Below are 116,891 nucleotides of genomic sequence, written 5' to 3'. Positions count from 1 at the left end.
ACATATTTGTATCTTACAATTATGGAGTATGGGGTTGGTTTAAAGGGTAACTTGGTTCATAATGTGAGCTATATCTCTACAAACAGTAATAATAGGTCCTTCATAAAATAAAACTGAGGTTACAGGTTTTTCTGGATTCTTATTCATTGCTTGGTAGTTTTTTAAGTAAAGTGGTTTGAGCAACAGTGAAAAATTTGAATTTGTGGTGTGATTCCATTTTTGTAGAGGGAAAAACACAAAAGTAAATACATGATATAATATTATAATTTATTTTTACCATTATGTCATTTCTATCAAACTGTTGGGTAAAAAAAAATGTGTTGGGTACTGCAATACAAATACAAATCTGAGGACAATTTGAACATTTTTCTTGAAAATTTGAAAAAAAGTTAGGACAAAGGGCAACACTTTGATTAAACATTATTACAGAGCACCAGTCTACTGTGCAAAACTCAATACTCTCCTTCCACAACAGAAATTTTTATTAAAGTTAGAAGTCATTATAGGAAGTAAATGAGTTTTTTGGAAGCTTTGAGGATCTAACATTATCAAAAACAATCCCAAAATGTTCTGGTCGATCGTAAATGAGCTCGCAGGTAAAATTAAGAAGAGAGATTCCTTTCCGATCCAAAAAATTTTACCAGATACTCCGTATATAGCTCACGGTTTGTGTAAAAAAGTAGCTAATGATTTTAATTCCTTTTTCTCCGCGGTTGGACACAGTCTGGCTAGTGCCATCGACTCGAGTGGGGACCCAGTTTTGAGTGATGCGGATTACAGACAGAACACCGTGTTCACATTGACCACTGTTACTGAACTTGATGTAATACGGCACGTGACTGGACTGCGTGGGGGATCCGCCCCCGGACGTGATGGTGTCTCGGCTGACGTGTTAAAGGACAATGTTTATGTCTTCTCTAAGCCCCTTCAGCATTTAATAAATCTAAGTATTTCTTCCGGTATTTTCCCGGATATCTTTAAAATCGCTAAGGTCATTCCACTGCATAAAGGAGATAGCTTCTTAGATAAAAATAATTTCCGCCCCATCAGCCTTTTGAGTGTATTCTCCAAGATCCTTGAGCGTATAATTAAAGAACAATTAGTTGCCTATCTTTCTAACAACCAAATCTTGTGTGAGTGTCAGTATGGGGTTCAGAAAGGATAGGAACATTTCTGATGCTCTTTTTGATGTCAACAGACAAATCAATGATGCTATATCTAAGAACCTGCGCATTATTTTAATATTTCTTGATTTGAGGAAGGCCTTTGATAGCTTTGATAGAAATAGGTCGCTCCTTAAATTGGAGGCCACTGGAGTTCGGGGTAATGCACTTTCATGGTTCTCGACCTACCTCACAAGTAGGCTGCAGACCGTGTCTGTCTATGGGACCGAGAGTGACGCGCTTCCGGTGGACTACGGGGTGGTTCAGGGCAGTACGCTGGGCCCAATTCTGTTTTTGATTTATATTAACAATATCTCTAAATTGAACTTAAATGGGCAATCCTGTTTTATTTGCAGATGATAGCTTAATTTTAATAAAAGGTAGCGACTGGGTTGATGCCCGTTCTAACGCTCTACATGACCTCATGGTCTTAAAAAAATGGTTTGACCAAAATATCCTTTCATTAAATACATCAAAGACTAAGTTTATGCCCATCTCTCTCCGGGAGACCACAGACTATGCCCTCGGCGACCTCGTGGTCCATAATTGTGGCAGTTACAACAATGAACTTTGTTCTTGTGAAACTATTGAAAATGTATCGTCTTATAAATATTTGGGTGTATTCTTTGATAAGCGCTTAAAATGGTCTGTACATGTTGAATATGTAAAAAAGAGAGCAAGGAAATATATATTTGCGTTTAAACAATTAAGTGAAATTTTAAATGAAAAAGAAATTAAACTTGCTTATTTCGCCTATGCCCAATCGTTGTTCTCGTTTGGAATAATAGCCTGGGGTGGAGCGTATAAAAACTCTTTTGCAACCTCTGCAAGTGGTTCAGAAGGCAATCTTAAAAGCCGGTTTCAAAAAATCTAGGAGATATCCTACTGACACTTTATATCAAGAAACTGCCATTCTATCAATTCGAAAAATATTCATTAAAACACTCCTCGTTCATATTTATAAACATTTTTATACAATTTTCTCTACAACTTCGCATTCTCATAGCACACGATACTCACGGAATATTGGTGTCTCATCAATGCAAATCAGTAAATCCTTCTCATCTACAAATTCTCTTTATATATCCCATATTCTGTATAGAAATATCTGTAAATACTTTCCTGACAACCAAATATTCAACTCACCGTCGATATATACATGCAAGAAACGCTCGAATGAATGGCTGTATGCTATCAGCGCAGAAGAGGCCGAGGAAATTATCACGGCTGACTACAGACGGACCTGACTTTTGACCCTGCCTCCCTCCTCTTAATGCCACTTCAACAGCACCGATGCCTCTATGGTTTTTTCCTATTTTATACATTTATTTTTTATTTCATAACATTTCGGCAAGAAATCTGCTAGTAATAGGTTAGGTTGTTCTGCGTGTTGACCTTTTGATCTTGAAAATACACCATTCCTTAATTGTTTTTCATCTCAGTAAATCTTTCCTTTAAACTATTGGTAGTATGTACGCTGATAAATTTCAATACCGTAATATGTAAATACGGTTTTTTGGCGCGCGTGCGCACGTGTGTGTGTGTGTGTTGTGAGTGTGTGTTTTGTGTTGATGTTATATGATAATTAATCACCCGATTCAATTCGTCCACAATCTCCAGGGAAGCAACTCGAGCCTACGCACAGGCTTTCTGCCCATGTAGGCTCATTTCCTAGGCCACTTTAATTTGATGAGTGTAATATTTTCATGTTTAATGTTTTTTAAGTACACATTTAAATATTATAGTAACAAGATAATATAGATTTGATAGTAAATGTGCTAGCATGTAAATATTTTTGGGAAATAAATTATGATTTGATTTGATTTGATTTTGATTTGATCTTCAAATGAATGTGAGGCTGAAAAGAAACATTGAAATAAGACGTTAAATTTTGAGGAGACTAAGAATCAGAATCAGAATCAGTCTTTATTGTTACGTCAACGTTTTTACATAGCATTGCTATAGAAACAGGTAACATTGTCATAAATTAATGTAATAATGATACATACACATATACATTCATACATATGCACATCACAATTCACATATACATATAAACTTAATAAAAATACATATAAGAGGTCAAGACAGCGTAACAAATTTAATGTAATCTATGTTAAAACACAATTTTAAAATTCAGGATCCATCAAATACTCATCAACACTATAATAGTTTTTTTCCAACAAAAAATCTGTTAGTTTGCTTTTAAATGTTTTTGAATTGATTAAATGTTTATATTTTTGAGGTAACTTATTGTATAGTTTTTTTGCCGTGTATATTGGAGTTTTTTCTACCAGACGCAGTCGATGTATGGGATATTGAAAATTAGCTTTAAATCTTGTATTGTAATTATGATCAAAGTTATCACTTGATAAGCTTTCAAAATTTGATTGTACTGTTAGTAGGGTTTTCAGAATGTATAAACTATGTTGGAATATGAAGCAGGCATCATTCAATATTGTAATTGTTTTATTTTTATATGTATATCTAAGTTAGTTATCAAACCACTCCCTTGTGTTTTATTTTGAAGATGTAATTAATACACATTAAAATTTACTTATATTTTTTAGAATTGTTTTTAGATTTTTAGAATCTGATTCTGATGTTCAGAAAAACTCTAAAATGTAGGACTCCTTTATGTTTAAACTTCAAAATGCACATATTCTCAAAAGTGCTTGGATTAAAGCATTAATAATATATTTAAAATGAAACACCTGCCGGCCTTAGGTGTAGTTAACTATACAGTGATGTTAAATATCAAACCTAATTATGTCAAGTGACCAATGAAATTTGAAGGTGCGGCACAGAGAATCAGTCTGCCTTTCTGACAACTTTAAATTGGAATTTAGAAATTGGAAGGGCTTTTCTAACTCCTAAGTTATTTTCATTACTATCGGGAAATCTCAGTTTTAAGACGGAAAACTACTCTGTTTAGTTATTAGAGATATTTGTAATAGTTCTGATAAAACCTTTGAATTAATACAACTTAAATTGTGTTATCATAATTGTAACCATGTTTTTGTTCTAAGTACTAAGTAAACATAATATATAATGAAGAGATAGTTGAACATGGAAAACGGGCAAGAGTTTCAGTTAGTTGTAAAATCTGAGGTAAATTAACATGAAATGTGACTGGAAGACTTGGGCCAGGGCGCGGGGTGACGCGATGACGCTTCAGTTACCTTCCACTCCTCCAACACAATAGACTAGTCCTTTCTGATGTTATCCCGAACAATATATGTACTGTATGTGTTTATTGCATTAATGGAAACAATAACTGAAACAAGCATCAAAGAGGTTAAAGACAAAATCAGGAAACTTAAATAAAAAAAACTCAGCAGGTATTGATGAAATATCTTCCAAAGTACTAAAATTCTGTGCTGGTGAACTGGCTCTACCATTGGTTACCATATTCAACAACTCTTTTAAAGAAGAAAAGTTTCCCTCAAAACTAAAAATTTCCAAAGTTTTCTCTAAATTTAAAACTGGTTGCATGAACATGATGTGAACAATTATAGACCAATTTCTAATTCCAACATTCTCAAAACTATGTGAAAGAATCGTACTCCAAGGACTCCTTGATCACTGCGAGCAGTACAACCTGCTAAATAAAAAACCAACATGGATTTACTAAAGGGAAATCAACAACTACGGCATTGATCAAACTAAATTGATTCTGTGACAGATAACATTGAAGAGGGAAAATTGACCACAGCCTTGTTTCTTGACTTAAGCAAAGCATTTAACTGCCTCAGCCACAACATCATTCTGAAGAAACTAGAATTGCTTGGGATAAAAGGGACAGCGAATGATTGGTTTGTTAGCTACTTAAAGGACCATACACAACTAGTTGAGCTCAACCACTCGTCAAACGGCATTACACAGGCAATCATGTCAAAAGCTCTTCCAGTGCTGAGGGGTGTGCCACAAGGCTCCGTATTAGGACCAGTCATTTTCATACTTTTCACTAATGACCTTCCCCAAACACCTAGGAAATCATTGCACACCTCTTATGTATGCCGACGACACCACCCTAAACCTGTACCAACAATCTGCAGATAGTCTTGCCGTCTCATCTTATATAGCACTCAACATGGCCATCCAGTATTGCTATGGAAATGATCTTGTAATAAACCCATCAAAGACTAATCAGATTGCTTTTGGAAGACGAGCACTAGAAGTCCCAGACATTCCAGCATTGAAGGGCAGCTGAAATTTCTTGGCATAAAAATAGATACCGACCTAAATTGGATCAAACATATAGAAAACCTTGGCAAAAAACTCAACACTGGCCAATTTGTGGTTAAACAAATTCTTTCTCTCAGTAGCCCAGAAACTGAAAAAATAACCTACTTTTCTATGTTTGAATCTCACCTGCGTTATGGTCTAGCTGCTTGGGGCGGAACTACTGCTTCAAATCTTCAACGAATACTAATCATACAAAAGAAATGTATTAGGACACTGGCTGGTCTCCAACGTCTTCAGAGCTGTAGAGAGCCATTCAAGTCTCTGAAGATTCTCACTGTCATTTCTCTTTACATTCAAGAAATAATAATGTATGCTGATGGGGGAAATCTTCCAAGAAACAAGGCTGTACACCAGAAATACCAGAAATGCTGAATTCTACAACCTTCTAGCACACTGTCTGAGGCTTTACTAGCGGAAACCTTCATACATGGGTGTGAAGCTCTACAACCACCTACCACCTCACCTGTTGTCCAAAAGAGGAAAGGAATTGAAGACCACTCTACATGAATGGCTTATAGAACGCACATTCTACATGCTAGAAGAGTTTCTGCAAAATTCCTTCCCCTAATTTTAATGTATTTATGACACTATTTATAATCTCAAAGATTGTAAATAAAGATATTCTCATTCATTTACTGGTATCTATCACGTAAGGCTTTTTAGTCAACAGTTTTTATTCTAATTAGCTTTGTGTTATTTTCATTGTTATGACAATGAAGTATATAAAAAACCACCTAAGTTACTCCAAGAAATATGTTATCCAGTGTTTTTCATCAAAATATGTCAGAAAGAAAGAAACAATTGGGAACGTTCTATAGAAAGCATAAGGTGGAATTGGAGCGTGAAGATAATAAAACTAGCCAACTCGCTCAGGCTGCTAGCTAATCCAGTAATGCTGTAGTGGCTGAAAAATCCATTCCTCCAGTGTAAAAAACCACAACTGACCCAAAAGTAGATGCTCTTGGAAAATACAGCTACAGGAATTGTAAATAAACTGAAAGATTTCAAATTTCTGTGTTGCTTAGTTATATGGTATGATATACTTTTCAAAATAAACTTAGTTAGTAAAGTATTTCAGAAGAAAACTTTAACATACAGGGTGCTATTGACCTAGTTGAAAAATAGTTTTTGCTAAATATATGAGACCAGAGAATGGCTTAAACAGCGTCATTACTGATAGCGAAGAGATGGCTTGGAAACTGGAGATAGTTCCAGAGTTCACCACTAAACACAACATCAGACAGTTTCATTAAATGAGAAAAGTGAAGAAAGTTTTCTTATGAAGGAGTTAATGAACCTACTAAGAAAGAACTTTTTTAGAATTGACTTTTTATGCCATTCTAGATGCAGCAATCAACTACTAGATAGAAATATTTCAACAATTGGAAAATCACAGCAGTAAATTTCAGTGTATTTTTTAAAAACAAACTTTCTTGTTCAGTGTCTATCTGTTTGTGTGTTGTTTTTAAAACTTTTTCATATTTTATCTGTAAACAAATTTTAAATATTTTCAAAGCATTCTATTTGTGTATTTGTTTTTTACTTTAATTTTCATATAAATATACATAGGCAACAATTGAAAATTATATAGAGTAAAATATAAAATATATTTCATAACATGAACTGTATTGTCAAAAAGTGTAATGTTCCTAAGGGATGGAAAAGAGAGGAAGTAATGAGGAAAACAGGAGTAAACAAAGGAAAAATTGATGTAAATATTATTTCCCCTAAAGGGAAGATATTTAGATCACAAAAAGAATTGTCGCAGTACATTCTTGATAAAAAGCTGTCTGTAAAAATTGAAGACTTTAATTTTTCACAAAAATGTTTTGAATTCACAAAATGAAAATGTAGTTAGTTTTGCCAGCACCCCAATTTTTTCTGGTGAATTAGCCTCTGAGGTAGATGAGGGAAAAAATCAACTTCATTTAAATAACACTCCTGTTAGCATGAAACAAAATGATCTACCCAACACCAACTTACAACATACACATATCTCAACTCAGACAGAGAAGAATTTTAGTATTTCACTTCCCATTTTAAGCAACGATTGGATTCTGGATGATAGCATTGATATGTATTTTGAAATATTATATTTGAAAAAAAAAAAAACTAGTCAACAATGATGTTTGCCTAGTGAAACCGGCTGTCTGTCAAGCTATCAAATACTGTAAATATGAAGATTTAGATTTTATCACTAAACCTCTCAGTCTGGATGAAAAGGCTTACATAGTTCTGCCTGTCAGTGATGCTGCACCAGTTATGCAAGTTGCAGGCTCTCATTGGAGTTTATTATTGTATGTTAAATCTAACAAAACATTTTACTACCTGGATTCTGTTAATCAGTATAATATCGACTCTGCAAAACTGCTCTTTGACAGGATATCAAAGTATCTGAGCCCCTCTGAAAGTTACAAAGTTCAAAATTCTTGACTGCCCACAGCAAAAAAATAACATTGATTTGTGGTGTGTACTTATTGCTGATGGTTGATTGGTTCATAAAAGGACTACATAGCGGAGCGAGTTTAGTTGAAAAACTACTTTGATCAATTAGAAATTAAGGAAAAGGATGTCATCCTTAAAAAGGGCTCTGCTTGCATATTTAATGCATAACCACCAGTACACTAAACTGTCACGAGCCACTATCAATGCTCTAATATTGCACCCTGTTGAAAACAACTGTTCAGAGTTGCCAATCAATACACAGAAAACCTCTACTTCTGATCCAAAAAATACAGGAAATATGTGGATAAGTCCGAAGATAAAAAAATTAACAAAAAAATAAAAAAAAAATCATAGCCAAAGAGTTTTTGAGTCTATAATTTCTACTTCAAACATGTATGAAGCTTTAGACTGCCCACCAGATTCCAAATTAATAAGGAGGGAAATTCCATTACCGTCCTTAAAATCTTCAGTACATGTTAAAAACCCACATCCAGACATAAAAATTATCAACACAGATAAAATAAAGAAATGTTACAAAACCGCCATAGAAAAAAAAGAAAGATTTGTAGTGGACTGCCCACAAGTAAACGTTACTCTGTGCAGCGACAGCCAAGGTAGTTACTTAAGTAGCAAAATAGAAAAACTAAGCAATGGGAAAATTCACGCTTTTGGCTATGTAAGAGCAAACACTACTCTAGCACAGGTTATTGAGTCCAGTGCCTTAGAAAGTAAAAATCCTCTAATAATTCTTGGTGGAACCAATGACAGCCTGAATGGAAGTTTTGATTATATTTACAAAGACCTTGATAAACAACTACAAATAATTAGTAAGTTTAGGCCTGTTTTTATCAGTACTGTACCTATAAGACATGATAAAATATGGAACGATCCAGAGATCTTAATGAATTCAATTTTAGATATCTGATAAACCAACCAACCAGAGTAACTCAGAATACACAGTCAGTTTTGGATAATATAGTAATCAATAAAAAGTTGGGCTTAAAAAAAGTAACTTCAAAAGTCATAATTACAGGATTATCAGATCACTTTGGTATCACACTTAATATTCCTATTAACGATGCAACAGAATATTTCTTTAAAGCGAATACCAACAAAAGCAAGGTCTTTCAATGCAGAAAATGTACGCATACTAAATTATTTTCTTCAAAAAGAAAACTGGGATATATTGACATCAAGTTGTGATGTCAATAAGCAATATTCTAATTTTGTTGAAATATTAAATTATAATATTGATATTTGTTGCCCAATAAAAAATAAAAATATTAAGAAACAGATTAAAGATAAAACTCCATGGATAACTAAAGAAATTACGGAGACAAAAAATGTTTTAATTTTCCTTGAATCACTCTGGGTTCAAAATCGTAATAAATTTGGAATTAAGAATCTTTTAAAAATGCAAAAGCAAAAATATGAAAGTCTGCTAAGAAAAACAAAACAAGAATATATGACAAATAAAATTTTGAATTCAAAAAACATAAATGCTGATACATGGAAAATCATAAACAGAGATTTAGGAAGAAATACAAAAAATAGAGCTAACATCTCACTAAGAAGCAATGCTAATTTGATAACTGATCCTAATGTTATTGCCAATCAGTTTAATGAATATTTTAAGGGCATCCCTGAACAATTGGCCATTAATTTTAATAATCTGAATTACTCTTTTAAGGGTTAAAAGAATTGAAAGCAGCATGTTTCTTCACCCAACCTCTGAAAAAGAGATTCTTAAAATAATAAAGAACTTGAAGAATAGTTTTGCAGTTGGTTGGGACTGCATAAGTACTGATTTATTAAAGAATATTTCAGATGTTATAGCAGGACCTTTATCATCTGTAATTAATACAAGTTTTGAAACAGGAATTTTCCCAGACAGTTTAAAAATTTCTAAAATTGTGCCCATTTTTAAAAACAAGGGAAACTGCTCAGAAATTATTAACTATAGACCAGTTGCACTTCTGCCTGTTATTTCTAAAGTTTTTGAGAAAGCTATTTGTAATAGGTTAATTGATTTTTTAGAAGCTAAGAGCATACTTTTTGTAAATCAGCATGGATTCATGAGGGGGAAATCCACTTTGTCAGCCATAATCAAATTTCTTAATGAAATAATGGAAGGAATGATAAATGGTGATTTTATTTGTGGTGTGTTTCTGGATTTGCAAAAAGCTTTTGACTGTGTAAATATACATATTTTGCTTGATAAATTAGAAAACTACGGAATAAGAGGGACACCTCATGATTTACTGAAATCTTACTTGGTCTGTCGGAAACAGTTTGTCACCATAAAAAATGATCAGGGTGAAGTCACATCTAAAAGATCAGACATTAAGTGGGGTGTGCCTCAGGGTTCCGTTCTTGGTCCATTGCTATTTTTAATATATATTAATGACATTGGAAATGTAAGTAATCCTAACCAGACAATTTTATATGCAGATGACACATCTATACTATATAAACACAAAAATTTGGAGGATTTAGAAATCATAGCAAATATACAAATTAATAATATAGTGCAATACTTTAATGAAAACTTTTTAACAGTAAATGCAAATAAATCAACAGCTCTCAATTTTACTTCAAATAAAAAATCTTCCTTTGAAATTCAAATAGCAGTTGACAATTTAGTAATACCAAAGTTTGATTCTACAAAATTTCTCGGATTGATTATCGACAAAAATTTAAATTGGAATGACCATATAACTACTCTTTGTTTAAAGTTATCTAAAGCAATATTTATGATGAGAAAACTGTCTGAATTTTGCAACGAAAAAGCTCTTAAAATGGTATATTATGCATTTTTTTACTCTCAGTTAGTTTATGGTATTGAAATATGGGGAAATACATTTAAGAAGAACATTAATAAAATTTTATTAATACAAAAAAAAGCAGTACGTTATATTTCTGGTATTGGCTATAAGGATTCATGTAAACAAAAATTTCAAGAACTTCATATTATGACAGTCCCTTGTTTAATTGTGTATAAACTTTTGCTTTATATGGCTACGTCAAACAAGCTAACATATAAAAACATTCACCAATATAACACAAGGGGTGCAAACAATATTGTAACCAAAAAAACTGATTTCCAAACAATATTCATTAGCAACATTATCTCTTGGACCAAAATTATGGAACACACTGCCAAATGGGTTAAGATCACTGCCATTTAGTACTTTCAAAAGACAAATTGGATTTTTCCTTTTGGAACACCCACTTTATGAAGTGGATGAGTTTTTTTGGGGATTAGTTATAAATTAGATAATTGTTGTTGATTTTGGGAAATTCTTTTATCTGTATTGTAATTAGTTTTAAATAATTAATTGATTTGTTTTAATTGATATATTTATTTAATATATCACTTCTTTTAAAGATCTGGACGAACTGGAGGATTACATTGCTTTTAAAACTGAAATGTACAATATTGTGTTTTTCAATGTGACAATGTATGTAATCTTTACCGGTAATAAATGAGTATCATTGAGTATCATTGAGTTCCTGGACAATTTGTCTAGTCTATAATATATGTAAAAAGAAAAAACAAAGTTTGTTGTAAAAGTCCTCAAACACTTCTGACTGATAATAACGAGTGCAACATACATGAAGATTAGTCAATGGAAGAGCTTCTGCTTTTATCATATATGATGTCAAAAAGGAGTACAATCGAACAGACATTGCCTTACCTAACTCTACGTTCATATTTAACTCATTTGATAGCTTAAGAATTCTCCTTACTGTTCCCATTTCAGTTGCCTGTGAAGAAAGGAGTTTTTTAAACTCAAGATTAAGATTTATTCATGATTGGGCATCTTACGTGAATGACTGAGTGGTTTGCAGTACAAGCAATAGAAAACAAAACTTATAATTCTGCGGGCACCAACATGATTTTATTAGATTTCACGAACCAAAAACCCAGAAAAGTTCAATTTTGAAATGTAATTTTGCTATCTACATATTAAGTTTTGCATATAGTATTTGTACTTATAATGATTTCAATGGATATTAAATCATTATTTATATTAAACATAAATGAGAATTTGATTTCTGTAAAACCAATCCAATTCTATAGGATAATAATCATTTGTATGAAACTGAACATGGATTGTAATTAATTTTGTCAAAAATTTAAATATCATATAAAACATGTATGTGATTTTATAAATAATACTTGGTTTTCTTGGTATTGGCTCTAATTAAAGGTACTCCGAGAAATACTTTATTTTTATATTGGATATAAAAAGTGAATATCTGAACATATTATAGGCCTACAGTTCATATTATAACAGTTCTGGTAATATTAGCAATACAGCCAGAAAGTTATGGATGTAAATTTAATATTTGGTACTTTAACTTAAGAATGAAGTCTCTCTCTCTCTCACACACACGCGCAATAAATTTTATACAAATGTAATTTGCTTAAATTTATACAACAAATAACTTGAATTCATAGTCTTCTATTTCAACGATATTTATAAAATTTTAAGGGGGGTGTGCCAAATCAGCACTTTGCATGGTGCAAATATTTCTCTTGGACCAACCCAATGTATGTATATTAATAAATACTATAATTGATATTTAACATATATAGAAAGTGTGTTTAACAAATGATGATTGCATGTATATTCTTATTACTATCGTTCTTATAAATGATTATAGAATGTTATTCTAAATTTAAAATGGGCTTTCATGGATAAATAAATAAATATTAAGCAAGAAATGCCTTCTGTTGAAAATGGTTATCAGCTGTATCTTAACAACCTCAGGTGTAGAGCTGGTTGGCCTGACCTGCCAGCTGGTCTTCAGGTAGCTGTTGCCTGCCTAAGTAAAGCCTTTACTTGCAGTATTGGTGATGTTGCGTTTAACCCATTGGCCTTGTATCACGGAACGGTTCCGTGACAGCTAGTCTGGGCTCAAAATTTATATCACGGAACCGTTCCGTGACAAGTACAGCGCCATCTAAATAATTTTTTAAAATTCTTTTTCAACCAAATGTTAGTATAAATTAGACTAATATTGTTGTAACACATAAGAAAAACTGCAATACTACAATTAATTGAAATTTAAATTAATAAGAATATTAGTGTACTACAAGAGAAAAAAATCAATATTCTCGGAATTTTCAGTATTTAGAAAAAACATTTATTTTGACAAACTATGCAGATATATATATATATATATATATATATATATATATATATATATATATATATACATATTCTAGTATTGCTAGGTAGAGAAATACATTTCAAATAAAATAAAAGCAACAATGGGGTATTTTATTTTATATTATTTGAGTAATAAAAATTTTTAATTTAAAAAATTCCAAAACTTTTTTAGTTTGTACAGCATTATTATTTTTAAATTATGACCAAATATATCACTATCTATTTATTATTAAAGCCCATTTCATGTTAATCCCAAAAGATATAAAATATAACCAAATAACTTGAAAAAATACATTTTTTATAAACATACAACAAAACTCTTACGTTTTAAGCATTTTTAATAGGATAACTCCAGTTGAGCTGATAGTAAAAAATATGTATAAGCCAATGGGTTAACAAGCAACACATATTGTTCATTTGTAGGCTGAAGTCAATACTGTTAAGCACATAGTTTGTCAGACCCACCAATAAAAGTGTGTTATTTTAGTTTTAAACAAGCTTTTATATCAAACCTTAAAGCTTTTTAAATAAAAATTAAAAAATTGGGATTTCTTACATGTACAATATATAAAGTTGTATATATATATGGAAATAGTAAAATAAGTGTGGATGGCAGAAGACACCAATACAACACAAGAGCTCATAGAATTCAGAACCACTTAAGCTTGAAATCAAAATTGTAAAATTTACTTAAACAATATTAGTTAAAATCTATTCTTAGGACGAAGTTTTTGTGAGGAATAGATCAACGAAATACAAAATATGTAGGCTATAAAAACTATTATCTGTTTAGTTAGTACAGTAGTATGTTTTTAATGATTTTTTATTTGTCTTTTACTTTATTCATTGTATATCAATGTACGTGTATTGAAAAAAGAATAATTTCATTGATTAAAGTTGCTTCATATCATATGAAAAAGTTGTGAACTGCTGTAATACTGCCAATGCATTTAACCAAGCAGTTCTGTCCTAGCTCCCCCACCACACTTCTTAGCCACTCCTAACCACTCACCAAAGCGAGAAAAATTGTGGTGGATGATAGACACTCAAACCTAAGCTATAAACTTGGAAATCAAATCTGTACACTAAATACAACAATCTACAGGTTAGCACATTACATAAATAAATATAAATTCAGAGTTTATATTAATAGTTTATACCTAAAGGTGGCTGGAAGAAAAATAAGCTAATAAAGCCACAAAATCTTAGTTTGTTTCCCTGAAATATTTGAAAATCATGAAAAAAAGAGTTTAAAATATTTATTCACAAAAAGTGACATGGAAAGGTTGGAGCCATTTTAATTTTTGAGAAAAAAATGAAATTTTGTACATGGTCGACATGTAAATTTATCACAACTGATTTTTAGCGGCTGCAGTATAATAAGAGGCCACCACCAAAATAGAATCATATTTATTATTATCTAAACCATGGAAACAAAAAATGTTGACACAAATTACGTTATAGATATTTTGAATTATAATATAATTCAGCTGTTTTAAATCTAAAATACTAATAATTTATTGATGAATAAAAAACTATCTACGTTATGTTTATCTATAAAATGTAACAAAACAGTTTTAACATTTAGTTACTTTTTACTGCTTTTAAGGATAAATGTGTGTGACAGCTAGTGACACAACACATATACTAGTGGCCATTATTCAAATACCATATAAGTGGTTATAGGTACTTTGTTTGAATTAACTTGGAACAAATTATTGATTAATACATTAAAAAATCTGATAAACATTAATTTTAAATAATTGTAATTAAAATGGTTTTGTCTTTGATAGTTTAAGTATTTTTAATTGATAATTTGGTACCCTGATACGATTGCAGTGGTGGCCTCTTACTATACTGCAGCCTGCGGCTATCTAACAAAGATCTCTGTTCATAAACCTGGAAGTATTATATTGTATTATGTAGTATGTATTGTTCACTTTTGTGTGATGCATGTCACTTTTTTGAAGCTTTCTATACTTGTAAATATATTTAAATTCTTTTTTCATATCTTTCAAATCCCCCAGTGTAACTAGCCAACTAGGTTCTTGTGACTTTTATGGGTTATTTTCGTTCCAGCCCTTATCAGTTTAAACTATTAATACAAATATGTTAAATTTATATTTAGTTATGGTAATGTGCCAGTCTGTAGATTGTTTTATTAAACATACAGTTCAGATTTCCAAGTTTATATATTTGGTTTTTTAATGTCTGTCATCCATTTTTCTCTTCTCTCAACTGGAATGATGAGTAGTAGTGAAAGGCTATAAGTGTGGTGGGGGAACTGGAACAGAACTGCTTGGTAAAATCCATTGGCAGTTTCAAATCATTTGCTTAACTGGTGCTTTAACTGTTTTACTAAGATAACATACTAGGCTATTATTTATCATGTGTTATAGGATTTCTGTTGCTATTTAACCATAAATTTATTACAGAATTTCATAAACCAAACCATGAAAAAGAGGTGAAACAAATTAAATACTCACCATTTATATCTCTATTAACATGAATAATTTATTACAATTTTAAAACTGAATCAATATTTAACATTATACTAATCAGGTTTCTCATCTGGCTTCTCGTGGTGCACATCATATCCTGAAGGTTTTTACTGCATATAAAAGGAAAGCACACAAGAATAGAGCAATTGAAAAACTAACTTGTAAAATTCCCTTGTTTTCTTCTAATTCTTTAAAGTTATTTCGAGTATTTCTAAATTCTTCTGATTTTTTCTCGTAAGCTTGTCTAAAAGTATTGCTGTAGTGAGCTCTGGTCCACTCATCTATGTTGTAGTGTGGCGTTGACTCACTTGTTGCTCTTTTACTTGCTGGTTTATTTCGATAGTGGTAGAAAGAAGAGTGTTCATAATTATCAACAACTGGTTCATTTTGTGTATAGCTATGTTCAGTACCGCCTACTAACAATCCTCTGTCATACAATCTTCTGCTTTTCAAATTCCCAAGGACTTCATAAGCTTCAGTAATATCTCTGAATTTTTCTGCAGCATCTATATTACCCTTATTGAGGTCTGGGTGATATTGCTTAGATAACTTATAATATGCTGACTTAACATCACCTTGTGTAGCTTTAGGTGTAATCCCTAAACAATCATAATGATTTTTTCTCTGGTACCCACTCACATTCAAACTTATTTGCCTCACCAGTTTGTAGTTCACATTATGGCGTAAATTCATTGTATACCTAAAGTAACTTAATGTTTGTGGTCGAGCAACTTCCTAAATTAACTCTGTGCATTGTTAATAATGTAGATTTTGCCATGGAAAAAATAAAACATTAATTTTGATGGATAATCATTCCCTATTACCTTGAACATTAAAAAGTACAATCTGGGTCTTTACTAAAAATAATCAAGCATAACCTACATAAAACTAAAACATAACACTGATTTGACCGAATAGCAGACAACAGTAACATTGCAGACGTCACTCGCCCGACTCGCCTTATAACCTTTCATTCTTTCAATTTTTGGTCACCTGATTCTCCATATTCAGTAACTATTTTTCAAGGTTGCGTATGCTTTTGGTTTGAATAATTAGCGTGTAGTGTTATACTTTTTAAACGCTGCTAATGCATATAAAATTTTTTAATAAATGTATGGGTTTCTACATAATTTTTACAACCAAAATCGCTTTACCTGCTCTAATTATACTTGTTTACAGTGGTGCCTGTGGAATTTCGAGTCACTTACATAGTATTTAGTACTTAATTTATACCAAATTATTAAAATTTGTAAGTAAACCTTCATAAACAGCCTGGCAAATTTTGAACTTATAGTGAAACATATACAATAATTAGTAATATATTGTGTACATTTTTACTAAGTAGCGTATTAGAATTTGTACAGTTTACGAACAGAAAAAAACATTCAATTCTGCTGGTCAGTGACATACTAGCCCCGCAAATGTGTAAATCTGAATCATTAAGTTATGAAACTTACACACTAAATGAGTATCTAAACTGTTATAATGTGTAAAATTCAGGAATATTTATAACACATTCAATTCTGCCAGAGTATTATCGCGTTATCCACGTGCTAACCCAGAATTCGCGGAATTTTAAGATGAGGTTAGTTGCATAATAGTTAGTATGTATTTTAAGAACATGTGTACTTTTCAGGAACATAAGTTAAGGTGCACATGATTCTGCCAAGCCAGTTACATTCTGACTCAACTCTTAGGGAATTCAGAATTAAAACTATTGCAATATTAGCAACTAATTAACAAGAAATAGCGCGATACTGTACTACTTATACCAGGTATTATTTAAATCGCATTATAACTTTTATGAAAACAAAAACAGCCATTACAGCTATACTTATCTAAACCACTTATGAAACTACTAAAAGAATGTATTACAAACATGATTTGCATAATACACAAAATAAATGTACCCATTTATTAAAAAGTATTAACTTATGTGAAAAAGGTAGGAAAATGATATTTAACAAAAAATATCTTTTTAATAACAAAATAAAAGGAATGCAACTCATCTCTCGAGAATACACATTGATGTATAATATTTGAAGAAAACGAATAGCTCAATACAACAAATGAAAATTGAAAATATTACATCAGATTATAGGTTGTCTCTTAATTAAGTAAATATTAAACTTTTATTCCAAACAGAATCGTTTTACATTGTGTAGCTAACGAAATATTTTTTTCAGTGAGAATGAAAACTTCAACAGATTGTTGTAGATAACATGAATTACAATTCTCAACTCAATTACAAGCTCTATAATAAGTTTTTATTTAATACTAGCTGTTACCCGCGGCTTCGCACACAATCTTTAGAAAAGTCCTTATCTTACTTAGTAAAAGCAATTATGCGCGATTAGCCACGGGGTAACAGCTAGTTCGTCAATACATTCGTAGTATTTTTATAACGAAAGCTCTTGATTTTCAATAAAATACAAATTACAACCAGATACTCATAGCTTCGCACGCGATTTCCTGCAGAAAAATTGGGACATAGGAGGCATATTTCTTTTGAACGTCCTTATTACCCTTCTGAGATAAATAGTCACTGAAAGATACTCCAAGCTCATGAACTATTAATTTAAGATTTAAATTTTAAAACAGTCTCAATATGCACTTGTGAAATAACTGGAATTTTTCTCTAATATTCTATGATTTTTGTATACAATTGAACTATATTAGCCCAGCGTGGACAGGAGTCAAAAGTCGAATTCATTTGCACACATACGATGTAATAAATGATGGCGCTAAATGTAATTTTGAAACGAAAATAAGCATATATTAGGTACATATTATTACAGTCTAATAATTATGAGCTCCAGATGTTAAACGAAATTGCGTATAGTTTCTATTTTATTGAAACAAAATTTGCTGATTCTCTTAAGCTTACTTTATGCTTTCAAACTATAAATGTAAAAAAATTTAAAATCGTAATTAAATTATGTAAACATATTTGTTTGTCGCATTATATATGTTTACAAAGAACAACCGATTAGATTTGAACAGGCTCTTTCACTTAATAACATATGTTTGCTGCAATGCATTTCTTACGGGTATTTCCGTAACTTTTAGAGACCAGTGGGGCGGAATCCTGAATCGGGAACGGGATAAAAAGTATCCTATGTCCTTTTCCCAGTCCTTAGCTACCTCCCTACCAATTTTCAGCCAAATCGGTTCAGCCGTTCTCGAGTTATAAATAGTGTAACTAACACTTTCTTTTATATATATAGATCTACAAACTGTTTCTTGTACACGTGAATTTAAGAAGCAGAATATAGTATGGATAGAATGTATTTTCAATTATAGATTCAAATTAGATAGAAAAGTAAGTTTTGCTGAGTCTAGTGCATCGCTGGCCTTACATAATTAGACGTTCTCTTATTCATGTTTTTAAAGTGTACAAATTCTAACATTTTAATACAAATTGATTCTATAAGTTTCAACTAGAAATTCCACATTTACAGGACTAGCATGTCGCTGACCCAACAAAATTGAATGCGCTATTATTCATGTTTCTGAACAGTACAAATCTAATAATAATAATAAATAATAAATATTTTTTATTCCATAAGATATTTTTGCAGGAAATGTATCGGAATCGTCAAATTTATAGAGCTAAAATTTTCTATACACTACCACAAATGTCTCTTTCATACATACATTGTTTGCCGTCACTCTCTCACTCATTCGAATTGTCCTATTCTAGTCCCTAGTCAGTCTGCCAATCGAGGGTCTCCCAATTAAATGCGTTTGCGACTAAAGTTGATTTCAGACGAGCTTTAAATGCCTCTGGCATTGGGGCATTTCTTTAGCGAATATGGCAGTACATTACACTACCTCTTATGGCAATACATTTAGATTTAAAAAATACAGGTCTATAAAATATAGAGGCAGGGCAATGTCAACAGTTTTAGGTCTTTGAAAGCTTGCCAACACGACTCTCTACTACGCAATTTGGCAATTATTCGGATCGCTTTTTTTTAAGAAGGAAGATTCTTGAGAAATTTGAGTCTACGCAACCTCCCCACAAGGTAATCCGTATGACAAGTGTGGGTAGATTACTCCATAGTATGCCGTCATCAATATCTGGGTCGGTCAATACTTGGATAGTTTTCTCAAAACATAGATTCCTGAGGATAGTTTTGAGCAAACGTGGTCTACGTGACAGTTCCAAGTCAACCCTTGATCAAGGTGTATTCCAAGGAATTATGTTGCGTAGACCTCTTCAATTTCAGTATCGTCTAAAATTACTGTGGGACTTTTGTCTGCGTTTTTATGTCGCAAACAGAATTGGATGGAATTTGACTTTGTTGAATTGGTTTGGAGATTAAGCTCATTAAAGTGTTGAACTGTGTTGTTGAGCTCATTGAATCTTATCTTTTCGAGTTCTTCGATGGAATTTGCGTAATATTGAGACAGAGAGTCGTGTCATCTGCATACTGGATGATTCGTCCTTGTTGAACAGATGAGCTGGCATCATTGACGTAGATGAGAAAGAGCAAGGGACTAAGAATAGAGACCTGTGGAACTCCATACCTCAGTATTTCCTGTTTTGATTGAACGTCTGAAATCCTTACAAATTGAACTCGATTACTGAAAAAACGACTCGAGCCACCTGATGGGGATCCCTCGTATCCCGTAATGCTCCAATTTGGAAATGAGGATATGGTGGTCAACACAGTCGAAAGTCTTAGAAAGGTTCAGAAATACACTTAGAGTATCTCTGTGACCTTCAATTCCCTCTACTATCCAATCCACGAGACGCACGACTAAGTCTATTGTCGATTTTCCACTTCGGAAGCCGAATTGGTTTACTGATTGTAAATTATGGCTTTCCAAGAAATTTACGCATCGTGTAAGGAAGACTTTTTCAAATATTTTGCTGAAAGCTGGCAGCATTTAGATAGGGCGGTAATTTTGGGTTGAGGAGGGGTCACCCTTCTTGAAAATTGGTGTGATCTTTGCAATTTTGAGAGAGGAAGGGAATGATCCAGAGAGAAAAGAGAGGTTAATTAGATGCTCTAGTGGTCTAAGTAAATGCCTTGAGCATTGCTTGAGGAGCCATGTTGAAACGTGATTAGAGTAGTTTGATCGTTTTGAAGGGAACTCTCTTATCACTCTAGCAATCTCCACTCTGAGACCGGAGCCAAAGCCATGGAAGCTATGGATCTTGGTACTAATGAAGGGGGTGGCTGACTCTGAGTTGCTGGGCGAAACCCTTGGTCAGTTCCTACCGAGGAAAAAAGTGTTGAATTCATCTGCGACCCTAGAAGTATTGATAAGTTTGTTGTTGACGTTGAGTTGTATTTGTTTGTTAGTTTGTGTATTCTTATTCTTGATTATGGCACAAGCGGGTTTTGAAATATTTTGGACGTGAGAAGTGCTTTGTTTACATCATAAGTTTTTGCGGCTTTGATTACTTTTCTATAGATTCGTTTGTAGTTTTCCAAGAAATCTTTAAATTCTTGATTTGATGAATGCTTTTTAATTTCCAAAAACATAACAAGTTTTCTCTAGAAATTAGGATGCCTTTTGTTATCCATGTACACTTTTTTCCTCGGGTTTTGTGAAATTTGTTTTAAGGGGCAGCTCCCATTCAGGTGGTAGCTGAAAGTTGTTTCGAAATTTTGGAATTTGAGGTTCAAAGGGATCTACAACATTATGAAAGCTCCAACTTTCTCTTCAAAGAAGAGAATTTAGGTGATGGATATTTATGGGCTGTGTATCCCTGATTATTTTATTGTTTATTGGATCCCTTGCTGGCTTGATAATGGCTTGTTGGCCATAATGGTCAGATCTATTACTTAGGTATAAATTAGGTACTAATTATTGCAATAGTGCAAGTTTAACTTGTGTAAATTGAAATTACATAGGTTTCGAGCTATCGATATCCGAACCCTACTTTCCCTACTTTTTTTTATTTTAACTTTTGAGCATGAGTACTCAAAAGCTTGGTAAGAGTTATGTTTCTGTCAATAGTTGGACAGTAGTTGCTAAAAACGTGGAAAGCTTAAAAGCAGCCACGTAACAAGGAAAATTACCCTTCTATACCTCTTAGGTATTTGCTTAAGATATTATCGAAAGCCACATATCCATTAGTCTACAGATATGCATGTACATCAAGATATCCGAATATACAACACTAGAGAATCAATAAAAAGTAATTTAAGCGAGGAAGCAAAACTAAGACTAAGAAGTTTAGTTGACTCAAAAATTGAAGAATTCCGTGAACAATTTCATAGCAATACATTTACCAACAAAACATATATGACTTATTGTCATCATATTTTAACACTGAGGATAGGATTAAAAATGTTAAACCTACTGCTAATATTGGCAAACAATCCTAAACCCCAAGGGGTAATATAAAAATAAATACTACACACTTTGGTACAGAAAGGCTCTAAACAGTGCAATTTAGACATTCCCAAAAGTAAGATTTAGTATCTGTCAAATTAAAACTAACAAACTAATATAACCTAGACACAATTGTATACAATGTCAATGAAAAATAAAGTAGAATTTTAAAAATCCTAAGAAATAAATTATAGATATTAACAATGCAATAAAGCCAGTAGTAGAGGTAATGATGTATACAAACATTATAATAACTTTTTATTTATTTTAGCCCATTCAAATAACCCACCAATTCCATCTTACCAGTCTGCCATTGACCTTAAATTTGCTACACATAAATTTTATTTATCAACTCAAAACTGAGATAATCTGCAAGGTCCAATGGGCAGCAACCATTATAGAATCATAATGTGTTTCCAAATTAACCAGATTTACTCATATATGAATCTTAAACTAAATATGCCCACATCTAGAAATAAACAAAATCAATCTGGGAATACTCCACTACCAATGTAGAAACCAAGATAAATGGCATTTTACACACGTCGTGTATACGAATTTCTGAGCTGTATGATATTATATGAACGGGCTTTCTAAATAATTCATTCTCAATATAATGTTGTCAACTGATATCAAGACGTTGAGGTTTTCACCAAAAACTTGGGGGACTCAAAAATATTTTCAAGCTATAGCTTATAGAACATTATCATTAAAAAAGCTTGAAATAAATACGATTGTTGTTAACTACATAAATTACTAAATTGTTCAATTTAAGCCAAAGAATTTATTGAACACGCCAAAAAATAAGGATGGATACAGTTATGTAACTAGATCAGTGATAAGAAATCTACAACTCATGCGAGGAAAATAATATAAACACTTAACAATGATAAAAGCACTCGTAAATATGAATTTTAAAATAAGTTTAATTTACCATAGAGATTTATGTTGCACCAAACAATGAAATAAATTATCCTTTAATCAACGACAACAATCATAATTTAGATAGCGATTATAATATAAAACCATTCAATCAAAGAAGAAAGATACAGCTCTAGGACTAAATGATGTTACCTGCAGTATAATTAGTCATCTCCCGAAGAATGCTCTGGAAATACTACTTAACATCTATTACAATATATGGAATAATGAAAAAGAAAACCTGCACAGTGGAAAGAACTTAAAATATCGCCATATTGAAACTCGATAAAAATAAAGATGTCAAAAAACTTATGGCCCCATATCATGTCTCATGAAAATAAGAACAAAATTGGAAAGATAAGACTCTAGTTGCTTGTAAATAAAATAAAAATGATTCCTGACGCTCAATTTTGGGTTTAGGAAAATAACGTAGCTCCCAAGATTACTTACTTACCTTGACAACAGATATTTATGTTGCAATAACCCATAGAGAAAATATTAATATTACTGCACTTGACATAACAAGTCCTTATGATAATGTACCTATACATTGATGAGAAAACTGTTTATCGCTGATATTCCAACCAAACTCACTTCAGTAAATGGCTTACTGATAGAAGTCTGCATCTGATACTTAATAGTACTATTATAAGGCATATATGTAATGGGCTTACCGAAAGGAAGTGTTACTAGTCCTCTCTGTTCTCCATTTACATATCAAATATAAAAAACTTACCTATCAGAAGTTAACTCAGTACATTTTGCTGATGACTAAACGCAAACTAGTTACAACAATGGTAGTACCCATAATCACATGCAGTATTCCCTAAATGATATAGTTAAAGGTTAGATAAATTACATCCAGAATTGCATTCTATCAAAAACACATATTACTATTTTTAAAAAAAAACATGTAACAGAAATAATTTACGTTTTTATATTTCTAGCCAAGAAATTAAACAGTAAAGTAACATGTGATAGTTAACCAACCTTGTAAAGAACGTGTTTTAAATTGGAAAAATCAGCGTTAAAAGATAATAAGCTTACTTAAAATGTCATCCTTTGGCAGACAAGGACCGCATCCTGACTTGATAATTAAAATATACAACGGCTCGCAAAGCTAGATTCTTGTAGTTTTTGTTTGGTCACGTCTCACAGACTGTATTAAATAAGTTAGATGTTATACAAAACCAAGCTATGAGATTGGCTTTGAATATTTAAATTAACTTGCATTACAGCTTTACGTACAGAAACCTCCACTTTGCCATTAAATATAAGAAGAAATATTATTGCCGAAGAGTAATGTATAGATTAACAAATAGCCAAGAACATCCAGTATTCCATACAATAACACAATTTAACCTTTTTTCAGAAAAAGAAAATCTCATTTTAGATACAAGATTAAAACAAATTGCTGATTTCAACCCTCATTACATGACCCAAAACAAAATATTCCAAACCATCTGATTTTAAATCTACCAATTTTAATGATCAGTCCTAATATAGTTTTCAATAGAATACTCACATAAGAGAAGTTACGTAAAATATATTTTAGTAATATTATAATTCAGCAACTCATAAATAGATGCTTGGAAACAAACTACAAAGACAATATACCTGATGTACTCTGATGGTTCAAAATATGAAGAAAGTACTGGAACAGCCTTCTACAGATAGATTACTCAGACATGAAACGGTTCGCGCATGGAGGGGTGAGGAGTTTGAGGAGAAGTGTGGGCCGGGGTGGGTAAGAGGAGCGGGACGGCAGGTGCGGCCGGCAGCTACTAGCACTACTGCAGACATTCGGCTGATGCGCGTGTCTAGGCATTGCATTCCCTTAAAATTACACGACTCCAAGATATTGCTGGCTAACAAAATAAAATATTACTATGAATAAATATTTAATGAATAATAAAGACTTATGAATAAATTATTTCTGTGTTATATACACTAGGCTTACCTTAATCATACACTAAAGGAGTAATCCCAGCCATGCAGTCGTCATCGGTGATTTGTTCTTCGAAACGGCCGGAGCAATCGGCATCGCTTCCTTCGCTATCACTGACACTAGCCTAACTTTCATTGTCTTCCCCAAGCTAATAATAAATCTCTCCGTGATATCATCAATGATCCTTTCATGACGTAAATATTCTTCTTCCACCTTTTTCACGTGTTCGCAGCGGGTTTTCCATTCATCTTTAGTAATAGAATCAAACTTTTCTTTTGCTATTTCCATAACACTTTTTGTAGAGAATTTAATATTTTTCTTTTTTATATACTCTTTTACCGTGGCCCATATCAATTCTATTGGGTTGAGGTCGGGATGGTATGGGTGTAACCTTACAACATGATGGCCTGCTTCTTTTAATATATAATCTATTTTAAAACTTTTAAATGGTGGCTTGTTCATTTGTATTAAGTTGTAAGTTCAGGATTTAACATAGCTGAGTTGTGAGTAATATTTTCTCAGTTAACCATTTGATCATATCCTTTTTTAAACTAGACGATGTTGGTGCTGGATTTAACTGTACATTATGGTAGGGCGCGTTATCAATAACTAGAACACTGTTCTTTTTAGGTTTGGAACAAGTTTGTCTTCTACCCATTTCTTATAATTCTTAAAATTCATATCTTGGTGATAATCACCTGTCTTCTTTCCAGATTCAAACACTACCGAGGCATTAGGGACGAACCCATCTTCACTACCAGCATGGAGAACAATCACCCGTTTCCCTTTACTTATTGGGTTCTTTAAACCTTTGGTTTCACTTTCTGTCCAAGTATTGGAGACCGCAGAAGAGCTGTGAAAATAAGTTTCATCCATATATACAATGTTATGCCCTGCTTCACGAAACTCTTGAACTTTCCTCAAATAATTTAACCTCATATTCAGAATATCTGACTTTTCTACGAGGAGTGTCCGATTATTTTCTGGCCTCTTCCACTTGAAACCTAGGTCCAAAATAATTTTTCTTAAACTAGATACATTCCCTTGATATTGTATTCTTTCTTTCATTGCTCTTAAAATACCCTTTAATGTTGGCCTTTCCTCTTTTGTTACGTGAAACTCGTTTATCACTCTTCTTAGTAAGCATTTATTAAAATCATCGAAATCACTCTTTTCCTTTTTTCTTGGTCTTCTTTTATGGGGAGTGGTGAATTTCTTTGTTTCTCCTGGGGAATTTTCACTTTCCTTTAAAACTCTATACACGGTACTTGATGATTTCCCACAATCATCTGCCACTTTTAGTCTGAGCTGTTGACATTTTAATAGAACATGCTCTGTTGTTTCAACCTTTTCCATTGTGCAATTCTAACAAAGTGGGGGGTAAAACATCTTTTTATTTTATACAAACAAGAATTTACGTTGGCATATCTTAGCCTTAGTTTGCAAATAATGATAATTTCCTTTCTCCTGAGATTACATGTTTTAAACCACGGGTATCCAGTAAAGTGGTTTTATATATGTTTAAACCATCTAGCCTTAGGTGTTTGATGTAAAGATTTGTAAATTGTTTTCCACACATTTTTCTGATAAGCTTTGTAGTCATAATTGGGTGGTATTGAGTAAAACTTCCATTAAATGATGCTTTGTTGGTTAACTTGTCCATAGACACATTATTTTAATCCCACATGACCCGAAATCCATCAGGAAATTATGCTGTTATCTGTTTGCACCCAAAGTTTATAAGCCATCAAGACAATGCTATCTTCTTTTAATCCCTTGCTGCAGTTGTCTAGAGCTTGAATGGTTGCCTGAGAATCACAGCATGTCAGTACATCGATCTTGTTTAATGTAAGCACATACCCAATCGCAAATTAAATTGCATACACTTCAGCCGAGTAATTTGAAATGTTTTTATTTAGCATACATTTATTTTGTACATTTAGTGATGGCATGTACTCTTAGATTACTTAGATGTGAACGGTCCTTGGTTGCGCAGTGGACAGATGTCGCTGCGCGCATGCGCTGCCCGGCCCGCTCACCGAGCAGCGCTGTCAGTCAGTTCTATCTGCTTTACGAGTGAAGTGTCTACTAGCGTGACTAAAAACATACGTATCAGTTGTTACAATGGACAACGCAGGTGCTTCGGTTTCTAAAACTATAAAAAACCTGTTATTCACAGTCAAGCACGCGAAATAATATACGTACAACGTTTACAATTATACGCAGAAAAAAGTACCCCGGAATGTCAGGAAAACAGCTCAGACTAAAAGTGGCAGATGATTGTGGGAAATCATCAAGTACCGTGTATAGAGTTTTAAAGGAAAGTGAAAATTCCCCAGGAGAAACAAAGAAATTCACCACTCCCCATAAAAGAAGACCAAGAAAAAAGGAAAAGAGTGATTTCGATGATTTTAATAAATGCTTACTAAGAAGAGTGATAAACGAGTTTCACGTAACAAAAGAGGAAAGGCCAACATTAAAGGGTATTTTAAGAGCAATGAAAGAAAGAATACAATATCAAGGGAATGTATCTAGTTTAAGAAAAATTATTTTGGACCTAGGTTTCAAGTGGAAGAGGCCAGAAAATAATCGGACACTCCTCGTAGAAAAGTCAGATATTCTGAATATGAGGTTAAATTATTTGAGGAAAATTCAAGAGTTTCGTGAAGCAGGGCATAACATTGTATATATGGATGAAACTTATTTTCACAGCTCTTCTGCGGTCTCCAATACTTGGACAGAAAGTGAAACCAAAGGTTTAAAGAACCCAATAAGTAAAGGGAAACGGGTGATTGTTCTCCATGCTGGTAGTGAAGATGGGTTCGTCCCTAATGCCTTGGTAGTGTTTGAATCTGGAAAGAAGACAGGTGATTATCACCAAGATATGAATTTTAAGAATTATAAGAAATGGGTAGAAGACAAACTTGTTCCAAACCTAAATGGTTTTTAATTTAGTTAGTTAAATCACCATTCCATTGTAACGAAACCACAATATATTACAAGTTCCTCTACGGTAGAATCTTAAACGTTCCATCTCCATCTATTTGTGTTTTGTTTTTCCAGCAAAACATATGATAAAGGTTAGTCATAACATTAACAACCAAATTGTGTGTTATAACCCTATAATGCCCGTTAATAAATAGAATAGTATATGCTAAGGATCCCTAATATAGAAGGATATTGTAAAGTGGATAAATTAATGCGATCTTCTCTGCCTGGAGACTTTTAGGCATAGCCCAAAAAAAGGTGGACAGCGGGTGGAAGAACTCAGGGCAAGATAAAATTTGTTAACTAAGTGTTCTGTCACTCTGTGTGCTTAGTTTTACATTGTTCCTTGACTAAAGTATAAAATCCTATTGATTTCCCTGAGTGTTTCCAATTCTGTTTATTTCAACAGAGTAACTAGTACATTTCTTGGGTTTTGCAGGTCTATTGAACTTGGTGGTTTTATTAGCTTGAAAGAGTATTATCTTACATAACTTTTCTAACTCTTTACAAGTCATTAGTTAGATCAAAACTTGAGTTTGCAAGTATTGTCTGGTCTCCTCATTCAGCTTTATATATTGAAATGATTGAAAGAGTTCAGAAACGTTTTTTAAGAACTTTGTATTTTAAGGTATTTGGATTCCGTATTTATCCTATTTACACAGTCAGATATGTAGAGCTCTTAGAGATGTTTAAGTTCCATCGTTTGGATGTAAGGAGAAAGGTCGCACTATAAAGTGCAGTTATAGAATAGAATAGAAAACTCTCTTTATTGCAGGAATATACAAACTCAATTTCAAATGAAATCAAACAAATAACACATGATTAAAACAGTTCATAAATAAACAATAATTACTTACAACTAACAATAATTACTACTAAAATATATACTTTAAATATGTAAATTCCCGCAAAAGGTAGCCCTTACAGGCATAAAGCCCAATTATAAGGGAACCCTATGCTAAGGTTTACCTCCCCGGTAAAACGAAAATTAAATAAAATCCTTATATCAAATTGAATAAACAACAACTTTCATAATAAATCTAATATCTATGTAAAAGAGTCTGCCAAACTACAAATAATAGTGGTAAAATTAACACAAACTTATTACTTCTATCACAAAAAAATTGTATACATATATTATAATATAGTACTTAATTTTATAATAAGAATTTTTTTGCATAAATGTACCATTATATTGTATTTAAAATATACTAGAGCTACATAAAAAAATAATACTACATTTATAAGGTTTGCGAAATAATATTAAAACATTTTCTCTTAAAATCTATAGTTTTTAAAGATATATCTAAACTATTGGCAACATTGTTTAGCAAATTAAATGCCGTCAACATTGGTGAAGTGGCATGCCCCACCGTTCTAGCATACTACACGTAGAGCAACCTACTTGCTCGGCCTCCTCGTCTTGGCATATGCCACGACACACACGCCAGCAGCTCGGGGTCATCCACGGACCCAGACATGACACCCTTAAGAAAAACAAGGCTTGCGACCTTTCTCCTTACATCCAAACGATGGAACTTAAACATCTCTAAGAGCTCTACATATCTGACTGTGTAAATAGGATAAATACGGAATCCAAATACCTTAAAATACAAAGTTCTTAAAAAACGTTTCTGAACTCTTTCAATCATTTCAATATATAAAGCTGAATGAGGAGACCAGACAATACTTGCAAACTCAAGTTTTGATCTAACTAATGACTTGTAAAGAGTTAGAAAAGTTATGTAAGATAATACTCTTTCAAGCTAATAAAACCACCAAGTTCAATAGACCTGCAAAACCCAAGAAATGTACTAGTTACTCTGTTGAAATAAACAGAATTGGAAACACTCAGGGAAATCAATAGGATTTTATACTTTAGTCAAGGAACAATGTAAAACTAAGCACACAGAGTGACAGAACACTTAGTTAACAAATTTTATCTTGCCCTGAGTTCTTCCACCCGCTGTCCACCTTTTTTGGGCTATGCCTAAAAGTCTCCAGGCAGAGAAGATCGCATTAATTTATCCACTTTACAATATCCTTCTATATTAGGGATCCTTAGCATATACTATTCTATTTATTAACGGGCATTATAGGGTTATAACACACAATTTGGTTGTTAATGTTATGACTAACCTTTATCATATGTTTTGCTGGAAAAACAAAACACAAATAGATGGAGATGGAACGTTTAAGATTCTACCATAGAGGAACTTGTAATATATTGTGGTTTCGTTACAATGGAATAGTGATTTAACTAACTAAATTAAAAACCATGTGTCACTGTATGTATCAATGTATTAAGTAAAACCCAGAAATAATATCATTGTTTTAAACCTGGCCATTAAGGTTTCACGGAATGTTCCCAAGGCCAGCCTTTAGGCAAAAGAGAGAGAGAAAAAAAATTATAATGGAATGAAAACAAGTATCAACTAACTCTGTTTATCAATCAATGTTCTGTCAGTGATTTAAACTGTCTTTCGTTAGTATATATTTTAAGTTACTTTCAAAAAATGAAAAAATACAACTCATTTTTGAACCTGTTAAGGTTTTTGTTAGTCATTTTAACTACTTTGGTGAGGTTAGGTTCAGGAGGACCGGAAGAAAACGAAGGTGTAAAATATGCCAATAAATGTGAAGGTAAGAGAATGAATAAATATTGTTACAAAGTATGGTTACAAAAATAAGTGCGTTATTAGTTTTCAAGACCCACTTCACTTATTTTATTTTATTGGAAGGTGCCTATGAGCCCAAGTGACTAAGATAGCAGTGTGGTTAATTGTCACATTAACAGCCGGAGCGGCAAAATAGGAGTTTTGTGTTATTAACTTATTGGAATCGTCCTACAGAACAAAACAATATAAGGTTTGACGGGGTGGAAATGAAAAATAACAAAGTTCTAGAACATAAAAAATGGAACAACTGTTCAAGCGCGGAGCAATATTGCCATGTTGTACATCCACGTCGGGCATCAACCTCGTGATGACGTCATCGGATGCAGCACCATCTTTGCAAACGTATATTAAAAATAATACTGAAATGAGCAGAATTTTGAACCAAATGAACAATGTTTTTCTTAATTTCGAGCTACAAAGTAATTTATTGTTATCAAGTTGAGACGAGTGGCTCCGGCCATCAGCGCGGGCTTTGTGCCCCGCGCTGATGTCACCGAAAGATAAACATCCCTTGAGATAGTACCTATCAGTAAAATATCAAATTCTAGAGGGGCTGATCAGAAATAAAAATTGAATTGTAATGCAAAAGCAATTATGTACAGTGTAAAAAACTTAATAAATCATGAAAACCCTAATATAAATATAGAAATTGACATTAATAGAGAACACTATTAGTTTGTTCTACAGAATGTGCAGGAGCTAAATAATCTCGTTTCGGTCGAAACGTAAACTCTTAACATACCCGACAAAACACCAAATTCACTACGACTGGTCGAACTAGTGGATGGTTGATCCATGATCGTCACGCACTCACTCGATCCAAACTACAGTACACAATATCTAGTGAAGCACTGACTTCTGCCCCGGAGCGTTCAGATAACAGATACGCTGTCAGTCCCAGCCGCAGATAATATTTACATATTCCAGAAAACTTAATAGATGGAGATATACCAGAATATGCATTTAGAAAAATGAACTTAGACCAGCATATCATTGGAGTACATCAGAGCCGAGGTAAATGGAAGAATAGGAATACGAACGTGTAATATAATTATGGTGGTTATTTGGTTTGAATCTTCCAGCCAGAAGATAATCCATATAAGTTGACCGTCTCGAAGTCATTGATACTATTGTATAAGATTCAGAAACGAAGTTAGGGATTGTAAGTTATGGCTGTAATAACAATTTTGTATAATTTATAAGTAAAGTGATTTTACAAAAATCATTGCTTACATTGAATTACTGTTTTTGCTTTGAAATGAAAAGATGACACAATTAGTTTTGGTTTTCAAAAAGGCTCTGTTATTTCAACACTATTATCTGTAAAAAGATATGAATTTACTACTATTTGCATTGCTGCAGTCAAGGGAACAAAACTATTGTTTGTGAGGTTTTTAATAAATGTATAAAAAATTCTCAAAACTGGTATTGCTTATCTAAGGACGTAACTATTAATGAAATGTTGGTACCTTTGAAAAAAATCCAACATGGCGCCATCAAGTGTGTAATTATAGGCCTATATCGATTGTTTCAATTGTGTCAAAGGTCTTGGAACGGCTAGTTCATGGGCAGTTAGTTCATTATCTTGAAACCTATAATTTGCTTAGCAGCTGTCAGTTTGGTTTTCGGGCCAAGCGCAGCACTGTTGGTGCAGTCCAATCTCTTATTAATGATTGTTATGAGGGCCTGGAATCAAAAAATTTAGTAAATTTTAGGTCTTATGACCTTTCCAAGGCCTTTGACACAGTAAATCATGCCATTTTAGTAAATAAGCTTAAGTTTTATGGTTTTAGTAATACTGTTGTAAATTTCTTTGTTTCTTACCTTACAAATAGGTTCCAATATGTTTATTTCAATGGCTCTTTGTCTGATACACGTCTTGTTCAGTTAGGTGTTCCCCAAGGTTCAATTTTGGGGCCTACTTTATTTATTATTTATGTAAATGACCTGCCCTCAAATCTTAATGACAGCAGTGTAAGCACCTACATGTTTGCTGATGACCTGGGCCTCAAAGTCTGTACAGAATCAGTTGATGATTGTAGGAAGATGCTTAGAATTAAAACTTCAATTGTAAACGACTGGTGTGCAGCCAACAAATTATGTCTAAATGAAAATAAAATCCAGGATTTACAACTCACCTTGTCTTGTAGGTCAAGTGATAATGATGACTTGAGTCTTAAGTTTTTTAGGTGTCTATTTGCAGTCAAACCTAAAGTGGCAAACTCACATTGATTATGTGGCTGCTCAGACTGCAAGGGGCATCTTTTTGATTAGGGCTCTAAATGGAGTAATTTCTATTGATCACATGCTGTGTGTATATTATGCATATATAAATAGTTTTTTGACCTATGGAGTTGCTTTGTGGGGCCATTCTCATTTAGCAAATAAGCTGTTTGTACTTCAGAAGAAGGCAATTAGGATAATTGGCAATGTACATAGTAGAGAACATTGTAAACCTCTTTTTGTAAATTTTAATATTTTGACCCTGCCGTCCATCTATGTTTTAAATGTATTGTTGTATGTTAAAGATAATTTATTTAGACTTAGCAACCAAAGAGATGTACATAATCATTTTACACGCAATAGAAATAACTTAATAACTCCTAGATGTAACTATACTAGTACTCAATGCAGCTTTCTATACCAGGGTATCAAGCTTTTCAATGCTCTACCCATGCAAGTAAAGATCATGAGCAGGACTAATTTCAAAAATACCATAAAATGTTGGTTGTTAAAATCTGCTATTTACAGTGTCGATGAGTTTTTTCTTGTAGTGCAAAATCTCACAAGCTAGTTTAATGTATCATATTGACGTTGTTATATACATTCTTTGTATCCTGACAATAAATGCTTTGATTTGATTTGATTTGATTTGATTTAAGAGCGTGGTGTGAGGTTGAATGTGTAAGTCACAGAAACATGCTTGCACCTAACAGATCCCAAAAAAACTTATCTCCTCAATGCCTATATTTACTGAGGAAAAAAGAGTGATGGTCAAAGTTGATGTCAAGAAGACCAGACAAGAAATAAACCAACACAATCGTTCTAACACTGGTGAAACCAATACAAGGAAGCAACCTCAATGTGACTGCTGACACATTGGTTTCTTAGTCTAGAAGTAGCACAAAAACTTGCCTCACATATATTGAAACAATGGGGAATGATGAAAAAAGGAAACAAAAAATCTTTTCCAAGAATTCCTTGGTTACGGGCCAACAAAGTACTAAACCGAGATTGTAAGATTTTACAAGATAAAACTGCAGGGTGGACATATTTGACATGAGATGCACAGTCTGCACTACTAGATGAAAAACGAGTTTAATGTATGGCAGTTTATAATGGAATAGAATAGGTGAATAAATATACAGGTATAGAATAAATGAATATTAGGTTTTGTCATATTTCATAATAAAGAAAACCTATTTCCCAATGTGTGTAACTTTCTTACACAAAATTATTCACAGATATAACTTAAAATTAAATTACAATAAAAATATAATAAGTATTATCTTACAAAAATAGACAAACTCAAACATGAAAGTTCAAACTAAAACATGTTTTCTTAATATACAACCTATATAATTTTACAAATGAATGAACTTTTTAAATTAAATGAACGTATTATTAAATTTTAATTTCAAACATGAAAAGTTCATGTTCATCACACTATTTTCTATTTCTAAAATTAGATATTAATAATTTTTTGCAATATAAATTCCTCTTGTTTTTTTATATTTTCATTTTGAAAAAGTTATTTTAGTTTCTTTCAAGACTTATAGCAAAATTAATATAAATCTTTCTTCTTCTATGTTTAACATATTTTTTAAATTTAAAATTTCTAATTAACTTTAATTACATTTTGTTGATAAATGTGTTTAATGCAAAATAATGTTAGAATCACAATAGCACTTCTTAGTAAACAGTGTATTTTGTGCAAATATTGTTGTTATTGTTTACTTTTCCTCGTATGTTTTGATATTCTATTTGCATCCTTATATCTTGATGCGCTCTTGCTCTACTAAAAGCTACATATAATTAATTAACCATTAATTAATACTGGATTTCCCAAACAGATACGAATGATTTCAAAGGTTTGACTTTTAGCTTTACTTATCATTATTGTCAAGGTTAGTTGTTTTGGAAATTGAGTTCTGACAAAGATAAGGCATGATTTTGTCTGTCGTTATCAATTTTATTCTTGACGAAATGCTGCTGGGCTTTTGTTTTTGCCAATAATTATTTCCAAGTGTAATGGTTCTGCAAAGATAGCTGTCACAATTAGTCCTACATTTACCAGTCCAGAAGACAAGTTCATATTTCTGATTAAAGCTAATTTTATTTTTAAATTATTTGGAAACATTCCAGATGGTTATTGAGTTTAAATATTCCAATAGTATTTTTAACTTTACTGTTTCATCATGAGATAGAGTATATACTTAAGTAAGACTTTTCTGCTTCAGGACTCACAAGAACTTAAATTACATGAAAAACATAAAACCAATATTTAATACTTTTTATTGTTTTGTGAGGCCTTTCCTTGATTGTTGAGTATTTCATACGCTGATAATTGCTAAACAGAACAGTAAAATCAATAAACAATATATGCAATCACATCAGCTGGTATATTCAAAACAGATTATTGATAAAACCTATTTAATGTCAAGTTTACTTAGAACATGTGACCAAATTTCAGACTGTTTATTCACTGATGCATTTCTTATAGATTTCTTCAACTTTAAGAGACCAGTGGGGCGGAGTTCGGATAATTTTTGTCATATCTGGTATATTTTTTCCACTGTCTTGGCACTCGAGCCTTAACATGTGAATCTTATTTTCTTTACAAGTCAAGAAATTTTCTGAGAACCGATTCGCTTGTCAAAATATATAAATTATTGAATAATTATGTAATTTATATCAACCGCAATGTGATGTATTGGCTCTACTAATATATTCTTTGTAGCTTCTTTGTATTCTTTCTTTGTAGCTGGACTATTCCTTATTCAGATTGCCCTATGCCACATTAGTCTAGATTTCAGATAGTTTACTATAACTTTGTTCAAGAGAAAGAATAGAATGAAAAATAGTAAAATATTGGTTTCCCAGCTCTGACGGTTAACTTCTTTTTTACCCAACAGACAAGTTGTATTCTAGTGGATTTTTCTTTTGATACAAGTATTTTATGAGTTTACTGTTTATAAATGCTAAAATTAGGGCCAGTAAATTTAGTAAAACAAATGGTTTAAGCAACAACAACAAAGGCCTTTCTTAGGTTAATTTCCTAAAAGTCTTTTATAAATTATTTTGTATATCTGACTATGATGTAGTATTGTAAATAAAAGTGCAAGTTTTATCAGCTTTTCATATCTCGAAGCCAATTTTATCACATTATAGTTAAGTGAATTAAATTCCTGTCGACAAATGTGCATGGTAGAATTAAGACAAAAATGTACTAACAAGTTTGTCTGTTCACTAGATGATCATTAAAAAAAAAATTGAACTATGTGTGACTAATATGCTGGATTGAGACTTAGAACAAATCTTGACCAACTTAAGATGATACCATAAGTTTAATTTGGGATAGTTGACTATAATAACCAACTTCACAAATCGTTCATGTCAGTCAGTTTTAGAAACTTGAAAGGATGTTTAAGTGCATATTTAAAATGATTAAAATTGACTCTATTACTACTACTGAAAGAAATTTTTAATAATTTTTCACCTAAGCCTTATAATATAAAGACTTAAACCTATTAAATAATCTATGTAAAAGTATATTATATGTTTCAGTCTGCAAGATTGTGTCACATGAGCTCCAGGCTCGGTTGGAAGAGACAGGGAAAGTGCAGGAGGTTCTGGAGATCGGCTATTCTTTGGATGACGTAAAACCTAAGAAAAAGACACAGTACAAAAAATCGTAAGTAGGTACATTTTTAGTGTAATACTGGCGGATATAATCTTTATAATTAGAGAGTGATATTTGATCAGGTTGCCTTGTATTGTAAAACATTCTGTAAAATGTATAAATTTTTTGCACCTTATTAGTAAATGAGCTATTGCAGCACCCTATTAGTAAGGTCTGAACCTGAGAGGGTGAAATATAATTCAAACGGGTGTACCGTAGAAATCCACATATTTATCTAGGATCTTGGGATTGGTACATTTTGAGTTCCTTCCCTTTTACAATAATAGTGAATTACTTTTTTATTCACACAGATCTTTTTATCATTATTGGCTTAATTCAAATTAGGAAATTGTCGCTTTTATTTAAGAAAAAGTAGTATCTAGATAAAAAGATCAGCATACCATATGATTATAGAAGCAATTATTTACTATTATAAAATGAAAGGAGCCCAATTTATTCCAATCCAAGGGCCCTGGGTGTGTATATAATACATACATTTTGAACAGGTGTAAAATGTGTAATATCTATGTCATGCTTTACTGCATATAATTTTCTACAATTTAAGTAAGATTAATTAAGTTAATTCATTATCCATCAAACTATCATGATAACTTATTAAAAGTAAAACTGATAGTTCATTGTTTTTGAAACCTGTTCAAAATTTAATAGCACATGTCCCTAGACTTTTTTAACAGGCTTAATTGTATTTAATCCTAGAAGAAAAAGAAACATATCTTTAATTAACAATGATTTGTGTAAAAAAGTTATACAAATGTTCTTTTGCACATTGGAATCACATCAATTTCACTGTATTTCATTCAACACATACATTCATGAGTGTAATATTTATATTAAAAAATTGAGATTAGTTTTTCACATGGGCAAATTCCTGTGAGTGAATAACAAGTACAGTCCACTGGGTACTTAATAAATGACATAAAAATATAAAAAAGCCTTCTTAAAATTACTCATAAAAATCACTTACTAAAAGATAAAATGTTTTACAGAATGCATTATGAGCATAATTTTTTTGTAATGCGACTATCCATTGCGGGGCGTTCAGGCCGGTTGGATAATGTGGTGGGAGTTCTGCCTCTCCAAACGCGCCCAGTCTCAGTTCGCTCTGAGTAGTAGGAGTGGTGGATCATGTCTTTGCATGAAGTCTGTTTTTCGATTGTGTCACTGCGCTATGGAGCACTTGCTTAAACAGATGTACGCGATCAAGTCTTGTGTGCGGCTTGGGGAGAATGCAACAGAAAGTTAGCAAATGCTTCAAGATGCCTTTAAGGACGAATACATTTTGAGATCTTAATGTGGAAACTGGCACAAGGAGGGCCGGGAGAAGGTCACCGACAAGCCTCGTTCTGGACGCCCAACAACATCCTGAACTGATGGAAACATCCAGCGTGTGCTCGAGGTTTTGAGTTCAGACCGTATCCAGGTAATTGCTGACACCCTGAACTTGTCAACATTTGTGGGTACGTGGGATAGTGACGGAAGTGCAGAAAGAAGTTTGAGTTTTGCACAGTAAAGAATTGTTGGAATTGATTAGAAATTATCCAGGCTTTTTTTATTTATTTATTTATTTATTTATTTTTATTTATTACAAACTGTGTACATTATCATAGAGAAAAGTACATGAGTCATATTAATATGTGTCTTCCTCTTTGAAGTTGGGCTTGTTGTCCCGTCCCCGTCATGGTGCGTAGATCTCATTGTCTTGTAGGGGTTCTCTTCTCCAGTTCTCAAATTCTTCTATGGAGTAGAAGGGTCTTTCTAGGAGCCATTTGACTAGCAAGTTCCGCATCTCCTTGGTACAGTTAGTGTTTTTTATTTTTTCGGGCAGGATGTTCAAGAATTTGGTCCCTTTATAAGTTGGCTGCCTTTCAAAGAGTGCCAATCTGTGTTGTGGTAGGGTATAGTGGCTGGCTGTTCTTGTGTTGTGAGTGTGCACATTGTAACCTCTTTCAAGTTCTTGCTTGATGGCATACATTACTGTTTCTATTATGTATAGAGAAATGACAGTTAGTATTTTATTTTGCTTGAAAGCTCTGCGACAGTGGTCTCTTGGATTGAGTCCAGCCAGTATACGGACTGCTTTCTTTTGTAGAATTAAGACTCTTTGCATGTTTGATTTTGAGGTGGCACCCCATACTGCTATCCCATATCTTAAGTGTGCTTCGAGAAGTGCGAAGTAGGCTGTCCTGACTGTGTCATCACCACTTATTTGTTTCAACCTTCTTAGTACGTATAGAGCTGAGCTCAGCTTCCCACATAGCTCGTTTACGTGAGGTGTCCATGATAATTTGTTGTCAATGGTTATACCTAGGTACTTAGCCTCTTCAGCCCTCAAGAGTTCTGGTAGTGGGACTACTTCATCTTTTCTTCGTCCAAAGATAATCTGTTGGCTTTTCTTCCTGTTGAGGACAAGGTCATTTTGTTGACAGTATTTTTCTGTTTTGTTAAATACATCAAAAGACTCAGCCTCCAGACGGTCAGGTTCACAGTTTCTGTTCAAGAGCACAGTGTCATCTGCATACATCAGTGTTTTATAGAGTTCGTGTCTAAGAAGGAAGGGAAGTCACTGACAAATAGAATATACAGGATAGGTCCTAAGACCGATCCTTGCGGGACTCCTCTTTGTACGCTTTGGTGGTTTGAAATTATTGTTTGGGTTTTCCCATTACAGGTTGTTCTGATTGCTACAGCTTGGGTTCTGTGTTTTAGGTAGCTTGCAAACCACGTCAGTGATGTTCCCTTTATTCCCAGTTGTTGTAATTTTCTGATTAGCATTTCATGGCTTATGCTGTCAAAAGCTTTACTAAAGTCAAGAAACACTGCTGTTGCTGTGTCCCCAGCTTCTATTGCTTGTATCAGATATTCAACCAGGTTTATTGTGGCAGTAGTTGTTGAGCGGCCTTTTATGAAACCATGTTGATCCTCTGGTAGTAGGCTGTTTCTGATGAGGTGGTCCAGCAATCTGACTAGCACAATTTTTTCAGTTACCTTGGAAAAAGTTGAGAGCAGCGATATTGGTCTATAGTTTTCTTCTTTTGTTTTACTTCCCTGTTTGTGTTTAGGGTATATTTTAGCTTGTTTTAGTTTTGTGGGAAAAATGCCTTGAGAGAGAGATTTGTTTATTATATGTACTAGTGGCTTTGTCATTTCCAGTTCACACATTTTTAATATTTTTGAGGATATGTCATCCAGACCAGCAGAGTTCTTTGACTTTAATGATTTGATGATTTTTCTTACTTCTGACGGATTTGTTGGCCAGAGTACTAAGTTCTCAGGTGTGATCTGGGGGTCTAGTAGTACCTCAGTGCTTCTGTGGTTGTTTGACTGAGAGGTCAGTGTTTTGTTTGCCATATTTACAAAAAAAGTGTTTAGTTGGTTTGCAATAGCTTCAGAATCTGTTATTATATTACCGTTTATTTCCAATTTAGAAAGTTCTGCTGTTTTGGTCCTGTTGTTCTTCTCTTGATTTATTGATTTCCAGATAGCTTTTGCCTTGTTGTCAGAGTTCCTGATGAAGTTGTCAGTTTGATGCTTCCTAGATTGTTTAATGTGCAGGTCATAGTCTCTTTTCTTAACGGCTGCGTCAGTTTTTAGTTCAGCTCCACCTGTTCTTAGGTATGCTTCTTGTGCTTTAATGAATCTTTCTTTCTTTATTTTTAATTCAGGGTCCACTGGTATACAGGTTCTATTCTGGTTCTTTTTTCTAGTCTTGATGTATGGGCACGCTCTGTTCAGGTTGTAGGTAATTGTTTCAATAAAGTTGTCATAAGCTGCATCTGCATTGTCCCACAGTAGAACATCCTCCCAGTTTTCTCTCCCAATCAGGTTTTTAAAAAGTCTTAGGTTTCTGTCATTCAGGTGTCTTTGTAGAGTAATAGTTCTTACATTTTCTTGTCTTGTGATATTTAAGGTACAAAGTTGTCCTGTGTGGTCAGAGATATGTGCATGAAGAACTTCTGCCTTGAGGTTGTCATTCGGTATATTTGAGCAGACCATGTCTATAGATGTAGCACTGTGGGGAGTTATTCTAGTTGGTGGAAGAGCAGTCCTTGTTATGTTGTACTCTGCTAGTAGTTCATCGAGTTTCTGTTGCTTTGTGTTGAGTGTTAAACAGTCTACATTGATATCACCCATAACAACCACAGTGCTATTCCATTCAGGAATTGTATTCAGGACATTTCCAATTATTTCTGTTGCAATTTCAAAACTGTTCTCTGGTCTGTATATTCCAATAATATAGTAGTCCTTCTGCAAGATAGTTATTTTAATAGCAGCTAGTTCACATACTAGTTCAAGGCTGTAGTGTGAGACTTCTAAACATGTTGCTTCCTTTTCAAGCTTCTCGTTTACGTATATAGCAACACCTCCTTTAATATGGTTTTGTCTACAGTAGTTTGAAGTTAATGTGTAGCCTTGAAGCTTGGTGTTTTCCAAATTGCCTTTCATTAGGCCATGCTCTGTAATAATGACTACATCTGGGGTGATTTCTGTAATAAGTTCATTTAGGATATCTATTTTATTTGAGAGCCGGTCTGCGTTTTGATGAAATATTGTTAGTTTTTTTTGTGGGATTTGAGAGTTACTGCAGCCGATGAGTGTTTCTGTTAAGTGGTTTGTTGGTGTTCCTGAGTTTTCTCTAAAAAATTATTTTCAGTGGTGTGTGAGGCTTTCCATTGAGGTGTATAAAAAATGTTATGTTTTTATTGTAGAAATCCTGTATACTCTGATCTTCTGGACGTTTCATTGCAGTTATTTAGTTTTTAGTATTTTTAGTAGTTATTAGTATTTAGTTTATAGGGCGAAGAGGTGTCGTGATTTGCAGAATTCCATCTAACCAAACGGCCAATAACTGCAACTTTTTAAACTACTCTACCCCAGACAATCCTGGATGTTCGAGTATGATCCAGAATCCAAATGGCAGAGCTCCAAATGGCACACAAAATCTTCTCCCAAACCGAAAAAAAGCGGGCATGAGCAAGTCTCGTATCGAAACAATGCTGATTATCTTCTTTGACGTCCCAGGAATTGCCCACTTTTGAGTTTGTCCCACAAGGACAAACTATCAACGCAGCCTTCTACCTGGAGGTGCTTAAGAGACTGAAACGCCGGATCACACGTGTCCAGCATGACATCAGAGACATCTTTAAGCTCCACCACGACAATCCTCCCAGCCACGCAGCCTTCGTCGTTACCAACTACCTAACCCAGATCAAGACCCCCATAGTGTCCCAGCCTTCTTACAGCCATGACATAGCTCCATGTGATTTTTTTTGTTCCCCCGACTGAAGAGAGACCTGAAGGGAAAGCATTGGGAGTAGGTGGGGAACATCCAAGCTGAAGTTACAAGGTTCCTGAGAGGCATTCCAATCGAGGAGCTCCAGGGTGCTTTAGAGGCGTGGCAGAATGGTCTCCACAGGTGTATTGATGTAGGAGGAGGACCAATTCAAAGAATTTTTATCATTTGTACCAATCGGATGAATAAATTTGTTTTTTCCAAATGCTCATTACTTTCATAATGCAACCTGTATAAAGTAAATTGAAATAAATAATTTTTGTTAATTTTAAACTGCTTACTTGCTAATTTAAGATATATATCCAAAATATGGTATGAGTATTTTTTTCTTCTTTTCCTCTTCTATTTATGTACAAATAAAGAAAGTATACAAGGCTAAACTAATATTATGTAGTATATCATTATAAAAACAATTAATAAACCAAACACTTGTATACAGATTTTTAAAAAAACTAAGTATTTTTGGACAAGAAAGGAAAAATCCATATAAGAAATCTTGAATATTTATTAACTATTGACCAGACAATACAATGGAATTGGTTTCGTCTGGTAGTCAATAGCCTATTAACAATATAGTGTTATAATAGACTAGAGCCTAAAATATATATGCTATATTTGTATCAAGAAATTGGGTCTTGTAAAATGGATTTTCCACCAACTAATTGTACAATCAACCATTGAAGCCATTGGTAGGTCAAAGTCAAGCAGATGGTAGTCGTTTATTAACTCGTTAACTGCGGCAGAAGCCATAGTGTGGAGTAGGCTTGTGACACTAGTCAAGATCATGCAATGTAGACTACATGTATATATGTAATCTGTTCATTAAGTAAAAGACAACAGACGTTTTAAAATAAAAAATTAACAAAGTAAAAATAACAATTTTTACTGTTTACATTTTGAGGATAAACTCCAGGCTATTTTTTTTTTACACAATTGCCATTTATCTCATGTAGAAAATGGAAAACACTTAGTTGACAGTTTGGCCACATTCAAGAAAATCAATGGGAATCACTTCCTGGCTTTCACTCTTCACTTATTCCTTGATCGTACACATAATAAATCTGGCGATCAATTTCAATTGGTTTGTGATTTTTCACTAACAAAAACTCTATCACAGATCTCACTTCACAAACTGTTGAATTTTCAATTGCAGCACTCATTTCATCACTCCATTAGATACTAAGTACAGTAAGCAGATATACAGTTTACCATGGCTGATTTAGTACTGAGTGTAGGAAGGAACACTCTGCCTATTGCCATGCCATGTCAAAACGAATGTTACTTTCTGGACAGCCCTCATAGTTACACAGTTACTATACAGTAGTTTAACATGTTGATTGTGGCAGATGCATTAGTGAAGATTAGTATCTATTAGTATTACTAGTCAAGATCACTCCATATAGAGCCCCAATGAAGGTGTTATAAAATTAAATTAATTAATTTTCGAATGAGTTCTCTGTTTTGTGTAATCTATGTCCAGGTACATCTATTTTCATTTTATTTATATTTTTATAGTAATGAAAATTTTCTCTTGTGGAAAATTTATTTATGTTATTTTTTACATAAATGAGGTGAATGTAAATGTTCAGATGAATAGTTGTCTTAATTTTCAGGTATTAAGAAATGGGCAGAAGTGATTCCTGAAACCACCAGATCTACACATTGTACAAATAACCATCTTTTGAATAATAAGAATGTCACTAAGAAATGGTGAATCGATACATAAAAGCAACCCATAAAAAATATGAGACTGGAAAAGTCCAAAATATCAACCTAACATATTTATTGAACACAATATCTTTAAATTTCAAAAAAGTGAAAAATATTTTAAAATCCTTTTGGAAATCATTGATGTGAATTTTCCAGTTTAATTTAGAATCAACATATATGCCTAATAGTTTAACTGAATTGTAAAATATATATCTTGTGAAAGTCCAAAAATATTTTTGTTTTTGTTTCATCCCTATTACAAAGTAGATTTGATGAGAATTAGTTTATGGCACAAAGGCTTCCTGTGTAAGTTTGTGTAGAGTTGATATGTTATTGTGAGTTACAAGTGAATTAGTATCATCATAGTTTATAGAATGAGCATTGTAATTATGATGCTATTCATTAATTGCAGTAATGAACAAACATGGACTGAAGATGTGTGCATGTGTTTATATGTATGTGTATGTATATATATATAAACATTTAAGAATTTCTTGTACTTTTTTTATACATGAACTACTTTTGTAACTTCAAGCTGGTCTGGAAAGTAGCCCAAATCTAAACATTTATTGAAAATGAAATTAAGGAGTGCAGAGTTTAAGAATGTAGTTTATACAAGTAAAATTCTAACTGCATTCTGATCTGGGTTATCCAGTGGTAATGAATAACCTGTTCATCATATCCAATATAGCATCTGTTTGTGAAAAATCCATTATTTACAATTCTGTTTCATATATGATATGATAGGACTTTGTATCAAATCACAAAAAAATATTTTCTGTTCTTTCCACCATTTTTGTTTAGCTGTTCAAAATATTTATTAATTCATTATTTATAACTCACACCTGCTTCCACTAACTGTAAGGGATTTTGTAAGTACCACCTAGGAGAATGACATTATTGAGATATTCCTTGTGTAACTTCAATTCAATGTTTTTTTTAATGGATGAGATTTTGGACAACTAAAAACCATTTTCTGTCATTAATTACATTAAATTTTAATTTTAAAACAGTACAAGCATGAATTAGGTTTTTTTTAGAGTATGCTGATTTTATCATATAAATTAACAATCAAGACTTAACGAGCCCGACCTCCAGGATGTATTATGTACTAATGTGTGTATTCTCTATAATGGTTAATAATAATGTTTGGTTTTATATTGTTTTTTATGTATAGTTAAAAAGTTTTAAACAAGATTAAATCACCATGTTTGTTGATTATTTCATATTTTGGCTAATTATTTCTTTACAACATTCTGAAATTATATTGAATTGGATGTAATAAAAACTTAAAATATAATATTTAAACAAGTTTCAAAATATCTTAACTTTCGTCCAGTATAAGAGGTTGAATACAGCAATGTGCACCGGTTTGATTGAACATCTAGAAACATGTCACTAAAGATAACCCAAAATCTCCAAATTCAATATTGTACTCTGTAGTAATTACAAAAATCTTCAAAAAAATTCACTACCGATCCTGTGTTATAATTTTTGTACATTAAATACCATTTTTTATTTTATTATGTTTTAATCAAAAGAAGCCCAAATCCCACAATAGGTGAGGATATTATGATCACAATCTAACCATGTAATGTTACAATTAGCAGATTAGAGCTGATTATAAATTGTGGCTCAGAAGCAGTACTGTTACACAATGGACAGTTAATATTATTTAGTATTTCGGGCTTTTTAAAGTGAATTGTCTTCCTTATTTATCTACCGATTTTTTATAACTTGGTATAGTTGGATTTGTAATAAAATGGTCTAAATAAAATACAGTGTATGTAACTTTTATATAATATAAAGATTTTAAGTTCTTTTACACTTTAAAGTTTCTAAAAAACCGCCATTTTGAAAATAAAGCCTGCAAGAAACTATTTTTTTTCTGTAATTAGGCGTTGGGGTTATAAAGGTATGTACCAAATTTCAACTTAATATAATGAGCTATTCTAAAATTTAAAATATCTAATTGAAAAATACAAAATGATGACTGTTTGGGTAATTATTTAATTTAAAAAAGTTTTAATATAATATTATGGTTTGTTCTTAATCCAAAAGTAATATCCAAAGAGGTTTGTTAAATAGTTCTGGGACACTCTGTATATAGTGCAGGAGATGCAAACCAATTTGCGTTGTAAAAACACACTATCAGATGTTTCTTGAAATATAAAGAAATAATTCTTCTAAGAAAGGAAATTTGTGTGCTACAACCACTGATATTGTGTCAATTGTATGTTTCTGTTTGTCCCACAGCCGTTATTATTGTACCTATGGTGTATTTTTGTTTGTAACATAATCGTTCTTCAATTGTCTTTTGTCTGGCAATCATCATCCCACATTAAGTTTGTTGTGATTGTGTTTCCAGCAAACAACTGCATAGCATATTTTATTAGTGCCACGTTATGCTGAGTGGCATAACCACTTTGCCAATTTCTTCCATCATTTTTTGTCATATTGACTTGTAGATTAATGTGGTATACATGCAGGCTTGATTTTCCAGTTTTATTTATTTATATACGGCATACACCATTTTACAACAAATGTTAAATCCGATTCAACAAGAGATAAATTATCTTATAATACAGTACAACAAGCAATAATATATGTATAGATAACAAGCAACAAATAAATAACACCAACTATATGAAACAATTAAAAAAATATGGCAATAATCACAGCAACGATTTATGTGTGTGTGGGGGGGAGGGTGCGTGCGAAGGGGGCGTGATGTGTGTGTGTGCGTATAATATATGTATACGTGTATAATTAAATCTCACTTGCAGTAGAATATGAAGTTTCGACAAGTAATAAAGTATCTTATAATATATAATAAGATATATTATATATTATTATTTATGTAACATGTATTACTTTATTGAACTTAACTTAGCAAGAACCTACTTATCTCTGATACATGTGATTAAAATTAATGTTAAAAATCTTAATGTTGTATGTTTCTGATAGGGAACTGAGACTGGTGGAGTCCTTGGAGAATATTTGTGACAAGATCCTGGAATATAATATCCATAAAGAGAGGGAAGATAGCACAAGATTTGCCAGAGGAATGAGTCAAACGTTTCAAGACGCTTCATGGATTGGTGTAAAGTTTTCTGTTCAGAATGAGATAGTGCAGAAGTTCTAATGTACAGGTATTTAATAGTCGAGAATGTCTAATGACACTACCTTATTTTAATTTTGATATAACTCTTGTAAATGTTTGATAAAGCAACCAACCACCCATGGAATTGTGGCTTCATTTGAAGATTAGCATCAATCATACAATTTCAGCCCTGTTTAAAAAAAATCTATACAGCTGCTGAAGGAATGTAATAACGGAAAAGAAGCTGTGCACCATATCATTAAGATTTAAATGCTCGTTGAAAAGTAAAACATATATTTGCAATTCTTAATCATTTATTAAAATACATAACTTTTTTGCCTTTCTTTTTGTATTACCTGTAAAAATTAACACCTGATATGTGGAAAAACAAGTGAAATAATGAAGGTAAAGTGTATGTGTGGTACAGTCAATCTTACTTTGAGTCAAAAATAACAATTTACCAGTTTGATATTCAACTCAAAATCGATTCTGTGGGAAGTGTGATGTGTCTCAAAAATCGTTTGTAAACTTTTTTAAAATTGTTTGGAAGTTTGGTATTATTTTATGATGCATTCGTATCTATTTTATAAAAAATAAACAGATACAATGAAGTGTCAAAGCACTCGACAGAATGTAATGATAGAAGTAGAGCACAGACGGACAAATTGATGGATGGTCTGCCCTTAACTATTTCACCCTACTCTCTCAAGAACCTTTTTAACAAGAGTTATCACACAAATAGACAGGCTGCCCTTTGACTTTAAAATCAATAAGGTTCTTCTTAGGATCACGAGAAACTGTGTACCAAGTTACAAGCCTGTAGGACCTTTAACAAGAAACTATTACATAAACAGACAGGCTGTCCATTTGACCTTAAAATCAATAAGGTTCTTCTTAGGATCACGAGAGAAACTTTGTACCAAGTTACAAGCCTGTAGGACCTTTAACAAGAACTATCACATAAAACAGACAGGCTGTCCTTTGACCTTAAAATCAATAAGGTTTTTCTTAGGATCACGAGAAACTTTGTACCAAGTTACAAGCCTGTAGGACCTTTAACAAGAACTATCACATAAACAGACAGGCTGTCCTTTGACCTTAAAATCAATAAGGTTCTTTATTTGATTACGAGGAACTTATGTACCAATTATCAAGTTTCTAGAACCTCTTTATCGTATTACATTCCACAGATGGATGGACAACACAATTTCAATAAGGCCCTATTGGGTACTTAATAAATTAAAATATAGTAATTAATTGTATATTTTACTTTTCATATTTTTGTAGGCCTATACCATTCAATGTTTACAAATGTTTTATATATAAGACCTCTACTTTGACCAAGACAGGTCTACTTGCTGCATTTATTTACCGCACTACAATTCCAAGACTCCATAGGTTGAAAATGAGAGTTCACCCAAATCTCTCTGGACAGTTAAATATCTTGAAAAAACTTAACACTATCTGTTAATCATTATTTTGATACATTAATTTATTGCTGTTGTTGAAATTATTACTATTATTTAAAAATTCTATGAATGAGTATGGTACGTTTTATTTTTGTTTTTTACACTTGAATTTTGTTATTTAATCTAAATACTGTGTATACTGTTAAATAAAATAAAATAAAAATATAACTGTAACTGTAGGGTAAAAATAAAAATCATATTTTATTAGTAAATGTCCACAAGAGAGTATTATTTGTTTTCTACTTAGTGTGAATCTTCCATAACTTACATTGTATGCTGATTTTACTTTGCAGAAGAACAACATCTAATAATCTAACATAGACTTCCTGAATATGCAGGATTAATCAAAGTTTCCTGTATAGAGTTTGCCCTTCCGTAATTCACCAACATCATGTTCGAGCTATCCCAGATGAAGTACAATACTTATCGACCATGGAGGATTAGTTTTAGAAAATAAGGGATTGGGGGTGGGGGGGGGGGGGGGTGGGGGGGGGGGGGGGTGGGGGGGGGGGGGGGTGGGGGGGGGGGGGGGTGGGGGGGGGGGGGGGTGGGGGGGGGGGGGGTCCGATACGGATTAGTTTTACAAAGTTGTAATAATCCCAGAATATAATTCAATTTTTGAATAATAAGTGAAATGGTACATTTATAATATAAACATGGGAGAATATACTAATAATAAAGGTCAATTTTAGTCTGAAGATGATTTATGAACATAAACCTGATTACTATCGTCCTAACCTCTTGTAAAAATTACAGGTATAATGAAAGCATAATTTTATGAGCTGTTGTTTATGATAGAGAATAATTTTGCCTTGGTGATTGTGGTTTGCTGATATCTGATCAATTTAAAACTACAGGTAGGTCTCGATAAGAATCATGGTAAATGTGTACTAGTATAGTAGTTAGCCTACTTTTGTAGGTTATGTTTTATTAAACCTTTGAAAAGATTACAGGAAGCAATATCGCATGTCATAACATTTCAGTGCCAAATATGACATTTTTAATCTCGTAATGAATTTGATAACTACAACAACCTTCTTAAATTCAATTTCTCTTATTAATCATATAAAGAGTTATGGCTTCTTTATATGACTTTCACAGTGACTAACTGTGACACATTTACGAGTTTACAGGTTTAGTAAGGATAACTCATTTGTAGCATTATTTGTTTATTTAGTCTATAGCATTTGTGTTGTTATTATAGAAATTAAACATGTGTAAGATTAAATAATTTATTGAAGAAAGTATCGGATAGGAACATTAAACATGACTAAAAACATAGGTCCTACCATCAATTTTACAGTTCATTATAAATCACTATAGTAGTTTAGTGCCATTATGAAAGTAGAGTGGTAAAATGGTCATGGTAAGGTTAAATCAAAATGCAATATAAGAAAAGATATCACCGTCACAGTAGGGCAGTACAAGTATGCAACTGTCACTATACCAAGTTACAGGAGCAGGAATTAAATTGCAGTCACAATATGATATATGAAATTATTTGAATTTGAAAGAATAATTGGTATCAATTTACAATAACGTGACCATGGGAAAGGTATGTTCATTTTTTTTTTCCTGAAAACAATAGTGAAGAAAAAATTCGTCGGCAACAAAAATCAAAGGAGTTACGATTTTTTTGAAATCCTCTGAAAAAACTCTGTTTTTGACAGTACCTCTGGCTGAAATGATGCTGACTAGTACGTTAATCCTGTCAACGATGCCTGCCCGCTGCTGCTTGCTCTTTTAGAAAAAAAAATTAACTCGAGCTTGCAAAAGTCGAATCCCAGATCACGTGATGCGCCTGCTCCTTAACCCTCCAAGTGTTGTTTGACAAAATTTTGTCGGTTATTTTCCATCCTGAACGCAAATAATGCCCGAAAGGCATCAAATATAATACAATAATATACTTTCCCCCCAGTATATATGCACTGTGATAATAATACTTGGCTATAAATGCCCAACCCCAGGAAAAAAGTCCATTTTCCATGGTCACGCTATTGTAAATAAATACCGAATAATTTATCAATAAGAAACAAAAATTATAACTCTCTGAAATGATCCACTTCGATGACTAAATATGTGGGATAAAAAACAAGAAGGCTAAGGTTGTCGTAGCCTCAAATCATAAGTGGTATGTTGAGGTGTGTATGTTAATTTATGTTAAAGTAAGTCATGTGATATACAATAATATGCCTTAAACAGACCTATTAAAGTAGTTCAACATGTCTCATTCTCCTAACTCTTTAAGAGCAGCTGTCGCCAAACAATCTTGAGTTTTACTCCATAGGAGCATTGCAACTCTGGAACACTTTTAATTCCTATTTTTTTATGTAGAATTATGGGAAATGTTTTTGTTTAAAAGACATGATTTAAACACTTTTACTTTCCTTGTTTTAGGGTAGGGTACGATAAGTGGACCCGGTTTTTTTTATATCGAGAAATTGGCAAACGGTATTACTTAATCATAACCATCGATATAATCAATCGATACTTATTAATTATTTTTTAACGATTAATTAAATAATCTATATCAATAGCTGTAAATACTCTCAAATAATACTCTTAATTTAATATTTCAATCCCGATTCAGGATTCCGCCCCACTGGTTACAGAAATACCCGTAAGAAATGCATTGCAGCAAACATATGTTATTAAGTGAAAGAGTCTTTTCAAATTTTTAATCAGCTGTTCTTTGTAAACATATATAATGCGACAAAAAATATATTTATATATAATTTAATTACTACACTTATAGTTTTAAAGCATAGAGTAAGCTTAAGAGAAACGACAACATTTTGTTTAAACTGTTTCTGCAATCACTGTTAAACATAGACTTTACTATCCAGATAATACAATTCAAATTTGAACGTAAAAATTCACCTTTAACTGCAATATTTATTTAATATAAACCATGCTCATGCTTGATCAGAAGAGCAATGCAGATATCATAATTACTATCTTACGTTGGCTACAAATATAAAGAATGTTATAAAATCAACCTTAGTTGTTTTTTTTTGACAGAAGTATCAGGAATGTGGTACATACCTTCATAATGCGCCCAAGAAGCTCACGAAGGAACGACTATCAATTATCTCAGCAATGTTTAGAATGTGATAGAAAATGAATAAGTGAATATAGTGTGCTGTTTTCAACGGGAAATTGCGTGCGTAAGCCGCGGGAAAACTTATTGAAATGCGCAGCGAAGCGCGCCGGGTCCGCTAGTTTTATATAAGTAACATTTGATTTTTTTAAATGACAGTCAATTTTAGAAAACTACGCGACATTGCTTTGGAAGATGATAAGACATGTTTTTCATGACTTCAACATGTTGGACTCGTATGGAAAACCCCATTATGTGAAATTTGTGGGAAAGAAACAACTGTAACTGTGAGAGGAGCAAATATGGTCGTCTTCAGTTTTCCTAATTTTGGTTATAATATTTGTTTGATTTGATCACGGTGAATATTACATTCACATTTTAATTTAAACATATGATTGTTATTGAGAACTATAGATACTTTATATTGACTGATTGTATAGGATTTGAGATGCAAATATTAGGTATCGATGATTACATTCTTCGATATAAAAAACCGTGTCCGCTTATCGTACCCTACCCCTTGTTTATAGTATACTTCTGAAGTAACTTATTTAATGTAAGAAAAGTATACAAGAATTGAAAAATTTTAAAAATATTTTTTAAATTTAAAAGTGTTTGTATGTGTATTACATTTATATTACAAAAAAACGGGGCATCTTCCATAACCCTATGACCACAAGTAATTCTAGGACGTAAAAATATTTGAGTTTTAACATTGTTCTTATGGGGCTAAAATCAAGAAGGCAGGCCACCTGTACAGTCTGCTCGTAAGAACTATCAACATGTTTACTACCACATTGTAAAAGTGTTTTTCATTAATATAGACCATCAACTCATATTTGTGTTAATCTGTTTATTTCCCACAGGGTACTGAAAATATGTTATTTTTAGTGTATTACTTGTTTGTAATACCTCTCAATTACCCAATCAGAATGACCCAAACTTTGGGCTCAAAATGTCATCTTAATCATTGTTAAAAAAGTTTTCCATTTATAAAATAACCATTATAAATAAATGTTGATCAACTGAAACTTATGTTGTTTTAGTAATAAGCAGTCTAGTTATATATTTAACTTCTGGTATATATATTTGAGGTTAGTTATTTTTATTGGTTGATTTCAGTCTTTATTTCCAGTATCAATAGGTAAAAAGTAGTATCTGATACAAAACATTTGGACACCTGTACTTGTCTGAGTAGTCCTAGCCATCAGTGCTAACTCAACTCATCTACAGCAGTGGGCGGGCATGTACCTTCTATATCTGATACTGGTTCTGGATCTATTCAGCTAAAGTCAAGAGAATAAAACCATCAGGACACACAATGCTGCTGAAATATGCAGAAGGTATATGTACAAACATTTATTAAAAAAAGAACTAGCCTTATTTGACAAAAAGACTTTAGATGAAAAATTAATGCTCATATTTACTCAAGACGCCTGTGTGTTTTTCACAATGGCGGAGCGTTTGTAAAGGATTCCTGTCCTTTATCACAGCATTAAATCAGACCTGATATGAGCTACCTAGCTGCCATAAAATTTCAAAATAAATGTTTCCCAAAATGTATGAATAATGCATAAATTGTGTTCAATGACTCGTGTCCTAGGTTCAGCCTGCATGTCTTACAGCAGACTGCTGGACTCACATTGTAAACAATGAAGGTGTTATGAGTGATAGGTCACTTCATATCAGAAGAAGTTGTTGTCGGCTCTTAGATTGTTCTCAACAGCATGAAACTCATACAAGTTCTAATCTGGCCCAGGAAATTAAGAGAGTTATTGATGAATAAAGTCTTACTGGTAAAATAATAATGGTAGTTTAGGACAGTAGTGCAAATAAAAAAGACTATCAGAGATGAGATGAGACTAAAATTGTCTAAATATGTGAAGTTGTATAGAAAGATAAAAGTATCATTGCACACTTTAAAAAAATTAGCCCAGTTCAGAAAAAACTTTAGATATACCAGCAGAACTCTGATCAGGAGCCCAAAAAATGAAAACAAGATGTTTTAATAACGTGGAACTCCACCTATTACATACTTTCCAGGTTCTGTGAACTTGAAGAGGCAATTAATACAAAAATGGCTTTCTTATCCCTGGAACTGGAAATTGACATTATGTCGATCTGAATAGATTTTCAAATGGCAATCGAAATTTATAATATTAATCTGACACGCACCTGTTTTGACAGTTCAAACAGTACATAGATGAACACTATTACCACAATTAAAACCAATACCATTTCAAACTGATAGAATTGATAATTTAATTCGGGAAATTTGTTTTGTTGTTTTAGCAACAGTAATGTCACAGTGACATCATAAACGTGCCAGAACAATTGTCATGTAGCTAATTTGAAGCAGGTGTCTGTCTGTTTTGGTCTTTAAATTTAGTCACAAAAGATATTTATTTCACAAGATAGTGTTAATTACTTACAAAAGAGAATAACTTATTATGGATCTTTTAAAATCAATATCTACTGTTTTTGTTAGTAATTTTGTGGCTTTATATTAGTGGAGTGCCTGGGGGTTTTAACCTCAGATTACAATTACAGCAATTTAAATTTTACCCGACGATGTGTGTTTTTTCTTTTTTAAACTATAAATTGTAATGTTTACCAAACAAATTTTGTGCTCTTGAGTTTTTCATTGTTTCAAAAAATTACTATAAAAAATATTTTATATATAGATTTGCTTTAAATAGGTTTTTTATTTATATGCGAAATTTAACCTAAATAGATAATAGAGAAACATCTATTACACGTTCTAGTGTATATGAAGGGTTGTATTGCCCTTGAAAATGTAATGAAATGTGGAGGGGAGAGTGGAAACGGCAGGTGCAAAGTACAGCAGAATTTTTTGTCTAATTTAGTTATAAAATGATTCTTGCTCTATATATGTTGTTTTTATATATTCGAATAACAATAACAATTCTGTGTTTTGATGAATAATTCTTGTATAGTTTTAACAGAAATTGTATTCAAGATAATAGTTTCTATTAAAATTTTACAAAATCTTTGTATTGTTTTGTTTTTATATTGTAGTTTTTAATTTGATTCAAAACTGCAGTTCATTATTGCAACTTATTAATTAAATAATAGATAAATTAAACCAATTTAGGTTCAAAAATATAATAATTATGAATAAAATACAATTGATTAATTATTTTTTCATTAATTTGTATCTATTAGTTTTTTAACAATGGATAAACTAATGACCAGCAGCATGACTAATGAGCATAGTTGCATTATATGTAAACACCTGGGTTTATCTTGTGAAATAAATTCAGGTTTTGGTGAAATAATAAAAAAATAGTAGAGAATTAACCTCCTTAAGAGCTGCTTTCAAGTGAATGACAGGATGGATCGATACCTCACTTACAAACTGAATTTGTTTATAAAAGAAATAAAAATCTTACTTGTACAACTTATACAAGTTGTCTGTAAAAATATATTAATAACTATTATGTCTATTGCTACCGGAATTACTGGAGATAAAGAGATACATTGTTACAATGCTTTTGAAAAAGTTTGAAAGTAATTTAGAAAATAATGGACAAAATCTGATGAAGACCTGAAAAATTATATAAATTAAGAATTGGCACCATATTTGCTTGCTCTATTTAAAGATGGTGATCTGCAAAAGATAAAAATCTATTTTTACCAATTATTTTCAGAAATTTCCATTAATTTAAAAAGTTTTTAAACTATTCCTGACATTATTGATAGAGGCATCTTACTATATTGTTGTAAGTGGCAAATGAATGAAACTTCTACAAAGATATAGTAACACGTTTGTGGTATTTATTAGGTATAAAAAAAGGCAGTATTAAATCTGCCGAAAGGAACCTTCGCACATTGAAAAATAAGTATGCAGATATTGAATTAGATTAAAATATGCTTTTGAAAATCGCTCAAGAGAAATTTGTCTGGAATAATAAAAATAAAAGTCGCTTTAACAGAAATTTTGAGTTATATTATCTAATTACAATATTTATATACACCAAGTAGAAAGCGATGCAGACAAATTAATTGTTGATATACCTATTAATTTGGAATTTAAAAATGTTAAATCTTCATAAGATATCAATGTCTTGGTGATATTAACGATATTGGTGGATGTAGATAATAATTCAAATAACTAGAAAACTGATAGCTAAGCACCTTTTGAGGAAGTCACACGTGTTGGCAAATTGAGAAGTAGTATGTTACTGCATCAATGGTAATAGCAATGACTAAAAATCTTGTTGTAAGAAGCTAGTTTTTGAGAAATAGTTATTGTGACAGGGTTATTGTAGAACTGGAGAAGAGAATGCATTTTTTTAAATTATAGGTTTAAAACCTATAATTTACCTCCAAGGAGAGTGGAACAAAAATTAAGTTGATACAGTAGTGGCTTTGCAGGTATTAAAAAGAAGTTACGCTAGGAGATGAATGAAATGGAAACTGACGAGCCTTCAAGTAATCAACATCAAAATAAATTTGTCCTTTTGGAATTTAGTGAAATATTATCAGGAAAAAGCAAAACCAAAATGAAAACAATTTATCATCATCTTTATTCATCATTAAGCATTATACATAACACTTTTTACACACTTTTACTTTCCTTGTTTAGTGTTTACTTCTGAAGTATTTAATGTAAAGAAAAGTATACAAGAATTGAAAATTTAATATATATTTGAAATTTAAAAGTGTTTATATTTGTATGAAATATATTTTTTAAATGGGACGTCTTCCATAACCCTATGATCACAAGTAACTCTAGGACATAAAAATATTTGGGGTTTAACATTGTTCTTTTGGGGCTAAAATCAAGATGGATGGCCATCTGTAAAGTCCTAGTAAGAACTATCAACATGTTTACTACCACATTGTAAAAGTTGTTTTCATTAATATAGTCCAGCAACTCATATCTGTGTTGATTTGTTTATTCCCCTTAGGATACTGACAATATGTTATTTTTAGTGTCATATTCTGTGATATGGGCTTTGAGATTGACAACAAGCAGATTGATTCCTTGGTTTTTGCTTGCAGTCTTATCTCTTTACATTATAAAAAGTGGATTATTAAAATACTATGAATAGAACAAAACACTATGAACAAAACATGTGTGATTAGTGTAGCTGCATGCTTTACCAATCAGTATAATAATACAACTTTTTCTCTCTTGTCTAGGACAGAAAGATTAAGAATACGAAGGTTGCAGCTCTCACATTTACCTTTAGAAACAGCGCATTTAAGCTTCTAGAGAGTGGAGGTATCTTCGCGTGGACTTCAAGAGTGAGTCGGAACCAAAGAAGGTGAGTTCATCTGATAACAGAGATTTCCTTGGAACTGGAACAGTGCTAAAACTTGGTTTTCATTTTTTCTTCCCTATCTAAAAGCTTAAATTTGTTCAAATAATTTGAAACATTACTATCACAATTTAAATATTTTGACCTTGTTGTGAAGAGCCATCTTCAGTCAGTAAACTTTGTCAAACCCCCAGAACTGCCTTAAACGTATCTGCGTTTGTGGGTAAGTTAAGAAGGTTGAAGCTGTAACCAATATGGTGACAAATGGATATCAGTGTGGCTTCATTATCAGCTTGTGAAAGAGAATAATTAGATTCCTATTTTTTAAATGTTGTAGTTTAATATGGAAATTGAGCAAGTATATTTGGAGATAAGATATTTATTTTGATTTGATTTTATTGAAGGAAAAATCCTGTTTCCCTCACAATCCTTCCATCGTCAAAAATAAACTTCAAACAAAGAATTGATTTTATTATTTCAGTTATCATAACTTATTGCCAGAATAAATCTATTTCAAATAAACCTCTGATGGTTGCTGCCAAAATTTGTTCTCTTTTGTTTTACACGAAGTTAAAACTATGTTTAGAGTGTTGAAGAAATTTATACAAATATTTTAAAGTAGAATAAATTTTGTTTGTTACGCAGCAACGCTGCATTAACCCCTTAAGTGCTGTAGGTGTGTATATTATCCGTGTATTTTCCAGTAAAACCGAAGATCATATCTTCGTGCTTGATGTGTGAAGTAGTTCTGACATCTTTGCCTCTTGACTTCGCACCAACTCAGCTTTTGTTATTGGGTTAGGGTGGGGGCGATGAGGGGGAAGAGACTGTTCCGCCACTCACGTTATCTGCCATCTGCTACGGCCTTTCCGTGTCATGAGTCACTCGTTCTGTTACTGCATTGTAAACAATCGTGTCATTGATCCTTGAATTTATTATTTGCTGTTTTCATAGTTTAGGTGTTTTTTGCGCATTATTGTTTTCATTTTAATAACACTAACCTAAATAACACCTCCACTAACAAAAACTTTCATGCCCTACAGTTCCCCTTCCCCCAAAAACTGCAAAAATAGAAACTTAAGAACAGTTTTATAATTATGTAATGCCTCTATCATAAGTTACATGCTTTTTTAAATTAGTCAGTGCATAAGGATATTTGGGACCAAAAAACCCAGCCAGGGCATAGTATAGGTTTAAAATAAGCCAGCACGTAAAGGGGTTAAGAAAGTTACTGCAAATGTATATCTGGCTAATACTTACTCTTTTTATTTAACATATTTATTTCTAACCTGAAATAAAATTTAACTAATAATGATCTCATGGTTTGATCTATGCAACACTTATTAACATATGGTTAACACATTATTACATTTCAGTATATTGAGTAAGTTTCTTTTATAAGAAAAATGTATAAAAAAAAACACATTTTTTTGTCTCCAAGTTCATATTCTGTGACCAAATCGGCACAGTGTTTCACAGGAATTTTCCAAACAAAAAACATTTGACATAAATCAATTGAAAGATACATCTCATTGTCTTTAAAATTGTATGTATAGAAAAGTAAATATATTACTAGAAAAAATTATTGTAATATACATAAATAAAATGCAATATTATGAAATAAAAGTTGAACGTAATTCAATTCGGAAAGGAGTCGGATGAAAACTGGTTTTTCCCAGAGTCGTAGGTGGTGGAGGATGGAGAAAACGATGGCTCCACCCTTCTTTCTGTAAACAATGAAAATATTGTCTTAAAGGTGTGTAATAATCTATTAACTATCTTATTAGCTGTCATCGTTGATGCTTTGCCATAATTTACTTTGTATTTTTGTGTTACCAGTTGTCAGAATATTAGCTTATATTGAAATTTCAATATTTACTAAATAAAATATACTAATATGATCATCAAAGGTACAGTATATTTCAGCAATAAAAACATTGTTCTTCAACAGAATATCAGAAGTACATAATTTAAAATGTTTACTCTATTAGTTATTTGAGTTCCATGGCCTTGTGTGGCATTGTATTAATAGAGGCATGACTGGGAGGTAGAGGATGCTAGCTCATATATATGACGAATACTGTGTCTTATCGAAAGATAGAAATGAGAAAACAGATTTTGGTTGTTTATTATAGGAGTGATGGTAAATTCATTTTCATTTGACTGACTCATATCTACATGGATCTGATACTCTGTCAATAAAGTCTAAAATAAAACCTTTTCTTTCTACTTAGTAGCTGTCTGCAGGATGCATAGATCTCCTGTACCTGAATTTCTTGAAATCTTCAGAAGATATATGTTGGGAATAAATAATAGATTTATCTTGCTCAGTGCATGGTGTTCTTAATAAGTTAGATTCAATGCCTTTCAGAAACACAAGTAGCATTCTCCAAGGCAGCTATATAAATTTAACTCTTAGAGTGAGGTACAATAACCTTACAGAATGTTAGGCTGCTGTTTAAATTGATGCAATGCATCAGCCATATTTCAGGTGTTAATATCGAGTATATATATAGGATAGTTAAGATAGTATGGTCTGATAAATGTACAGATAAATGTAAGCTGCAATGTAGGTTAACATAATGCATCAGCTGTGTTTCATGTGTTAACCAGGATCACTTCTCTCATGCAGAGAGCCAGACAAAAAAATAAAATCAACCCTTTATGGTAATTTCTATTTGTGTATTTTGGGATCCTTGTAATTAATTTATATTAATATTGTTGACTTCTCTGATACTATTACAGTATTAGTTTAACATAACCTTCATATTAGGTCATCCATTTTACAAGGTGTATTTAGGAAGTAAGTACCATTTCATTGTACCCCATCTCCACATTGTGTTTTCAGTTTGCTGTATATATTTTTAAGGGTTTAAGACAACTACTGATTCCACTGACTTTGTGATTTGTGCTTTAACTGTATTTATGAACGCAAGGAATATGATTTTGACAATAAAGACACCATGATGAGTGATGTAATGGAGAGGATTTAGGTTGGAATGTATAATGAAGGTCGAACAAATGTTAAAGCTTGTGTATTGGTCAGCCTTCTGTCATCAATGATGATTTTGATGAGTGATGAATTGATCAGTGATGAACCAGAGGTTTAAAACATAAATGTGTCTCACGATATTGTGAGATTTGAAGAAAAAATACGGCATGCAAAACAAATGGAGAGAAATGCTCAGTAATGGAATTTGTGTGGCTCCATGACAATGCTTTTGGTCCCATACTGCTGATTATACACTTGTGGTGGTTCAACAGTTTCTTTGTGAGAAGTTTGATCACCTCAGACTTGGTTCAATTACCACTTGTTCCTGCACATGTGACATGAGATAGATGACAAGGGCTTTTTATCTAAATATGAGGTGAAAATTGTTGTGGAGTCATGGCTATAGTGATTGGCGGCAAGTTTCTGTGAAGGTATAGAAAAGCGGGTGACCCACTACAATAAGTGTTTGAACATTGGTGGGAATTATGTACAAAAATAGCTTTATGGTATGTTCTTTCATGTACAAATAAAATTAGTTTTAACATTAACTGTATTGTTAGATATTCAAAACGTTACTTTCTGATTATTCCTTATATGTAACAGTATTGTAATACAAAATTTATAATAATAATTAAAAGATCTATCTGTAAGATTTGTTACAATTTGAGCATCAGTAGTATTTATAATATTAGCTAACCTTTTAACTCCTATAAAAATTAATGAGGAATAAAGCTGCATTGCAGTGAGTCTGCTTTAATCTAAGCACAGAACTATGTGTATAGGTCAATTGTTGTAATAAGGTGATTTAACACGTTCGCTACCAGGCGGCGCATATTTGCGCCGCCCGGATCACCGTAACAGACCAACGTTACAAAATGTGGTTGTTCTAACACAGACCGAGAATAATTGGTGTGAGACTAACCACAGACCAAGGATAAAATATTGTTAAATTGAGCTATAATTCAACAAAATAACCTAAAATGTACGTCTGTACTGTTCTTATTTGATATATTACTGATTTGTGTAATTTTTTTTTATTACGGCGGCGCATATGTGGGACGCTCGGTCTATAGCATTAAAATCTTAACATAGACCAAGCATCCCATATATGAGCCACTATTTATTTGCTCAGTTACTGTAGGTTTTAGGGTAAGTTTCAGTCAAACATGTATATCTTATTATGAGAGTATTTTCTTCCATGGTACAAAAGCTCAAACAACAGAGTCATATAAATATAGGTTCATTTAATGTATTATTATACATATCTTATTCGGCTATAGGCCTACAATAATTTTAATTTTAGAAATTAAAAAAGTAGAATATAAGAAAATAAAGTAGATATAAAGTTTATTTTATTTATTTCGTGGTACCAAAACACGAATGGGATTCTTTTTACTCTACAAGACATAATACACGACTGTTAACCCATATGTCATAACTATCTTACAAAATAAGTGAACATTTATATAAGTTATTAAATTTACACAAATATTCAGGAATTTACCACGTTACATTATATTTAAGTGCTCACACATTCATATTCTAATTATTGTGCCACTGGTTATAACAAGTTGGCATGCATAGGCCAAACGGTTTGTTATTTGAGTCTCTGCAGACGGAGCAGGTATAAAATGTTTGCTTCCTCTTCTGGTTTCTCTCTCTGCAAACATGGCATCTCAGACGCTTTACAGCTTCACGGGAGTATGGGCAGACTGTGAAGAGTGGCTGGAGCGAGGATTCCTTGGCATGGGCTCTATCTGAATGTAATTTTTTATTACGATGTCCCTGAACTTCAGGTAGGTTGTTTTGGTGGCAAGCCTTGAGAAAATGTAGACACCGTTCGACAGGGAGACGTCTAGCAGGTGGAAAAAGATTTAACAAAACTTAACCTTAACCCTAGTTCAGAAGAAAGAAGCCCGTGGTGTGAGGTTTACAACAAGAACAGTGTAGGCTGCAATGAACAAGTTTATCAACTGTGCGGGACATAATTTTTAAGATATCCAGAGACCAAGCGTCCCACATGTGAGAAAGACATCCGCATAGACCAATACAAAAGTATCAAGCCTCTAAAAGAGACCAGTGAATTTTCAAGGCAATAATAGTGGCATGCAAACTGCGGCGCAAATATGGGACGTCAGTCTATTTGAGGTGCCCCGAGCGGCGCATATTTGGGACGCCGGTGCACGGGTACGGGTAGAAACTGTGTGCGGCTCATTATTTGAGCTGGGGGGGGTGGGGGGGGGGGGGGGTGGGGGGGGGGGGGGGTGGGGGGGGGGGGGGGTGGGGGGGGGGGGGGGTGGGGGGGGGGGGGGGTGGGGGGGGGGAAATTTGTTATTGTAAATGGTAAGAATTGAATAAAAACATTTACTAAAATTGGGAATTTGAAATTCTTGCTAAACACAGTTTAAATTCCTAACTTCCCGCGCGTGGTCGATTGGTCGGTTTAGTTCCGTTTGTTTTGGTTCGCACTGTTATGACAGGTTAGAGGTTATAATTTGTTATTTTTTTAAATGTTTGACTAGCAATACCGCGCTGTTTTCATCTCAATCGACTGAATTACGGATTTGGGGGGGGGGAAAAAAAATTGCAAGGAGTGATTTTAAACTAATAATTTACTTAACCCTATCAACATTTGTCAATAGTATGACATAAACACTCATAAACTCAGATTCTCAAACCTTTTGTGTCAATCTAACAATTAATCAGATCAATTCATAGTGTTAACGAATAAATGAAATATCAGTGTACAGATTATTTACCTTTATTGTTGTAGTTGTTTGTAAATGAGACGAATCTAAGCCACATCCACATTTTCCACGAAAGTAAACATAGTTTATCTGCTTTATATATCCTCGTGCGGCGCGGACTCACAGTTACTGCTCTATATTCCCCTGTGCGGTCGGACCCACTGGACCGGGCATCGTAACGTTACCCCGGGCGTTTAACACTTTTTTTCCATGAGTGACCCTCCGAGCCGCAAACCTAATTTAAGACGTTTGGGTGTTCTACGTCCAATAAATCAGCACAAATACTACTGCTTTTTTTCTATTGTTAAATAGTTTTTTGTCCTCTGTTTTTTCCGAAAATTTAGTTCAAATGATTGACCTCCGCCGTACCACATGTTACTTAAGCATTCCAGATTTTTTAAGTTGTGGTAAACGATAATATTATGGCAATTTTTGGTAATAAACGAATTTGTTTAATGATTAACACTAGTTTCTAGGTCGTAAAGTACCTTCTTATCATTGTTTCTATATGGTGACGTAAACTATGACAAACTATGTTGTGTTTAAAACAATATTTTATATTTATTTAAGATTCAAATGTATATAAATTCAGATGTTATAGCTTAGAGTGGCTAAGATAGTATGATAATATTATAGTTACAGTAATATTCCATTAGTAATGAAATACGTCCTGAGTTGTTCTTTTGAAGATTGTTGGCATTACTGCCTGAGAGTTTCAACTTCCATCACAACATTCACAACACAACTCGTCACTTCAGGTGACGTTGACATGTAAACGGTTGGAGTTTTTTTACAGCTGACTGCAGAGTGCAGGACTGATAGAGATAAACAATTTCTACTACCACCTTATTTGCATTTTCGTGTTTCTACATCTAAGATCTGACGGTTTGGAAGTAATAATATATTTACTGTTGAATTTTTAATAATTATTAATAACTATTCATCACTTATTTTTGTATTTTAATAAGTAAAATTATATAAATAAAGTATTTTATACACACATAAGGTTTTATTCATAGTAACGGTTAGTAACCCTTAAGGAATTTTGAATTTTTTACGAGATTTGTAGCATAGCTTTGTTTTATTTGAACATGTCTGGTCAGTGGGAAGTTGTTGGGAAAAACAAAAAAGATAAGCAGAGTGGAAAAGCCAAGAAACTTTCCAAACAAGAGAAGCAGAAGTTTGTGGAAAATGCTCCTAAAGTTGAGGAGTTATGTGAGTATTGAATATTTATTTTACCCACATCAAATTAATTGTTAATTTTTCAAGTATGGAATGCTTAAGAAGTGAATAGAATAATAACAATGGAGAAAAATTAAATTGTGGTAAAATTTTTGAAATCCATTGGTTGAATGGGCTGACCCAGTTCCTTCAGCAATTTTGTGTGAATCAGTGCCTTTAGTGTGCCCTCTCACTGTTAGGCAAAAACATTCTCAAGATAGTACTTATAGGCTATAAGTAATCTCAAGAGTAGGCTAAGTTAAAATTAATACTTTCAATGGTAGCATCAAACTGTAAAATAGTTTTTAGTTGAAGTAAAAACCTGTTTTTTATGATTAGATATATAATGTCAAAGTCAAATAACTTTATTGCCATTGATCATTACAATGAAATAGGCACAGTCACATTTATACATTAAAAACAATGGCTATTAAATAAGATACATAAATAAGACATTTCATGAATGAACAATTAGACAGATAAATAGGCTACTTATGCTTAAAAGATAAGGCAAACATCAGTTTGTAAAAAAACTCCTCTACAGAATAAAAATGGATTATTCTGTAACCAGGTGGTCAATTTGTGCTTAAAATTAGATAATGGAAGTGTCATGAGCCGAAACGTGTAATTTGTTAAAAAATTTGACACAATTTACCTGATGTGAGGAGCCTGTTTTATTGATAGGCGATGCTGCGGCAAGTCAAGCTTATGGCTGAATCTAGTCAAATGGCAATGAAAATGCTGCCTAGTGAAAAATAAATGTAAGTTAGTTTTAGTGTAGATAAGGATATGGTAGATGTACAAATTGATCACTGTAAGAATTTTTAGCTTGGATGAACAAAGGTCGGCAGTGTTCAAGATACCTGGCTCCACACAGTGTTCTGACGACTTTCTTTTGTAATGATGAGAATATCCGATACACCAGAAGAATGACCCCAAAGAATTAGACCATAAGATAAGTGTGATTGAAACAGTGCAAAATAGGAAGACCTCAGATGTTCTATTGATATTAAAGCTCTTAATTTCCATAGTAAATAGCTGACTCTTGAGATTTTTATACACACATTATTTACATGCTGAGCCCAGGTCAATTTCGAATCAATAACAAAGCCTAACAACTTTACAGGATGAGGCTTTTCTTTAGATGTTAAACTCAGCAACAGATTTTGAGTTTTTTCTGGATTGCAATGTAATTTGTTGGAGGTGAACCAATTTAATGCTCCGGTTTGAGCATTTTCAATCTCTGTTTGAAGAACGTCCCAGATATCGGTTACTCGAGAAAAGAGACGTGTCATCCGCATAGATAAACTGAGTTTACATTTAAGTTCACTGACAGGTCATTAATTATTACAGTAAAAAAGAAAGGTCCCAATACAGACCCCTGTGGGACTCCAATTGTTACCTCTTTCATTGAAGAATTACACCCCTTAATAGATACAAACTGCTTTCTATCCGATAGATAAGAGGTAATAATCTGACAAGCACTCTCAGAAATACCATAATATTTGAGTTTTTGAATGATTGAATCAAAGGGGACACAATCAAAAGCTTTGCTTAAATCTAAGAGAGATAGAGCCGTTGATTCCCTCCTCTTGAAGGCCACAAGGGTATGACTAACAATCTCCAACACCGCTGAAGTTGTGGACCTGCCTGGCCGAAAACCAAATTGTGATTCAGACAGGAGATTGAAATATTCAAAATACAAAAAATGCTGTTGGTGCATGATGGTTTCCAAAATTTTAGAGAAAATGGGGACAATAGAAACTGGACGATAACTTTGCGGCTTGTTCTTGTCACCTTTTTTGTAAATAGGAATAACTTTTGACACTTTTAAAGAGTCAGGGAAAAAACCCGCCTCCAGAACATTTATTGAAGACAATAGCCAATGGCCTTTTGATTTCATGGATGGTTTTCTTGATTATATTGTTAGATAACCGGAGTAATAGTCCATACTTTTGGAATTTGAGAGTTTAGAAACCATTTTAACTAAATCATCTGGTTTAATTTCTTTCCACTGAAATGAGTTAGGAGGAACAGGAATATTACCCAATAAATCCATGAAAGGAGAATTATTCTGTGGCAGATTGTTTGAGAGCTCAGTGACTGAATCAAGGAAAAACTGGTTAGTAAGTTCAGGATCTAAGTAAATATCTTTGGAAGAAGCAGGAGATTTTTCCAAATTGATTATTTCCCAAGCAGCCTTACAACTGTTAGCTGATGTCTCTATATACTGCACTCATAAGCTTGCCTTTTTGCGGTGGTCAGATTTGACCTGTAAGTTCTTTTAGAAGCTAAATACACGTTGTAGGCTACAGGTGTCTGCTCTGACCCCCTATCTCTAAGGCATTTATAAAACATTAAAAAAATTTAACATAACATTTCTATCTTCTGCCAATTTATCATTATACCAGTTGATTTTCCTATTACTATTAATATTCTTCTTTTTACTTTTACTGATTAGTGGAGAGCTAAAGTGCCACAAGTCTACATATTTCTTTAAAAAATTATTAAAAAGTTGTTTCTACCCCTAAGTTCAATAACATATTTTCATCCAATTCATTTCCATTTTTCCTCCTTCAAAAACATAATAAATTTATTTATTTGTGCCGCATTTTGTTTTTCTAAACTCAAATTTAATACTACCCATATTCTCTTTTGAATTCTTATTCTCCAATTGTCTTACATAAATATTAATCATGCTAGATTTATGATCGGCAAAATTGATACTCCATATTGCAATTTTTATACAAGTCCTCTGAGAAATTGACCAGAATATCCTATCTATACATGCCTTTGCATGGGTTGGAGACTTGACAGTACAGTTTAAAATTTAGAGATCTGAGTAAATTAGAGAAACTGATAGAAATATTTTGATCAATCAACGCCATTTCAATGTTGAAGTCACCACAGACTGTCACCAGGCTGTTTTTTTTAAAGATTGATTTCATTGCCAATTCAAAATTGTCAAAAAAAAACTTTGAGACTGCCTTGAGGAGACCTATAAAGACTTACAAGGATGATATTCTGTTCAATCAGCCTGACACCACACAACTCAATATCTAACTCCGCATTATACTGACTAAAATCTAAAACTTCAAACTTTATACTACTTTTTAAGAAAATCCCCGACCCCCCATTTTTTTTTCTCTTCTACAATAGAAGCTTGCAGGCAAATATCCACTGGGCACAAACAAGTCAATTTCATTTTCTGTCATCCAGTGCTCCGAAACACAAATTGCATCTATCTTATGACTTTCGCCCACATGTTCAAGCTCAAGTAGCTTGTTACGTATGCATTGTACATTAGCCTGCAATATTCTTATAAATTTCCTACAGTTAGCTTTACTTTTGAAAGGAATGTCATTATTGTTATCCGACACCCTCATATCTTTACCAGACTTCTGATAACCAAGGCCTTGGTTACCTCTACAACAGTTTCACACTTTGTGAATAAAGGCTTGTCTCTATGGTGTAATAATAAATGCATTTGCAGTTTATTATTAAGTGTCATAGGCTGCAGTATAAAATATGGTCACCACGACAATCGAATCTAAAAACCAAATTATCGATTAGAAGTACTAAACTATTTGAATACACAAATCATTCTTACTATAATTACTTACAAATTATTAAAGCCAGTGATTTTTAATAAAATATAACAATATTGTTACAATTTAATTCAAACATAATAATAATTAATGTAAGGCGTAAAATAATTTGGAGAAGGGTATGAAACAGCTGTAAACACTTTCAGATAATACCATGTAATATTTTAATTTTACATACGTGAATATTGATTATAAAAATGGCAGTCAATTTTAGACAACTATACAACATTGGTTTTAAAGATGATAAGACACGTTTTTCGTGGCTTCAACATGTTCGACTTGTACCGAAAAACCCATTATATGAAATTTGTGGGAAAGAAATAAATGTAACCGTGAGAGGAGCAAATATGGTCGTCTTTCAGATGCAAAAAGAAGGTAATGGTGGATACAGTTAAAGTAAAAATGCTCTGAAGAATAGTTTCTTTGAACAATCATTTAAAGTTTAGACTGTGCAACATTGTGAGTTTTATTCACTTCTTTTCCAGAAATCAGACAAACAATGATTTTTTAATTCTTAAGAGTAGTTTGGATTTACACAGCCCATCAAGAAGTACGATATCTGACTGGCTGTCTTTTTTTTAGCTTTTTACAGGCCAGCTCATTCAGCTGAGAGATTCATTTTAATTCTGACATAATACATACATAAATAAGGCAATTACTGGTTTAATGTTAATGTTAAACACACTAATAAACTGAAAATAAAATCAACTCCACCATTGACAAAGCTTTCTTGTGTTCATAAAAAACATTTGTATTAAATGTATCATAAATATGAATTATGATTGAAATCAAAGCATATTAAAATAAAACTAAGTATTATAATAACTATATGTATATGAGATTATATGTAAAGCACTCATCCTTTATATGTAATTCATTCCTAGTTAATGCAAGTTAAATACAACAAATTTTTAAATTTTATGTATTATCATTATGCTTAACAATTACTTTTTGTATGCTAAAATTTAATGTTCTTTTTAATAAAAACGTATTTACAGTTGTTGATTGATATATACTAATATATAATATAATATATTATACATTTTATTTGTCAGTCTATTTTTCTAATAAACTTTTGTATGCCTTACTCTTACAGTTTTTTACATCACATGCTGATGATTATAATAGCTTGTACTATGTTTGGATGAATGTTTAACATTGTAAAATTCTCAGGATTAAAACTATTGCAATGGCATGAATTCAGAAATGGTAAACGAGTCATCTTTAAAACAATAAGTGATGTATGTCCTATTTTAAATAAACACTTAAGAAATTATAAAATTAGATGTAGTTCACATTTTATTTATTTTCGGCTAAATTCCAAATACTTCACGCAAGACTTATTTGATTTTTTTCTAATAAAGAAAGGTATATACCACAGTTCCTTCTATAGTGCTAAATAAACATTATGTTTATTTAGGCCTGTTTGTTTTATTCTTTAGTTTATAAAAATATTTGGATACACATGGTACCCGGGTGTAATAACAAAGTTTTTCTCATTTTGTTGTCAGAAACTTCAAATGATATAAAACCAATGCATTGAAAGTTTCATAACTTAGGAATGGTTGTAAGCACTCTGAGTTTTAGAATATAGTCCTGAAAGTTCTAGCTGACCAGAATTCAGTGTTGCATGTTTCTATTGAAGTAATGTATAATTTGTAATTTTGACAAAAATATTCTCAGTACCCCTGGCTCAAGTGAAGACATTATACGCTGCATTGGACACTAACAAACAACAGCCAGCCAAACCTGTGGAGAAGGCCATAAAGACCAAAGAGAATGAGGCAAAAAAGGCACAGAAGAAACCAAAAGAGAAGAAAGAGCAGCCAGTGAAGGAGAATAAACCACCAAAAACAATTGAAGCTGCTGTCGCCTTGGTAAGTATCCGGTAGTTTAATTTTTAGAATCTTATGTAAACTCATATTATCATTGTGATACCTATTTACAAGTAGGACACCTGGAACTGCTTTATTAACAGCTTTTGGTCCTCATACTCACAAAATTCACACACAGACAAATTTGAGTTATAGTACTGTAACCTTGATTGCATTATTAATAGTCTTTAGAACCCATACTTGTACTACTTTACAGAAAGATGTGTTATAATTGTGTATGAAAACAGTTAAAAAATAGTGTGATAACAATTTTACCCACAATATCCTATTGGAACATAATTTTTTCATTAATAAAACATATACTGAGTAGAACATGAATATTTTGTAAAGTTTAAAAAGCACTTCTATTAGAATTCAAAATATTTTGATTTACGGTTATAAAAACACTGTGGGTAATCATTCCAGCTCTATTGTAAGCAAACATGTACATTTAGGGTTTTGTAACGTTGGACCATAGTTTCCCGGGAAATAAGTTTGTGGCATTTTAATAAATAATGTATCTAATGGGCTAGTTAGTTATAATAATATACATACAACAATCTCATGAGTGATTTTTGAGAAAATTTGCTTCATTCACAGTTTTGAGCTAAAAAGTGTAGAATAAAATTATATAAAATGTGAATGAGTCATTCAGTGTTTACATGTAACTTTTAATAACTTAGTGGAAGTGGGCCAGATGAGGTTTCCTGAAGGGACTGGCATCATGGCTGTACACCAAGCTTCCTGTAGACCACACTGACAATGCCTTTACTGCCAAGTTCTCTGAGTATCCGTATGCCTTATGTATGATTATGTGTGTTGGTAGATAACGGCACAGGATATGGAGAATGTGTTGGAAGTGGGCCAGATGAGGTTTCCTGAAGCACCTTTAGTCTGGTTGAAGGGACTAGCATCGTGGCTGAACACCAAGCTTCCTGTAGACCACACTGACAATGCCTTTACTGCCAAGTCTTTCGAGTATCCTCTCTGTCTGCTGAACGCTGATATAAGGTAAATTGATCACATTGTAGTTTAGTCACAGAAATGAACATGTGAAAACTTTGGAGAGTACAGTAAATACTATTCAAAACTTATCTGTGTTCTGGGACTGACGTATGATACTGTAAACTACCTGTTTGGAGTCAGAATTGTAACCTGACATAATAATACTTTGGCTGATATGAACCCTTGTAAATGTTGCCTTTGTGTGATGAAGTTGAAAAATTTGAATTTAGAATGTAAATTTTAGACACCTATCAATATTGTCCAAACTGCAAACTCTGTCATATGGTCTGTACATAATACTGTAGGACTATCTTGACCGACTTCCTTGGTAATTGGTATTTGTTATAATATTTACTATGAAACAATGGATATTAACCAGGCAACATCTTAATTATATTTCGCAGTCATCCTTCATATTAGGTAATGCTGAGAAATATCAAATGTTATCCAATAACAAGGCTACACCTCACTCACACTTGTGCTTCTTACTAGGAAATTCTGAGAAATATCAGATGCCAGCCATTGTAATTTGACTACAGCTTAAACAGGCTACATCTCCCTTTCTCTCACCCTCCACACTCATCCTATTATGTTGCGTCTGTTTCTATCTGATTGTTAATATTAATTTATTGTTACCGTATTTGTAATTACAAACAAGCATTCCTTGATGTACTTTTTAGTTTGTTACAAATGGGTTTACTAACCTGTTATTTGAAGATCGTCCTTATGCCTAGTCACATTAAACAATAAATATGTGAACATTTGTTTTAGCATTCCTGTTAACTTGTGTGTTCACACCCATTCCTAATAATTTAAAAGGTGTTTTCTGTCTTAGGTAATATTCATGGACATAAAAACAAACAAACAAAAATTGGATTTTCACTAACCTATGGGAACAGTCAAAGTAGAGAAAACCCATTTTTGGGTGATCCACTTTTTGCAGACTCTTGTTTTCCATGTACAAATTATATTTTGTCTCATGGAATACATTCCTGAGGGATTATCCTTGAGATCAGAAACACTATTTTTATATTTTGGATTATAGATACAATTTTTTTGTTTATTCTTCCTCTAGGGCTGTTCTGAAGAAGGCTCTAAAAGGTGTACCAGAACCTGCTATCCAGATGTTCTTCGACTATTGCTTGACGTCCATGGCCAACGACATGACTAAAGGTTAGATTTACTTTCTGTTCTTTTTGTGGGTGGGTTTCAAATTTTGTTATTTTGTGTTGAATTTTCTATTCCAGACAATCCCAGTAAGTCATACTAGGACTGTACACATTATAAGTGATAAGTTGTAGAATTTATCCCTATAAGTTGATCCAAGAAATCTTCATTGCCTGAAATGAATTTTGACAGTTTTATAATTATTACCATATGATGGAATAACATTTGTTTAATGTTTTAGAAATATCAATAGAATTGAAGTACTTATTCATATAAATTAAAAATAAAATTAAAAAATTTAAAATAATTTATTTATTTAAAAAATATTTTTAGTTTTTATAAATTTAATAAAATGAAATTAATCTAAATATATTATTCTATTTGTTTAGATAGAATTTCTAAATGCCGCTGGGGTTTAAAAAGAGTAAAAGAATTATAAATTGATGGAATTAATTAAACAGAATTATATTTCAGTTGTAGTACATGTCCAAGACTGAAGTTAAAATTCTCAGTGGGTGAGAGATAAAACTATCAGTGTACTTTTCCTCATAAAATTAAGTAAGCAGTTGGTTTTGGAAACTGCAGCAGGTTACAACTAGTCAATACTTATACATCAAAAGTCATTTTTCTTTTTAAAATAGCCCACTACAAAAACTGTTTTATGTTGGTATGTTGATAACTGCTTATTATGCGTTTTCCATTCACATGATGTCTTTTTCAGGCAATCCTTGCATTATGAAATTACATTTAAATGGTAAAAGGGTGCTTTAAAAGCAATTAAGTGTGTTTCAGATAGAGTCATGTGTACTGCTTTTCAAACAGTTCAGAAATATAACTACCAAATCATATACTATAGACAAATAGATGTTCAGGAGTCTTTGAATAAACTTCAATACAGAAGAGAAACTCATGGACAAATCATCATTACTTACTTTCAGCAAGATTAGAACAAACCCTGAGTAAAGTTTTAAAAAAATTATTTAACTACATAGCCAGAAAATGCATCAAGTATGTGCCTTTGAAAAAGTTTAAAATTGTTATCTATATTATCGTACTAATACACTTATTTGTTAATGTATTATTTTTATAGTATTAATTAATGTGGTTTCATTTTACTCTGTTGTTGTTATTTGTTTTTAATTGTTTACTGTAGTTATTGTTTTTTACTGTTTTCTTCGTGTCTCTTAATTTGAATTAAATATCATAAATAGATTATTTTCCTAAAGGTGTTTTATACAGATATGTTTTGCTGTTTAATTAAATTATTACACACAACTTATAAAGTAGTTTATAGATGTACGAATTTGTCAAATGCTCACAATGTGTTTAACTCTCCAGTGGATCACCTTACCACTGCTCCTGGTTCAGCTCCTTTTAAGGGATATAGAATGTTATATATAAAAAAGGAAAAGATTAAATTTTTACTGTTATACAAGGTGTATTTTAAATTAAATACCGTTTTGAAATTCCATCACTGCACCGCTGCTGGTGGTGTCCCATGCTTGCGCACTGTCTACCTTCATCAGTTGGTAAGCCACAGATGAAATTACGGCAAAAATCGATAGTACTTTGATTTGTTAATGGATATTTCAAATTCCCTCATCAATTGAAATTCCCGTCAACTGTGAGGTACGTGCTGTTATTGTTTATTTATTTTCTTAATGCTAAAACGGGTGAAAGCAGTTGAAATTCATTGTCAGAATTGTGAAGGGTATGAACAAAACGTCATGAGTTTTGAAATGGCATTCAAATGAGTGAGAGTTTTAAAAGGTGGCCAAAAGAATGTTAAAGATGAGAAATGGAATGGTCAACCCTCAATGATCACCAATGATTTGGTACAGAAAGTTAATAATATAGTGAAAGTGAACAGACATTTCACAATTTATTTGTTATCAGAAGATTTTCTTCAAGTTTCAAAAACTGTTCTCTATGACATTTTTATCGAGAAACATGTTTTTCTGTTTGACAGAGTCCTTCCACATGCGGCAAAATGAACTCAAGGTCTCATCACATCATTTTTTTATATGATAAGTGCCTTAATGTTGTTGGCAATTATGTAGAAAAGTAGATGAAAGTATGGGTGTATAAAAAAATTGTTACAAAATGTTAACGTATATTTTTATATATAACAGCGGTAATTAAAAAATTAATATAAAAATTATGTACACCTCGTACATAATATTTTTAGGACATTAATAATTAGAACTGAACTAATTTTTTTTAATTGCGTACAATTTGGATTATAATCTTTTCTTTTAGGTAAAAAAATAAAAAGCAAATTTTTCAAATTTTAATTCACTTTTTCATATTTAAAAATTGAACACTGTATTTTTCTATACACAGTAGGAACACTTTGAAATAGCTACTTTTTGCAGTAATTTTTTAAAACATGTCAATATTTTAGGACAATATGTACACAATAGTAATAGTTTATGTAAAAATAATTACTTTGATGAATTTGGATCCTTACTTTGAACTTTAGGTCTGCAATTTCCCCAGGTTCAGGTGGATTTCCTATCACCCATAAAATCTATATATATATTATATATATATATATATATATATATATATATTATAAAAGTAGATAATAATATGGGGTTCCTGGCGCACTTTCGGAGCCGACCGGAAAAGCAATGTAAAATACTGTTCAATGTACCATAAAGGAAGCTGAGAAATAACACAGCAAATCTCTCAATGAAAAATTAACCGAATCTACAGTCGTTCGTCTCCAAAAGCGATCGGTACATTACTATCTACTCTGTGGAATGAAAAATTAACCAAATCTACAGCTGTTTGCTTCTACTTTTCTTAAGCTGTGCTTTGTAAAATGTTGTCAAATCTGCTACGAATAAAGGAAAAATCTTCGAAATCTTAATAAAAAATTTAATCAATTTAAAACATTTTTATTTACTAAAAACATACTGTACTTTTAATAAAAAACTTTTCTACTAAATAAAACAACATGAACTCACCACCAAGCTCTCTTCAGTTTCTAGCATTTCAAAACTTACAAAGAAAGACAATTTTAACGAGTTCAACGAATTACCAAAACATTTTAAAGAACATTGATACTTTCCTTAAATGATACAGAATTCAAAGAACTTGTAAAGTCTTTTGCAGAAAAAACGTCTAATGGAGTGTTTTTACTATCGGCAAAAAACTAAAAAAGTAAGGGATTACATATTTAATATAATTACGAAAAGATATTGAAAAGAAAGTAAAAAATAAACAAACAGAGAGTTTTCATCGTTTTTTTATGACCTTTTTCCCATATTATACGTTTCTTTCAAGATAATCAAGACTTAATTGATGAATTTCTTAGGAATTTTTGTGAGTATCAAGATTTATCAACACAATTCATTAAAGAGCATTTATAGAATTTTTCTTATAGAATATAGCCACATTTTGTGTGAAACAAAAGGTATTACTGTAGATAATATTCCATGTGATTCCTATGAAGAAAGACACCAAACTATGGTTATCAAAACAGTACTATGACGTGGGGAGGGACTGCAAGTTTTTTAGAGCACAACTGAAAAGACTTTATTCTACAAAGTTAATTGTTATAATTTCTTTATCTTTTATAGTCTTCTTTCCAGTAACAATCAAGTGTAAATTTTTCATTTTTGTTTAATTCTTTAATCTTTTTTTCATCCAAAACAGTCAAAAATCTGTTCGGCAAGTGTACTTTACAATCTTCCAACTCGGCAATTATTGTAAACCCGAATTTATCTTTCATTTTCCTCCAAATTCAAGATTCTATGTTTCTTCCTTTCTTCCAATTCATTTAACTTCTTATACTCTTTAAACTTACATTCTCCAATATCATTTTAACTCTTTCAAGAACTCCATTTAAATAGAAAAAATTTAAAGACTGAAAAAATGAAATTTGCTAACAATCACTCGAGAAGTCGAGGGAACATTGCCAACATCTTCATTGTTTGACGAGGTTCTTCATTTACTTTCTCCAAATGTACTATAAAATCATCGAGGATTTCTGGCTTAAAATCGTAGACAAATTCAACATCCAGATAATGAAAAAATACAGGTAATATCTTTTCATAATAAAACGTGTGTATCGATACCTACAAACCTAATGTATTCTTTGAAAAGGAAAATAATTTTGTCAATGGTTCCAAGAGATAAGTAAAAATTTTTATTCTGTTTTTCTAAATTCTGTAACAAATTTTGTTTGTTTTTCACCTCCGTATTGTAATTTTGTTAAGCAGATTATTCAAATGTGTTAGTTTATTTCGAAATTTCCTAGGTTTAGGTCTTTCGTACAAAATTAAATTACAATCTCTACAAACTAAATATTTTTTATCAATAATTTCTCCTCTATTATAACACTTGTAACAGTTGGCATTATACTCTTCCATTTAAACAAAAAAGATTTTTTTATAAATGGAGATTATGGAACTAACTCTGCCGAGATATAAATTTTTCAGCGCAAAGTTTGTGTTTACATTTCTACAACAGAGATAAATAGAAATAAATTTCATTCTATTGTACAACTATTTAGGATATTTTGTCTATGATTACAAAGATTATTCCGGAAGAAATCGAGATTTTTCAATCAGCGAAAGAGTATATTTTTGAAGTTTTAGAAGGAATGAAAGAGAATAATATGAATTTAGCAAATTATTTTTCTTAAATAAAAACTCTATTCTACTAGAATAGTCATCAAACAACATGAACTCTCCAAAATCACTTCAGTGTTACTAGCATTTAAAGAACTTTACCACAGGAAATAGTTATAAAGACTTCTTTGAATTACCTAAATAATGTTAAACAAATGTTGATATTTTCCTTAAGTGAAAACGAATCCTTAAATGAAAACGAATTCAAGAGAACTTTTAAGTACTAAAAAGTGTTCAATGCAATTTATTACAGACAACTTAGATAGTATAAATATGTTAAATGTAATAGGAGATTTTAAATTAAATAATAGAAAAATAAGAAAAATATTCCGATTTTTACAGAATAAACTAAAACACCAACAATCTGACATTTTTCATCGCTTTTTTATGCTAAATTTCATTGCTTATTTGTTTGAAATGTTGAGAAGACAATATCCCATACTGACAAGAAATATGCATACAGCTAGTTTTTTAACAAGTCTTTGTAAACAACAAGATTTATCAAAGGAATTTATAAGAGATCACGCTTTTGGTTGTAGATTGGGATAAATTATATGGAAAAAACATTTACGAACAGATATATTGGGTGTGTGTGTGGTTCTGACGAAGAAAAGAGAAAACGTTTACCATTCAGCAATTCATTACGATATAATGAAAGACATACAAAATGAATGATTGTGTCTCTGGTGTAGTGTTGTTAGTGTGCGTGTTTTGCGCTATGGGAATCACCATCACATTCAACTTCTACGGTGTCTATTGTTTTAGAGACTTGGCCCTGCACTGCTACTGTCCAACCAAGTTAATGGCTAGGAGCTGTAATTCGGGTCTTAGACTCTGGAATTTTTTTGTTCCCAAGTCTCATTTTTTCTTTGGTAACAACTGTGTAGAAGTTGATGGAGAGATTCAATTAGGGAATTTGTGTCGGGGTGTTTTTGTAAGTGTAATGTTGTATTAAAGAAACGATGTGAATGATGAATGTAAATGAACGAATTAAGGAAGAGAAGGAATTAAGGAATGAAGTGGAAAGGTGAGGAAGCAAATGGCGCGCCAACCACAGTTGTCATTACTCGGCTTGTTCTATAGTCATTACACTATGCCACTCGTGTAAAGACTTGTCCCCAACCACTGAACGACAACCATGTCTTCCTCAATAAAAAGCGCGCCCATGAAGCTCTGGGATTTGAACCCAGAACCTCAGGCTTTGAAGGCAAGCGTCTTACCAACTGAGCTACGGAGAGTCTCAAAAGTTATAAGCTATATCTCTGCTATATAAGTTGTTCAATTAGGAGTGCTAGTTTACAAATTTTATTAATAATTTTATATTTCAAAAACCACTCAACCGATTTTAATGAAATTTGGTACACATATAGTAAATACTTAACTCTTTCGACTTAACTTATCCATAAGGGTGAAATCATCCCCTATTTCTTAATATTCATAAAAAAAATAAAAAAAATTATCAGAAAAATCTGAAACTTCAAAAACAAGTGAGTTCAACTTAAAATTTCATGAAAATAACAAAATTTTCAAAAACTACCCCAATCATCCCCCTTATCTTAAAACTCTTATATCTCGAGAACTATTGGAGCTTTTTTGCTGAAATTTGGTATATAGGATCATTAATATTAAAGTATTTTTTTTAAAATCATAACTTCCGGTCCAACCCTTAAGATGACCTTGGAATAGTTTTTTTGTTAATATCATTCCCCATTTTTTTAAGATATTCTTTTGAAAGTAAAAAATGAATACTTATATCAATGTCTTTAACAATTCTGTAAGTTTTAAAATTATCCGATGAATAATAGTGAAAATAACGTGATTTTTACTGATTTCTCTAATATCGTTCTTAATCACATCATAGGCTAAAAATTTCTCAGAAACCACATACAACATAACAAATCGCGTTTGTAACAGCTTTTTGAAAATCCATATTGATAATTATATCGTTCTTTTGAACCAGAAATATTTGTCATACTCTTTGTTGTATCAATGACATAAATAGGTCTATTCGCTAAAAATTCTTTAGGATTGTAATACATTCCTTATTATTACAGTAAACTTTCTTAAAATCTTGATACATCTGATACATGATTCTGAAAAGACCTCCTGAAATGTTTAAATTTTGTAATTCATCTGGGACTAATAAGAACCGTTCAATTTTTACTCTGATATTTTTTTACATCCAAACTATCAAACTATGAAGGATTTTTTTCTTGATTATTCTGTCTATCTGTTTGAAAACCTATGATAACGAACTTGGGATTGAAGATATTTTCTATAAATATTTGTGATATCGAACGAATAAGTTGTTCCGGAAATACCTTTTTGTTCAATACATTAGCCAATCTAGAAAATTAAACATAATGTTTTGACTTTTTGTAATTTCATCAATCAACCTTATTTTACTCGTGATTTTATAATCAATCATTGAACTCTAATAAAAAAAATCTGTAATTGTTTATTTTCCATCAACAGGCATAACATTTCCAGTTGCAGTCTTCAGAATCACATCATCGCTCTGCTCTTATAAAACTTAGATAAAATCCTCCTTTATAGATCGGAATAGTAACATTTTCAAAAAATCCTAATCCAAAATGAGATAAATTTCCAGCTGCTTCAAAAACACCAAATTTAAAATCTGATTCAAAGCCATTAGAAGTTTTGAGAAATAACATCACTTTTTGAATACAAATAGTTCCTTTTAATAGTGCTTAATTGGCCACAGTTTTCGACTTCTTCTATCAATTTATTGTGTTTTCTTACTTCAATCTTAGAAAATAAAAACGGTATAAAATTATCGATTAATCTAACATTATCAGTTCCAAGATATGCTTGACCATCTTGTTTTGTTAAAGTTCCAGAAATATAAAACTGGAAGTTAGACGAGCAAAAGTTATCTCCAAAAATCAATATTAAACTCAGTTTCTTTTATTCGGCTTCATTCAAATGTTGTTTACTAATTGGATAGAATTTTTAAACTCCGCCCTTTCAATATCACTAGCATATTTTCTGTAGTCCGCCATTTAATAAGAGAAAATTTAGAAATTTTTAAATATCATGTATCATTTTTTTTCATCGATTTAATGTATGTTCATATAAGAAAAGATATAGATTTCAGTAAAATAATTAAAAAGATTAGAGTCATTTTTTAATGATCTACTTCGTCATATTCAGGATTCTCTTCCTTAAATTTTTGCGATCTCGGTCACATATTTCAATAAAATTTGCACAGGATAGTAACCGCTATCTATAATATTGTTCCAATCAACTGTATCTATCTTTATTTTCATCCAAAAACTTTATACTCAAGTGTTGATAGAGACAAAGAACAGACATATGATCTTTTAATTGATAATGTATATTTTCTTGAATGAACTCTGGGACAGATTTTGATATTTTGCAATGTTATACCAATTCAATTTGTTTACGTATAATCTCATCATAGTCTTTCGGATAATTCATATTTTTGAGAAATGTTCATCCCAATGTTTCTTTTTTCAAATCTCTTCGTGTTGCATTATATAAAAAGATCGAAAGCACTGTAATGTCCCGCCATCTCTATTTATTAAGAAAAAATTTCAAGTTTTTATAAATTGGCTCTTTTTAGCGTTACAATTCAGCACATTTTCCAGAAATTCTTTTAACTCCATTGATATTTGCATAGTATTTTATATCATTTGTTGCAGTTTTTTTTTCTTTACATCTCACACAATATATGAGACGCCATTTATTTAGGGAAAAATTAGTCATCTTAGCCGCCTAATCTGTTAAATCTGTTATCAATATTTCCAAAATTATATTAAGATTTTCCTCGAACTTATTAATTTTTTCTTCTAATTTTTGAAATTTGACAGCATTAGAATCATTGGTATTCAACAAATTTAAGACCAATATTCTCAAAAGTTTTCGTAGCATCCTAAACTAAAAACTTATCAAAGACTCTTAAAATTAGTAAGTTTTTCATTAATTTCACCAACATCGTCTACTGATCTTCTATTTCTGGCTTCTAACTTGTCCTAGACTTTCTGTTGTAAAATCTTTAACATGCTGTTTATGATTCTCATAATTTTGTTTTAGTTCATTAAACATTTTAATAGGATCTTCTAATTGAATCATTACAACAACATCAAATGGATTATTATTCCTTTACTAACACCGGCTAATTCTTTTTCCTTTAAAATCTAAGGCATTTTTAACATTCGGATCATGTAAATCAACAATATCGATGTTTTTCTGATAATTTTAGAGGTTTTTAAAATTTGTTTCTTTAAACAACAACATCATGTTTGTCAATACCAGGGTCGAACACCGACAATTCTTTTTTTATGTAGCCAAACTAACATAATTCTTTTCAACTTGATCGCTTCATTAATTTTATCAGCTTTTTCGATATGAGACATTAAATTGGTAAATAATTTTTTTACACCATCATCAACTTCTTTTTTCCAATGTTTTTATTTTATCAGCAACTTCATTTAACTCATGAAATTTTGCAAGTTTGTTATCATATTCTGCTTTAAAATCTTCAATCTCGACAGCAAACATATCTGAATCTGGAAGGTTTTGTAATAAATTTTCTAACTTGTTATCAAACTCAATTTCTCAAACTATCAAAATTGAAACTATTATCTACATTTTGAATAATTTGTGTTCCAAATACGTCAAAAATATTTTGTGAATCCATATTTATTAAGTAATAATTTGTTAACAACTTCTTTAAAATCTTTACCAGTACTCAGTTTCATTCAAAAACAAAAACACATAAATGACCACAAATTGGGGGATCTTTATAGTCTTGAATCTGAGAATCATTGTAGTAGACGCTTGATTTTTTCAAATATTTAATCAATTCTATAGTGGTTTTGTCCTCACATTCTTCCATACGAATCAAAATAACATGCATTTCTTATCATTTTTATAATAACAAATCCAATGCGTTCCACTTCCCATAATCGAGTCTAAATTCACAATTCCACATTCAAATTTCTTAACTTTTTCAGGTAATGTATCTCTCATGAAAGATTCCTCTAAAAATGTTTTAATATTTTTGCAGATTTTCTTCCAATTCCCCGAATGTTAAAAGGTTTTAAATTTTTTTTTCAATGTTTGATTTCACGTAATTCAAAGTTTTTTCATCTAATCCAGATCCTGTAACATCTTCCATATCGCTCTTTATCTAACCAATTAAAATGTTTTTCGAACAATAGGAATCACATCCTTTTTAACGATTGGAGCAGCTTTACGAACATAAGGAACAACATTTTTTAACAACTGGAATATTTTCTCCTCCAAAATCTAATAAATCTTTCAAAAGTCCACCATTTTTGAGTTCTTTCAAACTGATTATAAGAAAATTCATCTATTCTGGTTCCTTTATTGTTTTTCTTATGTTTTTCGAGTTTATTGTATTGTCTATTGTTTAAAAATATCTTATCTTCGCCATTTTTTAAGTTGATCTATTTTAAATTTGAATACTAAACGGGTATTTTTCTTCTTAAAAGCGGATTTATTATTTTTTCTTTCTGATTTTTGCTGAAATTTACATTCACCTCCATTTATATAAGTTAAAATTTCAAGTTCTCTTCGATTCCCCCATTCCTAGTTTTCTCTTCAAAAACATTGCTCCAGCTGTTGGAAGCGCAACAAATCTTTTCACCTAAACTAGCATCTTTTGATAAAAATCTATCCATTGCCATATCTTGCAAAACTTTATCTGCGATATGTCCTGGAATTTTGTGTCTCTATGTTTTGCATAAAAAATATATCGTGTTCCATAGCAGCTTGATCTAATTTATTTATACCAGGATCTCCTCTTTTTAGTCTTTTTTTCGAGTTTATGTGCCAGGCCCCAGATACTCGATAAGTTGGTACGTGTAATTCAAAAGGTAAATTGTTGATAAAATCATTCAAAAGTCCCACTACCCTCAATCATAGATGAAACGTATTGCCGGCAAAACTCGTTTTTAAATATTTAATTCCATCAGGTTTTTCAATCATTATCATCAAGTTTGTTCGAAATAAAAAATCTTTAATCGCTTTCTTTGTCGTTCAAAAAATTGTTGTTTCCAGCCTTTTCTTGAGCATAAATATAATTAATAATTCCATCGAGTTTTGTCATATCGTCGATATATCTGTATTCAATCTTATTGATCACTGTATTTTCTTACACCTGATCCTTCGATTCTTTTTCCCAAATTGGTTTAATCAAATTGAGATATTTTTACCTTTACTTGACTTTGGTTTCTTAGTTGATGGATCATTATTTTTGTAAATTGAATCAGATTTCCATAAAATTTCTGTATACTTTTTCAAGTCTTCTTCAGAATATAAACCGTCTTTTGGAACATCAGTGCCTGTTAATTAATCTCTCATAAACCTTGAGTTCCTTTATATGTTTTTTTCATTAATAATGATATCATTATGCTCAAAATTCAACGGGCAAATTTCCAAATCATAAAACTTTTCTTTTTTCTGTCCCAATACAAACCAAATTTATCATCCTTTGCTCTAGGAAGGAATTTTTTTACCAATTTCACCAATTATTATATCCGTTGTTTCCAGGACTTATTGGTTCAACTATGGTAGAGTCTTCAATGATTCGAGGTCTAAATGGTGTTGAAGATGGTAATTTTGGCAATTCAAACTCAGATCTGGTAATCGAAATATCAGCAAATTGTCGTACAACTGGAACCAAATTCATTAAATTTTGATTATCGCTTAAAACATTTTCAATTTTGCCCTCAACATTTTTTATTGCAGATGTAACAGGTTGATTAATTTTTTGAATAAATTCTTGTTCTTCTTCATCCATTCGAATCTGTTCTTTAAATTCTTTGATTAATTTCTTTTCGATTTGATCAAGTTTTTTCGCTTCTTCTGAAGTTACGTTCGCCATTTTATTTAGGAAAATTTGAAACGTAAACGTGGAACGTGGAAACGTGAACACGAAACGTGAACACGGAACGTAAAACGTGAACGTGGACCGTGAAAACACGAACGTGAAACGTAAACACGACCGTAAAACATGAACGTGAAACGTAAACACGAACGTGAAAACATGAACGTGAACGTGGAACGTGAACAGATTTACCGTTTTTTCTGTTATTTTCATAATGTAAATAAAAATTAAAGATAAATATAAAAATAATTGTAACAAATATTTTATCAAGTAGATTTGTCAGACCACTGAGCAGCATTTATATTAGAAAATTTATTCAGATATTTACCAATTTTTTTAGGCTTCAAAGTTAGATTTAATAGTTAAAAAATCCGTAGTCTTTCCTTCCAAATTTTATCACATAACTCAATAAAGTGGTAAAACTCATATCAGATCCCACATAATTGTTATAAATCTTTCTCGAATAGTGATCATCTTACTTAAAAATACACAACATATTCAGGTTTATTTTCTATATAACTTGTTTATCAACCTTTGAAAAGCATTGAGAAAGATAGATACAAGAGATATATTTTTGTGACGGGACATTACGAAATATTCCTTAAATAACGTCTTGATTTTCTAAAATACAATCATCAAAAACGATTAACGAATTGGTTTACATTCGCTTAACGGAACTATGTCCTCAGAAGCATTATAAAAATGTGATATTTTTTTGTTTAAGTTTTTCTCAATATTTTCAAATCTTTCTTGTAATTTTTTATAGGCGTCTTGTTCTAAAGATTTACTAAAAACATACAAATTGGAATAAGGAATCAACCTATTGTAGATAAAATTCAATAATAAAGTTGTTTTTCCACATCCACTTGAACCAACAATTAACAATCTGATTGGTTGATCTTTCTTATTTCTTCAAACGTTTGAAGTTTTATCTGATCTTTTTGCTTTAAAAATTTCTCCATTTAAATAGAAGATTTTCATCTTGAAGCAACGCTTGCGAAAATGAAGCTGTTCAAGTTGACTTCAAAAAGCTCTAAATTAGTTTTAAACTTGGAACATCCTATACACTTAGAGGAAGAATCAAATTATTTTATCGGTATTTTAAGCGGTTTTTATTCTGACAATTTTGTAATAAATATTAGTGAAAGTTCTCCTTATTGTATAGGATTTAGTGAGAAGAACATAACAAAATATTATGGTTTAAACAAAGGATATTATACCTTCGATCAAATAAAAAATTCCCTTAAAAATTATCTGAAAACATTCAAACAATCAGATAAATCTTTAAACTTTGACGAAAAACAATTTTGAAATGCAAAAAAATTATCTCTCTAATAAAATTCAAATAAAATCACCAGTAAGAATAAATGTTTTCAGCAATTATTGTAGATTTATTAGGGTTTGTTTCAAGAAACTATTGAGCCAAATCAGGTATATTTAGGAAATAAAACGCCAAAATTTAGACCGTTCGATGTAATTGAAGTGCACTGCAATCTCGTTGAACCTAGTTTTGAAAATCATACCGAACATTTACACAAATAATCTGAAATTTTGTACACTTTTTTCCCAAATGTTGCTTATGGATCAAAAATCAGTGAAAAACCGAATGAAATCGATTATATTCCAATTAGAAAAAATATTAAAAGAATTCAAAAAATCGTTCTGACTATTCAAGACTCTGAGGGAAATTATTAAATAATGAGAGTAAAACAACAATATATTTAAGATTGAAAAAGGAATAAAAAATGAGTTGATGATGATGACAAAATTCAATATTTTTACTTAAAAAACAAGGTGGCTATTCGAATGGCCCTTAACAATCTTCATCCTGACCCTGTTTTTATCAATGAATCTGGACTTTATACTGAATATAAAAATTACTAGTTAAATTTCTTTTCTATCTAAATGGAGTCAGTTTGTAGACCTACTCAACAATCAACTTACATTCAATAATAAAGACATTTTGCACGATTGTTGACGAAAATAATGAAATTTGTTTAAGGCTAAAGATGTTGCAGAAATTTTACAATATGAAAATACTAGACAAGCTATCATAAATAATATTGATAATGACGAGAAAATAGCCTTTAAATATATAAATTACAAGAGTCTATGCCATAGACCCTTTCAAAATCTTCATCCTGACACTATTTTTCATTAATGAATCTGGATTTTATTCTTTAATATACTAAGATCTAATAAATTAGAAGCAAAAACCTTTCAAAAGTGGGTTACAAAAGAGGTTTTACCCTCCATTAGAAAATTTGGTGAGTACAAACTTGAAAACAAGATTAAATATTTAGAGGACGAAGTTAAACACTTGCAAATTAAAGATGAAATAAAAAACGGAAATAATCACAAAACAAAGTGTAAAAATTGACTTAATGAAACCAGACCTTGTTTGTAAAGATTTTGCTAAGAAAAAAACACCATGTTTTTGTATTAATTAAGAAGAATCACATGTGGGAATATCCTTATTACGTTATCAGAGCTCAAAAGAGAGAAATACCGAAAAGATTGAAAGAACTTGAAATTGATTACCCAGAAATGGAAAATTTTATTAAGACAAGGAGATCCAAATAGTATAAATCTCTACAACCAAATGAAAGAATCTTGAATATTTTAATACAACGGGAAATCATTTTACTACAACATATGGCAGAATCTCGACTGATTTATAGAATATCTAAATTACACGATGAAAATGTTTTTCTAAATTTTACTAAAAACTCTCGATTTATTATATTTTGTTTTGTAAATGTTTAGCATAACTAGGGTAACCATCGTAGAATTTTTTTTTCATATTCACAAGGCATTTCGTTTTTATAACTTTCGCTGAAAATTTTTTTTTAGCACAACTTTGCAAAAAGCATCTTTTCTATCTTTACTATACTGCCAGTTATTAAATTCAGAAATATTTTTAATTTCTTTACAAAAGTAACACTTTTTCTCTTCTAAAGTTAATTTGTTCATTTTAACATATAATTCCTTACAATAACAGTCTTTTTCTATTCTCTTCTTGACACTTTGTACATTTCTTTTGAGACTCCATTTAAATAGAAAAAAATTATTACACGATGAAAATGTTACTAAATTTTATTAAAAACTCTTGACTTATGATATTTGGTTTGTAATTGTTTTTCATAGTTATTTAACCATTTTTATAATTCTTCCACATTCACAATGAGTATCTTCATAATATAATCTATGAAGATTCTTCTTTACACAATCTTTACAATATGAGTCTTTCTTATCTCTACTATAGTGATCACTATTAAACTCTGAAATTTTTTCTTTAGTTTCTTTACATTTAAGACATTCTTTATCTTCCAAAGTTAATTTTTTCTATTTTATCATATAATTCTTTATGATATTCCCTTTCACAATCTTTGCAATTATAATGCATTCCATCTTTCCCTATTTTTTATCTTTATAAAATTCCATTTAAATCTTTAAATTCTTTGCACTTTGTACATTTCTTTTTGATGCGCCATTTATATATAGAAAATTTATATTACAGTTTTGACTTCTTCAATTCATATTCATAAAACTTTCCGGTTATTTCTTCATTATTTAAATTCTTTTATACTATAAGTTACAGGATCTGTGTTATTAATTTGATAAATCACAAAGATTTCTCTTGACCAATTGTTCTTATATTTGTTCGAAAATGTTTGTTTTTTACTAACAATTCTTACATGATCATTGACTTTAAATTTAGTTTTCGTGTGAATTTCAGGTGGAACATACTTGAAAACGGTCTCTAATAACTCCTTTTCTGCATCCTTATCTACGTCTTTTCGGTTTCATTTTGATTGTGCTGTGAACTGTATCGTTATAATTGTTTACCCGATTTTTTTGAAGAATATCGATCCATTTAAAGTTTTTTATTAATCTCAAAAATTACTTTCATTCTCTCATTTTGAGTTCTGTTATATCTCTCTACAATACTTGATTTCTCTTCGTTTTTCAGTATGATAAATCTTAATGTTGTATTTCCTCAAACAATCGTTAAATTCTTTATTTTTAAACTCTAAACCCTTATCTGTATGAAGTAGGTTAGGACGTTTGTGATTGATCCTTATGGCATCTTTTACTATATCTTCGAAAGCTTTTTGAAATATCCTTGCCGTTTTTTCTTTTGATAGCTCTTGACCAAGCATATTTTGAGAAAGTAATCAATAACATTTAACATATACTTAAATCCATCATTTTGATCTGAATAATTAGACATTATAACTAAATCTGCTGCCCATAAATCGTCAATTCCTAAAAAGTTATAAATTTTTCTCTTTTTAAACTTTTTTCGTACTGGTCGCATGAATTTCTCGAGCTTCAATCTCTATCTCATCTTTATGTCTTCAATTCTTGCTTAACAGTTTTGGATTTGGATTCTTTATAAACTTACTCTTGTTTGTCTTACATTTTGAACATTTTGCAGCAATTCTATACAATCCATTTTGAGTTTGAACGATTTTTGAATCCTATATTTTTCGTTTTCTTTTTACACTTGTGACAGTGAATTAAATCATCCTTCCATTTACATGTCAAAGTTTCCAAGTTTATTTAATTCGTCTAATATATCAGATTTTGCTTCATAGCCATACGGTACTGTATCGATCTTATTTTCTAGGACAATTCTCTTATCATCTTTACGTTCAGTGCCAGCTTGTTTATGGTAACAGTGTACAACTCATGTTTATAACTTTTGATGACTGTCATCTCCCTAAATTCTTCTTTATCTTCGAACAAACATCTCTTCAAGTTTTTCGATATTTATTGTTTTATTTTACAACGCTTCTCTTAATTCCTTTACACCTAACTGGGTTTTTATCTAGATATTTGTACGAGTACATCTTAGACCTTAAACCACAAAATTCTTCTAAAACTTCGCTATTTAACTCATCTTTGAATTTCCCTATTACCTTCTTATTTTTAGTAGTGAAACATTCATGATCTTTTTGGATAATCACTTGTATCAAAGTCATCTATATTTTCTTTAATAATTTTAAAAGGATCTCGTTTCAATTCTAGAAAATAACTGTCTGTATCCATGTAACACAGATTCAATCTGGATCAAACTTCTTTAATTTGTTTTGTAATAAAACTCGTACATTAGCAATTTTGATAGAGGTCGAGAACTGAAAATCCTATGTAAAATCGGTTTGTTAAATTTAACCTTTTGTTTGTACATGTGACTCGCTATACAGTTGTCGTCAAAGATGTTAAAGCATTTGAAATTTGTTTTCTTAGCTTGTTTCATTGAAAATTCTTCATTTCCAAGCTTAATATCACATCTGTTTCTCACATTTTCCATAAGATTTTCCAAAAACTGAGTTGTTCATCAGCTTATAAAAGTCCTTTTTTTCAAGTCGCTTTGTAGCTTTTTGGTCCTCATATTAGTATTAAAATCAATGTACTCTTTCATAAAAGGCTTCTGATCGAATGCAATAACTCTATTCACATTGTTTTAACACCATTCCTTGTTTCGAGATAGAATTTCAAAATTTCTCTCGAATGAACAACGTATTCAGTTTTATCCAGTAGAGTTGTGCAAAGTTTGTTTTTAAAATGTTCTGGGAGCAAGAGGTAAATCCTTGTGATGTTCGTTAGTAAATTTGTTGGATATCCAAGATCGACTTCGAGAATATAGCCATAATCTTCGTCGCCAGTGAGTTCTAAAATTGTTTCTTGCCACTCTTCTTTTGTATATACGTTTTAGGATTAAAAATCCATCCACTTGATATCACTAAACGGCAGTTTTTGCATAAGACCATAGAACCCATAAAGGTTGTTTGCATCGAGATAGAGTAAATAGTTTTCCGGGCTTTGTCTTATCAAAATCTTTTAAATATTTGTTATTTGCTTTCACATATCGTTTAATACACTGAGAAATGCCTCCGCGAAAACCTTTTTCAATCATCAAATACATATTATAATCACTAATTAATTGTAATTCTATCTTCGTTAATTTTAACATAGCATCCCATGCAAGACTGGGAGCTGTTAGATAGTGTGCTGGATCAAGCTTATAGCAACTCAAACAAATATTCCTAAAATTTTTCAAAGATATCAGCGAGCAATAGAACATCTTGAATGTTATAGAGATCAGAGTAATTTCCTAGATTTTTCTCTTTTAATTTGTTCCAAACATTTAAGTAGTGTTGAAAATCTTTCTCAGATATGCTCTCATCTGTCAAAAGTGAATAGAAATCTTCTGAATTCTCAATTCTTCTGTGTAATCAAGTTTTTCAATACTGTCGATAAATTCATAGGGAAATATTCCTTTTTCCAGATAGAATTTTAAAAAATCTCGTCGTCGTCAATTTGGCTGTCTTTCTATTATCTCATTCATCCATTCTTGTATAAAATGATTTGTATGTTTGAAGTCTTCTCTCTTTAGATTTTTAGCTAACTTTTCTATAGACTAGGCCATGAATCTGAACGTGTCCTACAAACGAAAACTTGATGAATTTTCTTGGCTTATCACCTTCGAATTCATAGCCATATCCAGAATTTACAGAATAATTTATATATTTTTCATCGGTGTTTGCAATCAAATCAACATTTCCATATTGTTTAGCCAAATTCTTTTATGTACAAAATGAGTATCGTAATTTGACATATTGTGGCAGAAAACGGGAATATTCTGAGGAAATTTCAAATTTAGATTGCAACATGCATGAGCTGCGCCTCGAAACTTGCCGGTTAAATGACAATGATCTCTCACTTTATTATAACTCTTATCTTTCCAACTATCAGGAGTAAAACCATACTGAATTGACCCAACATCATAAGCAGACCATTCACAGATATGACAAACGTTTTGAATTTTGATACGAAATTTCTTCTTCTTCTGTCAATTTTCATTAGGTTTCATGTTCTTAGAATTATATTTTTTCGCTATGTATTTCGATAATTTATTGAGTTCTTCAAACAATTTTTTTGTTGGGACGTTTTTCAAATCTTCTTCATTTTTGGCACGATAACATATCGTTTGTACATGCGATTGGTCACATTCGACACTAAATATAGAGTAAAACCATAAGGAATGTGCCTCTGAATCTTGGTTGTAGTCGATCTTTGTGGATTGTTCTTGCATGTCGGAATTTTTTCTAATATGCTCTCAAAGTCCATATAAATTACGTACGGATGGTTAAATTTATCTTTTGATTAATTAGTAAATTTAGTTGTTTGACCTGGAAATGGCATAATTGGCTTACAAACTTCATGATTTTTACAAATTTCTAAGTGATCTGTTAAATCTCCAGATTTGTAAAAATGGCTTAAACATCTTCTACACAAAAATTTTCTTTCTTTATGTTTAGACCAACTGCGAAGAAACAAGCTTATTTAAATATCGGTTATCAAAACATAATGAGATTTATCATCTTGTTTAACATACAATAAATCCAATGTTTGTTTCAGTCGTCATATTTTTCAGAAATTTGTAACGGAACAATGTTAATATTTTCATCAAAACTGTAGACATTGATAGACATTGTTGGATACTTATACTTGGAAATTGTAGCTTCGTTTTTCAAATATTTGTATATCTTTCAGAGACATTGGGATACTCAAAACCTGAAAATATTTCGTCATTCACAAATTTTTCGTATTGCTTTACACGTTTTTCTCAGTCTCTTTCTGGTTTTTTTCAATAGCACATCTTATTGAGTAAATAAAGCAAAAATCATCTCTATTTTTTATATTTATACAAGCTTTTTTATCTTTGATATTCTTTTGGTAAATCGATGTATGATCCTGCATTCATCATTTCGTGTTTGTAAGGCTCAAAACTAGTTGTTTACAACTTTTAAATGTCCATCCGGAAACCTTTATTTGGATTATTCGTTTGTTCTCGATGTGTGTTAATTTATTAAATTGCTTAGTAATAAAGTCGTTTACGTCAAAGAATTTCGTCTGCTTTGATAGTTAAAATACATTAGACATGTTTGCGGTTCACCATTCACTAAAGTTTTCGTTCGTATTCACATTCCAAAGAGAGATAGCCCTTCATATTTTTAACATTTTCTTGAAATTTCTCGATTAAACTTTTAATTTCTGACCGCATAATTGAAAGATATTTGTAAATTGACATGGAATTGTCGTTCAAGTTTGTTAAAATGTATTGCTTGAAAAGACCGTGTATTGAGGATAAAACTTCTACATTCAATGATATTTTCGGATTTTACTTTAAGAGTTTTTATCAAATTTCAGTCGATCATTTCAGACTTGGTTTTATCGTTAGTACCGATAGCCAACTTTTCAGCTATTGAATGAAGTTTTTCATCATTAAATAGGTCGAGATTTTTTTCTTTTCAACTTTGAAATTTCTCTTTAATTCACGTAATTTCTCAATATTAAACATGTTTTCGTGATCGGCAATTTTATTTCTCTAGCCCATTGTCTTAAATAATTTAGTTCATTATCGTAAATTTGCTTGTTTTTTTCGTGACTTTTAGAATTATAATGGCGATCATCAGTTTTTTTCTTAAATTTCTTTTTTGCAGAACGGACATGATATTTTTTTCGCGCTCCATTTAGATAGAAAAATTTATTTAACTAAATGGTGCTTGTAAAACCAACGATTGCGCCTCTCACGGCGTGGATATCACTACGGATATGACGCAGGCGAAGCGATTATCGTGATGGTCGGTTCTGTAGTAGCACACCTCGACTGTCATTGAAGATTTTTCCTTATTCGTAGCAAGATTTGACAACATTTTACAAAGCACAGCTTAAGAAAGTAGAAGCAAACACAGCTGTAGATTTGGTTTAATTTTTCATTCCACAGAGTAGATATAATGTACCGATCGCTTTTGGAGACGAACGACTGTAGATTCGGTTAATTTTTCATTTGAGATTTGCTGTGTTATTTCTCAGCTACCTTTATGGTACATTGAACAGTATTTTACATTGCTTTTTCGGTCGGCTCACTCCGAAAGTGCGCCAGGAACCCCATATTATTATTCTACTTATATATATTTAAAACATACTTGGAGTAAGAGAGACATTGTAATTTGAAAGGCAACTCACTTATTTTCAATGTGTGAAGGATCGGCTACATCAGAGTCAAGAATATAATCATTTTCACTTTCTGATGAGTTGTCTATTGCCTGGCAGCATATTTTCAGCTTCAATATCACTTTCTTATCACTACATAATTACATCTTCTTCTAACACATCAATTTCACTTAAGTGTAAAGCATACATTTTATAAATAAAACCTATAGTACAATAACTACAAACATCAGCATATTTTTAGTAGTTGTATTTTATTGCCACACTGTTATTTGGTATAATTTGTTTGCTAAATGAAGAGAAGAAGAAACTATTTCTACCGGTACCAAATATAGCACATTCTGTGAAGTATGGATGCTGCCACAAATAGCTTTTTATAATACTGATGAATTGCTGATTTGTCATCATTAAACCATTTCATATGCACGATTTTTTGCCGATACAATGTTTATAAACCACAAGAGCATTAAAAACAATAAAGTGTTCCTTGTACTTTTCCTTTGTATTGCCTTAATTATTCGTTTTATTTATATCTTTATTTTTTTTAATTTATTTATTTTTCAACACGAGTTTGAAAAGTTGCAGTTGTAAAAGTTAGATTGATTTCTGTACAAAAGAAATTTTGGATTGTATTTGTTGTTAAGTGGTAGTGTTGTGTGACACAGGCAGCCCTGTTACTGGGTACAAGATGCTGCTACAGTTGGTAGCTTCGCAGGTGCCATCAGTTGCTGTCAGCAATGTGACCAAGTGTGCGACTCTGCGCCATTCATATCAGAACAGACCGGCTATTGGCTGCTCAATCATGTGGGCACTGGGTCAGGCCGGCTTCAAGGACATCAGTATCGCTCTGCAAGGTCAGGACATGATCACAACTTTACGTGACCTAACCTCATTATTAAGAGTGTACCCTTGTCAGCAGCTGACCACACATCTAATGCTGTGTTTTTAACATGAGGATAAAGTTTAAAACTGTGTAATGAATAGGAACTTGTCTCAAATCCACAAATGTTCCACTCGGAGTAGGATTTTAGTGTCTCAATGCCAATGAATTGTAAAAAATATAATGATCTGTTAATACTAATAGTTTATAATATTTATTCAAAATAGAAATTCTTATGAGAAAATCTATATTGAATATGAATTATATAAACTCTTTGTATTAATTATTTATTATTAAGTCACTAAAATATAAGGTACTGAAGTTAAAATGTATGGATTTCAGGCAACTTTTTATTTATAACGCAATTTTAAACTTCAGCCTCATTTTAAAAGCGGAGCCTCAGATGTGTGGTAAGCAGGTGAGTAGCGTCCTTTGTAATTCTAGACTCAATGATTTGTCTGAAAGACAATACGAGTTTGGTAGAGTTTAAAATTTTGTTATATCTATATATTTATGGCACATTAATATATTATTGTCATTTTTAACAATGTTGCAGACTATTGTGTTCCCAATGTACTTTGTACTTGTACTGAGAAGTTTGATGCATGAACATATAGTGGGAAGTGTTTGAATAAACATTTCTGGCACTAATGTAGGTGTCTCTGTGTCGACATTATTATGTTCTCAAAGTATGAATTTTTTACTGGTAGGTATTTTAACAAATATATTTGGCACTAAGGTAAATGTTTCAATTTTGACAGTGTGGCAGAGTATCATGTTTCCGGTTTATGAACTGAGGAATTACTCCCAGTTCGTGTGTGACTACCTCAAGCATCTACTTGCCAGACACTCCACCAGTAAGGGGGTGACGACACAACAATACCTGGACATACTCGACTCTGTCTTCGCCTCCAAGCTGGCAGCCAATAATGAGTTGAAAGCGCATGTACACAGTTTGCAGGTGAGAGTGCATCTTCAGTCTTAATTTTATTTTATATTTTGAAAATGTTTTCATTTAATCATCTTGAAGAATGAAATATCTTAACATGTTGACTGTCTTCAAAATACATGAACGCCACAAGTGGCTCCTACAATACACATTTTTTTAGAAATTCTTCACGAAATCAATCCCAGTTAAGCGGCCAAAATTTCTTAGATCAATTAGAATAAGATCAGTTATTAATTTAAGGGCAAAAACATCGTATAGGTTATGAATAAAAATTTTATTGAAAAAGGTGTGTTAGTTACTTTATTACACTGTTAATATAGACTAAGTAAAAAGTTCTCTATATATCAGTGTTTTGCGGAAAGTAAGTTGCTGAAAAATAAATAAAAAATACAAGTCATTTCTATGTGTCCTATGACCCACCACGTTCTGCCAATATAATCTTTGGTAGTGAACATGTTATGCCAAGATTGATATAGCTACAGTATGCAATGTTAACACTTAGACTACTGAGCTACTGTAATTTTTAACTGCTGAGCTATTAGCACACATACTTGTACTGTGTAATCTTTGGTAGTGAACATGTTATGCCAAGATTGATATAGCTACAGTATGCAATGGTAACACTTAGACTACTGAGCTACTGTAATTTTTAACTGCTGAGCTATTAGCACACATACTTGTACTGTGTAATCTTTGGTAGTGAACATGTTATGCCAAGATTGATATAGCTACAGTATGCAATGGTAACACTTAGACTACTGAGCTACTGTAATTTTTAACTACTGAGCTATTAGCACACATACTTGTACTGTGTAATCTTTTGTAGCGAACATGTTATGCCAAGATTGATATAGCTACAGTATGCAATGTTAACACTTAGACTACTGAGCTACTGTAATTTTTAACTACTGAGCTATTAGCACACATACTTTTTACTGTGTAATCTTTGGTAGTGAACATGTTATGCCAAGATTGATATAGCTACAGAATACAATGTTAACACTTAGACTACTGAGCTACTGTAATTTTTAACTACTGAGCTATTAGCACATACTTGTACTGTGTAATCTTTTGTAGTGAACACATTTTAATATTGAATATATGGTGAGTCATTATTTCCTACAATTGGCTTTTTATGGCTACAATTCCGGCTTTTACATGTCACAGTATTCATATTTAATTTGAACAGTATATCTGCACTCATTCTGTATTTCTGAATTACATCCATTTAGTAATGGCAACAATCAACTTCATAGAACTGTATATTACAGTGGCTATTCAGAAAGTAAGCAACGCTTTAAAGTATAAAAAAAACTAAGTACAAGAAAAACATTTCATTATGTACGTATGAAAAGTACATATTTTTTTAAATACTAGGTTTCTATATAATCACCATACACATACTGGCACTTATCATAGCAGAGACAAGCTATGAAATTCCTGTGTCATAGAATTCTGCCGCCTGTGATCTCAGTCACTCAGTGACACGTACCTGGGGCTCCTTATCGTTGTCAAAACACTATGTTGCTAGCTAAGTATTCATTTTCGGGAACAAGTGAAAATCACTTGGGGCAAGATCAGGACTGTAGGGTGGATAAGGAAAAATTTCCCAATTAAATGAGTTTGAGTTCTTACGTACGGTTTGCCGTGTGAGATCGGCCATTGTCATGCAAAAGCAAAATTTTGGATTGCAATTTTTGTCAGTGTTTGTTTTGGAGAGCTCTTCTAAGGGTTTTTCAATGTTTGCAGTACCCATCATAGTTTATTGTTGCACCATGTTCGAGAAAATCAATAACAAGAACACCTTGCCTGTCCAAGAACACTTTCACAATGATCTTCCTTGCTGACAAAGTTTGCAGACACTTCCTTGGTTTTTTAGGGGAACTTATATGCCTCCACTCCATGAACCGTAATTTTGTCCCACAATTCACAAATTTCACCCAGGATTCATCTCGTGGTATCCTAGCTTCTGTGAAACTTGTGGGAAACATAAAGAAAGCTCAGTTATTGTAATGGCAGTTTGTAAAAATCTTTTTGTCAACTTTGGTAGCTCGTCAGTTACAATGCTCTGACGTTCACTCTTCTCTTGATCACGAATGTTTGTTCTGCCATTTTTAAACTGAATGCACCACTTTATGACAGAACTTCCAGTCATTACATTGTTCCCGTACACTTCACCACTTCCCAATGAATTTCTATTGGTTTTAAGTTTTTTTGCCAACAAAATATGAATCACAACCGCACTTCACAATTGGTGGGATATTATTTTGACTGCAGCACACAATTCAAATTTGAATATAAAAAAACCGGCAGTGCGGAGATGTTTCTATTCTCAAGGCTGGATGGCTGACTGAGGTGTAGAGCATGAGCTTACCAATATATATATATATATATATATATATATATATATATATGCAATTTGCACGCATCTGGTGGCATTAATTGGAAACGTTACTTACTTTCTGAATAACGCTACTGAATATATATATATATATATATATATATATATATTATAACATTATAACTAAGTCATTATATAACATTATAACTAAATATTTTAACATCATATTTTTTAATATATATTGTCCACTTGTTATGTTATGTTAAAAGTAAAAGCTAACAAAAAACCGAAATTGTCATGGTACACTCCTGAAATTGAACGTAATGAGGTCTTATATGGTAATTCTCTATGATAAATGGAAAAGTAGCTTTAACCCTAGAAACTGGCGGTCATTTCATCCTGTAGTGTCGGGCTGGTTTTGGAGCTTCGCGCAAGGTTTTTTAAAAAAAATTATTAAAAATCTAAAATAAAAGCAATATAAATAAGAGTATATATTTTTGTGTTCAGAATTAAACGTAGAATTGCACTATATTGTAAAATTAACCATCAAAAATTTTCTAATAAACACTTTTTTTTAATCAAATATAAAATTTACGAAAAATATTTCTTAACCCTTTGAACCCCAGACCAAAATATTGATGGTGGAAAAAACGTTACCAAAATCATTTGACCTAAGAAACTACCGAGAATCCCCGGAGCAGAAAACAGCTGTTTTGCATACTGTTTTGTAAAAAATTAATACTTTTGCTATTTTTTATGCTATTGTCTTGTATTACACACCCAAAATGTCCAGAATGAAATTGTATACACAGAAAAAAGATTAGTCTGAAGTATTAAAAAAATGTTTAACAGCATTAAAATAATTTTTAAAATATATGTATATAGATTTTTAGGCAAAAAAATTGATTTTAAGATTTTTTAATTAAAAAATAAGAAATATTTTTACCATGGGCATCCACATTTTATTTTTCTAAAATTTAGTTTTGTGTATGTACAAAAAAAATTATATTGATATCTCCAAAAATAAACTTTTTTTTGAATTTTTATATAAAAAGTATGCGACTTGTAAAAAACCTCTAGGCGTACAACACAAAAATCCTTTTTTACCTAAATAAATAAATAGTCAAAATTTGTTGGTACTTACGATTTTGTATTTTTTAAATAAAATAAATATAAATATGTATTAATTACTCATAAAATAAGTATTTTATCGATTTCAAATAAAATATTGTATTAAACGCATATACCATGGCGACGATATTTACGTCGCCCGGGGATTCTCGCAACTTCAATTGGCGACGATACATCGTCGCCGCGGGGATCTTCGCATATCTTCTCGGCGACGATATTTCGTCGCCTGGGGTTTCAAAAGGGTTAAATTTGGGGGGGACCATACCTAGCAAATGAAGTTATAGTGAGAAATATTTATAAGTGAGATAGCCATTCTGTGTCAAATTTTATCTAGTTTCAGAAAAACATAAACATTATACAAACATTTATGAAAGCATCATAAAGCTATAGAAACAAAAAGCAGCGATGCGTATAAATTCTGAAAATCGGGTTGTACACGTAAGACTTTGGTAAAACAAGTTTTGGATAATACATTTATCTATGAATACATGTTATTTTGCATATTTTATTACTTAGAATAAAAAATTAGAATATAAAGTAGTAATGAAATAATTACCATAAATTATTTTTTGAAAAGTAAAAAAAAGTTTAAATTTTGCCATTATTCAAAAATTTTGCGAAAAAATTTTCATTCAGCAAAATATAAAATAGTTTCTAAAGCTTGTACTATATCAAAATTTATAAATTTATGGTTTATAAGTAATAGGAAATATTATGTAGTTAGAAAACTATAAATATAACTAAAGATATTGAAAAAATATAGAATAACCCAAACAGTTATTATATATAACCAAAGAAATTACAGGAAATATATATATTTTATTGTGAAAACTATCTATTTACAAAAAATAAATAGTTACTTCAGAGTTAAAAGAGTGCTATAAATAACGTTTAGTAAGTGAAAACAATAACAAAACTATGTGAAATGAAATTTTAGCCAAGTCAATTTTGCCCATAGCCTACACAAAGCCGGTAATTTCTCAAACATATTTCAGTAAATAGAAATTGATTTATTCTAAAATATATATGTTTACACTACTTACGACATCAAACAACACACTACACATTAAATACGAAACTAAAACACGTGTAAAAACTATTTAAAACTTACAAATATCCACAGCTCGGCACGAAAGTAATACAGAACGGCAGCGGCAATATGGCGGGTCACAACAAACGGCGTCGCGTTTTCTTTTACGTTCAAAATAACAAGCTTGCTACGTCATAACCATAATTACAAAGAGGAATAAAACTCATCTGTTCCTTAGCATTTTTCTTCCCGAATCCAATGGTGCATGAATTATATCGATACGTTACCGGAGTATATTATAAAAAATAATTATACGAGGGAATGTTTGATCGACAAAAATTTTGACGGTTAACACCACAAAAGCGGCATTAAACCGACATAATTATGTCGATTAACAGTTCTAGGGTTAAGTGTAAATGATTAAGATTAGGTTTAAGAATTTTAAGAAGCTGTACAAAAGGGCAATCACTAAAGCAAAAAAAATCTGCAAATGATTTACTCATCATGAACTCCCAAAATAAATGTAAAATGGCATGGCAGATAATCAGAAAGGAAGCAGGGGATTTTATTTCCAAAGGTAGAGGACAGTATTGATACAGTAACCCTGATGTTTTAAACATTCATTTTGTAAATGTTCCTGTTAATCTTGGCTTGAAATTTGATACCAATACTCTGTCTTACCGTAATTTGTTGCATAACTTTTCTCGCCATCAAAACTGTTTTACAAGTAACTTTAGTTGGGAAGCTTTTAATACTAGTGAAGTAAGAGCAGCAGTAATTGACTTAAGTGTATCGAAGAGTGGAAGATATTTATGGTCTTTCCAATTTTGTGTCTTTTAAGAAATATAGTTGATGAAATCTTATCACCCTTAACCTGCCTTATAAAACCAAATATTAATTGTAAGTGAAATTCCCAGACTGTCTAAAATACTGAGTAAAGTTACACCTATTTTTTAAAAAAAGGACAAAAAGAAATGCCCGAGAACTATAGACCTATACTATTGTACCAACCCTTAGCAAAAATAATAGAAAACCTGTATGTTTAAAACAATTATATAAGTATTTTACCGAAAACAATCTACTGTACAAAAACCAATTTGGATTTAGGCCAAATCACTCTACTGCTAAAAGCTATAGAATGTCTAGTAAATTCAATTCTTAGTGGTCTAGAAAAACAAACAGGTAATTGGTTCTACCCTTATAGATCTAACAAAGGCTTTTTGATGTTGTTACTCACTCTATTCTTTTTGAAAAACTTAATTTTATGGTGTAAGAAACAAAGAATTAAAGTTGATTCAACGTTACCTAACAAATAGAATGCAAATGGTAACTGTAAACAATGTTTCGTCACAGTATCAGAAGGTGGTAGCAGGTGTTCCCCAAGGCTCTGTACTCGGTCCTTTTTTTGTTTTTAGTCTTTATAAATGATTTTCATGTTAATGTTTCATCTATGTCTGTACTTTATGCAGACGATACAACTCTTCTTTGTTCTAAATGTGGATGGGTGGCAACTTAATGTACAATTAATTAATGCTCTTCAACAAGCTAAAGATTGGTATTCAGCCAACAACCTTATTATAAATGAAAATAAGACTCAAAACATAATTTTTACATAAATAATAATTTAAATTTAGACGATAACTACATTAAAACCTGTTAAGCTCTTGGGGATTGTACTTGACAGTAAACTTAGCTGGAGGCCACATGTGGAAGGTATCTGTAAAAAAACTTTCTAGAGTAATCCTTTCTCCTACGTAAAACTTAAGTACTGTGTTAATTTTGAAGCATTGTTAATGACCTACTTTGGACTGTTTCATATAAACCTTTGTTATGGTACCCATATATGGGGCAACTCTGGTGCCTCCAAAAAAGTTTTCTTGTGGCAAAAAAAGGCAATCAGGTTAATGGGCGGATCTTTCTTAATCAAGAGTCCTGCAGACAGTCTTTTTTGTAATTTTAAAATAATGACTCTTGCTTGTATTTATATATATCATAATTTAGTGTTTGTTAGAGAAAATATCAACACCTTTATCTCTCATGAGTTTAGTACATGATTATAACACTAGGTTTCGATATAATCTTCGTAGTTTAGTACCTCAAGTAAGACTAACTCGGACTTATAATAGTTACCATTCCCAACAAACTAGATTATTCAATAAAACTACCATTAGCTATAAGAGAAACTACCGATTAATAAGTTTAAATTAAAGGATTTCAACTTGGCTTAAGACAAAAGTTTTTTTATTCTGTTGACGAGTACATGAAGTTTAACATGTTTGATCTGTTACAAAATACATCTGGTTAATGTAACTAAAAATTAGTAGTAAGCAAATTAGTTTTTTTAGTTTTTATGAGAAATGTATTTTCATGACGAAGCCTATTGTAAACTGAAAATGTTTTATTTAATGGCCAATAAAGATCTTGAATCTTGAATCTTGAAAAGTCATTCAGTTGTAATGACAGTATCAAAAACAGTTTGTTTGTTTGCAGGGCATTGTCTGTAATGTGCTGACAGACAAACGGCTGCACAATCTGTTTGAGCCTCTCTTGTCTCGTCTGGCTGCAAGTAACCCAGTTGCTCTCAAAGATGAGGTACGTTTTGTCAGGAATGGACTGATTTTAAACATGGTCTTTAACCGATTCTAATGTAAATCCTTTTCCTATTGGCTTTAATTATATCTTAAAAACAATCGTGTGTCCACAATTGTTCTAAATGTATTTTTATATAAATTTGTTTTAAACTGCTTCAAAATCCTTGTCAATATAAATGGGATTTAAAAGAACTAAAAAGTCATATCTAGGTGGAATTATTTAAAATTTCGTCCTATAAAAATAAAATGAAAACATCACATATGTAAATTATTCTTGATATATATGAACAATTTAGGTAAAATAAATATGGCAAATGGTAAAATATTTTTATACGCGGATGACACAGCTCTTTGTTTTGAGGGGTCCAGCTGGCCAGAGGTGTATGGGGCGGCTGAGCGTGGTCTAAACACTGTAAAGCGCTGGTTTGACCAAAATGGACTCACCATCAACGTCAAAAAAACAAAGTGCACGGCAGTGGCACTTCGGACGGGTCATGATCCGGACAATTTACACCTGAGGCTTCACACTTGTGGCGGAGTGGCTGGCTGTATGTCATGTGAATGTGTAGAGCGTGTATCTGAGTACAAGTATTTAGGAGTATTTTTTTATAATCGGTTGAAATGGACAGCTAATATCCAATATATAAGAAGTAAGTTGAGGAAACACATTTTTATTTTTTTTAAACTTTGTAATATATTAACATTTGATTTACTAAAAATGATTTATTACGCATTCATACAATCTATTCTGCAGTACGGAATTATTGCTTGGGGTGGGACATTTAAGAGCTCGCTGTTACCATTAGAAATCGTCCAAAAAGCAATTATTAAAGCTGCCTTGAAAAAAAATCATCTTTATCCTTCAGAATTGTTATTTGATGAATTTCAGTTTTTTAAAGTTAGACATTTATATGTTAGAAATATTATAATGTACATGTTCCAAAACCACAGTCATATTTTTAATCAAGTAAGCCATAGCTACTCGACCAGATTGGCAGTGTCCTCTGGGATTATTGCCCCGAAATTAGAGAAGTCCCATCAATTGCACAAATTCACACTACATTGCAAATTTAATTTTTCCTAAATTACCAGATTGCCTTAAGTTACCAAGTGTGTACAAATCCGTCACTTATAAAAAGAAAGTAACCTTATGGCTATTAAACATAGATAAAGTTGAGTTAGAATATTTTATAACTTCTTTGTATGCACATTAGCATAATTGTTGAACGTATGTTCGTTCATCGGTAGCATTGACAGTGGGTTGGTGTCATGATGTTGTAACTGTGTAGGATTTAGTGTTGATAGAGTGTCTTTTGGTGGTGGTAAATGTAGGGACAGGAAGGGGGAGATAAAAGTAAAGGGGAGCATGGGGGATAGAGGGGGCGGGAGGGAGAGGGGGAGAGGGAAAGAGAGAGAGAGATTATGATGGTTATATGTGGCGTGAGTGTATAAGTGTGTGAGAGGTTCCAAGCCTCCTAATTAACCGATATCATGTTTTTATTTTGGATAAATTCAGTTTATATTCTTGTTATCATTTATTAATCATCCATTATCACATTATCATTTCTGCTGTTGTTATCTGGTTGTAATTTTATTGTCAAACACTTGCTTTGTTGTAGCTATGAAGTATTTGTTTTTTCTTATATTACGAGCATACAAAAGTTTCATTTCATGTTGTCATTATGTTGTTTTTCCATACAAAGATTTACATTACTTTTTATGTTGATGAGTACATATTCGCGTCTCGATCTCCACACACATGCTATGCCCATGTGGAGATCATTTCCTGTTTTTGCATGCACGTTGAGATCTTTGTATCTATGAGAGGAAATAAATAAATATTCATTCATTAAAAAAAAAAAAAAAAAAAAAAAAAAAATAGAGCAATTCCTGGCTGACAGAGTAATTTATTCCATACTTTGAATATTTTTGCTTTTAAATTACTGTAGAGTTTAAATAAATAAGGTAGAGTAGATTAAGGAAAAATTTCATATTTTATTAGGTTGTGGCACTCTTTAGATATAAATTGTACCATTAATGAATAATTTTTAGACTTTTAATAGTAATAGAAAATTCTATATTTACAATAGTTGTATCATAAATTTTAAAATGTAGGCTTTTCTTTCCTGAAACCAGTGTAACTAATTTGAAAATAATTTTTCTGAGGTGTTTGGAATTAAAAATGTAGGGATTGAATTGGAAGAAAGATTGTATTCCAATTCATTTGGCTAATGCATGTAGTGATCTGATACACAGTCTAGACTGAAGTAAAAACAATTTTGGTCAGCAATATACAGTATATGTTGTTATTTCAAGAAATTTAGAAAAAACTGTAGAAAAATGTTTTATACTTTGCTGAAAAATCCTAAGATGTGTAATGAAATATTTAGTATTTGTATTAAAAACGTTATCTCATGCTTATATTTTTCCATATAAATGTGGTTTGTTCCAGTTGTTACATTTTCTGACAGAGTGCTTGGTTAAAGACACCCAAAGTTACCCAGTCTGGAGGAATCTTTACACAAGATACCTGCCTCAGAGTGCACTACTTCTCAGACATCTTCGTAAGTAGACTTTTTGCGAAGAGCATTCTCTGACAAGATGCATGATAGAAAATATACAACATGTGTCAAAGTAATGGCCCCTGGAAGCCATCATCTTAAAACTTCTGTAGCACAGCAGGCTAAGTGTAAACACTAACCTTGTCTTCAATATAAATCAGATATGAAGATCTAAAACGCAATTTTAAGATTTTGTATATTATGTATTGCCAAGCTAAATAGCATGGCAGGAACGGGGCTATGTGTAAACCTGTCTTAAGAGATTGAAATAAACAACAGTACTGGAGTTAGAATTTGTAAATGGAAAGACAGATATAACATAAAAATTGTCTATAACATCTAGAACTAATTTGAATTGTGGCTACTCAAAAATTGTAAATATTTTAATTTGGCTTATTAAAAGTATAGTAATGAACAAATATATGTAACAACATGTGTCAAATTTCCCAAAGGGGCAGATGAAGTTTGACACAAGAGGGAATTGTCACGGATCGTTCGGCCCTACTTCCAGGGGTCATAGCATATTTATAATAATAAACAGGACCTTATCATGAAGTTAGGGTGATGGCTCATACAAATGGGGTTGAAATCATCCCATATTAATAATCATAATAAATTAGTGCAGAAGTTTACAGTAGTAATTAGTTTTGTACACTAAATGGTGCCATGATACCAGCCTAAATTTAAACGAGTATTAACCTATTGTAGATACATCTGTTTTGGTACACGCAGCCATAAAATATGAAATTAGCTTCTGTTGTAAAAATAGCTGTGAAATAATAGACCAGGAACACTACTACACAGCAGAGAGTAAATTCAGCCAATTCTTCAGCTTCTACTGCAATCTATAAAATATTTGCAAACGTGTTTGAGAAAACTAAAGAAAGACCATTGTTAAAAATATTAGTATACTAGTAATGATGCTCACACAGTCTACTAGACATTTTTAGATATGACGCTTTTACGATCTGAACTCAGTGATCCGCAATGGGCTAAATAAAACTAATAATAAACTAAAATATAAAGCCATCTACTTTATTTAGTAACATATTGAATAAATTAATAAAACTATTAACAGTCAAGATTACACACTATTAACTGATGACACATATGTGTAGTAAAAGAAAGATGACATCATGTGTCCAGTGCTAACCTGGTTGCTGTGTGTTGCTAATGGAAACAAATACTATGATGATGTATGTGACACGGCTTGCTAGTGATACTGATAGAGGGCAGTGTATAAGCATAATATGGTTAGTAAAATATGTGTATCATTGATACTCACATGATAAGTGGAGTGCATGTATTAAACGATTTCTAACACCCCAAAGATAGCAAGTAATATCGTCTTCTCGTATTTCTCCTCTTTGGTTCAATTTTGTTGCTGGAAATGTGAAGCATATCATATGTCATATCACTATCTTGATCATACTGTAGAAATTAACAAAATCCATGGTAAGAAATAAAATTCACTGAAGAAATAAGATGAATTTCTTTATATTGTAACTTTCTTCTTCCATGTTCCATGTGTTCATAGATATGTTCGGTTGTTGTCTAGTTAGTTTTTGTTTGTGCAAATCTGAGTTTGTGATCTATCCACAGAGGCAGAATGGACCAAGGGCAGTGGACGCTTCCCTCTGAAGGTTCTCAAAGATACCCTGAAGACTTTCAAGGTCACTAACGATGACATGAGGAAACGTAAACAAAAGATTGAAGGTCTGCAGGAGTGCACCAGGGTGTGCGAGGTCAGTGACATATTTACAGGAAACCAAACAACTAAGAAGATTTAATAATGTAACATGTGTTTTCTCAACAAGTGAGATTTGTTATAGAAGCAAACGTACTCTGCAATCAGAATCACCTCATTCCAGTTGTAATACGTTCCAGGTGTTTAAATTGGAACTTTAGTTCTTAGAGATAAAAAAATTCGATTGAGTGAATTTTTTTATTTAGTCAGTCAAATACGAGTTTTTAGTAGGCCAGGTTTGAAAACAACTAGGCATTAGCAAACCATCATCACCTAGTCTGACTGAATTACTGAAAACTATACGGCCAAGGTGACTTTAGAGCTCCATAAAGTAACCAATACAGATCAAAATCCGGTCAAAATAAAAGATGGTAATTTAACCCTTTAAGGAGTGCGTGTAAACTCTACATAATAAGTAAGGACGTCATATGACGTATACTCTTATAGTGGCCCAAAGGAGTACGGACGTCATATGACGTTTAGCCTCTGTATTTTTGTATTATCGTAAATGCATTGCTATTACTGATTGCCTTTAAGTAGATTTGTCTGTAAAGTGGTTCCATTTATCGGCAATATACTTAACTTCCATGTTTGTGCTCGCATTCACTTGTAATCTGATTTTACCACTAGATCGCAGTAGCCACCTGGTAGAAGCCACTGACTCAAGGTCTCGTCGCGCGCGCATCACTTTGCTGTCAGAATATGTCGCCGCATTATACTAGCCATTCCTTGTATACTACATGCTGTGGCCATAGTTATCTTGTGAGAGTGACATATTTGTTGAGCAACTATCTAGTTTGTTACTGTTGTCCAAATGGCAGGCAATATTGACTAAGTCTGCCTTAGTGAGGAAATAAGACATTTTATTTTGAAAAGTACTGAAATATTCACTTGTAGAACATGTACTCCTTTTTTATTAAGCTTTCAAATGCAAATAAACATTTTTAAAGAGATGTTAATTTTTTACTCCTTTTGGTAATTTTTTGGATTTCATCCATTACTCATTGTAGCCTATCAAAAGAAGACATCATATTACGTCCATACTCCTTAAAGGGTTAATAACAACTTGTGTCATACAATTCTATAAGTATAAAACTAGATATTTGTAAACAATTCATTTGCACTTATTTTGTATGAATAAACGTCTTGCACTCCTGATGGAAATTGGATCGCAAGTTTCTGAGTTATGAATTTTCAAAGATGCAATTTGGTTAAAAAGTGCCGAAAACCATACCTTTTTTATTCTTTTTGACATAAAAACTGGTCATTATTGTTATTGTAAACTATTTTTTGCATGTGTCTAAACGCAAAAATAAACAAGTTAAATTTTAATGTAACTTCCATTATTGTAGCTCTAATGGTTAGTTTGTGAACCTTTCAAAGTTGGGTACCTAAACTTTTTGATCAGAGAGTAGTTATTCAAATTCATTAAAATATGTAATTCATTGCTTAGTGTAATAGGGTGGTATGTTAGATTTTTTGTAGATAATCCATCCAATCAAAAGTTACAAACAGAAAATGTTATTTCTGTGTGCCAAATTAAATTTGAGTTATAAGGCTGTAAGTAGCACATAAACTCAACCAGAAAAGTTGCTCCGATCAGATCTATAAACTACTGCTTTGCTATGAGATTCCAGAGCCATGAAACCGCCAGACTGTCCAGGGCAGTATTGCTTCAGCAGTCTGGCAATTTGTGCATTCAAATAAGCAGGTACCTGCCGTAGTAGAGTAATAAAAACTTTGTAAATTAAATCAGTCCTAAAATTAAAACATTTTAAATAGTGGTTTACAAAATTGTACACCAAAATAATGACTAAGGTCACCATAACACGTCACCTGCAGTGAATGTGTTAATTGTGATTTGTACATGTAATGATATTATTGTAGAAATTACCCATAACTATATATATATATATATATATATATATATATATATATATATATATATATATACATAATATTAATAATCTTCTCAAGATAAAGGAATCAGGATTACGAGCGAAACAACATTTCTTTGATGCTGAGTGCATATATGATGATACTAGTCTAGAAGTGGCCCTTCATAGCATATATCTAGCAACTGTCATCTACAAATTAAGAAGTTATAAAATAATATTTTTGCAATAATTCATAATTTTATGTTGTTGACAGGCTCTGCTATCCAAGATGGATGGTGGAAAGAAATCATTCCCCTGGAAAACGCTTGGATTTTTGTTCCTTTTGGCTGTCGCGGGTGTCATAGCTTTTGATATCAATACTCACAACGGCTTCCATAGTAAGTGTATAGTCCACTGTTATTGCCTCTGAGTAAAAATAAAAACGGCCATTATGTAAATCTCAACACAAATAAATGAATTATCTTGCTGTAAACATCAGGTGGTTTCCAAATTTTATAAAGGTGAACCTCTCGGCGGTGGTGTATTCTGCGCTTTATGTAAAGGTTTAGAATGGAATATATTTTTATTTCAATATAAATACAACAGCACAATCGGATAATATTAAAAACCATAAACTAGAGATGTGTCAAAGCTGAATCTTGTATCTTCAAAAAGCATTTTTATTCGAGAATAAAATCTGCTTAGATCCATTGTATAAACTATTGGACAGAAGTTGTATTATGTTCTATCAGTTCCAGTCTGGCAACATAGTGGCAGGTGATATCTCCCTTGTTATACCAAACAAGTAACAATGAATTCAATCATTTGACCAGAAAATGGTCTTACATATTGCATTGTCTGTCAGTTGTGACGGTTGATTGATACTGGTGAGTGTCATGATGGGAAACATAAGTGCTCGAGAGGGTTCTTTGTTATAAGTGTTATAATCACCAGGATAGTAACAGTAGACAGGAAAATTGGATGAAATTAACAAAGCAAGAGAATATTTTGATTTTGTAAATTATTATATTTCTCCTGAAAATTATATTTTCTACGTTTATGTTTGTGTATCAAAATATTTCTCTTCAAACGACATGTGATCGGCAGGGCACAAATTACTGATTGCTAAAACGTGTTTTGTCATACTTTGTGCATAAAAAAACTGTACATAAATAATCAAATTAACAAATTCTTGTAGTTTTGTTTATAATATTTAGCTTGAAGTTCATATTTTCTATTCTATATGATTGTGCATTGCTACGCATCTGCTGATCTATGTGTGGGTACTAGCTGCTCTCAATGTAAACAAACAGACATTTGCAAATCCTTTTTATCTTGTAATTTGTGTTGCTTATATTGTGTAGTTATATACACTAATGTAGTTATTGTATAAATATGTCTCCTACAAAAATATGTTTTTATCTTAATAACATTTTTAGTTTAAAACATGTTTTATATGTAACAGATATATCTTTGTATGTTTTGCAGATACCTGTCAGTGATTACTCTTATTTATATTATTAAAAGAACTGATTTGCTCTTTTTGAATTTTGATTGTATCCAAAAGAGAGTTAAGTAATCTAGAAGTTAAGTATTAGCATCTAGTAACTAGTCAGTAATAAAATGAAAATGTTTTAAGGCTACTGTAGTTTATTAGATGTAATTTGTAATAAATAAATATTATTTAAAAACATATGTTAGCGAAACGGTCAAATACAAAATAATTTAATCAAGAGTAAGGGCTCTGTGGTGTAGTAGTAGCATACTTGCCAGTGAGAGATCCAGGTTTTAGTTCGGGTGGTGCTAGTACTTTTTGTAATTCAATCTTTATACATTTATATATCTCAGTTTTATAAGTATGATGGTTTTGGGTTTGAGGGCCATCATTGAATAAATTGGAAAAATGTCCTGAAAATTCTGTTCGTATTCTATGGAATCTACCTAAAAGGTATATGGAATGATTGATACTAATCTTGTGTAGTAACACATTGTTCACTTCCGGCAACAAGCTGAAGAGACCTCTCATTGTATGTAGTCCTGTAAAGAATGTTGTGCTTGTTTTGTCGTTAATTCAAGCTACTATTGAAATAAAATATATTTACCTACAAGACACACAGACTGTTATTCAACAGAACATAAGGTAGCCAATTTGCCAGTAACTCTGTCTACAGAACAGAGCTGCTGCTCATGGAGTGACAGATATTCAGGATGAATATCTCCTGAAGATTCAGAATAGCAGAATTACCTCCTGTTGAGATTCCATGTTACATCCACAATAATTTTTATTTCAGTCTTGTTACCCTAGAAGAAGGGAGGCTAGTTCTTTTTGAGTCTTTACCAATCAAAGGGTTGATCCATTTTGGAATAGAACAGAACCGAATACTAAATTAAGACAAAAATATAGCATAATTAATTGTATTAAATATTTTTTAGTTAAGTAAATATCTTTTTTCATGATATTCTTTGTTTATAAATGTTATAGATAATGTTTTAATTATTTTGTTCAGGCTCCAAAACTGGAATTTTCCTGAAAGACGTTGGATGCCTCAAGTACGCAGATCAAGCTCTTGCAAGGATACAAGATGTTTCTAAACAAGCATACAGGTAACTCACCTCACGTAATGTTCATTCTTTCCTTTTCAAAGGTTGATAGTACTGTCTGGTTCTTTTACTGTTGGATGACTTCAGTATACTTGACCATTATAGACACTCAAGTATGCAGATCAAATTCTTGCAAGGGTACAATATGTTTCTAATCAAGTGTACTGGTAACTCACCTCACGTAATGTTCATTCTTTCCTTTTCAAAGGTTGATAGTACTGTCTGGTTCTTTTACTGTTGGATGACTTCAGTATACTTGACCATTATAGACACTCAAGTATGCAGATCAAATTCTTGCAAGGGTACAATATGTTTCTAATCAAGTGTACTGGTAACTCATCTCATGTAATTTGTCTTTCCTTTTCCAACATAAAGTAGGTACATCCTTTCTTTTAATTTAATCTGCACATGATGATGATGAAGGTGTTGATGTGAAAATAAGAACTGAGTAATCATAATGATTGTAATGAATGAATTGTGATTTCTCTAAATGGCTGTAATCCACAAACATGGTATGAGAATTATTCTAATTAAGTAACACACTATTTTTTAATTTGGCACTAAATTTTAACTACAATAAAAATGTAGAAGGTTAAATCTCTGTTATGTAAACGAGTTTAAAAGAATGCAATTTACTTAGAACACAGTATTTAATGATCTACTGATACCTATATTTATGATACACATCATAGATCGGACCACTTTGGCTACATGAGAGTGTGGCATAATGTGTTTTTCAAAGTGTGCTCCAACACATGTCGAAGAACTAATTACACATGACTGCGTACATATGCAACGCACTTTTAAATCGAGACACATCACAGCATGCATCAAGAAGGTTCCTCATGGATTGCGCAGTTGCAGCATGCTTTGAGTTAATATGTTTTATATTAAGCCATACATGTGTTCAGTCAAGCGTGTGTTTTAGGCCAGTTCACTTCTATTGTAATTGTGGAGGAAAATATGTTTGATACGAGTTCTTCAATGAAGAAGTTAAAAGTCCTCGTGCCTTATGGGCCATGGAGATTGTAGACAACAAGAATAGAGTGTTAAAAAGATTAGCCTGGCAACTATTGGTTGATATTTTTCTGCAGAGGATCAGTGCCATAAATTCTTACATTAGGATAAAGAGTTATCATAGAATCATGAGTCAATCTGTCATATAAAATTGGATGTACCCAGTACATTCTTTGCCTTATCTCTTCATACTTATAACTATGGAATAAAACCCAAACTTCAACTTCCATAGCTATACTTGAGATAAACATGTGAACACAGGTTTTTCACATGTGCGTTGCAATGCTTTCATGTGTACACATCTTTACATAAACAAGTATTGTACTATTTGTATTTGCTATTATTATGACGTAAATTACTAAACCACCTCATTGTTTTATTTTGTTTTTTGTAGAACATTATATGTTATGTTTAGAAGGAATGCAGTAGAAAGAAAATATCTATAATAGATAACTTTATAATTAAATTTTTTTTCTATTTTATGTTTTTTTAAATTAGATGCAGCCCTAATCAATTCTGTGGTATTTGTTTTGTCTAACTTTAGTTTGCTCAGATTAACAATGATTTTAACTACAAATATGAATGGCTGAACTTCCTGTTTACCGTTACTAATCAGATTCAGCTGACCATAATGCTCAACTTACTCAGTCTGACTTGGGCATTTCCATATACTTTCTTGACTCATTGCCAGTTTCAACCAAGTATCACAATAAGCAAATGTTAATATGCAAGACAGTGGAGACACGATTATATAAGATAAGATTGAGTTTATTAGCCTTAATTGTAAGATTTTTAAAATGACTTTTTCTCTCTTCCCTCAGATGGAGTGAACATAATGTCCCAATCTACATAACCAAGTGTAGGGAAGTGCTTGGACCGTACTTCGCCACATTACTTGACCTTCTGGCTGTCCTTGCACAGCAAGTAGTGACTGGAGTGAGGATGGTCTGGGAGTATTGCCAACCTATCTTACAGAAGTGGGTGAGTGATCCACAAACTACCACTCAGTATTTTTAATGTATTTAGTAGTTATAACTTTTAACTCATATATATTTTAAAAATACACAAACGGTACTTACCAAAAAAGTTTTGAATATTTTTCAAGCTGCATATAAAAATTGCAAACAAAAAGATTTCCTTAAACTAATACTATTATGTACAGCAACTAAAATAGTACACACACACCAGAATATATTTATTATCCACAAAACTGTAAAGATAAAACTACTCTTTTTGTAAACCTACGTTATCACTTTTTCTCGTAGGCGTACTAAGTCATGAGATTCAAACATAGCTTATAAAATACACAGGCTATCATTGAGTAACGTGTTCTTTTGAAATGTTTCATGTTGATTTACATTAAATTTAAACTGAACATTAGTTAATCTTACAAATTGCTATAAATATTTTTTATCATAATTTGTCTTCATCCTGATTGTTTTCAAAGGAAGACAACAGAAATTGTTAGATCTTTGATTACAGAAGATGCAACACACAACTACTACACTGGACTACTGGAGGTGTTGTCTGTATTGTCATTATTTTAGTGGAAACACGGGCTAGCTTTCAGAGGAAGACCACAGAAATTGTTAGATATTTGTTTACAGATGACGCAGTACAGATCAGGACTACTGGAGGGTGTTGTCTGTTTTGTCATTATTTCAAGTGGAAACATGGGACTAGCTTTCAAAGGAAGACCAACAGAAATTGTTAGATCTTTGTTTACAGATGACACAGTACAGATCCTGGACTACTGGAGGTGTTGTCTGTTTTCTCATTATTTCAGTGGAAACATGGGCTAGCTTTCAAAGGAAGACAACAGAAATTGTTAGATCTTTGTTTACAGATGACGCAGTACAGATCAGGACTACTGGAGGTGTTGTCTGTTTTGTCATTATTTTAGTGGAAACAGGGGCTAGCTTTCAGAGGAAGACCACAGAAATTGTTAGATATTGTTTACAGATGACGCAGTACGGGCCTGGACTACTGGAGGTGTTGTCTGTTTGGTCGTCATCACTGTGGCAGTACGGACTTGCTGTGGGAACTTTGGTGTTAAAATATCTCTCTTTTGCTGCAGAGTGGCTGCGAGACAATGTCTTTGTGTGAGTACAGTCAATGAAAACAATTTGCCAAGGTGATATAACACACAACACTTACAAAAACAATCTTAAAAACAAAAGAGACATCAAATGGAAAGATATACTCACTCTTTGGCTTTGCGAAAATTAAACTGTGTATGTAATTATTAGTAATGGTTTCATCGTAAGTTAGTAGTTTTGTCAAATAAAATTTGTCTCTTCGAACATATGTGATCATCTTCCTGCCCATTGAATAATTCAGAATATTGATATGAATATGAAAGTTAGATATTAATCTTCACATTTAAGCAGTTTCTTTCAGGTTACTTAAAACTGTAGTATTACAATAAGAAATAGCTGGTATAATGTGGAGCTGGAATCTCTCTTATCTCACCATCTTCACATAGCTGGTATAGAAATAAATCCTATTTTTATAACCTTTTGTGCTGAGAGAATGAGGTATGAAAGTATTGTAAGCACTGCACCGTGCTACATAGTCTTCTCTGATCAGTGCACCTCAAGCAGTCCTGTTCTGTGGCACACACATACACTACTTGTCTCTGAGAGATGAGGTATGAAAGTATTGTAAGCACTGCACCGTGCTACATAGTCTTCTCTGATCAGTGCACCTCATAGTAGGCCTGTTCTGTGGCACACACATACACTACTTGTGCTGAGAGAATGAGGTATGAAAGTATTGTAAGCACTGCACCGTGCTACATAGTCTTCTCTGATCAGTGCACCTCATAGTAAGCCTGTTCTGTGGCACACACATACACTACTTGTGCTGAGAGAATGAGGTATGAAAGTATTGTAAGCACTGCACCGTGCTACATAGTCTTCTCTGATCAGTGCACCTCATAGTAAGCCTGTTCTGTGGCACACACATACACTACTTGTGCTGAGAGAATGAGGTATGAAAGTATTGTAAGCACTGCACCGTGCTACATAGTCTTCTCTGATCAGTGCACCTCATAGTAAGCTTGTTCTGTGGCACACACATACACTACTTGTGCTGAGAGAATGAGGTATGAAAGTATTGTAAGCACTGCACCGTGCTACATAGTCTTCTCTGATCAGTGCACCTCATAGTAAGCTTGTTCTGTGGCACACACATACACTACTTGTGCTGAGAGAATGAGGTATGAAAGTATTGTAAGCACTGCACCGTGCTACATAGTCTTCTCTGAATCAGTGCACCTCATAGTAAGCCTGTTCTGTGGCACACACATACACTACTTGTGCTGAGAGAATGAGGTATGAAAGTATTGTAAGCACTGCACCGTGCTACATAGTCTTCTCTGATCAGTGCACCTCATAGTAAGCCTGTTCTGTGGCACACACATACACTACTTGTGCTGAGAGAATGAGGTATGAAAGTATTGTAAGCACTGCACCGTGCTACATAGTCTTCTCTGATCAGTGCACCTCATAGTAGGCTTGTTCTGTGGCACACACATACACTACTTGTGCTGAGAGAATGAGGTATGAAAGTATTGTAAGCACTGCACCGTGCTACATAGTCTTCTCTGATCAGTGCACCTCATAGTAGGCCTGTTCTGTGGCACACACATACACTACTTGTGCTGAGAGAATGAGGTATGAAAGTATTGTAAGCACTGCACCGTGCTACATAGTCTTCTCTGATCAGTGCACCTCATAGTAGGCCTGTTCTGTGGCACACACATACATTACTTGTGCTGAGAGAATGAGGTATGAAAGTATTGCAGGCACTGCATTACGCTACATACAAAAAGATAAAAATAGATATTAAAAGCATTGCTTTAACTAAAGTAATTATATTGATTAACAATTTTACGAAATAGTTTAATCAGAATATTTTGATATAGGCCAATACATATTAGTAATGAGTTTTAGATTTTAATTTGGAAGCTATGTATATATTTCTCTCAATACCAAAAATGTTTTTAATAAGAAGTTGTGTGAGGAGTTTTATTTTTACTACTGTAAACTTGTGTTTAACTACTTTAAATTCTGCTTTTAATAAAGTAGAAAATTCATTGTATTTAATGTAAATATTACAAAAAATATGAAATAAAATTAATTTGTTCCAAAATAGAATGTATGTATAAACTATATATAAAATCAAGAGTTAATTTCTTATACCAGTATGTGTGGCTAACTGAATAATAACAAGTAAATACTAGACACTGGAAATTATAGTGCAACTAAGTCTTTATGTAATGTCACAGTCTGTGGAGTATGAAAGCTTACACGACAAATATACACTGTAAAATATGTAAATGAAACAATATTATATAGAATAAAATCATTAAATTCTCATCAAACTTTTATTACATTCAGGACAATGATATTACATGCCTAGTTACAAATATTTTGTACTCAATTAGCCATATTATTACTAAATATAACGATTTTTATAAATAAAACTGATTTTATTATATGAGATGTAACATTGGATTTAAGACATATTCCATTATAAATACACCAGATAAACAACATACAATATCTGCCTGTTATAAACGATGATTTTTATAAATAAAACTGATTTTATTATATGAGATGTAACATTGGATTTAAGACATATTCCATTATAAATACACCAGATAAACAACATACAATATCTGCCTGTTATAAACGATGATTTTTATAAATAAAACTGATTTTATTATATGAGATGTAACATTGGATTTAAGACATATTCCATTATAAATACACCAGATAAACAACATACAATATCTGCCTGTTATAAACGAGCTTTACAACCGAATATAATATGTAACAGGTCTTTTCAAATGTTAATGCAAATATGTATTCATCAGTGATACAGCAGACTAATCAGTTCATTGTGTAGCTTTAGGAGCACATTACGGTAATTCATTTAGGAGAGAGTCAAAGTATAGTAGCCTTATAGTTTAGCCTTATAAGGCTAAATTTTGAGCCTTTTTTTAATTAAGTTATGCTACTTTTTGTAACATATAACAAAGAGAAATGTCCAAAATCCTACTATCCTTTCAAATTATCCATTGTCAATAACAAACTGTAAACGAAGAAAAATATAACATGATGCCACTGTGGCAGCAACTACCAATGTAGCAACTAACACCTAGCTTTGTGATAAAACTTATGATAATCTATCAATTAATAATATACATTAGAGAGTGGTCTTTTTCTATGATTATATTACTCCTGAAGCATTCAAATACATCAACTAATTAGTTATTATGAAAACTTGGTAAAACAGAAGATTTCACTTCATTTAATGCATGTTTGTATAAAAGAGATAGGATTGCTGAGAAAAGGTGTACAGGATGTTATTTCTCATGAAATTATCACTAATAATTTGTAAATTATTACCTTTTAAACATTTTAAAGCAACATTTTATAAAAACTGAAGAGAAAAGAAACATTTTTAAGACGTAAAAGATTCCTTGAAAAAGACAACATGTTTAATACCTTATTTTATGAACAGATGATAAATAACAAAATAGATGTACGTATGTACTACTCTCCTGCAATCCATGTATTTACTGAAACACATTTTCTAACACCAATAAATACTGTAAAACTAATTATAATATCAGTTGTGTCCACTGAATGGAGGGCACAAACTTTTACCTCCGTAACAAACTTAGTCTTGAACAGAGATAATATATTTACTAAAGTTGTGTCTACTACAATTTGTGGATTATCAATAACTTCGTCCTTGTTTATCTCAACCTTTTCAACAATTTTACCAATTGAACTTATTTAACTTTTGAAATTAACGAAGTCACCATTATAATTTTGAATTTTTCCTTCAAATACTCGTACTTGTACTTTGCTATATGTATATAATTTTGTATACTTTTTCATAAGAAATAAAAACAATATTTAAAATTTCTGATAATTTTTTACGGATGCATATTTTGTACTTCCAATAACCTATATAACTTAAAATTTGCATATATTTTATTATTTAAATATAAAAAATAAAATTCACAACATTCCTCTGTGTTTCCAGTGGTCAGCTCTCTCCAGAGAACCTCCAGAGGGTGACGCTGGAGGCTATCAACACAACGCAGGCCTTGGCAGCGCAAACTATCTCCTGGATAAATGACAAGGTCGTAACCTCCACTTCTGAGAGCGTGTGAGGTCGGAGCCGCTTGATGAGCAGAAACTATACATCTCACATTACACCCGGACTTGTGGTGTCATTTTTATATTTATACCTATTGTACACCAATATTTGGGAGCTGTAAATATTTTGTAAATCAGTAAAATGAGATTTCTTACACACTATATTGTACTACTTTTTTTAACAATTTCCTGTACAAAGCAAATGTTGACAGACCATAACATGGCATATAAGTAATGTCAAGTGGAACAGCTAGCATGAAGTAGACATTTAGAAAATTATATTAGGGTTTTTCATTTTGGGCGGGTAGATGTTGGCAGCCTGTTGTGGTCATGTTGTTTCGGTGTCAGCTGTTTCATTAGTGTATTGTTGTTCAGTAATTTCTGTTATTTCATTACAATTTATTTCATCATGACAAGTTACATGATTGAGCAGCACATTCAGATGATTAAACTTTATTATCAAAATGAGTGTTCACCAGTTAAAACGTTACGTGCGTTGCGA

General features: G+C 32.0%; 2 protein-coding genes and 1 long non-coding RNA gene across 5 annotated transcripts; all 3 read left to right on the top strand.

The window, feature by feature from the left end:
• Nucleotides 1–30,151: 30,151 nt before the first annotated feature.
• Nucleotides 30,152–46,456, top strand: LOC124354524 (protein canopy homolog 3-like). Its single transcript, XM_046805052.1, is given in 4 exon segments — nt 30,152–30,391; nt 36,214–36,340; nt 46,317–46,428; nt 46,430–46,456. Coding segments are annotated over 4 exon segments (393 nt in total). The 5' UTR covers nt 30,152–30,264.
• A 2,034-nt stretch (nt 46,457–48,490) lies between these two features.
• Nucleotides 48,491–56,338, top strand: LOC124354523. 2 transcript variants are annotated; one of them, XR_006921690.1, is made up of 3 exons: nt 48,491–48,778; nt 52,157–52,364; nt 56,191–56,338. It is a non-coding gene; the product is annotated as an uncharacterized LOC124354523 (long non-coding RNA). The 2 variants fall into 2 exon arrangements; XR_006921689.1 differs by having other exon boundaries at nt 52,144–52,364.
• Nucleotides 56,339–62,802: 6,464 nt separating this feature from the next.
• LOC124354522 (transmembrane protein 214-B) lies at nt 62,803–116,551 on the top strand. 2 transcript variants are annotated; one of them, XM_046805051.1, is made up of 14 exons: nt 62,803–63,263; nt 68,561–68,754; nt 69,578–69,762; nt 70,832–70,929; nt 92,151–92,339; nt 93,127–93,326; nt 100,307–100,408; nt 102,860–102,971; nt 104,571–104,713; nt 106,867–106,990; nt 109,100–109,196; nt 111,032–111,191; nt 112,160–112,312; nt 116,274–116,551. In XM_046805051.1, exons 1-14 carry the CDS (start codon nt 63,140–63,142, stop codon nt 116,367–116,369), a joined length of 1,977 nt encoding a protein of 658 aa, XP_046661007.1. In that variant the 5' UTR covers nt 62,803–63,139; the 3' UTR covers nt 116,370–116,551. The 2 variants fall into 2 exon arrangements, with proteins under 2 accessions (XP_046661007.1, XP_046661006.1); XM_046805050.1 differs by having other exon boundaries at nt 62,805–63,263; nt 112,173–112,312.
• Nucleotides 116,552–116,891: the final 340 nt, after the last annotated feature.

This window comes from Homalodisca vitripennis, chromosome 2 (assembly GCF_021130785.1).
Source record: "Homalodisca vitripennis isolate AUS2020 chromosome 2, UT_GWSS_2.1, whole genome shotgun sequence".
Lineage (NCBI taxonomy): Eukaryota > Metazoa > Arthropoda > Insecta > Hemiptera > Cicadellidae > Homalodisca > Homalodisca vitripennis.
This window is presented reverse-complemented; position numbering and strand designations above follow the sequence as displayed.

Coding starts and splice junctions, on each gene's coding strand:
- LOC124354522 (XM_046805050.1), top strand. CDS start 63,140: ATGTCTGGTCAGTGGGAAGTTGTTGGGAAAAACAAAAAAGATAAGCAG. Junction 69,763..70,831: donor CTGCTGAACGCTGATATAAG/GTAAATTGATCA, acceptor TTCTTCCTCTAG/GGCTGTTCTGAAGAAGGCTC. Junction 70,930..92,150: donor GGCCAACGACATGACTAAAG/GTTAGATTTACT, acceptor TGTGTGACACAG/GCAGCCCTGTTACTGGGTAC.